The sequence below is a fragment of the Oculina patagonica genome, chromosome 11 (assembly GCF_052425735.1).
Source record: "Oculina patagonica isolate OP01 chromosome 11, crgOcupat, whole genome shotgun sequence".
Classification (NCBI taxonomy): Eukaryota; Metazoa; Cnidaria; class Anthozoa; order Scleractinia; family Oculinidae; genus Oculina; species Oculina patagonica.
The window spans coordinates 2,479,002-2,621,877 of record NC_135768.1 but is presented as its reverse complement, the minus strand read 5'-3'; the positions used below and the strand labels follow the sequence as shown (position 1 = coordinate 2,621,877).

The 142,876-nt window shown below is 38.7% G+C and overlaps 8 protein-coding genes, 1 long non-coding RNA gene and 3 pseudogenes across 11 annotated transcripts; 2 read left to right on the top strand and 10 right to left on the bottom strand.

Annotated features, from left to right (window-relative positions):
* Positions 1-19,068: 19,068 nt before the first annotated feature.
* On the bottom strand, positions 19,069-21,122 carry LOC144631114 (transcription factor Sp5-like). The gene is made up of 2 exons (XM_078489496.1): positions 20,758-21,122; positions 19,069-20,622 (listed from the first exon to the last, which is right to left on the bottom strand). Exons 1-2 carry the CDS (start codon positions 20,806-20,808, stop codon positions 19,459-19,461), a joined length of 1,215 nt encoding a protein of 404 aa, XP_078345622.1. The 5' UTR covers positions 20,809-21,122; the 3' UTR covers positions 19,069-19,458.
* Positions 21,123-40,259: 19,137 nt separating this feature from the next.
* On the bottom strand, positions 40,260-43,394 carry LOC144631140 (uncharacterized). The gene is made up of 3 exons (XR_013566680.1): positions 42,896-43,394; positions 40,945-41,066; positions 40,260-40,328 (listed from the first exon to the last, which is right to left on the bottom strand). It is a non-coding gene; the product is annotated as an uncharacterized LOC144631140 (long non-coding RNA).
* An 887-nt stretch (positions 43,395-44,281) lies between these two features.
* LOC144631136 (obg-like ATPase 1) lies at positions 44,282-55,636 on the bottom strand. The gene is made up of 16 exons (XM_078489527.1): positions 55,433-55,636; positions 55,272-55,342; positions 53,863-53,874; positions 53,410-53,470; positions 53,121-53,187; positions 52,033-52,093; positions 51,843-51,934; positions 50,890-50,916; positions 49,852-49,908; positions 48,928-49,005; positions 47,502-47,599; positions 47,307-47,388; positions 46,603-46,661; positions 46,002-46,098; positions 45,585-45,707; positions 44,282-45,249 (listed from the first exon to the last, which is right to left on the bottom strand). Exons 1-16 carry the CDS (start codon positions 55,624-55,626, stop codon positions 45,136-45,138), a joined length of 1,293 nt encoding a protein of 430 aa, XP_078345653.1. The 5' UTR covers positions 55,627-55,636; the 3' UTR covers positions 44,282-45,135.
* A 3,325-nt stretch (positions 55,637-58,961) lies between these two features.
* Positions 58,962-61,758, bottom strand: LOC144631109 (uncharacterized). The gene is made up of 2 exons (XM_078489492.1): positions 61,580-61,758; positions 58,962-61,461 (listed from the first exon to the last, which is right to left on the bottom strand). The coding sequence occupies exons 1-2, from the start codon at positions 61,640-61,642 to the stop codon at positions 59,941-59,943; spliced, it is 1,584 nt and encodes a 527-aa protein (XP_078345618.1). The 5' UTR covers positions 61,643-61,758; the 3' UTR covers positions 58,962-59,940.
* Positions 61,759-64,678: 2,920 nt separating this feature from the next.
* LOC144631102 (protein phosphatase 1 regulatory subunit 21-like) lies at positions 64,679-95,297 on the bottom strand. The gene is made up of 30 exons (XM_078489485.1): positions 94,855-95,297; positions 94,310-94,378; positions 93,219-93,296; positions 92,571-92,639; positions 91,784-91,879; positions 90,793-90,863; positions 90,591-90,684; positions 89,804-89,862; positions 89,646-89,692; positions 89,172-89,219; positions 88,598-88,650; positions 87,547-87,636; positions 86,626-86,685; positions 86,171-86,272; positions 85,254-85,342; positions 83,078-83,214; positions 82,907-82,999; positions 82,357-82,418; positions 81,589-81,654; positions 80,474-80,563; positions 79,485-79,553; positions 78,932-79,024; positions 78,598-78,699; positions 78,083-78,160; positions 77,462-77,545; positions 77,296-77,328; positions 76,394-76,468; positions 76,140-76,181; positions 75,705-75,803; positions 64,679-65,820 (listed from the first exon to the last, which is right to left on the bottom strand). The coding sequence occupies exons 1-30, from the start codon at positions 94,915-94,917 to the stop codon at positions 65,671-65,673; spliced, it is 2,361 nt and encodes a 786-aa protein (XP_078345611.1). The 5' UTR covers positions 94,918-95,297; the 3' UTR covers positions 64,679-65,670.
* On the bottom strand, positions 66,092-68,875 carry LOC144630177 (BTB/POZ domain-containing protein 2-like; annotated as a pseudogene).
* LOC144629796 (BTB/POZ domain-containing protein 6-B-like) lies at positions 69,675-71,655 on the bottom strand (annotated as a pseudogene).
* On the bottom strand, positions 72,316-74,462 carry LOC144629797 (BTB/POZ domain-containing protein 6-B-like; annotated as a pseudogene).
* Positions 94,993-99,208, top strand: LOC144630959 (DIS3-like exonuclease 2). Its single transcript, XM_078489315.1, is given in 3 exon segments — positions 94,993-95,003; positions 95,286-95,961; positions 95,964-99,208. Coding segments are annotated over 3 exon segments (3,624 nt in total). The 3' UTR covers positions 98,901-99,208.
* Positions 99,209-100,213: 1,005 nt separating this feature from the next.
* LOC144631123 (intraflagellar transport protein 43 homolog) lies at positions 100,214-110,574 on the bottom strand. 3 transcript variants are annotated; one of them, XM_078489507.1, is made up of 10 exons: positions 110,434-110,574; positions 108,188-108,332; positions 105,024-105,161; positions 104,113-104,180; positions 103,486-103,521; positions 103,019-103,068; positions 102,649-102,721; positions 102,034-102,118; positions 101,410-101,472; positions 100,214-100,570 (listed from the first exon to the last, which is right to left on the bottom strand). In XM_078489507.1, the coding sequence occupies exons 1-10, from the start codon at positions 110,451-110,453 to the stop codon at positions 100,460-100,462; spliced, it is 789 nt and encodes a 262-aa protein (XP_078345633.1). In that variant the 5' UTR covers positions 110,454-110,574; the 3' UTR covers positions 100,214-100,459. The 3 variants fall into 3 exon arrangements, with proteins under 3 accessions (XP_078345633.1, XP_078345632.1, XP_078345634.1); XM_078489506.1 differs by lacking the exon at positions 110,434-110,574 and adding an exon at positions 109,608-109,732; XM_078489508.1 differs by lacking the exon at positions 108,188-108,332.
* Positions 110,575-110,669: 95 nt separating this feature from the next.
* Positions 110,670-131,312, top strand: LOC144629420 (tetratricopeptide repeat protein 13-like). Its single transcript, XM_078487618.1, has 26 exons — positions 110,670-110,941; positions 113,150-113,301; positions 114,646-114,724; positions 115,797-115,867; positions 116,772-116,837; positions 116,943-117,035; positions 117,550-117,666; positions 118,828-118,938; positions 119,274-119,356; positions 119,622-119,694; positions 120,246-120,314; positions 120,891-120,995; positions 122,440-122,503; positions 123,102-123,220; positions 123,393-123,430; positions 123,600-123,645; positions 124,700-124,914; positions 126,263-126,355; positions 127,001-127,084; positions 127,614-127,695; positions 127,817-127,929; positions 129,331-129,454; positions 129,748-129,827; positions 129,982-130,060; positions 130,404-130,483; positions 131,136-131,312. The coding sequence occupies exons 1-26, from the start codon at positions 110,683-110,685 to the stop codon at positions 131,257-131,259; spliced, it is 2,619 nt and encodes an 872-aa protein (XP_078343744.1). The 5' UTR covers positions 110,670-110,682; the 3' UTR covers positions 131,260-131,312.
* A 1,445-nt stretch (positions 131,313-132,757) lies between these two features.
* On the bottom strand, positions 132,758-142,656 carry LOC144629427 (uncharacterized). Its single transcript, XM_078487631.1, has 6 exons — positions 142,431-142,656; positions 142,219-142,293; positions 141,944-142,021; positions 138,832-138,972; positions 137,319-137,411; positions 132,758-136,901 (listed from the first exon to the last, which is right to left on the bottom strand). Exons 1-6 carry the CDS (start codon positions 142,557-142,559, stop codon positions 135,711-135,713), a joined length of 1,707 nt encoding a protein of 568 aa, XP_078343757.1. The 5' UTR covers positions 142,560-142,656; the 3' UTR covers positions 132,758-135,710.
* Between the last annotated feature and the right edge of the window lie 220 nt (positions 142,657-142,876).

The following is a 142,876-nucleotide window of genomic DNA, read 5'->3' as shown; positions in this document are numbered from 1 at the left end:
CAGTTAAAAAACCGAACCATGTTATCAAGATTTTTGGAATTTGATAATGTCACTGAAGTTTGTTGTTGCCGTCAGTTAACTGTTTTGTTATTACAGAAATCAGTTCAGCTACAAAGTGTTTTGTTCATGAATCGTACAGTTATTTTGCTTAGTTATCCCAAGCTCAGAATTAGACAAAAAACGAGGAAGAAACAGCAAAGAGAGATAGATGACCCACAGATGGGTGGTTAGCTAAGAGTAGGAATTTTGATCGCATTTTATGAGGAATTTTGTCAACCACTTCACTGTAGACTGAAATGAACTAACCAACAAGCGTTGAGTTTCTATTGTTTTCAAAGTAGAACAAATCCTTTACAATTACACACAAAATAGTTGAACACAAGAAAGTCGTAAATCAGTGCAACTCTGAAAGGGCATTTTATCGTGGTTTATGTTTTTGGTTCTAGTTTAGAATCCACAGGATATATTTAAACAATTGACGTCCAAAATTCAACATCAACATGCATCTAAAATCTCCTTACAGTTTTTCATATATTTTCTATGCCAACTCTTGTGAAGAATCTGGTTTTCGATCAGATCCTCAATCCTGATAACTCATCTGCTGAAGAAGTAAAGATGTTAGGAATTAATAACAGCTTATTTACCATAACAACTAAACTGAACTAAACACTTTAAGTACCGATTAAAATTGACATTTCCGTTTCTCGAGATCTACACTCTACCTTTATATCGCAGAATTCAAGTTGCTTATTTGCATTAGTCACATAGTCAGCGTTCCTTTTGAAGAACATACGATTTAAACAATATATGTTGTCAAAATGCAAATGGTTTAATATGGTTTAACTGAGGAATTAAACGAGCAATAGCAGCGGAGGAGGAGGAGGTTAAAACCGGTGCTAGGATCGAAATCTTTTTTTAGCCTTGGTCGCCCACATTTTCTAATATCATTTTCCTTTGTTTCGTGAGCTGTGGTTAACTACCTCCAACGCAAAACACTGTAGAGTGACGGTTAAGTGCAATATTTGTCCTCAGTAAGTTAAGTGGCTGTGTTTTGTGTGGGACGTACTTTCTGATATAGCGAAAGCGAATGAATAAACGAACATTATTCAAGTATTCTCTTGAAAAGCAGCTTACTCCGAACGCCGCCAACATCCTCCAGTTTCCCACCTTACACAAGTGTTAATATCCGTTGATTTCGCAACGAGCAAGTTAGCAAGCAAGAAGTAAGCTTACATCTTTTAGTGGGCTTATTAGATACTTCGTGGAAAACTAGCAAAACAAGACTGTTATTTGGTAGTTTACTAAAAGTTCAGGTTCTTAGAGAGATTCTTTGTCAAATGAACTTTGTACAATTCCGTGCTAATTTCAGTACTAAATAACCACAAACAGTATGTCAAATATCTCAGATTTATTAGAGTGCCTCTTAAATACAGTAATGGTAGCTCGTCTGCTGTATCCTTAAGACAATACTCAGGTTCAAAGTAAGTCGCTTTAAACAAAATCCTTTGTGTCTTAAACCTTTAGTGAAAGCATTAATTCAGCTCAGCAAAGTCTCATGCCAGCCAACAGCAGTATATCAAGTGGGATTAAAGATACCACGATTTAATAAAAAGTAGTTTATCTTTTACGTGGAGGCAGTAATAAATTCTTGTCAATTTTGATGTGACACCGTTTTTAGACTCATTGACAACTGCAGATCTCTATCGTCAGTATCGTATCAATGAAGGATCTGACAAGCAGATACCTTAATGCGTCGTTAGTTTTCAATATCGATTCTAGTTTGATCTCTTTTGTAATACAACAAGCATTTTATCACGTTTGTAGGCAGATATGATTTCGGCTGAAGAAGTTTGAAGTCTTACGTAACAACAACAGCAAAAATAACTTTCCATAAATATTAAAATATCTCTGTGGGAAAAATGGCTCCATAGAAGAAAGTTTTATTAAGCAGGTGTAAATATAACGAAAGTATTGAAATTAAATATTTAAAAGTATTTGGTAGGTTTTAGGTTTAGGATGACAAAATGAGACTGCATGCATCGTAAGATGGCACTTAACTAATAAGCAAGCACAACATGAACCGTGAGAAAATCTAGATGAAGTAAACGATTTTTGTTCTTTATTTTGTATAGGAAATCAATTATTTAAAGGCAAGTTTATGATATGTTATCATGATGGAAGTAATCTTAACTCAACTGAGTTCAGCGAGCGTTTATGTCGATGTTACCTGTTTTGAACTGAGTAACTAGATTAAGAAAAGTTAAACACGAATAAACTAGTCTGTTCATTCAGTGAATTGTTTCGTCTGTCCCCTAAATCATTACCCTGTATCGAAACGAACAAGTTATAACAAAAGTAAAAGAAATGTATCAACGAAACATAACTTGACCTACAATAAAAACGATCCTAACATGATATACTTGCATGCATTGTCTTACAAAAGGAATTAGAAATTTTAACTGGATGGAAATCCTTGTCGAGATGACTTTCAATATACATTTGCAAATGGACTGGTCCGTTGATCACTCATAAACTACTCTCCGGAAAAACTAAACTAAAAGTTTTAAAGGAACATGACTCGACCTACAAATAAAACGATCCTAACATTATATACTTGTAAGCATTGCGTTACAAAAACAATTAAAAATTTCAACTGAATGGAAATCCTTGAAGAGATGACTTTCAATATACATTTGCAAATAGACAGGTCCACTGGTCACCCATAAGCTGCTCTTCGGAAAAACTAAACTAAATGTTTTAAAGGAACATGACTTGCACCACAATAAAAACGTTCCTAAGACGATAAATTTGCGGCATTGTTTTATAAAAAAGGTATCGGAAACACTGTATCAACTGAATTTAAATCCTTAAAAGAGGAGAGCCTCCAATATAAGTTTTCAAATGCTTACGTCCACCGGTCGCCCATGCATTTCTCAGAAACAAAAATCACTTGCCCTACAATAAAAAAGATCTTACGATGATATGTTCGCATTTTATAAAAAGAAATCGGAAATTGAATTAAAATCCTTGAAAGGGCGGCCTCCAATATGCATTTTCGAATGAGTATGTCCGGAACTTATTGCCCATGCACTACTCGTTCTCCGGAAGGACTAAACTAAGTGTTTCAACTTGGCCTGCAATGAAGAAGACTCTAGATGATACATTTCCATACATTGTTTGATGAAATTGAATCGGAAATATCAATTGAATGAGAATCCTTCAAAGGGTGGCCTTCAATATATACATTTGCGAATGAACCACCGTGTCTCCCTACATTACTCTCCGAAAAGATCTAATGACTCTCCATTAAAGAAATACTAACCACAAAATTTATGCACAACGACGAGCAACTGCAATGCAAAAGTTTGTATTTTGTAAACGAAATTCTCGTCAGTTTATGGATTAGTTTGAAGTAGCAGAAAGCCTTATTTCCTTGCTGAAATTCAGTTAAATGAAACAGTGAGTTATCTGCTGGAATAAGGGATTTAGGTCTATGGGCCTTGTTGCCAACGTTGCCTACTGTCAATAAAGGAATTCAGCAAACTTTATTGCAAATTAATCACATTATCATGCCTCGACACTCTAAATTTAACCTTTTGTTTGATTTCACACCTATGTGTTTTTGTGCCAAGTCATATACCACCACAAAAGACATCTTGAATGAGTTTTTTTTGATGTGTTGTATTCAAAATTAGCCACACTAATAAAACCGAGGAAGAAAAAGCAGTCCAAATGATTCAAGGTTTCATTCGTTCTTTCACGAATGACTATGAACGAAGATTAAAAGTACTTCTTGGACAGCTTGTCCAAACATAATTTGACAAGGAACAAAGCATCAGCCTGAATGTTGCAAGTGGCTTTAACAACTTCAATTGTATATTGCCTTGTCATTATCTCGAAGAAACGAGAAATTAAAAAAGGTTATTCCACGCATTATTTCCTTTCTTGCTTGGCTTTGTTCCATTGGCACTTTATCGCAACGAAAGACTTCCTTTCTTCAAGTGTCTAAGGGAAATAATCACTTGACGGCGAACTTGGTGATAGAAAGAAAATGCAACAGAAATAAATTAGTTATGGAGGTCTTCGATCGTGAATACAGCTGCCTGTCATTCAAGACAACGAAAAGTGCCATTATATTTCAAGAAACAGCTCTCAAAGTATGTATAGTTTACTTTATGTCAGGGTTCGAATTGAAGAGTGACATTCTGTAAGCACAGTTGTCCCTAACATTTATTTTTTAGCAAAAAAATCTGATAAGGCTAGGGCAGAAGCGAATTTAAAATCTGAAGTTGAACCCTTCAGGAAAAAAAGCAGTCCTACTACTTTCTTAGTTTATTTTAGTTTATGTGGATATAAAACTGATCAGTTCTCGCCGAAATCCCAATAGACAAATTAGTATGCTTCTTAATCAGTGTATTTTATCCAAGTGAAACGTTTCTGTCTGGCAGTATTCAACATACAGTACTGGCTTTTTAAAAGACGTTGACTTGGAACCTTCAACTTCTGTAAGTTTCATTTCTAAACACACGGTGTTCTTCAAGTTCTCAGTTTTGCCGCTGAAGGATTAGTTTCTTTGCAGTGCTTTAAACACTGAATTTATCATAGCACGACAATAGACCCCTTTTTAGAAACGCTAGCTGGTTTCACGTACATACTGTATTTCCACATTCTGCCACGTCGAAAATCAAAATGGCGGCGGAGCCCACGCTGTGAACAGCACACGAGTATGTAGAAACACTTCGCCCGCCGGAAAAAATGTTAAGGTAGATAAAGTTGATAACATGTATTGTAAACTTAAACTTTAAACTTTGATCCACGCCAAAAGAAGACAACCGAAGTACTTGATAATTTGACATATTATTTCAGCGCATTCAAACCCGATGACAGTAAAATAATATTCGTGTTACTTGGTTTGTGTTTGTTCTTTTGCATTTGCAAATTTAACTTGTAGAAAAATGGTCGAGGTCTGCTTACAAACTTGTGCCTACTGTAAATTGAACATTTTATGACAAACAGAGTTCGAACTGGTGGTGGCTGTTTACCCCTATGCAGGTGTTTATATATTCTAACCCTGCTTTACATTATTGTTGTATTATTTGAATTGACGAAAATGGTCCTGTAAAATTCGTTCTTTTCTTCACTGAAAAGTTTTAAAATGGTACAACAAAATGGTGTCTATTTTCAGTAGCTTTTTCATTTTTTCCCTGCCATGATCGCAATAATTCATGCGTTTTCGTAATTTCGTCGACAATTTCTCCTGAACATTTTTGCAACGGGTGTAAAGCGAAATGTTAGTGTATTTACTTTTACAGTCAATGTGTTTATTACCCTCTGAAAAAAGAGGACATTGCGAATTCGGTGTCTCCTTTAGCTTGAATTTTCATTAACCATTTATCGAACAAAGTTTTTGTTTGGTTCAGAATAAATGTGCTTTATAATGGTCAGTGTTCAATGGTCTTCAACCATAAAATGTCAATTTTCCACTGGCGTGTGGAAATGGCTTGAATTCAGTTTTTTTACTGGGAAGTGACGGCAAAATATGCGGCTTTTTAACTTGTCAGGAAATAACGTATCTTTCTATGGGTTAATAACAATCAAACTTTTGTGATACACTATGCGCAATAGGCAAAACTTTTATCGAAACATGTTAAACCAGAAACGTACCCATTAAGTACGGATCATAATTTTGAAAAGAAACGTTTAGGTTGATGTATGAATAAAGCTTACCATTGATTAAACGATTTATTTTTCTTGCAACCTTAATATTTCTTTGTTTAGGCAGAAACTAACATAGTCGTTAGTTTGACACGAGTCTCATCAGCAACTCAATCAGTTTATACTCGTTTGTAAGGTAGAATTTTGCATGAGAAAGCGAACTATAAACCTGGGAGGGAACTAATGTCTTGTTCAATGTATAACAAACCTAAATATCCGTTTGAATCTCTAGAATTTGTCATTTATGTCTACCTAATGTTTGCGATAATTCTGCGGTTAAAAACGAAGATCACATGGGAAATGGAAAATATATTTCTTGTAGCATCACCTGTAGAAATGCCATGATGTTTTTCTCGGAGACTCTTAGACTCATAGCTACTCTATTGTCAAACCGAGATTATTTGAAAATTCAAAAAATATTCTGTTTAAAGCTACTGGGAAATTGACAAAGAAAAGCGAGGTTTCCACAATGTTAATCTTAACTACGGCATTCATTTTCTGACGCATCTTCACGCAAATTGGTGTATTCAAAATCCGCAAGGAGATAACATCGATTCTTTTAAGAGGCGTATGATTGCCACATGAAAATATTAACACGAATGATTTCGATTGTCTAGTGTTTTGGTAATATAAATTCTAATCCTTTGCAACGACACAACCGACTAGGCCTACCATTCTATGTTTACAAATTTTTGTCAGTACACTACCCACTACCTCAGAAAATTTTCCACGTGGATTTCAATGCAAGATAGATTAGTCATTTTCATGTTATAGATTTTGTCAAAAAAGTATTTTTCTTTTTCGTCTGGCCATGTATGTTTACTCCTTTAAAATAAATAGAAGGACATGTTTGCCACTACATCACAGTTGGTCATCCAAGTACTAACAATCGTTTAGACAAAAACAACTACATGAATTCTGTTGCAAAGAATACCAAAAAACGGGGATCACTGTTTTGAATTCAAGATTTCTCATCTGGCAATTGTGGAGCTTTTTTCTCCCTGCAAAGATGAACAAAACATAATTATCAAGGAATTGTTTGGCTCCAAGAAAAATTACATTTCGAACGATCTCGCTTAAAAATAGGAAAATAGGGATGTTTTTTGTTTTGTTTTGTTTCGTTTTGTTTTTTACTTGTTCGCCTTCCCCGCACACCTTTCCATCGGCATCAAGATATATCTAGCAACAAGCAAGTCCAAACCAGCAAGGACTAATTTTGGTTCCTGGGAGAAGTAGAAAGGTTTTTCCAACTGCTAAATTTAAACGAGACTGAGCCAAATTTTGTGGAAGAACCTTTTGCCCCCGAGTGACACTCAGACATGCTTGTGGTTAGGTAGTTCACCACAATCGTGTTATGTGCCTTTCCTGTGCGTAAGTTATCTACTTTATCTACGTACACAGTAATATCGGAAATGGCTACACCGCGACATAAAAAAGCTGCCCGAACCCACCATTTCAGAGACAGCTTTTTTCAAGACCACTGAAGAAGTATCATTTTAAAGATAATCATTTTTGAGCGAGCGCCACCCAAACTCAGAGTTTTGCCCATCGGCAGTTATGCAGGTAATTCTTTACCGGTTAGCTGTCGAAAGAATCGCCACGTTTATTCAGCAAAAAAAGGAGATTTATAGTTAAGATTCACTGGCAATTTTATGTATCATTTATTCGAGAATAACTATTACTGTAGCCCAAAGAACATTATCTAAATGTTTTATAGCCTGCAAAAACAACAGTCCGCCCTGTATTAGAATCTTTCCTCCCATCCCCTATAAATGTTTTGTCTGCTTAATTTTAGGCAAGCAAAGAATCACTCCTCGTTGCAAAAGGGGCCGTCACAAAAACACAAAGAACGTTATTGTGTACAAAAACAAAATCTGTCTTTTGACGGTGAGCATCTTTATTCTCCCGAAATTAGTTAAAGCTATAAACAATTCGTCGCCATTTTATTGCTTGATTTTACTGATTTTAAGCAAGCAAGGAATAATTAAGATGGCCGCTGGCTTTAGTCAAATAAGAATGTTCCGTTTGTTTTACGTTTAGAAGTTCAGCGCTCGGTGAGCTACTTAACTGAAGTCTTAGCAACTGAAGAGAACTGATTCGAATGGATATTGCAAAATATTCTTTAGTAGAATCAATGATACATCTGGAAATACCGAAAAGAAACATATATAACAAAGATTTCAACCTCGAAATAAGATTTTGAGCGGTAAAGCCTGAAGACAACAGCAATAAACGAGCTCGTACTCGTATGCTTAAACACTACAAAGTTGAAACATGAAAGTGTTTGTAAAAGACTCGCTACAAACGAAAGATGTTACATGTAAAGAAGCAGTGAAGATGTTTAAGATCTTGAGGATCACATTAGAATAAAAGTGCTGAAGAGAATAGCACGCAGCAAGGAAGAGTCTAGCACGAGAACACAAGAATTAAACGAGAAATGAAGCGATATTCTTGATTTTACAGAATAAATAATGAATGGCCCAATGGCCAACATTCATGAAGAAATCACCAGATGTAAGTCGATGCCACGAGTATTCTAAAATTTTTCTTTTAAAAATTATGTAGGCGACTCGTGGGTGAATTTGTCTGAAATGGCAGAAGTTAACTACGAAGAAGATACATATCAAAACTGTAACCCACATCGCCAATATATTGCGACACTTCACGTCAATGCACTGACATGAATCACGCGGGGACAATTGCAAAGGGCAGGTTCTTTGGGGAAAAAAAAGAAGAAATTGTCAGCGAAAGTGAGGTTTGATTTAAAGCAAAGATTCATGATGGAAAATCAACTCGTCGCTAGGTTGTTGTCTTTTTCAACTGAAAGGTAATTCCTTGTAGAAACTGGTGAAAGCGACAGACAATAGGTTGTTTAATATTGATCACCGACTCAAGTCCAAAGGAGTAAATTAAAAAAGTGTCACCAATTTGACAAAGAACCTTAAAATAGCTCCATAAATCCACACGTAATCGGAGCGGAACGAGATATGACATTTTAAAAAAGGGAGGGGAAATCAGTTTAAGGGAAACCGTGGTATTGTTGAGAATGAGTAGGTGTCTGCCGCGGCTACTTTTAAAAGCAAATCTCGGTAATTGTAATTAAAATATCAAAGCGAGATAAGGCAGTTTTGGGGTTAACTTGTTCACTTATAGCCTGAAGCCAAAAGCTGATATAGAATATAGAGAATTCTCGAGCACAAAAAACGTGTGAGTCAGCCACTAAGGCTGAAATATACGTCCACAATTAAGCCGCTTTTGATAAGAAAATTCCTTCCTATTTAATATCAATATAGAAACAACCGGTAAAGCAACAAATTGCCTTTTACGAATTGCTAGAATAAAATATGAAACGGTTGTGAACCGGCGTTCGTTTACCATGCTGGAAGAGGCCCATTCAACGATCTTCCCCTTCACTAGAATGAAAAGGAAAGCTATGAATTAAGTCGTTGGTAAAAATCGTTTTCGGTGTTTCGAATGTTTGAGCACAGCTCGAAGATTGTTATAGATTGTCCTCTGGATAGCGCTCCATCAAATCTTCGAGAAAAGTTTATTCAGTAATGCAATTTTGAGGAAACTTGTCGTGACTATTTTAAGATACAAACAACGTAACAATTATCGAAAATGATAAATACACTATAACCTAATTGCATTGTTTATTGTTTAAAACTACTTGCCTTTCACTTTTATGCAGTTTAAAGATTCCAGTTGTACCTGGGCTAGCCTTAAACAGCAACGCAAAAAAGGAAGTATCCCTGTGCGAATGAATCAAGTTAAGCCGCTTTTGATAAGAAAATTCCTTCCTATTTAATGTCAATATAGAAAAGACCGGTAAAGCAACAAATTGCTTTTTATGAATTACTAAAAGAGAATATGAAATAGTTGTGAACCAGCTTTCGTTTCTATGCTAGAAGAGGCCCATTTAACGTTCACTATATAGATGATATGGTACGAATTGAGTCGTTGGCAGAAACTGCCTTCTGCTTCTCGAATTGAAAAAGATTTTTCTCAGAATAGCGTTCCATAATATCTCGGAGAGAAGTTTATTCAGTCGGTAATGTAAGTTTGAAGAAACTTGTCAGGACTATTTTGAGATACAAACAAAGTAACAGATGCAATCATGCAGTTTATAGTGTATTTATTTTATCATTTTCAATAGTTGGCAATAGTTCCCAACAGTTGAAAATGATAAATTCACTATAACTTGATTACATGCTTACTGTTGAAACCTGCCCGCGTTTTAATTCCATGCATTGCATTTACATTTAATTCTATGAATTACATTTACTTGGTATGTCAAAGATTTCAGTTCAAAGGAAGTGATCTCCGTGTAAATGGATTACGTTTGGACATTCCAATGCATTACATGCTTTGCAGGAATGATGTAAAGGATAGCCAAATATATTTTAGATTGGTAAATGCTCAAAATGACATTACTGGCACTGAAGAAGTATCGGTAAAACTACTAAGTACAGTTGGAGTAGACTCTAGTTGGTTTGAGTTCTGGCTTAACGTTTGCTTTTTTCTAATTGTGTTTACAATTTAACTGCTACAAGAGGCAGGTTAATACATTAAAAATTTCCTTTTTGTACATGTAGCTAGCGAATCGAAACTTGGTAACATGGCTTGATGCATAGTTTTACAAACATCTTAGTTTACGCATCCAATTTGCTTACTTCACGTTTCGATCGGCCGAGCGATAAAGCATAAATGGTTAGTTAGGGCTCTTGAAGTGGGAAAACTATGATATTCGTAAAAGCCAGTAACTACAGATGTACTTTCAACTGACTATTGTGCATGCATCTAGTGCAAGAACCGTTTATTTCAGATTAGTTCTTTTGTGTGTTAGTTAAATCACTCTTGCTTATCTGAGATCATATACGTTAACTGAGAGTTTTGAGCATATAAAAATATGAAAAATGTTCCGAACAGCTTTATCAGTTTCTTTTCTAAATTTCGAATAAAGAGTGGGCTAGGATATCATGCAACACATGTAGATGGTCGGTTTGTTTAACTGCAACAGAGAATTACATTGACCAAGAGCAGACTCTTTTGTCGTCTTTGTTGTAGGCTGAAACAACTATTTACAACAATCGTATGTTTGCACACATGCCTCACTGTTAACTACCGTCCTAGTTATTGTTTGTAGGTTATATTGATAATTAGATTACACAACAACCGTTATTTTGCAATGATAAAGACCAAGCTACGTTCACATGAGTTCGATTATTGGATTGTTATCGGTAAGCTGAGGTTGATCTTTTGTTCATTGAACTGATCTATTAAAGAAAAAGTTGCAGAAATATTATTTCAGAGAATGACAAATTCAAATTTAAATCAGTGTTAAATCAGTGTAAATGTTTAAAAAGAGAAGTAAATACTCATTCGAGTAGTCTGACATTCTAGCAAAAACGTTTACTCAAGATCAGGCAACATAACCAACTGACCATTTTTGCACCTAGCTAAACAACGATTTGTCGCCAAATAAACTGCTTATGACTGACCTGAGAAATTTGATATTTGTGCAATATTTTTGGGAGGACCAGAAAAGAAGCAGTGTACGGTTTCCCTCGATGAAAGTCAGAGGGCGTTTAAGGATGCACCCCGAATAGTTACAACAAAAAGGGTGTCGCTAAAAACGGGTTTAAACTGTCCGTTACAACTAGATCTGTTCGTAATAAAAAGGTGCCTGTTTTATAGGGTGAGAGTCAATAGAAATTTACTTTCTCCAGGGCTAAGTCCACAGACCGCAGTAAGAAGTACAACGTTCCTTTCAATTTTAACTTCCCAGGATCAAATGGACTGTCCGTTGCAATTTTTTTTTATCTTAGAGGTAAAATATGTAAATATTAGTCTCTGCAATTCAGCCGTCTAAGGGCTGTCAGGTTTTGACAGAATGTTTGTATTGTCGTGGAGGTAGGAGCTTAAAGGGAGTGTATCGCGGCTAAGTTCAGTTTATTTTATTACGTTTTGCCAAATACTCTTCATGAAACTTAATGTTAACAAAGAAATTACTCAGTCTATGGATCTCAATGACAAAAACATAGCTTCATTACAAACCAGTATGTCTACCGGGCGTTATAATTTAAAGTTACAAGCAAACGAGATTAACTTTGAAAACTGTTAAGCCTGACCAAATGAATTGTCTGTTGAAAGGAAGACTTTGTGTAGTATAGCGAGTTAATGCATTTCGATTGGTTTAAACTGCGTTGTGAAGAGTTTATAACCTTCAGGTAGATTTCTCTAGGACCAAGGGGTCTGTCCACAATAACAAAGTGTCTTCATTAGAGAGTCGAATTATAGACGTCGGCAGGCGGGTATAAACGAATTTGGGTTACATATTGTATCAAACAGTTCCTTGAAATTTCTCTTAAATTACTCTGAGCAACGAAGGTCTTCTTAATCCAAACGTTTATGCTCCTACAGTAGAATCCAGATTTCAAGTCAAACCTACGGGGGAAATGAAAACGCTTCAAGAAATCGGAAAGTGGGAGAAATAGAAGGTAAAATTACAGAGAAGTACCATTCAAGGGAAACGAAAATTCGTTGGAGAAATCGAGTCTACTGTATATAAGGTGGCTTTTAAAAAACTGGAGTCTTTAGAAAAAACAAGATTGAAGTTGTGCCACTATAAATATTAACATTTACAGAAATATTGGAGAAAAGTAGACTTCCAAACACTTCAGTGCAATCTGCCACTAATTTAACTCCCATGGCTTCGAAAATAACAACGTCTGTATTCACTGGAAAAACAAGGAAATTAATAAAGCGCTAAAATTATTAAAAACAGTTATTTTAGATGAAACGATTAGCACTCTATATAAATCTAATGACTTTTAAGGGGAATCTTCGGTTTTGGGACCATAGGTGGCCAAGATTTGAAACGAAAGACACAACAAAGGAAATGAAACATCGACAGTGCTGAAAGCCGCTTACACGAAGAGAGATTTAGAGAAACTTTTCAGAATAACCGAGAAATTAAGATAAGATAGATGTGCCTTTTTTATGAACGTTTTCAGGAAACGCATTAGGATATTAATAACATTTGACGATAGAACACTGGCGGGCGGCGGAAAGTTACACAAAACAAGTTTTTAATAATAAGAAGCTCTTTAACAACATATCAGATTTGTGCGAGGTGGGGCCACATAACTATTGTAACTCACAACTTCTTTTATATATGTCACACCCACTGTGGCCATAAGGGATTCTATAGTAAAGAGCTATTTGAAAAGTAAAATTTGTTGATGCAGATTTTATTTTGTAATTAAGGTAAATGAGCTTTTCCACTGTCGACAGAAATCGAGTCTTAATTGCTGTTGTTTTTGTCGAGGACAATAAAGGCACCCTCCCTGATTAAAAAACAAGGTCAGTTCTAAGTTTCAGGGTAACTTAATGTTTACTACCATGTTTGTTAAATAAACTAACAAAACGAACTAAAGCCGCTCAAAAGTTGTTGATTTTAATTAAACGAACGAACTAGTTAGCTGTTTTCGACAAGAACATTGAATGTATATACAATAAACAGGGTCCTTTATTTAATTAAACCAAACACAAATGTTTATTGGTCTTTATTGCATCCATGTTCGGCTAGCCGAGGTATATTAAAAAGCTTAATAAATAAAACTATTCTTTTCTTAGCAATTCGACTACAATAGTTATCTGGAAGGTTGAGATACCTACTAATTCCCGTCATCTTTATATTTAGTTGCACATAAACGACCATAAAGAGGTCGTCATTGTTGTAAACGCGACTCATAGCCGACCACTCCCTCGACATTGTGTTGTCACGACAAAAGGAATATTAAAATTTTTAATTTACAACAACAAACTTTGTTATGCATAAAGAATCCCCGACATGAAAGATTTTCTTTCATTCTTTTTAACTTTTAAGAAATAAATACACCATTAAGCACATATCACTGACAAGAGTCATTTACAAGGGAGCCCTTGTCTTTGGTTCATTGAAGAAGAAAACAATATCAGCTTTTGTGTAATGTGTACAATACAAGGAGCATTTAGCAAAAAATAAACATGTATACTATATATAATGTTTCTGATATTATTAGTAGAAATTTGTCGTGGTTTGTTGTAAATCCGTGAATTCTATTGGCGTTTCCAACGTGGACTGATTCAAGCCAACGTTTGTGCGTATCAAAAAAATTCAAAAGTGAAATCGCATTTAATTTCAGATGTTAAACCGGTTAAGGAACACAGTTTCTCTTTTTAATTGTCTTTAAACCACAGCAAATCGCTAACTCGCTCCAAACAGGCAATTCCGTAACAAATTGAGGACTCCATTTATAAATAAAAGCTCTGCTAGTCGATGTACCCATGAATGAAATCTTGTCGGTTTTCACCGACACCTAACAGCTATGAACAATTATGTTAACTTTTCAACGAGTCAAGAAAGGCACGCGACTATATTTAAAAGAATAATTTTTTTATCTTCAACTGATATTTTGACAGAAATTTTGAAAAGAGAATTCAAAGCTTTCTTAATTATCTGTTAATATTACAATCTAAAGATCGTTCCGCGTTACGAACGTACATTAAATTCCTTTTCCACAATATCGAGAAATGATCTTAAACAAAAACCCTGCCTAAAAACGTTCCACTTCAACAAAACGTTGCTGAAAGATGGAGTCCACACATTGGGGTTGTAGATCCAGCGATTTATCAAAAAGGAAAGGCATTTTCTCTTTAAAAAATAGTGTATAGAGAAAAATGCTTTATTCCTAAGGCGTCTTCAAGGGCAAGGTCAGTCGTTTGTAAGTGCTATTGAAAAATAGCAATGTGATGCTATCTTTAACTGAACACTTGTACTTTAAAGCAGCGAAGTAATTTTTAAGCGAAGTAAATTAAAAGCACAAGGGCTGCGGTTATTGGGACAAAAAAACTGAGCATGAACTTCGATAGTGCAACTACAAAAAGCAACAATTCAGTGCTAGGATACCAGCAAACAAAATTAAAAATAGTGTTGTGGAATCTTTCAGATAAAAGCAGCTCGTATAAACTATATTGTCGTAAGGTTGGCTTTGTATTGAGTTGGCAAGCGCTTACATTTGAATATTACAACTACATTCAAGTATGACTCAAATACCAGAGGAGAAAAAAGTAATACTCTTAATTTAACAAGGGAATTCATATATTTCATTTTATTCAGTTGCTGACGGCTTCGTTCTCAGGAGAAAACCGACAAAAACCCGTTGGCAACAAGTCATAGTTAAAAAAAACCTTTAAAAATCTGAATTTAAATTGTTTAGGAGGACTGAAGCAGTTTTCTCTGACATCTCGACGACGAAACTTCGAGCAGGCGTTGTTTAAAGTAAGCACCAAATTGTTCTTCCATTGCAAACAGGTATCATTATGAAGAAAATAATTAAGCTGTAAAAACTCGCCATGTGGTGAAAAACTAAGAAAACTTTAGTTGTATAGAGGCGGTTAATTCTGGTAAGTAGTACGATCAATATTTTCAATTCAGTCAGTTGCTATTTTAAAGTGCTGTATACGCGTAGTTTGTGCTATAGTGCTAGGCATTTTCGTACTATATTTCTAACTGCATCAAAAAAGCACTAAACCGATTCTTTGAAGTATATCAATTGCTTTTATTGTTCGCCAAATGGAAATGAACTAGAGTGAATTGAAATCACTTGTCTTCGAACAATTAAAGATATCGTTTAGTCTTACCTCTCAAGTTTAGAACGGATTGCAATGACGGGATATTTTCAGAGGTTATCCTAAATTGTTTACACAATGCGTCGTTCAATTTGAACTTCAACTGGGGCTTGTAAAGGCGGTTGTTGTTTATCCTTCGTTGCATTTTTGAAAGAAAACAGAAAACAGGTATTTTATCTGGTAAGGTTAACCTTTGTTTGCTTCATTTCAAATCATATGTACTTTCTCACGCGCCGATTATCGCAGCCTCGAGTCTTCGAGAATGGACAGTGTACGCTTTTTTTTGTTTAATTATATAGCTAGCAAAACACACTTTTTACTAGCAAATTTTCTTCTTAACAAGTTTAACAATTGTAACCAGTAGCGAGGTAGGTAAAAATAAAACAATTCAGATATTTATATCGAAGCAGCCCTATATAGCATAAACGAAGAATGAAATAAACTAAATGCGCTGCAACAACACAAAGCGAGAAGTCAATGGGAACTTAATGAACGGGTTCATTGAAGCCTTAGTTACAAGAAACAGGGGCAGCTTTGGTGTTAATTAAAAAGATTCGAAGGCTTTAAAATAAGCGCTAGCTTCTCTTGAGCCATGAATAACTAATACTGCCACATTGATCACAAGCGAAGCAAACTCTAAATGACGGGCGGATCTGTAGTGGGCGCGAAGATAAGGCGTTGAACATGTTGAACAATGCTGCAGGCGCAGGCAGTAAGCTAGTAAAAGGGCTCAATTAAACAAATAAAAACTGTATCGTGCTGTTAACGCCTAGTACACTGATCCCGTGTTAAGTCTAAACTACACAACAAAGTGTCAACTTTGTTTGAAAAGCGCTAGCGATTTCAATGCGAGCCACGTGTAAAGACGGGCTTTGAATGTAAGAAATTTGCAATCTGGCGACATTTGTATGGCATTCCAATCGCGCGCGGTAGATAACTTTCCACGAGACAGTCTGACAACTCGCGGCGTAAAATAAGCGCTGGTTAACTAAGTGCCAAGTAGCTTGGTGTATATATGTTTATAACGGTGCTGTCACCAGCCGCGAAATTCTTGTAGAAGCTGTGAAAAGGTGGAGCTCACACAGAGACCACGCTGGGACATCGCTGGACGCCCCACAGAGCTGCTACACAAGAGAACGGCGTGCACCACTAAACTCTCGTTGTTAATTTATGAAACTCTATTCACTGAATGACATTTGAAGAATTTGAATTCAAACAGGTAGAAAATTGCCTAGTAAATGAACAAAGCCTTGGTTTATGAAAAGATTTTCTTGCTGAGTCGCCGTCATTATGTCAATCACATTGACACTATGGCGGAAAAATGTTCTAGATACATTTGCAGATCTTTCGCGAGTGATGCTGTTTTGAGTGGTTTTAAAGAGCTTGTTGCGAAAACCGCTTGTACCAGTTCTACTTTAGAAACTTGAGGGATTTCCGATTCAAATTGTCGCCTTTTTTAAAAGAGATTTAGCTTTATCTTTTGTGCTTTCAACAACACGCTATGTAGAGTGTGCGAACATAGTCCAAGGGCTTGTTACAACACAATACGGTCTTCTCTTTTAAGCTGCAGGTTGCATGTTTTGTTTCTCTTTCACTTTAATTTGCTAGGCTATGAGGTAAATAAAGAGAGAAATGGGCACAATCTGAATTCGGCTTTTTCAGTGAGCTCTTTTTTGTCGGCTGATACGCCAACATTTCGGCGCTTTGAAGAAAGTTAGTCAAGTGGTTACATGCGCATAGTAAGGCAAATACCGGATGGCAGTAAGCAAACATTAATTAAAGAGCTGGTGCGAAAAGGCAATACACAATGACAAATGCAAGAAAGGAAGTAATTTAGAAAGTAAACTTGAAATCAAAAAGCTAATTCGCTCCTGTGAGTTTAAGACAAGCCGAGAAAGCCGCTACAGAGTTATTTTGACGATGATGCAAAAAGATGCAAATAGCAACGGAAAGCCGCTAGCTGTTGTTGAGTTGAAAAAATTGTCTTAACGAGTAGTTAGCAAGAAGCAATAAAATTATCCCAGGCTTGATAAGTCTTAAGGAGGTGTTAGGTTTAGTTCATCGAGAAGCAAGCTTTTAATAGAATTTTTCAGTTTAGACAAGACTCGGCCTCGGTAAGCGTTTTGTTTATTCCTTTGTGAAAAGTTAAAAGGCGTATAATTTTACCGAAGACCTCGTGTGAAAAACATGTCTTCGCTCGTTGTTGCGTTAAGGGAGCACCAAAGCAAAGATATTGTAGAGTTGTAAATAAATTCCTATTTATAACTTGCTAAGTGTTTCTCTTTGTGCTGAAAACGAGAAAGGAGCCAGCCACAGAGACTGAGCTCGCCGGTAGGCACAATCTCGAAATTGGTCAAGCCTCGCTGATTGCTCGCAATAGTTACACCGCAGAACGTCTTAAAAAAACGTTTTAGCATAGAATAGATCACACCTTTAGGCAGCTGTTGAGTCAGTCAAAGAAAGGAGTTTAGTTTCAGTGAAGAATAGCTCTTCACAACAAGGCATAATCAAGTTAAACCGGTCACAACGCATGCTATCGTCGTGAAGTTTCTTTTTTCCTGTTAGATTTTTGAATGACACACTTCTGTGCTATAAAAGAACAAGGAAAAAGTTAATTTTAGCGACATTTCAAGTCGCTATTCTTGTCTTTTGAACGTTAGGTTGCCGGTAGCACACTTTTATTCAATTCAACCACGCCTCGTGAAATGAGCTAGATATGCGGCTTGCCATTTCATTTCTCAAATTAACCAATTCAAAACTTTCTGTTTCAGATCCGATGTTTTCAGCCTCGCTCAAGAAACTTAGCATTTGTCGAAGGCAATCTTCTCTCCACAAACAACAACAAAAAAGGAAAATGTGTAGTATTGGTTTTACTTAACTTTACTCTATCTGAATAAAATCAATTTTTAAAAACTAAAAGCTCTCTGCTCTTTTTGTGTGATACAACTACTATAATTACCCTTACGCCATTTTTATGTTCCAGAAAGAACCCTTTTTAAGTCGGCTCCTGTGTCCAAACGGCTTTCCACTCCAATTACCTCGTCCGGACTTTGTGAGGGGCACTTTAGCAAATCACAGCTTCTAACAATGATATTTTTTTACAAGGGATTGGTCTAGCTAAGGACTACAGCGTGAAACCTATTGAAAGCTAGGGTTGAGCGATTTTCAAAATTACAGCGGTAGATTTTCTTTGCAAATCCGGCGTTTGCAGTTTTGTTTGATAAAATCAAAGTAACTGCAGAATAACGCAAAGGGAAACTCAAGGAAATTATCGCTAAATGCGGTTCAGACTAATAGAAGAGTTGGAGCCAGATTTCTGCAAAATTTAAGCATTATTTCTCAAAAGCACGTCGCAAAGATAATTAGTAGCTCTTGTGTAATTGGCAATAATACCACATTTCTGTAAACAAGCTGTTCAAAGAGACCGCCTAGAAAAGTCCTTTAGCAGCATTTAAACCGCCTTACAATAGATGCAAAAACCCGTGCGACTAAACGCGCGTCATAAAGTGTATTTTACTTACGAACGTCATTTAGCAAATCAAACGCGCGTATCGAAAAAGCAACCGGAAAGAAAGCGCTTTTCCCTCCAAGCTATTTTCTCATGTATCTAAAACTTCAAAAGCGCCCCGCTCTTCTCTGCTATAAACATGCGTCTTAAAAAATTCTAAACCCACACGCTTGTATTGAGATAAACTATAAAATATGTTTATTATTCCTTTTTTCGTTTACGATTTATATACAAGATTCAAGCGAAGCAGGAAATCTTATTTACATAGAATTGTACAATGTCGTTTCCTTGTCTCAAGGATTTATCCACATTTGACCAATTTGAGATTTTTTTCGTGTGGTCTACACACGGGTATAAATATACAAGCCCTTCGAATAAAATATTTCTTCCTTTAGATACACTCGATTATTTAGATTTACTACCATGAATTCTTCTCGACTTTTAATATATATTACTGCGTGAGAATTAAACGGGCTGATTTCACATACGATAAATATATCATATCGTGTTCGCAGAGTTTTTTGTTCTCGTATGTTGGCCGGCTATTGTAAGCGGCCAAGTCAGTGCTCTACGTTGATAAAAGTATCAACATTAGGAACATCCATTTTGTCATTTTCATCTTGCTTCGGCGTAAGCGCGAGCACACTGCTCAACTTCGCTAGTCTCTGGCCTTCTTGTACATCAATATTAAGCTCCATGGAAATGTCTTTAATTTCTGGTTCCTCTTTAACGCTTTCCTCGTCCGTTTTATCAGTGCTTTTCTTTACATTGTTCTGATGTGTTTTTTGGTGCTTTCTCAGATGATCACTACGCATGAAGCGTTTGCCGCACTCAGCACACTGGAAGCGTTTCTCGCCTGTGTGCGTTCTCAAATGCCGTTGTAGCTCGTCAGATCGCGTGAAGCTCTTCCCGCAGAACAGCCAGTTGCACACAAACGGGCGTTCGCCGGTATGCCAGCGAAGATGCGCCTTGAGGTGCGACGTCTTTCCGTACACCTTACCACAGCCGGGGATGTGACAAATGTGTTGCTTTCGTTTTGTAGTGTTTCCAGTTGTCGCCGCGAGCTGACAGTTCGGGCATCGGCACCTTCTGCAGCGCCTTGTTCCCGTTACTTGGCTAGACAAAGGTCCAGCATTGTACACGCTGGTCAAGTGATATGCCGCTGCAGCACTACCGGGATTTCCGTGATAGCTCATTGAAGAGATGTGACTCGTAGGCGCTACGGAGCTCAGCGCCAAACTCTGCGGAATTGCGTTCGAGATGGGGCTGCGAACAACAGTTTTATTCGGCTCTACACTCCACCAGTGAAGACCTCCCATCTCGTTACACTCGGGTTTGAAAGCAGCCGCACAGCCCAGCGATAACGGAGCACTTCTCGCCGAGCCAGGGCACGCGTGCACTGAGGCCATGCAAGGAGAAACAGGCCCGCGCGAAGGATTTCCGTGAGATACAGCGAAATTCTGATGGACATGGCTCTTTGGAGGCGCAGACAGATAGAACTCTTGAAACGGGGAGAAGTGAGATTCGGCTGGCGGTGTTAATGGTAGCATACGCTCTCCAGGACAGCTCATAATCTGGCTCATGCTAACTGCGTGTTGGCTTAGCTCGGGAAGAACACCGCCGGCGAACTTTCCATGACACTCGTACTCACGGTGGGAACCAGGCTGTCCAATTCTACTACACGTCGCGGCTAATAGCGCCAGTGGAGAAGGCTTACGATATTCCTAAAAATAAGAATTATAAACGATAAGCTGCTAGGCCTCAGAGAACGCTATACCGAGTTTAATAAATAATACACACAAATCGCAACTTTTAGCGACTTTTATAAGGTGCTGGAAATCCTTTTAAAAGATACCTACATGTGAAAATGGAAAATACTCCGGCCTTGCTAACGCGGCTGTAGCTGCCATTTTTCGTTCGTCGAGGTTGAATTTTTTGCTTGAGCACGATTTGAGCTTTGCGCCGTTTCAATACGATGTTTCGCGTACGATAGCCAAGACTAAATGAAACCTGCCTCCTACACACAAAGCATTCAGCTGGTTTGAGAGCCGGTGGCGGAGAAAACAGACTAAATGTAATTAGACAAACGGTGCCGACCGCCAATAAGCAGCCAGAGGCGGAGTCTGTTTCTTATACTTCTCTCAGAGCCATGTTGTTATCGTAAATAAGGTGCTATTATCATAGATGACATGGGAGGAGCGAAAGGGCGGCGAACTAATGAACAAGATCAAAAGAAGGGACATTTTATGATTGGATTTCCACGATCAAAGCCGGCCGCCGCCGAGCGCGCGCGCTGATTGGCTGTCACTTTATAAACAAGCCGCGGGACGACCCTTGAAAGCAAATCATTTGTTATATTATTGTGTATTTCCGTTATCGTGCTATATTATTGTCAGCACCACTAAAAGTACTGTCATCACTCGCAAAAGAGACCGCCTTTATTTAAATAAGAAAAGCTTCTGCAATCTACTCGTGAAGGAGGCAAACACGCTATTGTTCGAGTAACAAGCTATAAACAATTAACATCTCTTACACGAGGTATACTGTGGCTTTTGGCGATAAAATCGGTTGAGGTGTTAACCTTTCATCATGCCGGCGTACTCCGACCAATTGTTTACACGCAAAAAGAAATCTCTGTCATTCTTAAGACAGCGCGAGCTCAACCCTGTCATTTTCCGTCCATTATTTCCACGGAAACGCCGGTGTACAAACATTTTGTTGAAGCAAGCATAAATTTGCTTTTAATGTTAGTTTTATGGTCGCAGAATGTTCTAACAAGCGTGCGCCTTGCTAATTAGAAACCCGCCTTCCAAGACCGCCTTAAGGTCCACCTTTAACTCTGCGCCACTCAATATCTGTGCACTCACAAGCATGTCGGACTCTTCGCTTTCTGGCGCAGTCAGCAACATGTCTTGGGCTATATTCTGACTGGGAACTAAAATTACACTCAGATATCCGAGCTTTGGCGCTGACAGACTGTTTATGGGCAATTATTGATGCATCTTACTTTTCGAGACGGCGGCATCCTTTGAGATGGCGGATCAATTTCGACCAATTTCCTCGACTAACAATTAACAAGTTATTCGCACTCTAAGCGTGATTGAAGGGTGTCAGCGATTTTTCATCGTCTTCAGGTGCATATTTCACTGCTATTTATTTTATTATGCAGGTTAAAGCTTCTAAAACCTGTAATTGAGAAAATCGCTACCAAAAGAAACCTTCTCTTGGTGAAATCGTTGACGTCCATTCGCCGGGTTTGAATATTGTACTTGCTAATGTTTGGGCAAAACAAAAGCTGCGCGCTTGCCGCTTACAATGAAATTCCTTTTTCTTGTTAACCGATTTACTTGGCATCTCAAAACACGAAAGCTTATAAAACTATCCCGGAACATTTCTGTAAACAAGGGAAAACGCAAAACCGAGATTTAGCATCAAAAGCTCATAACACTTTAAGCCCAACTTTCAAGGGCCGTTGATCTGTGCCGATAAGATATCTTAGTCCAATATATCCTCAGCGGACAATAAGATACTCATGGAACGATTACACCTTAGCTGCTGACTCTTGGGAAACGGTGAGCCGAAAAAGGAACAAAAGCACTCTATTATTGTTCTGCTGGAGTAAGGCCAAGGCACGAGACTTTCGAAAAGCCAGCCTATGTTCAAAACTTTTCCGCACCTTTGCTGCGTAAGCTTCGGAGTAGCTGAGGACGCTGAGCTTGTTGAGTCTTTGATAAAGTGCGTTGAAATGTTCTCAGTTCCGCTCCTAGGGCTTAGCAAGATTAAAAAGTTCTATCAACGCGGGGTTTAGCGGTGTGTCGCATTCAAATAGGCCACGGGGGTTCAGTGAAAATAAAACAAAACCAAATGATGCAATACAAGTTGCTTATCATAAACTATGGATTATAGTGGCGAAGGCGCCAAGCAGGAGCCGAAACCGGCGGGAACCCATTTATAATTCACATTGTTTCCACTTAGCAAAACTCATAAATTTCACCCTGAAGAGAGGGAAAAATATCCGTTGAGACAAACTTTATTGCAAATCTGTCGGTAGACAATTAGGTATTTCACCCGCAGCACACCACTAATTTAGATCTTCATAAAAAGAGGGACATTTATCACTGGTTTGGTACTCGACGTTCGTGAAAAATCAAGTGTAAATGTTCAATTTTTGTTCTCTTGAAATTTAGTTACAGCTTGATGGGATTTTGCCCTTGTCAACAAAGTTTAGAAGGCTAGCTGTCAGCTAAAAGAGCTTTTGAACAATACTTACGTCCAACAAAAGTCGGCTACTTCAAAGGCGCAACTTTGCATTTAAAGATCTTTCTTTATAATATATTTGCCACTAATTGAATATTTATTCTTCTTGCTCCAAAATTGTCATTTCGCAAAAAGCATCTTGGAAAAACAAAGAAACATTCTCGGTTTACGTATTATCCGATTTTTCTTTCTGCTGACAAAAAGAAGAATGGAAAGAAAACAACTCAAAACTTCAGAATCCACCTCGCTCACAAAAAAATTCCCTTAAAGTAAACAAGTACTGCAATGTTTGCTTCGCAACAGTGAAGGTAGAAATTCAATTTTCGCTTTCTTTCGTTATCATGTTTTTGTATGTGTTAATTCTGTTTACAGTGTTTGCTTAGTACATGGCAAAAATCAACGATATTACAAAAGAAATAAAGTGAAGTTAAAAGGTGTATTCCTCCGCCTCGCTTAAGAACCGAATTCTTCAAAGCTTCCAGATTTGGCAGATTTTAGGTTCTCGGTTCCGACCTCAAATCACGGATGGCTTGTTCGAAAGTACTGGATAATAATCACAGGGCCCAATAACCGAACAAGATATTGAACAATTTTGCCACTTTAGCCTCGGGCAAATTATCTATTAACGGAATATTCACAGGAAAGGAAACCTCGAGAAGTTCATATGAAAAATCCACCCCGCTCGCTTATGAGAAACGATTGAAAGCCGCCCAACTGAGCTTGTATTTGTTCGAGCGCAATCGCGCCGTTATCTTTATATGTCGTTTTCACTTTTCACGGTTTCCGTCGTTCGGCTTTTAATCAGTTTCATCACTTTTGATTTTCAAAATCTTTTAAGCTGTCTTGGTAGTAGAAAGCAAGGAACTCATGTCTCCGGCAAGCTAGTGACTTCACTTCAAATTGCAAACTGTGCTAGCTACTAGAGATAAAAAAAACTTTTAGCTTTCAAACAAAGCGTGCCCTGTATCTATTTTACTCAGTTTAATAAACGCCGAAAGATTCACAAACCTTAAGTCACTAAAGAGGCTAAATTTTACTCTTAAACTTTTACTACTTCAAGACTGTTTAAATTGAAACCGTGCGTTGTTCAATCCTTTACCTTTTTAAAAAATAAACAGCCCGAAGGCAGGTACATAAAAACTGCGAAAGTCTCGGCAAATGTTAAATTTCTTGTGTAAACTTCCTCGTGTTAAATTCGCATATACGCTCATGCTAAAGGAAACTGTCAGAACCCCCAATTCGGCGAACGGCAGGAGTTAAAAGAGTTTCACTGAAATCTGCCAATCTTTGTCAAGTAATTACACCGGGAACGATATTAAAAGCAAGCCATCCTACACACAGTGCATTTGCAATAAAGGCGGTAGCTTTTGAACTCTATTTTTATGAGCGATAAGGGTAATTTCAACCACACTTGGCACGCGTTGTGATTCGTGAAGATAAAAGCGGCCCTTGACTTGGCGCTTCAATGTCTGATTCAAGGCCCAATACTCTGTTTGGCTTGAAAACGAGCCCTATTTCCGAGCAATTATAGCCTTAACGAGTTTTCCGTTTTAAAGAATCCACTCTTAAAAGTCCAGTTCCGTCTTATAAATAACGCGAGTCGCTTTGTCTATAGCTTGAGGCTTCGGACCCACACCGCCGCACTAGAATCAATTGTGTTAAATTGTATGCTTTCCCTCCCATTTTTTCCCTGTCATTAAAAGGACACCAACAAGGCACTTGAAAAGGTAGCAAAAAACCCCTTTGTTGACATTTAGTCAAGGTTGGCAGCAAAATTAAGTGAATGATTGGACGCGGGAGCGCTGAGCCATAACTGCGTTTCAACTGATTGGAATCACTAGACTAGAAAAACTAAAAAGTCGACCGGCATTGAAACACTTGTGTTTTCGCTTTGTGGTTAAAGAAAGACTTGTGTTGTAGTGCGCTTCTTGCATTTCCGTTGGTATTTGAGATAAAGCCACAATATAGCTGCCAATAATATGTAATTACTATTTCCACATTTGTCATAAAAATGCTAGAGAAATGAGGGCATCTTTAAAATGTTAAATCTCTTCGGTGAAAATGTTTCGCTACAACTTAACTTGTTCCACAATATTATTAACCTCTGTTCCACGATATAGTCCAATCTTTAATTGTATTTGAAAATAAAATGCATGTTTAAAAACAAAAAAAGCGAGAGGTATAGTGAACTCTAAACCTGTCAAAGTTACTAAACTCCTCCAGGAAACCTTTTCCCTTCATCCCTAAGCAACTTGTTCAGTCAAATAATTTTATTACCGTGTGTGGTTGTGGATGTGTTATCACGCTTAAAAACACGCTTGGGCGATACGGGGCGTGATGACTGACCGAGTTCTGTACAGAATCCTTTGGGGTAAGACAAGTCCGGTATATCTTCCATAAAACATTTAGCAGTATTAAATTTCAAATCGTGCAATTACTACGCGATTAAGCTTGTTGATCGCTTCCTGTCACCAATACTGGAAATTATCATCTGGGAGATAAAACCGCACATTGCACACTGAAGAACAAAATATCCTTTAGGCACTAAGCCAAATAACAAAGTTGTGGCTTTGGGAACAAGTATTACACGAGGACGAGACACTGAAAATTAATTACCAGTGCCGTTGAAAAACAAGGCCAGCTCACTAGTAAGGCGTGCAATAAATCCCGTATTTGAATAAGTTATTATTTTTTATCTGCTTCATTACAATTGGCCATTGTTTTCAGATCTTGTGTTCACTGTTCTGTGCTTCAAAGGGAGCAAGATTTTTTGTTTTATTCTTCTTAATTTTGGTTTGTTACTCTATTTAGAAAAAAGACAATTGTAAAGGCCCTATACGCGAACGTGCAATAAACAAATCAAAACCGTTGTAAAACTTATCATTTTTTCTTAATGCAACTTTGGTTACTGGCGACATAATAAGGTAAGAAAATTTAGTTTTATGAACATCTTGCAAACACAGTGACAAAGTATATAGTTTTTACAATCTGCTTCACATGTGGGATTTTAGAATTAACCATCGAATACTCGCTTTACTCACAAGTGAGATTCGCGAAACAAGTTTGGCTAAGAAAATACCTTACACGTTATTTTTTTTAAAGCACTGAAAAAACTTACAAATTTTAGGACGTAACGTTTCCCTCAAGGCTACAAACATGCGGTGAATTTACTAACAATAGAAGGGCTTGCTACAAAGCTTTGCTAATTAATTCTAGGGGTAATTTACAGGAAAGCTTGTTGTCGTGTACCAAGCAATACACGCTCCTTCGCCAAATAAACGGGTACACGTAATGTTATATTCTATTGAAAAAATAATATTAATAAAACTAAGACACGCGCCTTGCATCTTAATCATCTTCATGTTTAGACTGAATCGGTAAACAACAAAAAAGATATCAAATAAACAAAACCTCTCAACGTGTCAATACATTTGTTCTTATAATTGAAACGAAAGACCCATTTGGACTGGGCTAGGCAAGTGTAATGAAAATGAAGAGATGACAACATTAAACTATTGAACTCACTTTTGAAGTTTTTACAACAGTCCATAGGTAATTAAAATGGAGAAAAAATGGAAAAAATTAACATGGAGTTTATACACTTTTTTATAGGAACATCTATTTTATTTGAGCTGACGCTGCCTTTAAATTTTTAGACGAATCGAACCTGAAAATACTGTAAAAATGTCATCTAAAGCCAATTTTGAAAACAAGATGGCTTGCAGTTAATCATTTCACGTTCTGTCCCGAACACCCTTATACCAAGCCCTCAATATACACCCCTCGGCGGAACGACAAGCTTCCCCGCCCGTTTTATATGGCAGTCCCTCCCCGACGTTCTAATCAACCGAGTTATAAACTATCACTGAATGGAAACAACAGGTTGAGCTTTGGTCGACCTGCTCAAAGAGACATGAAGCTATGGAATGATGGTTACCTATTAAAAAGTTTACCACAGCTTTCAAAGACCTTTATGCACCCACTGCAACGCATAACCTTCGTTAGGAGAGATTTCTATTAACTGTTGTTCTTCCACTCCCCTCCCTTATTCATTGTTGAGCTACTAGCAACTAAAACAGTTCGTGGATATTGTTTACTGAGTTAAAAATCAAACCTCACTGTAATTGAGTAAATTTTAACAATCTTGCCAACTATTTTTGTCTGGGGATAAGTTCCCTGTTTCACATTCTGGAAGCATTTGTGACAAAAAAGTTAAATCTTGAATGGCAGATGCATAGATTTCCCTGGCGAAAGGGGGGAGGGGGGGGGGGCGGGGGCGCTGTCCCCTCGGCCCTCCCCCTAAAACCGCTTATGTATGTACATACGTCTGGGTTTGTGTGATGGTCATGGTGAGATGTGTTTGCGAAAGAAATGTTGTTGTTGATCATGAAACTTGAACGCTTTCGGAATAGCCTTTTGAATATATGTTTTTACAATTACAATGTTTTACTACCCCCCCCCCTTATTCTTGCTATGTGTGGATAGAAGTGTTGTGGACTGAAAACAGCTTCAGCTTTTTAATAACAATGAACAGAACATCACTATCTTTTTTACTAAAAGCAAAACTCTTTTCTACTCGTTTCTACTCGTGCTGCTAGAAAGCTTCCTCAAATAGTGCAACTCAGACATTTAAAAACCAACGAAGTAAACTGATAACAAAAGTCTAGAATATTTAAAGTTTACTAAGTTGCTGTCTTATCTATGCCACTGGCAATAAAGTTATTTCTGTTAATAATCAAAGAAACATCAAAATAACAATTCTCTGAGGTAGAAAAACATCAAAAACGTAACAATAAACCAAAAAGGAACAAAGATTGTTTAAATCAAGGAAGATTAGCCCTTGAAACTCCAGTATCCAGTATCCTGGCTGATCTCCATACCTTTTTTTAAGTATAAGCTGCGAGAATTTGTTAAAGCATCAAAACAATTTCCCTTTTGACCATTTTATTAATTCTCATAAGTTTTTCTCTTGATTAAGTATAGATATTGTGAGGAGAAATTTGAACTTGGTCACTCTTGACGAACTCGACAGTGTGCTTACATCTGTGTTTTTAACATGTGAACCCCGAGCAATTAAGATTCTGTAAACGTACAAACGTCAGTTTTAAGTAACAAGAAACAACATCTAATGATTTAATTGACACAAGTAATCGGGCTTTATCTCGTGAAATATATTGATTAAATGCTGTTATTATCTTAATGAATCAAATTAAGGTTTTAAAAAAATCTAAACTCACGAATGTGAATTCCACGAGTTGATAATGAGCTCATTAATTAGCCGCATTAAAAATTGCCATTGAGTTTCGTGCATTAGAAACTCACGGAAAATTCGGGAGACAAAAAAACGGAATTCTATTTAAACAATAAAAGTATTAACTTCTTTTTTTTTCACCTGAAAACGTCAATAGAATGATCTGTCTAATAAATCAGACTAGTTCAATTTTTAGTCAAAATAGGGGGTTGTTTAACCATCGATAACATGAAAAACTTCACAACCTGTAACCCTATATTTGGTATAATTTCTAATTTTAAAATGTTGTATATTGTACTTAATACTGAAGTGTAACCTTGACCTCAGTGTAAACTCGCAATAGCGATCAACATCTTAATGTGAATAAAAAAAAATCATCAACTATAGGATATTGTTTTTTTTTTCTATGTCTTAATGTACGTTTCTTAGATTACAATCGGTTATAATATTTCGAAGTTGGTGGGACAGCTGTAGCATAAACAGTAACTTAGAAACGGCAATACAAGATTAACAAGATAAGAAAAACAGTGTTAAAGGAGCAAGTACGTCAAGGGGATTTCGCAGATTTTTGGTCTAAACGATTCTGAAATAAGTGGTAGGCAACTTTACCAATGAAAAATAATATATTTGAGCATTTAACTGAGGATATAACCTTTATTTGGGGATAGAAATCAAACTTCGGCTATAGATATCGATATTTTTGAACGAGCGCGGAAACAACTTGAAAACTTTAGCTGACGTTTTCAAATTGCAATCCATTTCCAACCGAGCCATCCGCAGCCAATTGCAAACGCGCTGTTAAACAGTTTTAGTGCTCTAAAATAGCAATTGTTTATAAAAATGGACCATTATTTTTAAGTTTTCTACGACACAAATATAGATTTTGGCTGTTCAAAAATCTGTTAAAATCCGTGACAAAGTCCCTTTTTAAATGGCTTTAAATACTGATCTTTAATTTTCTTTTATGACATTTTTTCAGCTGGAAAACTGAAGGTCAAGGGCATTGAAGTCCATTCTTAGACAGTTCTACTCCACATTCCAGAACCGAAATATTTTTTATATTTTATCCTTTCAACCTCACAGAGACAAACTCTGAACTTTTGGGGAACTAATGTCGTTCTTACTTTCAAATCTAAGGATGGAAACTTGTGTGACCATTCAAATGAAAGCTATCGAGCAGCACTTTCATGTGGTACTGTTTACTATGTTGTACGAGGTGGTTCTAAATTTTAAGTCTGCGGATGAAACCTTAGTGTGACTATTCAAATGAAAGTTATTGAACAGACATTGTTTATATGCTCTGCAAGGTGGTTCTAGCTTTAGGTCTCTGTTTTAAACCCTAGTGTGTGATCATTAAAATGAAAGCTATCGAGCAGTACTAATTTTCATTTTTTTTTTTTTAAACAGGGCGCTCTCGGGGGTCAAACACGCTAAGAGTTTGCTTTCAATAAAAAAAAATGCAGATCGGCTTCGCTCAGACTTTACTATTAATTGTTACTATACACAAAAGATTGACAGAAAGCTCAATATAATCAAAGAAATCATTATTTTGTAGACAATTAAATGACAGAACAAACAGGAAGTTTTATCCGACTATACAACACAAAAAGTCAGTGAAAAAGCTAACCAAAGTTAATCAATTATCACTACTAAACCATCACTTCTTCTTTCAAGGTTCAAAGCTAACTTCTATATGTAAGTCTATTAAAATGTAATTCTTCTGTGACCAGAAAAATGAACGCTACTGAGCAGTACTTCCACGTGGTACTGTTTATTATGCTGTACAAGGTGGTCCTAACTTTTAAGTCTGTGGACGAAACCCTAGTGTGTGACCATTCAAATTAACGCTTTTGAGCAATACTTTCATGCAGTGCTGTTAATTATGCTATACAAGCTGTTATTTTGTCTGTGGATGAAACCTTAGTGTGTGACCATTCAGTTGAAAGCTTTTTAGCAGTACTTTCATGTGGCGCTGCTTTTGTGCTTTACAAAAGTGTGGATGAAACCCTAGTGTGTGACCATTCAAATGAAAGCTGTTGAGGAGTAATTTCCTGTGGTTATGTTTGTTTCAATATTTTGTAAACGAAATGTGAAGTTAGCCTACAAGAACGTCTTTCTTTGTTAGAAGTGTCACTGTCGGGTTGGGAATTATTAATAGAAAGAGTGGACAGTGATTTCTCGATTTCAATAAAATCTGTCAAAAATCAGGACGATTCAGTTACGATTTCACACGTGTACTCAAGTACTTTGCATTGAGCGAAAGAGTCCGGCGAAAACACGCCTGCCTGTAGAGCTTTGAAAAATGATAAACACGAGGTACTCAAGCAACTTTGCAAAGGCTGAACTAAACTCCTTCCTTTCTACACTGCAGGTTTCTGCGCAGAGGTTTACCCTGTGAACCTTACTAGAGAAATAAATGTAACTATTGTACATGTATGAAGTTAGTGTTACACGTTCTTCATCTTTACTGCAAGTAAAAACGCTAAATACTACACATTTAACGGCCCGCATTTTCAATATGCTAGAGAGCAGTTAAAGGTTTGAATCATGCTCCTTTATGTTAACAGTCAAGTGAGTAACTGTCTACAGTGCAAGTCAAGATAATTAAACTGAGGAGCGACGTCACGGGGATTTCGCAGATTTTTTGGTCTCAACTGTTCTGAAATTAGAGGTTAGCATCTTAACCCTTTGAAAACATTATCTCTGAACTACTAAAGGAAGATATGACCTTAATTTGCGGATAGAAATCAAGCTACGGCTATAAATATCGATTTTTTGAAGACGCACGGAAACAACTTGAAAAGTTAAGCCTTAGCAATCCATTTCCATCCGAGCCATCCGCAGCCAAAGACGCTCGTTAACAATTTCAGTGCTCTAATATAGCAGTTTTTAATAAAAATGGACTATTATCTTTAGGTTTCATGCGACACAAAAATAAATTTTGGCTGTTCAAAAACCTGGTATAATCCATGGCAAAACCCTTTAAGGTTAGTTCGAGTGCATGTGCAGTGTATACCAGTGCGGAACCAAATTAACGGTGCTCTGTAGACCGACCAGCAACTTACTTCGTTGTGGTTTGAATCCTCCACCGGTGTTTTTTCACACGCTGAGTAACTCAGCCAAACTCCCCGCTAACGCCACTAACAGATGTCAAGCAAGCTGCTTGAATACAACACGCCAGCAGTTTGAGAATCTCTCAGTCGCTGCTTTAGTTGTGGGACAGCTACCCTGTTGGTGTCCCGTACCGCAGCAGCTGCGGTTCGCTGCGGTTCCACAGCGGGAAAACCAAGCAGCGAGGCGCGGGAAAACTGCACCACGCCAAACAATAAACCCAAATATTTTGCCTTGGACCCAGCAGTGAGCTCTGATAAGTGCCATGCAGGAAAAGGCAAGAAGCATATGGCGTGTAGAGCAGACAGTTGATCTCAAGCAAAACTATGGTTCATAAAGGCGCGGGAAAACTGTACCACGCCAAACAATAAACCCAAATATTTTGCCTTCGACCCAGCAGTGGGTTCAGATAGGTGCCATGCAGGGTGAAGCAAGAAGCATATGGCGTGACGAGCAGACAGTTGATCTCATCTCAGCCATTTCTATGGTTTATGGAAGGTACACACTCGTTTATTTTTAATAAGAACCTTTTCTATAGGAGCGTCGAGGCTGAGAAATGCCAAAAGACTGTCATGCTAAGAATATGCTTGAAACACGCTCATAGGTGCCAAGTTTGAGTAAAAACATAAGTCATTTTTTTCTCAGTTGAGTTGTAGAAATCAGTAACAAATACGTATATGGCACGAAATAAACTTTTGTTCAAATTCAACGTGGAATCAGCATTGTGTTTATCTGACTGACAACGGAAGTGATTCACCGCAATACCACCTTGTTTTCAAACTTGAAAAAAACCTTTCAAGAGCATTTCAGTCCAAAATTTTCCCTCAGGCTGACGCACTTATATACTAGTGTATATGACTCGCAAAAGCCTAAAGGGGCTGTGGTGTCATGGCTGAGTTTAGTGTATTTTATTTAGTTTTGCCAATAACTCCCTATGAAACTTAATGTTAGCGAAGAAATTACTTCTACGGATCTAAATGACGAAACCCTAGCTTCGTTTCAACCAAATATGTCTCCCGGGCGCCGACGACATTGAAAACTGTTCAGCCTAGAAGTTTTTCAAAAGCCGATATCGCAGTCTGTTTTAATCTTCTTCAATTTTTGTCCATCCGTACCTTCTTTTGTATTTGCTGCGTTATTGAAATGTTCCTTGACTGTTGTAAGTGGTTATTTTGTATATTTCACCCAATTTGATGGCCACTTTCTAACGTCTAAATTTGGCTAAAATCTATGACACAGTGCCTTAACAGCACTTGGTTTGACCGTGAAGTCCCCGAAAGTGACCAACGCCTAAGTTCTCCCTACCATATGACACGTTGTCCGGTAGAAAATTGTAGAGAATAAAGAAAATCGTCAAGAAGGTGGATATTGTCTTGATGTGCCACCAACTTCTCATAACTAACATTAAGAAAATTTATAGAAATCAGCAAGGAGAGTTTACTCTTCGATCTCCAACCGAAACGCTTGAATGTAGAGACAAGTAGAAGGAGTGGTTTGTGAGGGTTTTTTTTTTTTTTTTTTTTTTTTTTTGGGGGGGGGGGGAGGTTGTGACGTTGTTAAAACGTGTTGTAAACCTTCAGTAAACACTAGAAAGTGTCTCAAACTCTTTTTTTTTATAAAAACTTATTTTAGTAGAATATAGAGGCTGAAATTTGCGAAACTTTAAAAATATTTTAAGAATAAACCTGAGGCTGAGATTTTGAAAAGAATATAATCTAGTGTGTTGAAAATTTATTAATACAATAAAATTATACGTTTTTAACTAAACCGTATCAAATTTTTCCTTTCTCTAAACGGAAAACTAACCAATAAAACGATGAAAACTTGCACTAGCCAAATATTTGATGCTATCAATACTTTCATGAACGGCATCTGTAATACATATGTATATGGTATACAGCACAAAATACATGAACTAAACCTTTAATCTAAGAATATTCACTATAATATTTTCAGCCAAACGTCGGCAGAAAAATAAGAATTTTCAGCCTGGACCGGAAAAACAAAAAGAATGTTTGGCAGTACAAGACTATGGCAGATGCTAGCAAGGAGGCCGGTTAACTCAGGCAGGCAAAGGTACCAAAGGAAGGTAACGGAATTATGATAAAACGATGGCCAGTAAGTAATTTATTATCCCTGTTCTGTTGATTTGTAGTGTTTTCGTAAGCCTTTGACTACCAGCCTCCACTTCTACCGAGTCGGTTTGCGTAACGAATAATTTGTCTCGCCATGGGTGGTATTTAAATCTCCATGGGTGGTGAGACCCAAGGTGGCCAAATTGGAATACTGAAATAAAAGTTCTAAAAACAGAAAAAAGCATATTGAAGAAAGAGTGATCATCGTGTTTTGGGTTAAACACTGACTCGCGCTTCACTTCCGTTAAAATTCAAAGCTCACCTGGGCTAGAGTTTTAACAACAAGTTTCTTCACCTTACAAACTGATTGATACCGTGAATAGCACGAGTTCCAAAACTTGAATGTCTCAAAAACGTTTTTTTTTGATAAAGCAGTTTCAAATGTGCCAAAACTTTCACAAAGAACAGAGAAGGAGTAGGGGGGTAAATGAAATCTTTTTAACATGACTGTAGCTACCTGTCATCATTATAATTAAAAACTTTGAAGGTAACAATAATCAAACAAGAAAAAAAATAAATAAACAGGCTGCAGTCACGGCACTATCGTTAGAATTCCAATAGCATGGCTCCTCAATTCAATAGGAAAATAATTTTCGTGTATAAAGCCCTTCTTCTCCACTATTCTTATATCGAGTCCATACAAAAGCTACATGACCAAGCGTAACTAAATGTCAAGAAAACTGTAGCAAGGCCAATCGTGTTGAACACTGAATGATTATAGTGTTATATATACAAATAAGGGCGGTATCTGACATGTGTGGCCGTGTTTTGAGCGTCGCGGTTCAAAGAGGATGGCAGAGTTACATATCAATGTTTAATGCTAACGACATCTTTCTAAGATAAAGACCTTACCGTCCTTACTTTTAGACGGAGGAACTGAAATACCCTGGAAAAACTGGCCGCTAGAAAACACAGAAAAGAAATGACACTTGCAAGCAGTAGCGGTGTCTTCATTGCGTTCCAGTTTTCACTGGAAGATGGATGGATTTGTCAGGAATTCTTGTCTGGCGAGCTTAAGCAACCGCCTATCTTTGCACGTCTTAAGTTTTATTCAGTCAAATGCTTATGAAAAAATGGCTCAGAGCTATCAACTTAAGCTTGAGTTTGTCAACTAAATGCTAATGAAAAGTGGCTCAAATAGATAGCCATTGACTTCGGATATCTATTACAGCTTCTAAAAAAGTTCAAGCCTACTTTGTATTGGATAAAGTCCAAAAAACTGTTCAAATTGCCGCCGGCTAACTTTGGACATCTGTTACACCTGTGTGAACTTGAAGATTCTTTGTTTTCATTTTGGTCAAACACTTAAGATAATTTACTTACATAACCGCCTTTTCTTAAGTTAACTCCACGACGAAACAACCTCAAACAATTTAAACTTACTGAAATTCTGCATTGGAGACAAGATAAACAGCGTTTATTAAGTCTGAAAATCATAACACAAGGTTATCAAAGATTGAATGGGCTCTTAAAGCAAATATGCTTGTTTTCTTTTTTTCAGGAGGATATTAATTTTCCAAGGGCTATTATCCAAGTAAAGCAAAGTTTCCAATCGCAAGACAAAGCAGCAAAAACTAATAAATGGGTGGGTAAAATAAAAGGCTTATTCTGCCTCCGTTGTGTTTGTAACAATAGCTTACAAAAATTAAATTAAAAATTAGTCTATACAGCTGTTCGTTCGCCTTAAGGCTAGGCTTAAAAGTTAACACTTTCGAAACTGTTTAAGTTGCTTTTTAAAGTGCAGTGGAAATTTAAATTTTTTTTTTTCAGTTGAAACTGACCGTGGTAAAAGACCGTGATGATACAGAGAAACCAAGGTATAAAAGTGTGGCAATGCTTTTAGTTTCGTTTCCAAATTTTAAATAATTACAAATTATTGTTCGTAACATTTTCTAGGTGCTATCAGGCTTTTGTCGAGGGACACAAGGTATTACAGAACACAGGATTTTAACATTCAGTATGTGATCACCTTACCTCATTCAACCAACTTCCAATTCTCCAAGGGGAGCCACCTTGAAGCGCGGACATACTAGAAACCCCAAACATGTCTGCGACTATAAATGACGATCAATTTGAATTATACAAATCTGTATCTTGAAATCCGTTCAGTGATATTCCTGGGTGCTCCTAGATCAGAAACACCTTTCCCTTCTGCTCGCGCTAAAAGACAATCTCCTGGTGAGAAATTTCGCCCGCGGACACAAAAAAACGAGCGAACTACACTGGAGATGATTCGACGCTGCACAAAAGCCGGCGACTGTTGTAGCCACGAAATGACAGTCATTAACACACTGATCAATAGTTTACATTATAGCTTCTTTTCAAAGGGCGGAGTCTACTTAAATCACAGCATGTGATTCAATACCTTATGATTGGTTCAGACTGCGACAGTTAAACAGTACTAAACAAACTCGACACTACAACTTTACCCTATCAGTGTCCAAAGCTCAACATAGCAATACTCATTACTGGCTGCCATACATTTTATGTAATGTGCGATTTGAGAATTTGTTGCTATATCAAGACAATATTGCTTAGTTGATGATTTTGTTTATTCTCAACACCTCTTTGCTTGATAATGTATTGATTGTGAAAGGAGAAACTCGATTTTGGTCGCTCTTGGTTAAACAATATCGGCCGGTGAAAGACAAACACAGTTCACGATGGTCTGAAAGGTTCTTGGTATTCACACATAGATATCGATTCCACCGGCGTTATTTGATGCAAGTTCCCACACAAAAAATATATTTCATTGAAAAAATCAAACTTGAATCAAGTTTGAAATAGTCTAGACGGAAAGCAGAGTAAAAATTTGCAGTTCTCAGTTAAATCTTCAAGAATAAAAGGGAACTGTATAACACCAATCTTGTTTCATGATATCACTTAAGACGAAACGACAAATCTATTTAAAATATTTCTTACTACAAGTTAAGCTGCAAAAACCTTTATATTGATTTTAAGTTCTCGACATGAGAAATATGTTAAACTTGATTGAAGAATTTAGCCGGCCGGGGAAAGAGATGAAGCTAGTCTGTAAGATACATACTAGAAAACAAAGCACTATTATTTTTGGGGTGGAATTTTGTAGAAAACTTTAAGAAAACAGCCGTAACCAATTCTCCCTTTTATTTCAATAGATTATAAGTTTATGGAAAAGATTAATCGTTGTATAAAATTTGTTACAGCAGAAAAGAGCTAGGACGTTCATTTTCTTGGATCTTTATCAGCGACAACTTTCTCAAATTAAAACTCATTTACCGCAAGTTTAATTTCGTTATCTTAATAACCAAAACGGCAGTACAGCTTCACACACACACCGACCCAAAAACAACAGTGCAGGAACAAATTAGTTTCTACGTTATTCCTTTCTTCTTTATTATTTTTCATTTCCACGCGATAGCGTTTAAAGTCAACAAACAAGTCCACCTCAGGGCAAAAATGTGTGGCCACAATGCCACGACAAAAAACGCCCGAAAACCGCCAAACAAGGTGTAAAGGAGGCTGATGTTTTGTTCATAAGGAAATAGATTTTGGCGCCGAGGCGGGGCGCTCCCCGTGGAGCCAGGGAATAACCGCTTAACACACGATCACGACAAGCGTCCAATGACCGCGTTTTAAAAGCGGTACGTTCAAGACACGCCAAAGATATCAGCGAAACGGTTTTCAGTCTTCACGTCGCCTGGTCCACAGCATGAATGCAGTAAGAAGAGAGGAAATTGTGCGATAAAATCAGTGTAGATCATTTTCTTTTCGATAAGATCGACCATGTGTTGTAAACACAGCTGAGAAGTGAAACCCGCGACTTAGAAGCAATTGCAACATAACGATAGTTTGGCTGAAAATTTCTCGGCTGCTATCGGCAAACAACACCAAATTAAAACCCCTATGAGTTCCACATCAACAAGAAAATTCTCTTAACCATTCCACATACATTTTACTATAAACCTTCTATAGAGAAATTCGTTTTTTTCAAGGCTTTTTCCCCTAAGATGACCAGACCGTTCATTCCGGCTAAGACCCGCCTACTTAAATTTGTCATAAGGAGGTTGGAGATTTCATTAAAGCGGATAGTTTTGGCGGCAACTTTTTTGTTTTGCTACAATAGCGTCGGGAAATCTCAAAGAACAACGCATACATTTATACTTCTAATGGTGCGACCAAACTGTTATGAAAACTAACTTGTGTAAATACACTTAATTAACAGGTACGCATTATCTATTCATGAGCATTTTGAAAAAGAAAACTGCTTATTCTAGAAATTATCTTTTTTTGTTTCTTTGTTATTGTATTGCTAGACTTTTGTATTCGTTTTTTAAGTTTTTCGTCAAGTGGATAAATGTACACGTAACTTCTTTATCATTTTATAAAAAAAACTTGCAACGTTTAATGCTTTCGATACCTAATGATGAGAAAATTTCAAACTTTATTTTTCGGAAATATTGAAAAACTGAAACAATACCAAGTGAACGTACTGCTCAGTAACTTTTATACGAATGGTCACACGCAAGGGTTTTATCCAAACTTAAAAGTTAGAACCACCTTGACAGCATAATAAACAGTACCACATGAAAGTATTGCTCAGTGGCTTTTGTTTCGATAAGAATTTTCCGTACCTTTCAGTGAAGTTTCACAACGTTCTCAGCCAAATCCAGAAGTTGTAAATTTAGCCAGAAAAACACACAATACAGCGAACAATGCCCAAAGGAAAAACGTATCTGGAAGTTTAACTCAAGGTGTGAAAAGGGTCAATGGAAGAGAATCGGGAACAAAGAGAATTGCAAAAGGGCTTAATTTAAACTTCCCTAGCAGGAGCATCGCGGTCGAAGACATACTACATCTGAGCCGTTTCTGGGCAGTTGTCCCCAAATTCAATTCCTTTCTTCCATCTAGCAAGCAAACTCCCTTTCTGCCGCCACTCCCGTCTACATTCAACCCTGACTCGACTGCAAGTATTGAAATGGCCTTTTCCTCCCTTTGAGTAAGCAAGCGCTCAGTTCAGCTTCTTGTATTACGGCGTTAAAAGGTGGATTTCCAGTGACACGTAATTTTTTACGTGCGTGAAAAAATTAGAGACAATGTATGAACGACTGGCGTAAACGTGTACGCAAGCCGTTCATACATTGTCTCTTATTTTTTTTTTCAGACACGTTAAAGGTGGATTTCCACTGACGCGTAATTTTTTACGTGCGTAAAAAAATTTAGAGACAATGTATGAACGACTTGCGTTAACGTGTACGCAAGTCGTTCATACAATGTCTCTAAAATTTTTACGCACGTAAAAATTTACGCGTCAGTGGAAATCCACCTTAACGCACGTAAAAAAATTACGCGTCAGTGGAAATCCTGGAAGGTGTTGGAATTAATTGGAAAACTACTAAAAGTGGCCTGGCGTTGCTAAAACGTAGTGTACTAGTCATGAAAATTTTCAAACTGTAGTGTGGACACGGACTGTTAGGGACGTAGTGGCCTAAAACTTGAAAACATCGGGCCGAAATTTTCAAAAGTGTTAATTGAACAAAATCACATAAGAACCGTTGATTGCGGTTCATTTACATCTTGGAAAATCAATTTACGCCTTTCTTCTGTTGTTCAAAGGCTATTCTGTTAAATTGTGAGTGCACCTTATAATTCTAGCACAGTTCACATATAAAAACTTAGAAGATTTCTCGTAATACTGTCCCTTTAAGTGCGAAGAGGGAAGCGGACATTTTTTCGACCTGTTCATTAATCGTTGTCTGTATTTAAATCAAACAGTAGCTACATTTCAGTACTGTTCGTGGAAAATGAATTAACTCGCTGATTTGTAGTTCACGCCCGATTGCAAATAGGTATGCAATGCGTGTTAAATGCACAAATGCAACGACAATGGGAGAACACAGTAAACAGTTGATAGCTCAAGCTTAAAGTCAGCGGACGTAATTTTTTCCATTTTTGGTTTGTAGTGGGGGTAAAGTCTGCCTTCAAGCCTTATTGGCTTTATGAAGTGACTAGGAGTATTTCTACTTCCCCCTGGATGGTATGCTAGTCCACCATAGGTTTACCACCAGCACAAAATTTGTCCATACCCATTTAATAATAATAATAATAATAATAATAATAATAATAATAATAATAATAATAATAATAATAATAATAATAATAATACTTTATTTACACACCTGGGTTAAGAGATGCAATGTGAGAATAAAGAGTCTTGCCCAAGAACACTATGAAATGACCCCAGCCAGGGCTTGATCCCAGACTGCTTGATCTGAGCCCAGCACACTAACTGCACTTCATGGTACAGTGTATGCCCAGGACTGTGGCATGTCATATGTTAATAATCAACGATCAGCAAAGAGAAGCCGGAAAACAAACATAGCAACAGTGCAGAAGTGAAGTCCAGAAGTACTGATTAATCATAACTAAAAGTCAAAATGCTGAAATTATGTTCTTTTACAGTTGTATATCATATTTGGGTTGTCATCTAACAAGACTCAAAAAACATCTTTTCTTAATTATCTTATAAAGCAGTACTTGCATAAATATTATTGTACCTGTTATTTTAATTCATGATAACCCTGGAACAACAGCAGTGACCTGTGTTATTAACATTAAAGAAACTTTCATACCTTCTATCCATTTGGCATCCTTAGTTAATAGATGGCTAATGTTTTTATGGGTGCTTGACTTCATGCTATAACAATAAATTATACATAAACACAATAAGACATTGGTAAATGATCTGCACCATGTCAAATTATTAAGTAATGTATTAAACAAGATAGAGTGTTTCATCACATTTTAACACTGAGAAAAGATGAAATGAATGAAAATGGTCCTTGCAGTGTGTTAAAATAGCAATTACAATGTGAGGATCATTTCATTCATTTCATCATTTATCAGCAGTTCACATATATGTATTTCATATATTCGCTTTGTGGATTGTCACTGAGAAAAGAGTTGAAACTTGCAGGGCGGATCCAGGATTTTAAAAGGGGGGGTGGATGGCAGACCATTAGGGCCTAACCCTAACCCTAAGTGGCGGCAGATGGCGAAACGTAGCGTAACAACAACCAGACATGAGCGAGAGCTAATTTTTCTTTCTTTCTTTATTTTCTATTTCTAATAAAGTGACATTTTGAATTTTTTTTAATGAAAAATGGGGGGTGGATATCCACCCTATCCACCCCCCCTGTATCCGCCCCTGACATGATGTGCAGCAGAGTATTTTTTGTGAACTTCAAGGTGTTTGGAAATACAATGAAATACTCTCTCAAGTAAAAAAATTTAAAAAAATCATTTTTTCTTACACAAAAGCTATCAGCAAAGCAAGAAAGAGTCAGAGTACAGAGGCTATCTGATAGGGTGTAGTGTCTAGTAGACCAATCGTATATTGTGTATTGTCTCACTCTTCTGCTTCATCCACCATTTTCTGCAAAGACAGCAGGGTTATGAACAGCTTAGGAAACCAAGCATAAATGGAACCTTAAATTAACCATTTTAGTTCTGTTGGAGAACAGGGGAGGGGAGGGTCAGGAACCCAGAGCCAAAGAAGGCATAATATGCCCAGGATATGTCCAGGATTAAACAAAAGTGAAATGAATTATGTCCTGTCCTCCTTTAAACTGGGCATTAAAATAATTCTTTCAGTAACTGCAGTATAGAACTGAAATTGTTAATTTTAATTAATTAAAATCATTTTTAATATTTTATTTTCTGGTGGTTTACCTTGCATGGGGCCCTGAGCTCTATTGTAAACCATCCAGATGGCTGTTTTTTTTTTGGTATAGATTTTGTCATTGAATTGTAATAAAAACTCAAAATAAATAAATTAACAATTTTAGGCATCAGTGTCCTAATTGATGAAAGTCTGGCTACCCTTTGAGGGAACAATAGAACAAACAGGAACAATGCCCTTAGCCCCCAAAACAGAAGCAACTGGTACACTAGAGGACCAGTAGAGTTACGAGCTTACGAGAGCTGCTACACTACCAAACTATACTATCCACTGGATAGTGACTTATCCAATAGATAGTATTCAACGGTGGATCAGACTAGGAGAGAGGCCTGCAGCCTGGCAACCCTATTATTAGATCCCCTGAGATCCAAATGACAATGGGGTAGCCACAGCCCTCTACAACCCCTTGTTCAAAGGATGGATATAAGCATCGGACTAACGTGATATACAACATTGTCAACACACACACCCCTGTTCATTGTGGGTTAAACCCGCTGACTTGTCTCCAGTCGAAATTATGACATGTGGCGAGAGTGCTTGCCTCTCACCAGTGTGGCCCAGGTTCCACTCCTGCACTCGGCGACATATAAGGGTCGAGTTTGTTGTTTGTTTTCGTCTCTGTTCCAAGGGTTTTTCTCCCTCCACAAAAACCAACACTTCTAAATTCCAATTTGATTTGGAAACAGTGGATGAAAAGCCACTTGAGGAACATGCCACTGCAAATTCCTGTTTATTTATTTATTTATTTATTTATTTATACCTGGCTTATCCAATCGAACGTTCTGTAATCGAACCCAATCGTTCGACTGGGTTCGATAATCCAACATAATCGAACTCACAATAAAATTTGGTCAATCGAACAAAATCGAACGTTTGATTACCGAACAGTCAACAATCGAACGTTCGATTACCGAACAGTCGATAATAGTACTCAATCGAACGTTCGATTACAGAAATCCTGTTTGTTTATATTGTGGACATTTTGTAACCCTAGCTTATTAGTCCTGTGTGATTTACTTATCAAAAGATGGATTCCAAACAACATTGACGCCAATTTAGTTTGATTGTGTTCGATTGGTTTGAAAATCGAACTCACAGCAAAATAGATGTTCGATTTTGTTCGATTACCGAACCTAATCGAACGACTGGTGTTCGATTGGGTTCGATTGATTTTTGGTTCGATTTTGTTCGATTGGATACGCCGGGTTTATATAATTATAATATTTTAATTTATTTATCTATTTATAATTTTAAGAGATGACTGGAAATAATTCAGTGTTTTACGTTGCTGATCAATAATGTAGATTTTGGTTATAAACTTATTTTCATCAATCTTTAAGCCTCAACACATGCACTTCAGCTAACTGTGAGAGCTGAAGAAAATGGAGGCAGGATTTTAGCGCAACCTCCGCTTTAAGCTTAGCAAATCCTAAACATATATAGTACTTCATGATCACGCATAAAATTGTGTTTGTGAACTTTGCCCCGTAGATAAAGCTCGATAAAGTAAGTGTAATACATACCCAGTTAGATGGTGCAATGTAGAAATCTCAGGAAATCTGCGGAAATCTTACCCAAACGAATTTAACCTGATCAGCTTGCAAAATCCACAGCTTTTGAACCTTCTTCGCGTCGGTAAACAGAATTCTTCTCGTTCTGTTGCCGTTTATATTGGAACGGAATTGAGCCGCTAAAAAGGCTTGTGGATTGTGTACACATTCTGTATAACAACAATAAACGCGAGAAATCCAAACGAGATAGAAGTTTCCTCGCGCAAAATTCCCAAAGCGAAGCGAGCGAAGTGCGAAATTCCAAAGAACTTCAAGCCACGCGCTCGGGTGCACCCTCTTCAAGACAGCCAATCAAAAAGCGGGGCGGGGAAAAACTGTCATCTCAAGCAAACGAGGATTTTCCGAGACCGTCCGAGGATTTCCGTCCCTAACCACAAGCCGTTTCTCAAAATCTGGAAATTCAAGCTCGTGTTACGAATCACGACTTTAAAAAAATTGAAAATACCTTATTATAGGAAATTAACGATACATGTTATGAACGCGAATTTCAAAAATTCGCGTTAATTTTATTGACGTTAACTTTTTTACTATAAGGATTTAACCAGAACTTTTCTTAAATTCGCGTTAACCCCTTGCCTACCAAGGACGTATATATCGTCCTCTCTAGTCCGCAACGACCGAGGACGTATATACGTCCTCAACCAAGACATCACTGAAGCCTGGTTGTTCGCGTGCCTGATATCTCCCCGGTTGTTGGGATCTGGCACTACTTTTGAACCCGCGACCCAATAAAATGCTTTTGCTTGGACAATGTACAAATGGCGGCTTGTGTGCGTGAGGCGGAATGGAAACAGATGAAGCAGATGAAGCTAGCTGAATTTTTTGCCCATCGCGACTCTGTGTGCGATTTAAGCCACGCGAATTATGCCAAGTGACTGAAGAGTATGAAAAAAAGAAGAAGGGTGGCGAGAGAGGGGAGTTGAACCTCAATGCACATGGTCAGGGTTCACCGGGGAGCGTACGAGTCAACAGTATGAGAGCGGAGGCAGAGGAACTGTGTATATGCTTAATCTAGATGTACTTTAAATTTATCTGAAGATGCTATTGCTTAGCCAAGATCTCATTAAAAATTAATATGGCCGCCGGTTGCTGGTGTGTTTGGCTCTGGTAGGCAAGGGGTTAATTGTATTACGCGTAAATTTTGTTCGCGTTGTTAAAATGTTTCGTTATATTTCTATAATAAGGTAAACTGTTCACCGCCCTCTATTTCTATCTCGTGTTCAGTTCTGCGATCGTTGAACGCGCAAAAAGCGAATACAAGTTAGGATGGGGCGGGGAGCGGGAAAGGTGGAACTAAAAGGCTTTGGAAGTCGAAATATATAAATCACCAAGTTCTCCTTTCTGCATTCGTTTGTTTCTTTATTTTGTGTTTTTAAAACTGAGTTTGCTACTGCCAGGGGTGAGACGCAATGGATTCAAATTTCCATCTTGAAACTAAAAGAGAATTTCCTCGTTAAAAAAAAACGTTATGATCTCAGCTAGATTACCCTGGGTGCCAAAGGTTTTCTTCGGCCGTCGGCGCATCCTTCGGCCGCCGAAGTATCCACTGCGCGCGAGAAAAATACTCTGGTACTCAGGGTAAGACTAGATATTTCCTGAACAAAATTGCACCAAATGCTGTTTTGAGATATTTTGGGGAAAACGTGAAAAGTAAATCCTACGTCTTTGTGTCATATTGAATCTTAAGTGTTAAGCTTGGTTCACTGTAAATTCTCGTCCAAAAATCTTATAGCATAGAATCTCCCAGACCTTCCCAACCCCCACACCCACACGCACAAATACACACCTCCCCTTATACAATGATGTGTTCCGCAAAAAAAGCTTTGTATTGCTTGTTCACTTTATAACAGGAGAGGGGGGAGGGGGGGGGGGGCGTGGCAAGTTTCATTTGTATTTTGAAGATAATTGTCCCGAGGGCTCTCGTCGGGACGAGGCAGAATTGGAGACATATTTTAAGCATGCGTAAAATATATGATGATATTATTGCTTCTAAACTCTCGTGCCAAAAAAGCAGCTGTCACGAAAATCTTCTGCGCGGAAATAAAGTCAAGACCAGACAAGATCATCTAACTCTGGATGCTTCCACCAAGAGTTCAGGAATAATGACAAAAATATGTTTCTAGTTTAGCTGGAAGTCTTCAGTTCTACTATGCCTACACGTCACTGTCGTCAATGTTCGTTAAATATATTTATTATTTAGCTTTCTTCTTGTCTGTTAAACCAGCGCCGGCGTTAAACTTGAAGAAAATGATGTCGCCGTCGTTAACCACGTAGTTCTTGCCTTCTTGTTTGTATTTTCCTGCAGCCTGCGAGAGAAAGGGCACAAAAAGAAAAATCAGACTGACAACGCGAAGGGGCAGAAAGTGGGGCGGGGGGAGGGAGGGGAATTGGCCATTTCTTCCTTGAAAATGGGGAGAGGGTGAGGTGAATATGTTCCTTTTCTTGCTCCAATGGGAAAGGGGGTTCCTCTAGCTTCGTCACCCACTACTGGGGGAGGGAGGCCCTGTGAGAGATAAGTGTTTTGCCAAAAAACACGTCAAAAAAAACATTGCCCTGGCTCACTCGCTGGGACTTCTCCATCTGTAGTCCGACACACAGGCAAGACAACGTCTTTCAAAATCATGTTCCCAAGATATTTTACCTTGACTGCGTTCTCTGAACCAAGCTCCTTGAAATCGTCGAATTTCATCACTTCGGCCATTATGAAGCCTTTCTCAAAGTCTGTGTGAATTTTTCCAGCCGCTTGAGGGGCTTTAGTTCCTTTCTGTGGAAGACAAAAGTAAAGTGAAAAATACTTGATTTTGGGCTCATTTGTTAACAGCGATTCTCATCCAGTGAAGTGCAAAGTCAACATCAAACGAGATCTTTCATTGGCTGCCATGTCTCTTTGAGCTAATATCATATTTGAACTTGCTCAAATTTCCGGTCGTCAAGACTCTCGTCTCATCTCATCCCTAACTCCTTGTTTTCGTGTGTCCCGGCTTTGCAACATTTTTCCTCGTAAAAGTTTGTTATGAATAAACATTAAAAGCAAGAAAACTAAACGGCTCGTTCTCACCAGAATTGTCCAGGCCTTAACCTCGTCTTTTCCAGCCGTGAAGAAATACTGAAGCTGAAGAGCCTTGAACCCAGTGGTAATGATTTTACTGAGAGCACTGGAAACGAATAACAAGACCAGTTAGCGAAGCAGGGATTCCTGTTAGCGCGGTTTTCAACTGGTTTTGCTCCGACAAAGGTGATCAAATTAGCTTTCCAAATTCACTACGCCAGTCAATTTACGTTCAATTTGATAATGAAGTATTTCGTAACGTTTGTCCTTTGATGCACCAAAACAGTTTCTATAGAAACTACTCGCTTTTGTTCATTAAAAAATGTGTTGCTTTGGTTTCGCTAATTGTCACTCAACTCTACTGTTTTCCCGCGCTTGGCGCAGGTAACAAGTTTTCCCGCGCTAGGGGCAGGTTGCATGCTATTTACTTCGACTTCTGAATGGTTCTAGCAGTAACTTGCATTTGCTGTGATTGGTCGGTATGTCTACTCCCGAACCACGTGGCTTGTGCAAAAATAAAAATAATTCACCGCAGGGCCCAGGCAAGCCAGATATCCTTTATAACCCTTCCATTTAAAAAAAGCCAACAAGTCTAAGAATAACTTTGTACCTTTGGGTGCCAACTTCTTTGAGGTACTTCTCGCCTTCTTCAGGACCCAAATCTACAAGCTTAGAAAATGAGAATAAAATAAACTAAATTTGCTTTGCTGAATCGATTTTCTCCGTTATCCAACCCTTTCTCTATCCCTAAACTCACCACAAAAATTAAGTTTGTCGACTACAAGTGGCGTCAGATACTGATATCCCAGACAGAAGCAACGAAAGAATAAAACCAGCATATCCAGTCACAACAGTGACGGCAGGAACATAATGGCGGGAAAAACTAACGGACGTGGTACAACATGGCGGGAAAACGGTAGATGCGGCACATTATGGCGGGGAAGAAACTGTCACAGATGCAGCACATTATGGCGGGAAAAAACTGCGACAGTGGCGATACATTATGGCGGGAAAACCGTAGAAAGATGGGCCATGCGCCATATCTGGCGGCAAACATCATTACACACAACACGTATCATACCATCAACTTTCTCGCGCTCTGATTGGCCTATTTTCTTATAGAATGCGATAAAAGGAAATACTAACTTTATACACGCAAACGTCTATCCTCCTTCGCAGACGTTCTTTGGGCTCGTCGCACGTTTCTCCCCCATGAGACGAGCCCAAAGAACGTTTGCGAAGGAGGCTAGCAAACGCCCCGGATGTCCTGATTTGTAAGACTGGGAAAAATTACACCCTTCAGTTTATAGCTACCTTAGATTCCAAGGCGCCACTTAGAGGGATTATTACAGCTCCGCTATCATGAGTATCTACCCACTCTTTTATCTTTGCCAGCCTTAAAAAAAAATAGAGAAAAAGAACATAAGGTGTTTTACACAGAATTCAGACTATTTTTTCAAAGACTGCTCCTCAAAATATTGAAAACAGAAGGGTAAAAAAGAAACTGACCATTTGTTCTTTTTCCTGATGTAGTCCTTTTCAGATAAGTTTATTAGATATATCACAGGTTTTGATGTGAGTAGTAAGTGCTTGTTGAGGACTTCAATCTGAAATCAAGACAGTAATGTTGAAATGCAAACTTCCGCAAACCAATGAACGATACTGCCTATTTAAAAGTGTAATGGCAGTCGGCATTCACTTTTGGATTTTTTATTGTACCTTACTCTTACTAAGGGGGGGGGGGGGGGGGGGGGGGGGGGGGTCTCAAAAAAAAAAAAAAAAAAAAAAAACACACCAACCTTTTCGCGCGTACTTAATTTCGCGAAAGGTATTCGGGAGGCGCTAATTTCGCGAGTATTAATTTTCTCGATTGCAAGAAAAATTAGAGCAAAAATTTGTAGGCCCGGGCCACGGGCCCACCGGCTAGCTACGCCCCTGAAGAGTGTACTAAATTTCGCGATTTTGTCAGTGTTTTATCGATCGATCGCAGGGTAAGAGTGAGAAACTACTCAAAAAATACAAAGGTCTTGTTCAATGTAAATACAAGGATCAAGGAGCCTGGCTAACGGAAACTTTGGTGACTGCACTAAAGAGGTTTTGGGCGATTTCTTAGGTAAAGAAAGCAGTAATCAGAGGAAGGGTGCTAGTCGAAAACAAGACGGAAAGATATCTCAAGGGTAAATAGTTGCAGTTCCAAACATTTAAAAAAATTTTTATTGTTTTGATATATAATATGGTATTAATTTTCGCGTGTTTAAATTTCACGCAATGTTTTTTTCGCGCATATTAAATTTCGCGATTATTTTGAAATCGCAAAAATCGCGCAAATTAGTACTCGCGAAAATTAGTAAGAATAAGGTACTTTCAGTAAAGTTTTTCTTAATTTTTTTAACATTATTGTTAAGTGCCTAGAGCAGGGTTGGATAGCCTGGCACTATATTAATATTTATTTATTACTATTTATTATTATTGGATGCAATTGTTAAAAAATAACTGAGAAAAATTCATATACAGTCAAACCGCTTTAGTATGGACACCAATGGGACAGGAAAAAGAATAATAATAATAATAATAAAATATAAATGGCTATATTCAGTGAGGATGTGACATCAGCAATAGCTGGTTTAATGCGGGTCCTCTATCCAGGTTGAATTGGAATTTGAAAATATTGGTTTTTCAGGAGGGAGGAAAACCGGAAAACCCAGAGTAAAACCCTCGGAGCAAGGGCGAGAACCAACAACAAACTCGACCCACATATGGTGCCGGGTCCGGGAATCGATCCCGGGCCACATTGGTGGAAGGAGAGCACTCTCACCACTCCGCCAACCCTTCTCCCCTAATTAAAATGAAATGAATAATTTTAAACAATGTTTTGTAATTCTAAACTGTTGTTCTAGCAATACACAGAACTTTATCAAGTTTAAAGAACACTTACTTCTTTAGCCTCCCAAGTTCCAAATCTAACATGCTTTTTTTCTTCAGCGACCCAGTGGCAAATTTTTTTCAAACTTTCCTGCAAGGAATAATTAAGCATAAACCCTTTAATCAGTGATCTGAGTAACAAAAAATAATGTTAATAAGTAAAGTGTGAGGCCTTCCAAGGGGTAAAAGCAACAACAGACATGACCCTAAATTCTGGCGACACAGGAACATTTTAACAGCGACAAGCAACATCATTATGGCACGGAAATGCGACAGCAACATAGTGCGACAGCAACACAATAGCGGTAAATTAATGACAGCGACATTTACAGATGTTGGCTAGGGACATCGGTTCCCCCCTTGGAAGGCCTTAAGTGTCTCTTCACTGGAGGTGTCCCCTGACAGGCAGTTGTCAAACTTTGTGCAAAATTGATATACCTGCCAACTTTTTCTGGGTCAAGGGTGTGAGATTTTTATCCTGAGAGTGCCGGGATTTCCGAAGTATCCCGAAGACGTTCCGAACATATCCCGATTCCAGTGCGCTGACGTGTTTTGCTACACACGACCTTGTTAACATTCCCAATCTTTTCTTTCAAAACTCTGAGATTGTGGGGAAAGTTCATCATTTATCTAATGGATTTTTTTTTCTCACTTTTTGAGTTCACTATTTTTGGAGTGTGCGATGGTTCAGGCGTGGCAATTGGTGCGTAAGCGTGGTTGGCATGAGATCGAAGTTTTCAACTCGCAGGCGTAAGATTCCTAAGGCGTGAGAGTTGGCAGGTATAAATTAAGGTCTGACAGAACAGGAAAGTTGAAGATGCTCTGATGCTCCGTGGGTCTACTTTACCCTGCAATAAAATATTGTATTTCATGTTGAAAAAAACTATTTTCCTTAGCTTGTTTTCATGATAAAAATTTGAGAATACAGTCCACTCACCAATTCTCCTAATCTTTTTTTGTCACCTCCTCTCACAACTGTTTTATCCATTGTTGACTGAAAAAAAATAATATGACGACAAATTAAAAAAAATACAGGGGGAATCTGAGCAAAATTATTTTCCTCTTAACTTGTACATATGTAAAAACAAATAGAACAACAACAAAAAAACAGTAGAAAATTCCAACCCCATGGTTTATTTCAGATGGTCCTTCACATGTGAAGAAACCAAAAGGGGAGGCGCAGTGGTGAGCGTGCTTGCCTCCCACCAATGTGGCCCAGGTACAATTCCGGCCTGGTGCCTTATGTGGGTTGAGTTTGTTGTTGGTTCTCGTCCTTGCTCCAAAGGTTTTTCTCCGGGCTCTCCAATTTTTCCTCCCTCCACAAAAACCAACACTCCAAATTCCAATTCGATCTTAGATGCATGTACACGTCTTAACAAGCGCTCCTGAGCTCTTCTGTGTAACATGGGTAAATAAATTACATTTCCTTTTTTAACAAAAAAAATTCCCAACTTCTCATTGATCACAAAACAATATTCAGTGACCATTAAAGAGACTATGTCACGGGGTTATCACAGTTTTGTGGTCAAAACTGCTTTGAAATAAGTGGTAGGCAACTAAACCCATAAAAAACACTATCTTTGAACACCTAAAGGAATATATAACCTTACTTTGCGGATACAAATCAAGCTACGGCTATAAATGTTGATTTTTGAAGACGTGCTGAAACAATTTGAAAACATTTGCCTAACAATTTCAAATTGTAATCTGTTTCCATCCGAGGCAATCGCACCCAAAGATGCTAGGTAACAGTTTCAGTGCTCTAATATAGCCATTATCAATAAAAATGGACCATTATTTTTAGGTTTCAAGCGACACAAATATAAATTTTGGCGGTTCAAAAATCTGGTAAAATCCGTGACATAGTCCCTTTAAGAGTGACCAGAGAAAACCCTGCATTTTTGTTTAGTAAAAGAAAACCACCACCACCACCACCACACAACAACAACAACAACAACAACAACAAGAAACTCACCACTTTGTCTTTAAGGTATTCTTCATCCTGATTGAGAGAAGGAACTTTTTTTATTATTTTGGCATGAAAAGCAAAATACTATAAATCGTCATCTCCTAAATTAAACCTTTACTCCATTTCCCGCTCAGGCCAAATAATAGGTGACACTTAAATCTAATCTAAGAAAAATGGTTTTCAAAGGGTTACTGTTATGAAGTGTTGTATAATAATTTGAAGGTTTCAGAGATTAGCATCCATGTAATTTGACCCTAAATCAAGACATTTAGCGGTCATCAGAAAATTTAATGCTCTTTCCTAGATTTTAAGCCAACACTTCCTTATCTTCTAGATGTGCTGTTTTATTCTAATTCAGGACAGGAAAAAACCCCTGGCCCAACTGCCCCGGCAAGTTCATTTTTCTGTTGATAATCAACTAATTGTTTCACTTTCCCACCAACACAGCAAACAGTTTCTTTAGAAACTAATGACTTTGTTTCCCCATTATTATAACAAACACATTTTCCTAATCCCTCAGTTGACTCTTTTTGCATTACAGTTTTAAGCCCTGGCCAATCGGTAATGCAAGTTGACATAAGTAGTCACAAGTTGAAGTTGCGGACAGACTTGCATTGGCTGGCCAAATGGACTTGCAAGGTTACTTGCAAGTGCATGCAGTTTGTCAAAAAAAACCATTTTAAAGCTACTGCACACGATGCAATTCAGTACTTGAAGTAGGCAGCAAGACTTGTGCTCACTTGCATTGGGTGGCCAAACGGTGAAAAACTTATGTTGACTTCCATGCAAATTTGATCTTGACCAAAAATGAATGCAAGTCATCACAAGTCAATGCAAGCACACGCAAGTCCTCGCCTAACAGAGTCCCCAGTGGATGCAAGTTGAAAACTTGGGTCTTCTTGGGTCTCCTTTTGGCCAGGCTTTTAGAGTGTAAAATTAAGGTTACTGGTCACTCCTACCTTTTGTCTTAATTCCTCTAAAATAATTTCCAAGTCTCGCACAGGATCCACATCTCCCTCAACATGGGTTACATCTTCACCTTCAAATGCACCTGAGCAAAAAAAAAAAAGGTTCACAGTTTACACTAAACTCAATATCACCCAAACAAAGAGAGAGAACATTATTTTAAAGCACAGAGTTCCTACTTACGTATCATATGAAATATTGCATCACATGCCCATATGTGGGATAAAAAGGCATTTCCTAGACCCTGTGAAAAAAAACATTCCCTTGATCAGCATGAGAACTCAACCCTCCAAGTTAAGGCCATTTTAGTCACCATGGCGACTAAAATTTTGAAGCTGGCGACTAAATTGGAACTGAAGTCACCAGCCTGGCGACTAAAATTGAGAAGAAGGATTGAAAGTGTGAGCTTAATTTAGCAACTAAAATTTTTCACTGGCGATTAAACTTGGGCAGTCGGTGGCCAAATGGCCACTAAGGAAAAAATAAACTTGGAGGGTTGGAACTAATCTTGTTACTACTTACTAAACATTTTCAAGAAAGTTTTTTTCTTTTATGAATCTAGTTAATTTTAACTCATTGACACCTGGAGATTTTCCAAAAACAATTTTTGGGTATTTTTGACATTTCTTTGGGCAGTTATGCATTAAATAAGCTCCAGTCTACTGAAAACGCCACTTGCAACATGAAGGCATGCCTTTCTTTCCACTAGCATTATTTGCTCGTGCATGTGCAAAAGTCAAAATTTGGAGATAGTCTTCGGGTCAGAAAGTACTCTTCCACTTAAGGCTTTTCATTTTTTTTTTTTTTGGGCTTTTCTTTTTTGTCTTTTTTTTTATCATTTTGCTGCACTTGTTGGCCATCAAGTGGGCTAGCTCTCAGTTCAAGAATTCTGGAGAAAGCAAGGGGTGGTTGGTGGAAATTTTCCTTTGAGTTTTTCACTGAAATTTCTACATGAATTGTATGTATTTCCATGCATAATTCGAGGTACATTAACACTTGTAATCACTGTGACCTAGGTATCATTGGAAAGATCTTTTCTTCCTGCAGATCTTGAGTATAAGTGATGATGCCTTTGTTGGTCGAATATAATGACATCAAGAAGCGGAAAAAAGGCCAATGCTCCTCACATCCAGTTACAGCTGGTACAGGCGTCAATGGGTTAAGTCACAGTTATTGATCAGAGGGTGGCTGGCTGATACAGCTGCTTAAATGTAAACTGGAACACTTGTAATCAAGTCAAAGCCTGTATACTAAGGACTGTAAAATCTTACCTTGCCTTCGCTAGCTCCTTGAACCAGACCAGCAATATCGGTCACATGAAGGAAAGCTGGAACTTTGCTGAAAAATAAACACAATTAATAAACAGCTTATCAAAAGAGAAAGAAACACAAGTAAACATGTCTCTTTTTGTACACTCAATTTGTCCCCTGCTTGAGTGAGGTAAGGTACACCTTTTTTTATATAAATACTCAGAAAAAGATTGCTCACGGGAGAGTGGGACCCTAAAACCAGTGACAACTTTTCTTCATATAAACAGCCTGGCCCTTAGTAACAACTAACCTTGCAGGCTTGTGAAAATCGCATAGAAAATTCCATCTTTCATCCGGAACAGCCACTCGACGTGCACAGAAAAAAGCAAAAGTTTGGAAATGATTATTTTACATATTAATTTTTTTTTCCTTAAATTAGGATAACAGAACCTTTATGAGCATTTTTTTTTTTAACTTACAAAATGTACAGACACATTTTTAATTAAAATAGTACTGTAGTACATTTTGGGCCCAAGGAAATTAGAGTAAAACATGGAGTAAAATATTAGGTAATTGAGCATTTTCTTGAACATTTGACATGCTTGGGGTCAAATAACATTAGCGTTTTGTTAGTGACAATTAGCTTAAACTGGTGTGTTCATAACCTCACATAACACGGCCTTTTGTAAAACAGGTTTATTGGAACAAAACGCTCAAGGTCACCTGAAAGTTGGTAAGTACTATATAATTGGATGATACTTATTTTCATTAGGATCTGAAAGAAATAAAATAAAAAATAAAAATTAACATGAAAGTAGACAAAGACAGCATATCTGCCAAGTGGCCAACAAAACACAATAAAATGTTTAATCTGGTTTTCTTCATTAACAAATGTTATACTAAGTACTACTCCCTTTCCATAGATATGGTGCAAGCCCGTCACAGGTTACCCTGGCATTTTGTCAGGTCCTAACAATTTGGTGGTATTGTGAGGGTCCAGGAACCTAGACTATATGGGAAAGTTTGGCCCAAAAAGGGTACTTTTTTCAGTCTGGAGATAAATACAGGGCCGTACCTAGGATTTTTTGTCTGCGGGGGCAAGTTTTCCTGGCGGGGGCAGCTGCAACCCTCCAAGTTAAGACCATTTTAGTCGCCATGGCGACTATGGCGACTAAAATTTTGGAGCTGGCGACTAAATTTGAACCAAGGTCGCCAGCCTGGCGACTCAAATTGAGAGGAAGGATTGAAAGCATCAGCTTAATTTGGTGACTAAAATTTTTCACTGGCGACCAAAACTTGAGTAGTTGGTGGCCAAATGGCCACTAAGGAAACAAATAAACTTGGAGGGTTGAACTGGGGTATTTTAAATTTAGTTTTTCATTTTTATTTCTTTATTTTGGTATGGCCCTGAAATAGGGAGGGATAAGAAGGGATAAATTTATAGAGTTGAATTTTAGGAATGGGTAGCGGGAAATGTTATTGCAGTATAAAATATAACAGAGGGCATTTTGAAATATCTTGCACAAATGCACGCGAGGCTGAGTATTTTAAGGGTTACCTTACTCAAAAGGTTAGAAAAGAAATGCAGTATATCTTGTGTAGGTTTGTGTAAGGTGTACCATTGGCAAGATTTCCGCACAGGACCCTACATTAATTATGCATACAATTTTCTGACTGATTCGTTCTTTTCATGATTGCTGTTTATGTATAGTGATAGTATGAAATAGTTGCATACATAATTAATGTAGGGTCCAGTGCGGAAATCTTTCCGTACCATTTTCCAATTTTACCAACGAAAGTGTCTGAAAGGGTTACTTTTCTGCCAAATTGGTAGGTAAAAAGGGTATCTGTCTGGACCTTGGGTAGATCTCCCCAATTTAAATCTTTGCTGAGTGCCCCCTCCCCCTCCCCGGGATTGATCTGGGGTCCTAAGCACTACCCCCTGGGCTACCTCAACTTATCAAGTACCTCTAAACTAAAATCTCTTGCATCAAGTATCTCTCAATTTATCAACGTAATGCAAATTGGTCATAACTTATATTTTGATGGCAGTATTTAACATCAGATTTTCACACTGATAGTGTAGTTCTAGAGTTTCTTATAATAGACCGTGATAAGGCGATTTATAGCTGTACAAACATAATACAAACAAAGAATTCATTGTACACTGACCTATTGTGCAGAAAGGAAAATTTTCTGCTGAAGCTGCACTCTTGGTTAACACATTGAAAAACGTCGATTTCCTGAAAATTACACGTGGATAAACAACAGTCTTCGATAAAACCAAAATAAAGTCTTCTCATTGATCAATCGATCCACGTGAGTTCCCTTACCCTACATTTGGTAGCCCGACGATCCCACATTTCAGCGAGGTTCCAAATCGGCCCATTAATGGAGTCGGCTTTTCCTCTTCCTTCTTTTTCGGAGGCATTTTGAGGCGGAATGAAACAGAGAAACAGCGTAAAAATAACCTGCTTTCAAAGCTTGCAACAGTTGATGCAATTTTAGCAATATGGCGGCGCAACATAACAGAGCATACTCTGTTTTGTAAGCCGCTGAAGGATATTCATTGATCGCGGACCTGTTGAAATAGTACATGCGCTCTGATTGGTCAATGTTCAGCTGATTGCATTTGGCGGGAAAATGCATTCCAGCCTTTTCCGCAAGACGAAACGAAATCGAAAGCTTTACTTCCTGCCAAATGTGTCAAATGTAATTTTTTTCTTTTTGCCTTTTTATCTGAATCAAAATTTAACTGCGAAACAGTAAAAACAATTTTTGGAGCAGCGAGCTCCTCGATTTTAGTTTGCATTGGGTGTAGCTTGTAGTAGAGGGAGCGAATCGAATGATAGGCAGCTGAATTCGCAGGCTAGTTTGGGTCTGTCTCTTAGCCAAGATTTTAGGCGAAAAACGATCACATCAGTTCGTCTACTAACTTTGGGGATATCATTTTCGTTGGGTATATTAACCCTGGGCATGTGCAAATCCATGGCGACACAATCTCTACTTCACACTGCGGCCATGGAGACGGACTGAAAACTTTTTGGAGAGGGGGCGCCGGGCGCAAAATCCGGGACCCAGGCTCCTATCATATTTTAGTCAGCCAACACGATCCTTCCCAAAGAAGGACAGAGACACAGGTATCTGAGTTGAAAGTTGACTGCAATTTTCATTTAAAACCTCTTCCATTGTATTTGTTGTTTCCATTTATCTAGTTTTATTCCTTTTCTTTTGCAACTAGGGTCTTTCTTCTTCCAGCACCCTATGAACAAGATTATCTTGATTGCGGAGCCACCATTCTCGTCTAGAGGTACATGTAAGTACGAGTATAAAGAACCTAACATAAAGAACCTGTTAGGGTTAAATTTGCAAATTAAACCCTCTTTTTATGAGAACCTATTAAGTCTTAAATTGGAAAAAATAGAAATTGGGTGGATTTTCATCCTCCCAATTAAAATAAGGAAAAAAAAATTGGGCTAGTCAATAGCATGCAAATTTGCTTGGAACAAATCGGGCGAACAAATCATACCATAGCACAAAATTCTGATTTCCTGGCAAGCCTGTGAGGAGCAAATGTTGAAAGTTGTCTCAAATATTTAAGAACAACTTGAGGTCAAATAGAGGAATTTTTCAATCCATATTGCTTTTAAGAATAGCTACAATAGCTTGAACTGTTTGGCAGTTTCCAGTCCCGGGGGGGGGGGGGCACTCAAAAAAGTTTTATACGGGGAGGCTCCGCCCCAAGCTTTTAGCCCTTACCCTTTTATATACCATTTTGACAGAAATTGTATCCAATTCGTATACCTTTTACTGAAAAAAGGTACCCCTTTCATATACCTAAGAGGCATGGCATAGACTTAGAACAGGACGTTTTCTTGTCATTTTCATGTAGCGCTTAATAAATTAAAATAATACAGCCATAAAGTGCGTCTGTTCAAAATATTTTAATTAAATACCCTTTTAAAAACCTAAATGACGGATTTTCATACCCTTTCATATACCTTAACTTGTGAAATTCCTACCCTTTCATATACCTGAAGCCTGAAAAAGGTACCCCTTTCGGGCGGAGCCTCCCCGTATAGGCCATTATATGGAGTCCTTCCCCCCCCCCCCGGTTTCCAGTTTTTTTTGCTCCACTGATTTGCAAGTCAAACTAACACAATACCCTTGGTTCAGCCTGTGTAGCTAGGACTCTTGTTGGATTTTAAAGCGTACACAAGCAAGTGGCAGAGCTGTGAGGGGCTTGGGGCTCTCGTGGCTTGCTTGTGTGTGCTTTAAAACCCAACAAAACCGCCAGCTACACAGGCTACCCTTGGTGAAATCATGACTAAATTTGATCTTATTTATCTCCTTTGTAGCTGTTATAAGAGTTTTGACATAAACACTTCCCATTTTGCATATCCAAGACAGTGCTCCCTTCATCACTCCAAAAGATTGCAGTCTTAAAGGCTGGTTTCACTAGCAATGGAGCGATCAATTGCAACACTACAGGCCTTTTGCAATGCTGTGCGCAGCTAGATAGTCCCTTATTAATTAATTTTTCTAAGGTATTTGTTATTTATTTTCTCGGCATATTAACATATGTTTGCTAGGGGCCTAGTCACCCCCTCCTCAGCTCCGAGAGTAAATAAATTTTATTGACTGATTGATTGGATTCAGAGTTGTAATCAGAAGACTGAATCGTCCCCAGTTGTCTTCATATAGCACACAGTACAGTGCAGGGAGAGGTGGGTACTGAGAAAGGGAGCGCAAGGTAAGATGGGCACCTCGTGCGTGTGCTTCTCCCTTTGCCGCGTGCTATGTGAAGACGACTGGGGATGAGTCAGATCAGAAGAGCGGAGAGTTACAATCAAGTGAAAATCAAACTGATGGAGTCATAAGCAGAGTTTCCAATTCCACTCATGACTCTGTATATAGTTTTAATGTGTAAGTAGTTAACGGATATAGTAATATTGTTATTTCTATTTTACTTATTTAATTTTTATTTTTTAATATTTCACTTGTTTCTCGAAGAAACTAGCTTGTCTTAGCTATATTAAATTCGAGGATAAATAAAGTTTTATGTATGTATGTATGTAGCTTATGATCTAGTTAAAACTAGATTGTCAGAGTCGCAAACAGAAAGAAAGCACTCAAAGGGCCTGAGCATTGGTTTTTTCTTTCGCTTCTGCCTGCAACTCCAGCGGCCGTCAATCTAGTTTTCACTGGATCATAAGCGATGGAGTCATAAGCAGAATCGTAAGAAAAAAGAAACATTTTGATTCTCCCAACTCAGATTCCATTGATCTTATGTCTCGAGTTTCGGTTTTCACTTGGCCGTAAGTGCTCTTGCGACTCTGATTGACTCTGACCTCAACTCCCTGGCTAGTGAAAACCAGCCTTAAAGGGGCTATGTCACGCATTTTCAGGAAATTTCTGCACTGACCAACTGGTCATAGAATTCACTGAAATATCACAATGACAGCTTAAAACTGTAGAATAACAAAAGGAACACAGAAAGGCCAAAAAAGGGGCACGGATGGGCACAATTTCATAGAATTAAAACGGATTGCGGTCAGGTTAACTTGAAAAACGTTGGGCAGTTTATCTCAATTTGTATGAAAGCGTCATTTACAATGCTCAAAAATCATCATTGTTTGCTATGTGGCTGTGTTTTTGCCAATAGATGACTTTTCCTCTGCCAGTTTGCAGTTTTCAGCCTTAATTATAAATGAAAATTAACAGAGTTACCTATAAATACCGTGACCTAGCCCCTTTAAGTGAGAGAAGTGCAGCATAAAAAACTCAATAAAGGGTGTGAAAGAGGCTATGATCTACCAGTTATTTGAGACAGCAGCAGGTTTGAAAAAAAGAAAACTAACAAAACATAGAAAGCATTTAATGAATTCCTTGACAAGTTTAATAAAAATAGCTTGTACAATGTATAGAAACCATGTTTTTTTTACAAATTCACAGTCTCAAGAAAGATATATGCAAGTATATAATAATTATTCAAGATCATGATAAGCAAACAGGTTAACCCCCCCCCCCCCCCCCACAAAAAAAAATATGGCCAAATTTAACAGTTTTCTCCAATTCTTATGTAAAACAGGATTTGATCCTAAATGACTATTCATTTTCCATGTTTTTTTGTATGTACAGTTTTGACAATAACCTTATTTATCACTCTTGGTAGCATTGCTGTCATCCAAGAATTTTTTTTCTAAATTTGTGAGGTGAACCTTTTTGAAAAGTGATATTTAAATTATTTTCAATTTCATGTGAAAACAGAATTTGATGATGAAATAAATAATTTAAAGATGACTTAAAAGTCCTCAACTAAAAGATATGCATGCAAATATAAAAAGAAAAAAATTGACTTTGCCTCCATTTCTTTGTCTTAGTGATTCAATATTGTAAATATAGTTACAAATTTTATAACCTTGGTGAAAATAAAATAATTTAAAAAGTAAAAATTTCAGCCTTTAATGGGTTAACAATTTGCGTATGAAGTCTAACACATCTGCATAATATCACAAAAGATTGTTTTGCTTGCGCCATATACATTTACAAATTATTTGAATAAATGTGTATACAACATCAGTTGGCCGTGATCCAAGGTGATTAACATATCGCTCGAACATTAGTAACCCTAAAATACTGCTTTATTTCAAACCCATTGAAAAGCAAGAACCTCCCATGTACTTTTCTTGAAACCAATTAAATGTCTACCAACACATACACTCAAATTTAGATACAAATGATCAACAGTGAAAGAACTGTTGTCTCTCGAATATTAACGTCGACGTATTTTTAGAGCAGAATATACATAAGAGGATTTGTTTACTTCCTCCGTTCACCACTAAACACCTTGTGGGGCCATGTTAATATTTTGAGCAACTAAAATAGCTGTTCCTTGTGTACCATCCATTCGGACCGCAACAAACTCGTGTGCAACGCTCATATCACTTAAGTAATGTTCCGTGGCATCGCCAGTAAAATATTCATTTTCAGACAATTGATTCTGTTCAACAGCAACCGCAACACCGGGGAGTTCTACTCCAACCATCGCAGATCCGTCGCTTTCGCTATTTTTTATTTCTTCCGGCCGCGGTTCTATAGCTGGCAGTTCTTGTAGCTCTTGCCGCGGAATCGGGCGAATTGCAATGGGTTCCGCGCCCTGAGATGGGTTGCTTTTGACAGTCTTTCCGTTCGAATGTGTCTTCACATGTTTCGATAAATGATCGCTTCTCATAAAACGCTTCCCGCATTCTGTGCACGAAAATCGCTTTTCGCCCGTATGAGTTCTGCGATGCCGCTGCAGTTCATCAGAACGAGTAAATCTTTTCCCGCAAAACAACCAGTTACACACAAACGGCCTTTCGCCTGTATGCCAGCGAAGATGCGCTCGCAAATGCGATGTCTTCCCGTAAACCTTACCGCAGCCGGGAATATGACAAATATGTTGCTTTCGGCCATCAGCGGTCCTTCCTTCGCCTTCTCTACAATTAGGACAAGTGCAAGCAACGCGGCGAAGTCGCCGATTACTCGTAGGGCTTACCACATTCACATCAGTCATATTGACATTTTGCGTTTCTTGTGAGCTTTCAGGCTGTACTTGGACCTGAATAGCTGCGCTTCCGTTTGCGGCGTTTGATGGCGCCGCGATTACGTTTAACGTTCCGGTAGATAGCCACTTATTCGGTTCTGAACTTTCTTGCGTTAAAATTATCTGCCCTTGTGGCGTCCTTGTTACTTGAACATAGGCAGGATTTTGAGCTGGACTTTCCATCGTCGTTTCTTGCTGTTGTTGTTGTAACATCGGCATACCTGTGTCGTTATTTCCAACCGTTGTGGGTGATGAGACTACAAACTGATGCGAAGGGCTACTCGTGTTTTTCGCCCACGATAAAGGCTTTCCCTGCCACCACTGCCCTCCGATTCCTGCGCTTGAATCTCCCGAGTCGGATTTTATAGCCGTCCAAGCACTTTCTACGTATTCGGGAGCATACGCGAGATTAACACTAGCTTCGCTGCTCGTCGCGAGCGATTGTTGTTGCGAAAGTGTGCCCACGTTTTGTCCGCCGGGAGTTGTTGTTACGGCTGCATAATACATCTGGCTAGGTTCCACCTGGCTTATGGAGGTATATAAACCCGCGTTGGGGTGACTTTGAGCCTGGAGAACGTTCGTCGTGTTTGAATGGAACACATCATCGTTCGCGTGCGACGAAGCACCTTGTTCGGAAGCCCACGAGGTCGCGAACTCTTGGTGTGTTGTGAGTTGGTTTATAGGCGCTTGCAAAATGCCTTGTGGTGCTTCAAACCCTTGTCCTATCTTGCTACAAGTCGCTGCTAGCAGAGCCAGAGGAGAGGGTTGGATTTCCTGTCGATTAAAAGCGTTTGGTGGGCGGGCACAAGAAAGGGGGTGTGAGTTTGAGAAGATGAGTACATGCACGGTGTTCCAAATTACAATGCGACACAAAAGGCATACTTCACTTTACCTGAGAGTTCTGCGGTGGTTGAATATACTCCATTTGTCCTCGATGTAACGTCATGGCGGTCATTACGCAGAAATTGTTCGCTGATTGCTTTTACAAAGCGCTTTTTGTGTCCGCGAAAACAGTGTTTCTACATCCGCGAGCCCTCTTTTTATGACAACGCTAGTTCGAGAAGACAGCTGCTTACAGAAGCACTCAAATGGTTTCTGGATATTGACCAATCAGTGAGCGCCTTGCTCAATTTGACTGACAGTTTTGAATGCAATTGTAAATGGAAACCATGTGCTTCAGCTGTCAAAAGTGGCCGCTTCGTAACGAGGCATTTTCAAGCGAGAATCCTAAAATTGACTTCTCGAGTAAACACCGTGTTTAATCTTTGTTTTACAATTTGTTTTAAGCGTGGGTGATTTAATTCTCGTTAAAACAATCTATATAAACGGTAAGTGATTTTATTTATATGGAATTCGCTTCCTTTGCCGCTAGAGTTCCGTTGGAAGACCCCACCCTTACCTTAAACGGAGTTTTCTGCTTTAGGCGGGGGGCCGGTGGGGTGGGTTGAAATTTAAAACAAACACCCCAACCGCCACCCGCTCATGTAATCAGCCCTTAATTTAAAAATCTCTCAATTATTTTAATTATTTTAGATGCTTTAATCGTGTTTAGAAAGCGGCTTACTTTATCTATGTTACTGATCTTACCGATACCTCCATTTTGACGCCGCTGAAGAAAAAATAAATTCAATAATTGTGTATAAAAATACCACAAATTGAGATTTTCACAGCAGATTTTTCAAGAAATTTCGGATACTTCGCAAATCGCAATGTTTCCGCAGATTTAAACTGGTCTGAAAACGCCTGAAAAATCGTTTAAAATGACTGATTTAACCTGGCTGAGTTCAAGGTCGAAGGTATTTAGTTATTCACTCCATCTAAAACCAGATCATGGGGGTCAGTTCTCGGCTTTTCGTTTATTTTGGCCTGATATGCGTAATTCTATGCTAATCTTAGCGATTAACTGTGCGATCACTAAACATTTGAAAATGTATGCTAAGTGTATTTTTAAAGGAAGATGTTTATTTTGGAAAAAAAGTAGTTTAAATGCAAGTCTTACAAATGCCTTCCAGTTAGGAGCAATAGCGCTTCCTTTTGACTGAGTGCTAGGGGCCTTAAGTTCTGCTCGTGGAAAAAATTATTTGGCCATTTAAAAATCTGTCGTAGTCCATTTCCGTAGCCGGCTGACGACCTCAATCTTGCATTTCAAATTGCTTTTAACATTGTTTATTTATTCGTTACGGAGTCAAACTTGGATTAAAGGGACTATGCTACGGATTTTAACAGATTTTTGAACAGCCCAAATTTATATTTGTGTCGAAGGAAATCTTAAAAATAGTAGTCCTTTTTTTTTTTAACAATTGCTATTTAAAGCGCGTTTGGCTACGGAAGGCTCGGATGGAAATGGATTGCAATTTGAAAAAAATCGATATTTATAGCCGAAGTTTGATTTCTATCCCCAAATAAAGGTTATATCTTCTGTTAAATGTTCAAAGACTGTTTTTCAAGGGTAAATTTGCCTTCCATTTATTTCAGAACAGTTTAGACCAAAAAACTGCGAAATTTCCGTACATAGCCCCTTTAAAGAAAACTGACAATAAACCTCTAAAGTAAAGCGAGGAAATTTCAGATTTTTAAGCGTGGGTACATTAGTTGTTCAAACGTCCTTCCTGTGTCGTAGAAGGAAGTAGGTTTAATAATGATTTCACGGCGGGTGACAACCGAGATAATTTTGTTCCCTGATTTAGCTCAGTTCTCCGCTCCCCCACCCCCTACTCTCACGTGATATTCGCTTGCGCGGGGAGCTGGGACGGTGCGACGGAGTTGGAGTTGAAACTTCGCAATTAAGTCAATCAAGCCGACGGAGTCGTAAGCAGAGTTTCCGATTTTACTTATGAGCTCGCTTATACCAGTTAAAACTAAATTGTCGGAGACACACAAGCAGAAAGGAGGTACTCGGAGGGCGTGAAAACTAGCATTCTGATTGGTTTGTCCTTCCGTTTGTGCTTGCGACTCCGACAATATAGTCTTCACTTATCATAAGCGACGAAGTCGAAAGCGGAACCGGAAGAAAATGAAAACCTTCTGATTGTTACGACTCCGCCGAACCACCGTTTATGACTCCGTGCTTTACGACTTCGATTTTCATTTGGTCGTAAGCGCTCTTTAAAACACACGTCTCCGACTATGACTCCCTTGCTAGTGAAACCAGCCTTTAGTGCGCGCATGTTCTGCACTTGAAGGAATGGTCTCACGGGAAACGCGTTTTTAACGTTCTAGTATAGCTTTTTCGATTTAGACTACTGATTACAGGATTTACATTGCTAAAACTACGGTAAAGGACCGTAACGAGAAATCGTAGTGGTATATTTGTTTGTTTGAAATCCTAGATGAGTGTCTTCCCAGGAGAGGGAAACCTGTGAAGCACAGGTGTCAAGGTCTTCACAAAAGGAGACACAGGAATTCCGCCCTGGGCAAACATTTTGCTTCTTGTGCTTAGGTCGCACTGGACTAGCCTCCCACGCAGTCGTTCTTGGGGCGATCTTGTTTCACGAGTGTACGCGATCGCCCCTAAGAACGACTGCGTGGGGGCTACACTGGACTAGGAGCAGTGGTACACACTTGTCCCGTACTATTGTTTGTTAAAAAGTTGTACTCTTCCATTTGCCGGTAGCCTGCGCGTAGCAGGCGCCTCTGTAGTTTTGCGCGCGTATTTGGAAAACGCGAAAGGCGAGAGCATAATGGCCACGCGTGGTCGTCTCGCGCCTTTCGCGTTTCCCAAATACGCGCTAAAAACTACTTAGGCTAATTTGCCAGTTTTCACACAATCACACAATAATGGAAAGCGCTCAAGTCAACATTGCCGGTTATGGTTTTTATTCACACTAAATTGTCAACACCAGAAGTGGCGAGGCGGCCTACTGGGTACCCATCTAAACTGAAGTGGTAAAACCTACGCAAGCTAAAAAATACAGACACATTTGTAGTTTCGTTGGCTGAAAATTGTTAAGTTTATTGCGCGTCAGTAAAATTACGCTACAAAAAATAAATTGTTATACGTCTACTATTTAATAAAACTGAATGGAATAAAACGCTTTGATAGCCCCAAGAAATGCTCCATTTTCGAAAATATCGACTTCAATAGTAACTAAAGAAGGTTTTAAGTTCTCAATTCGCGTGCTTTAAATGGTAAAATTTTAATTGTGAAAATTGTTTTTGCAACAAAAATTCTAACAGTTGATTAGCTCAGTCTCCCTTTCAGCCCTTATTTGGCTCGTCACGCAACGGTTGTCTCCAGAAGCGTTGCGTTAATTCTCTTCAAGAGCGTTGTGTGACGATCCAAACTTTTACTGCTGCAAAGGAGAGGAAATTAGCGGGATCGAGAGAAATCTTTCAACTGGAGACTAAATCGTACGTCTAGCGTCTACAGGATTCACAGATGAATGTAAGCCATTCGCCAGAGTAAAAGCTTAAGGTCCTAAAGCCCGCTAACTTATTAACTTCTAGTTATAAACAGAGCGGTTTCTCAATGACTATCGGAACTCGAAGCCAAATGTCACCGGTGGTAAGCGCGGGAAAAGTGTCGACGCGCGACTAATTTGACGATCTCTGATTGGCTCCAGGAAAGCAACTTCTCCGCTCTGATTGGCTAGCGCACACCGCATGCTTCACGTGTTTCTTGAACCAATCATTCGCTCGACAGAAAAAGAAAACAACAACAACAAAAAAGTAACTTGTGACAACTAACGAGAGTCATTTGAAAATCGCTCTTTTAGTCTTTTGGTCGGCAACCACCCTCGTGTGTTCTGACGTTATCTCGTATGAAAAGCATTTATCTTTTACGGAAAAGGTCTACAGCGACTTGAAGTAAACCAGGAGAGTAAACCCAATAAAAAGTATCAAAAAGAGAACGTTTAAATTTAATACTACGATTTACATGAAGTACTTTCATCGTTCTTTCTGTTATGTTATTATCAATAGGAACATTTTGTTTATCTTTTTCATAATATAATTGTCTTTATTTGTTATTAAATTTTGTTTTCGTCACCGCTGTTTTCCTTTCTTAAGCTTGCCACTCTTCAGCGCCTCAATCTCGTCTTGTTGTGAAGTTAGTTTCTCGTTCATTCCGCACAAATGGTCGCTCATCATTGACAACTGCGTTTCGTAGCTTCGCTTAATCGTCTCCACCTCGTCCTGCAAAAGAGCGGGGAAAATGTTAACAGCCGCGTTTGAGAGGCGGGAAAATACACACAAAACGCGGAAAAATTGTTAACACTCGCGCCCGCACCCGCATCCGCGAGGCGGGAAAATACACAAACCACACAAAACACGAGGAAACTGTTAACACCCGAGTCCGCAAGGCGGGAAAATACACAACCGAACAAAACGCGGGAGACATGTTAAAAAAAAAAAACACCCGAGTTCGAGAGGCGGGAAACTACACAAACCCACCCAACTGCCACACAAGTGTGACGTGTTTAAAAATAGGTCCGCGAGGCGTACATGTATGAGCTTAAATTTAAAAACAAGTTGATCGTGAATGAACCCGGAATGAATCAAAAACCCCAACGTTTCTTTCCCAGTGGCCATAATTCCTCTTCCTTGAGTAAACGTTCGGTTTCTTTCTCAATATTATTCAAGGAGCCGCATCGAGGCGTAGCCTCTTAGAGCAAACGCTATTCTAGGGTTTAAGTGTATCGAATAAGCAACCCATTGTTTTTCAGGAGTAGTGTGCAGAGCTAATTCAAAGGGTGAGGTTAGTTCCCAGCCCTTTCCGGTTCATTTCACGGAGTAATCCACATGACCCAAAATCCTCGGTCCACAGTCGAACCAAAAATTTCACGACGTCATCCCTTAAAATTTGCAGGAAGTGGCTGTGGAACTCTTTGTCCAATAAGGGTATTAATCCAACGTACAAGTGAACTTTTACATACAATTTATTTTATTTAAAGTTTTACAAAACCTACTAGCCGCTACTTGACAAGTTTAGTGATGAAGCCTATGTTACAATCGTTTTTACTGTCATTATTATTACAAAAGGTACATGTTACCTGGGTGGGGGGACTCAAAAAAATTTTATACAGGGGGGCTTCACCCTGAGGTCCATAGAAAATGGTACCCCTTTCACATACCTACAGAGGGGATACAGCATTTTTTTTCTTATCTTTTCACTTGAAATACCCCTTAAAATACCTAAATCTTATGGACATTTTGAAAAGCCCCTTTAAATACCTAAATGATAGTTTTCCTATCCATTTGCATACTCCAACTTGGAGATCTCTTCATATAAACAGCCTGAACGGTACCCATTTTTGGGCAAAGACTCCCCATCTAGTAGCCTAAAGGGAGTATCCCCTGGGTATATTGCCAACAACTTTTTCATAATGGAAAAGTTAAGTCTCATTTTGACTATTCATCACTGGGAAGAACATTTGACCAGTTTTGACCGTGTTATTAAAGGAACAACTTTTTAACAACAAGGAAAAAACAACTAACTTTTCAGGAACTGAAATGGCTGAAATCAAAAGTAGGACACTGGGTGTCTGTTATAGAGGTTCCATTTGAGCTAAAATTCAAACTCTTCGCACTCAACAAAAGCTCGCCCTTATTTTCCGTACTAATACAATAACAGAGGACCTTTGATAAGCAACACTAACTTAACTAACAACACCTTCATTTCCTGCCAACAAATTACAGGCGACTAAATAATACATCAAAGTCATAAAATGCAATAGTCTTGTCCATTTTCTAAAATGTGTAGCTCAAGGCTCCTGATTGTTCCACCCCAGTGATGCTTCATGGTGCTAATGAAAATCTGTCTGCACATTCAAGCAGCACAGAAACAGGACTTTAACTGAAAAAGAAAGTGGGAAACTGGCCTTGATTTTCAGTGGTGTTGTTAGAGGATCCCATGCGACGAAAGACAAACCGTACTTCTGCAGACTCAACAGATTTTTCTCCTTTTAATCCATACCACGAATTAGGGCCCTTGATAAGTGACGATAACTTGTACACTTCATTTTCCACCAAATAAACTGGACTATCAAATAGTACATCAAAGCCATAATAGTCGTAAGTCTCGTCCTTTTTAGAAGTGTAGGATCCTGATTGCTGTACGAGACAAGAGCCATCTGTGGCATCTTTAACTTCAGTGGAAACCGTGTACTCGCCACCTTCAGAACCAAAATGCTGAACTCCACGCAGCTTGATAGGCTTGTTGACGGTGAAATAAATACAGTCAGCTGTACCAGAGTAACTCCAATGTATATCTGGTCGCATAAAAATTTGCAAATCTATGGCACTGATAGAACGACGAAATCCTTGGGGCTTGTGTAAATGATAAAGGGGATGTTAATACATCATTGTAGTGTTTCATCATGTCACCAACCTCTTTTGGGGTAAGAATATTAGAATCAATTACAACCAAGGCAAACTCTTTCTCCGACATCAATGGAAACCTTATCGCTTTCACGATCTCTTCTCCCAGAATTCGTCTCTTAGCATCTCCATCAGGAGTCATCCCTTGCTTTTCACTTTCTCTTGTGGTCCAGCGATCAACAGCTTTAAACAGTTCCACTTCCTTCACGTTCAATCTTGTCTCTCTTCACAACAGACTCGACAAGGGATCGCTCAAGTGTAACAAACTCATCTGACGTCACAGCTTCTTTTGTCTGCTCCTCAATCACTTTCCAGCATATATCTTCCAAATCTTTATCATAAAATTTCTGAGCGTGCAGCAAAATACAAAACACGTTTGATGCTTTCAAATTGTCTCGCAGATATTCGGTACATTTGTCAGCCAGAGAAGCCACCATATACTTGTTCGCCAAGTACAGCACTTGCATCACATTGCTTCCGCTCAATTCCACTTTGTCGCTGTACAAATAGCGAAAAAACTCCAACAGACTCTCATACTCACAGTCAGGCAGTTCAATAGAGTCTTTAGTCTCCGCCAACTGACCATAGAACATGGCAAGGAACACAGGACTGCTGATAGCAAGCACAAACTTGTGAGCAGGGATCACCTTCTTACTTTCACTTTCGCCAGTCGACACCGGAACAACAAATTTCACATCGCTCAATAACTCGTTGTTGAAAATAAACGTGGTTCTCTCTGCGATTGTCGACCGTTTCATCTGCCAGTTCTCTTCAATAACAGCCATCGTTATTCGATCTTCTTGTCGTCTTCACAGATTTTATTCGATACAAAAATGTTTCGATCGATGAAGTTGTTCTCTAGTTTCGAAAACGAAAGAGGAAATGATACCCGCTGAATATATGTGACTGCAGTCTCCCAATGTGTCACACAACTACCTCATAATAATAATAAAAAAAAAAAAGGGAATAAAACAAATTCTCTCAAATTCGGGCAGGTAATTTAGAGGGATAAAAACTGTGAAAAAAAAGAAAGATAAACACTACAAAAAAGGACAAACACTGCTCAGGATAGCACCCTGTTCCTCAATGAAATTGCTAAGCAAACAAGACGCCAACAAGAACTGTAAGAGGAGTTGGCCGGCAAATCAGCCAAAGCTTTCGAGTGTTGCAATAGTTTTACTTCTAAGGCAAAGGTAGAGAGAAACACAACATTTTCTGATATCATATAAGTAATTCCGCGCAGAGTATACGTGTTAAATCCCTTTCCCTTTACCAAAAGAATCAGAGTTAGAGTGCTCAGGTTGAAGGGGGAAACTAAGATTGATAAGAGCAGATTTCATGACTCAATGTCGAAGAGTTTTTTATTCGTGTTTCTAATAAGCGCCGCGTTGTTGTTCAGGAATGCGATGCTGCGCTGCTCATTTAAAGGGCTGCGAGGGTAGAGGTTCTGGAACCCTTTGTCCAATGAGAATTCGCTGTTTTCACCGTTCCCATAATACATCTTGTTTACCCCCCAAAATTTTTGCATAGCATTGTTTTCAATTTCTCTTGGGATTTACAGTGACGTGCAATCGTCCCCAGAGAATTGAAAACAATGCTTTGCTTTTGGGGGTTATTTAAAAAAACAAGATGTATTATGGGATCGTGAAAAAAGCGAATAAAGAAAATTTTTTAATACATTTATTTTATTTAGAGTTTTACTAAACCTATTAGCTGCTACTTGACAAGCTTGGCGACAAAGCCTTTGTTACAAAAGGTATGTTTAACCCATTTACGTTTCAATTATTGAAAAGCAAAATCTCTTTTTGAATATTCACTACTGGGAAGAACACTTGACCAGTTTTGGCCGTGCAAAAGAATAAACAACTTTTTAAGAACAAGAAAAAATTCACTTATTTACAAGAACTGAAATGGCTGAAAACAACGGCTGGAAACTAGGGGTCTGAGAGGAGTTCCATTACAGCTAGAATTCAACCACTTATCGCACTCAACAAAAGCTCCCTTTCTGTTTCTTACAATAACAGAGGACCTCTGATAAGGAATACTAACTTAAGAAACTAACACCTTAATTCTTAACAACAAACTACAGGCGACTAAATAATGCATGAAAGCCATAATGTGCATTAGTCTTGTTCTTTTGTGAAGTGTGTAGCTAAAGGCTCTTGTTTCACCTCAGTGATGTTTCAAATGGCAAGAAAATCTGTCTGCACACGCAAGCAACACAGAAGCAGGATTTTACCTGAAAAAGAAAGTGGGAACCTGGTCTTGTTTTTCAGTGGTGTTATTAGAGAGACCGGCCACGCGACGAAAGACGAACCGTACTCCTTCAGACTCAACAGATTTTTTTCCTTCTTCTCCATACCACGATTTAGGGTCCTTGATAAGTGACGATAACTTGTACTCTTTATTTTCCTCCAAATAAACTGGACTATCAAATAGTACATCAAAGCCAAAAAAGCCATAAGTCTCGTCCTTTTTAGAATTGTAGGATCTTGATTGCTGTACAAGACAAGAGCCATCTGTGGTATCTTTAACTTCAGTGGAAACCGTGTACTCCACACCTTCTGAACCAAAATGCTGAACTCCATGCAGCTTGACAGGCTTGTTGACGGTGAAATTAATACAATCAGCCGTACCAGAGTAATTCCAAAAATAATAATCTGGCGGATGAAATGTTGCAAATCTATGGCATCGATCGACAGTCTCGATCCTTGGGGCTTGTGTGAATGATAAAGGAGATGTTAATACATCATTGTAGTGTTTCATCATATCACCGACCTCTTTTGGGGTAAGAATAAATTAGAATCGATCACAACTGAGGCAAACTCTTTCTCCGATATCAATGGAAACCTTATCGCTTTCACGATCTTTTCTCCCAGAATTCTTCTCTTCACATCTCCGTCAGGAGTCATCCCTTGCTTTTCACTTTCTCTTGTGGCCCAGCGATCAACAGCTTTGAACAGTTCCACTTCCTTCACGTTCAACCGGTCACTCTTCACAACAGACTCGACTAGTGATCGCTCAACTGTAACAAATTCATCTGACGTCACAGCTTCTTCCGTCTGCTTCTCAATCACTTCCCAGCATCGATCTTCCAAATCTTTGTCTTCAAATTTCTGAGCGTGCGGCAAAATGCAATACACGTTCGATGCTTTCAAATTGTCTCGCAGATATTTAGTACATTTGTCAGCCAGAGAAGGCACCATATACTTGTTCGCCAAGTACAGTATTTGCATCACATTACTTCCGCTTAAATTCAATTCGTCGCTGTACAAATAGCGAAAAAACTCCAACAGACTCTCGTACTCACAGTCAGGCAGTTCAATAGAGTCTTTAGTTTCCGCCGTTTGACCATAGAACATGGCAAGGAACACAGGACTGCTGATGGCAAGCACAAACTTGTGAGCTGGAATCACCTTCTTGCTTTCACTTTCGCCAGTCGACACTGGAACAACAAATTTCACATCGCTCAATAACTCGTTGTTGAAAATAAACGTGGTTCTCTCCGCGATTGTCGATCGTTTCGTCTGCCAGTTCTCTTCAATAACTGCCATCGTTATTCGATGTTCTTGTCGGGTTCACAGATTTTATTCGATACAAAAATGTTTCGACCGATGTGGTTGTTCTCGTCTCGACAACGAAAGAGGAAATGATACCGCTGAATACTGCCAGTGTCCCAACATGTCACGCAATAACCTCAAAATTTGGAACCCCTTTAAATAAAGTTTTTTGCGTAAGCTTTTTTATCAATTGCTCTTGAGATTTACAATCGTCCCAAGAGAAATTAAAGAAAATGGTTATGAAAAAAAATTGAGTGGGAAAAAAGGTATACTATCAATTTACGGGAACGTGAAAAAAGGGAATGAATAAACGAAACTCGCTCAAATTCGCGCAGGTAAACTAGACGATAAAAACTATGAGAAAAAAAAAAGAAAAACCCTACAAATTGGAGCCAAACCCTGCTCTGCATAGCACCCTGTTCCTCAATAAATTGCTTAGCAAACAAGACGCCAACAAGAACTGTAAGAGGAGTTGGCAAATCGGCCAAAGCTTTCGAGTGCTGCGACAGTTTTACTTCTATGGCAAAGGTAGAAAGAAACACAAATTTTTGTGATATCATATAAGTAATTCCGCGCAGAGTATAGATGTTATATCCATTTTCCTTTGTCAAAAAGAATAAGAATTAGAGTGCTCAGGTTGAAAGGGGAAAGTAAGATTGATAAGAGTAGATTTCATGACTCAATGTCGAAGAGTTGAATTTATTCGTGTTTCGAATAAGCGCCGCGTTGTTGTTCGAGTGCCATGCGGCGCTCATTTAAAGGGCTGCGAAGAAAGTGGTTGTGGAACCCTTTGTCCAATAAGGGTACAAGTAAACTTTTAAATACCATTTATTGTATTCCAAGTTTTACAGAACCTACTAGCAGCTATACTTGACAAGCTTGGTGACAAAGCCTATGTTTCAAAATGTATGTTTAAACCATTTACGTTTCAATTATTGAAAAGCTAAATCCCATTTTAAATATTAACCACTGGGAAGAACACTTGACCAGTTTTGACTGTGCAAAAGACTAAACAACTTTTTAAGAACAAGGAAAATGTAATTTATTTACAAGAACTGAAATGGCTGAAAACAAAGGCAGGAAACTTGGTGTCTGAGAAGTTCCATTAGAGCTAGAATTCAAACTCTTTGCACTCAGCAAAAGCTTGCCTTGCTGTTCCGCACAATAACAGAGGACCTTTGATAAGCGACACTAACTTAACAAACTAACACCTAAATTTCCTGCCAACAAACTAGGCGACTTAATAATACATCAAAGCCATAATAAGCATGAGTCTTGTCTTTTCAAGTTTCGGAAGCGTATAGCTATAAACTTCTGATTATTTCACCTCCGACAGAGTCAGTGATGTTCCATGATGCCGATGAAAATTCAGCACACTGAGGCTGCACAGAAGCAGGATTTTAAATGAAAAAGAAAGTAGGAAACTGGCCTTGTTCCTCATCGGTTCCGTTTGAGATACCCAGGAAACGAAAGACGAATCTAACTCCTTCAGACTCAACAGATTTTTGTCCTTTTAATCCATACCACGAATTAGGACCCTTGATAAGTGACGATAACTTGTACTCTTTATTTTTCTCTAAATAAACTGGACTATCAAATAGTACATCGAAGCCAAAATAGCCATAAGTCTCGTCCTTCTTAGAATTGTAGGATCTTTATTGCTGTAAAAGACAAGAGCCATCTGTGGTATCTTTAACTTCAGTGGAAACCCTGTACTCGCCACCTTCTGAACCAAAATGCTGAACTCCACGCAGCTTGATAGGCTTGTTGACGGTGAAATTAATACAATCAGCCGTACCAAAGTAACGCCAATAAAAATCATCTGGCGGAAGAAATGTTGCAAATCTATGGCATTGATAAAAAGATGCAATCCTTGGGGCTTGTATGAATGATAAAGGAGATGTTAATACCTCATTGTAGTGTTTCATCATATCACCGACCTCTTTTGGGGTAAGAATATTAGAATCGATTACAACTAAGGCAAACTCTTTCTCCGACATCAATGGAAACCTTATCGTTTTCACGATCTCTTCTCCCAGAACTCGTCTTTTCGCACCGCCGTCTGGAGTTATCCCTTGCTTTTTACTTTCTCTTGTGGCCCAGCGATCAACAGCTTTGAATAGGTCCACTTCCTTTACGTTCAACTTGTCTCTCTTCACAACAGACTCGACTAGTGATCGCTCAACTGTAACAAATTCATCTGACGTCACAGCTTCTTTCGTCTGCTCCTCAACCACTTCCCAGCATCGATCTTCCAAATCTTTATCTTGAAATTTCTGAGCGTGCGGCAAAATACAAAACACGTTTGATGCTTTCAAATTGTCTCCCAGGTATCCGGTACATTTGTCAGCCAAAAAGGGAACCATATACTTGTTCGCCAAGTACAACACTTGTATCACATTACTTCCGCTCAAATTCAATTTGTCGCTGTACAAATAGCGAAAAAACTCCAACAGACTCTCGTAATCACAGTCAGGCAGTTCAATAGAGTCTGCAGTCTCCGCCATTTGACCATAGAACATGGCAAAGAACACAGGACTGCGTATTGCAAGCACAAACTTGTGAGCTGGGATCACCTTCTTACTTTTACTTTCGCCAGTCGACACTGGAACAACAAATTTCACATCGCTCAGTAACTCGTTGTTGAACATAAGCGTGGTTCTCTCTGCGATAGTTGATCGTTTCGTCTGCCAGTTCTCTTCAATAACAGCCATCGTTTTTAGATCTTCCTGTCCGCGTTTATTCAAAACGAAAATATTTCGATCGATGTGTTTGTTTTCAAGCCTCGAAAACGAAAGAGGAAATCTTCAAAAATAAAACGCCTTTTTCAAATTCCACATACAGAACATGTTTGGACGCTACATCCGTCATCGTCAGTGTAACGCTTGTGATTGCAAGTGCTGATCATGAAATACGTAGCGTACAAGTTAAAATGCAAACGTTACCTTACGTCACATTACATACGATACATTTGATTTAAAGTTTTAACGGAACTACAGAGTGCGCGCGCACCTGACCAGAACGTAATTTAAAAAAGGATTTTTTTTTTTTACCAGAACGTAAGTTTTAGGCGCGCGGGCTTTTCCCATTCAATGTACATGGATTCATTCAAATTGACTTGGTACCTTGTGGCTGCAAAATCCAAAATTTTGAAATAATCTGCCGAGCAGGAGGCACGGCAAGACTCTGACTCCTGCAGATGTTTGAATACGTGAGAAGATCTGTCCGACGATGGGTGCTCGTGTACGCGCGTGAATTGAAACTTTCATATAAGTAATTCCACGCAGAGTTTGTGCCCAGAGTTTGTATCTCTAAAAAAAAAAAAAAACAAAACCAAACAAACCAAATTTCCTTAAGTGAAAACCGCTTTATTAAATTGTAACCTTCTTCTCAGATTCGGATTCATAGCTCAGTTAGAAGTCTAGAGAATTTACGTTCAGTATTACGTGCAGCATAAGCATTATGCGTAAAATTATAAAACGATATTGCAAGCAAGGAGAATCACAAGCTGGCTAACCTGCTGCCGCCCATGGCCAGTTCTCACGCTCAGCGTTTGAGAAATAGAGACGTTTTGACACTCCAGTTTGTCGCACCGATCGTTTTATGAAATAGTTTATTGTTAGCCATGCGATGTAAATAGTTTTTTGATCGTTTTTTAACACGATTGTAATTAATTTAAAAAAAATTTAAACCATTTTTTATCGTAACTTTCACAAATTGTACGCAATTCAGTCTTACGACTGCAATGCATGATATATATATTTTTTAAATAAACAAGTCATCTAAAACTGAAACGTATTTGCAGGCATTCCTTTACGTCGTTTACTGTTTCCTTCACTAAACTTCGATTGATATGCAATTGCGGCTTGGTACACTTCAGTGTAACATACATACACCTTTAATAAGTCAGGGAGGTGTACCTAAAATATAGGTGGGTATCAAATTGGGGATTCAGGGGCGACACAATCTCATCCCAGGGTTTTGGGGAAGAAAGTCCAATTAATTGCTAAATCTTCGCCCTTGACTTCTTTCGTTTTATTTTCTTACGTGTGGATAAAAACTCGCGCAAGCCCACACAATAAATCAAATTGCACACAGACAGACAAAAAATCAGATGTACTCTGCCATCTCCCAACTCACCTCCAGTTGACTGACTTTGGAGGTAGCTGTCTTGAGATTTTTCGCCAATTCTTGTTTTGTCTTCTCGGACTGTTTCATTCGTCGATTAAGAGCGCGACACTAAATCAGATTGAGAAATCAAGATATCAAGTTAGAAGCTTTGTTATGTCAAATTTTGATGACCATTCGTACTTCGCCAAATCGATTTTGGCTAGTCATTGCGTAACAGAATAGCCAAATATAGAGTGGCAATGGTCGTCTCCATTGCTTGCGTGACGCAGCAAATATCACACCAGGTTTGCGATCGTCTGCAGTGACTACTTAAAAAATATTTTCTCCGGAAATTTAAAAAAAAAAAAAAAATTTTTCCAATCCAAATTCAAAACCATCTTAAACGTTTTATGAAAGAACCATAAACAATGGGTGTAAAAAGAACTACAAAGAGGAGCTGCTTACCTCCGTATTAATAGACACTGTCTTGCTCTCGGTAAATTGAACCTGCGAAAAGTTACAAGAAACCGTTACCTTTTTGCCAACTGAAGGGCATTAAATGTAGCCTGTGTACGTCGCCTCTTCCCCTCAAAAAAATCGGGAAAATGAGGGGAAGGGGATTAAATGCCGGTCTTCAAAGATGGTATAGCTGCGAGAGAACTGAGTAGCTGATACATCGACAAGAAAAAAACCTTCTAAGATTATTATCTGCTATTCACCTGTGATGTAAGTTCAGCTATTCTTTGTGTAAAATGATTTTTGATCAGTGTTTCTCTTGTCACTTCTTCCTCTCCCTGAAAAAAAATATTTCTTCAGTCAATCAGTCAGTCAGTCAATCAGTCAATCAATCAGTCAGTCAGTCAGTCAGTCAGTCAGTCAGTCAGTCAGTCAGTCAGTCAGTCAGTCAGTCAGTCAGTCAGTCAGGCATAGTCAGTCAATCAGTCATCAGGAACACAACCAGTCAGTCAGTCAGATTTAGATTTTAGATTTAGATTTTATATATTTCACACTTTTTACAAATATTTTTCACTATCACACACTATTTACAGAAAATTCATTAATCAGTCAGTCAGTCAGTGGCGGCGGCGGCGGTCGGTCGGTCGTCAGTCAGTCAATAGTCAATAATAATCAATCACATGACAACTTTTGCGCTTCTTTTTTCGAAAGTCGCCGAGAACTGGGGAGTATAAAGTATCCTAAAGATGGCGACAAGTTTGTATGGCACTTGAGGTTTGTTCTAATCCTGTTCTGACGCTTAAATCTAGTTTTTGTAGCATTTGACGACTAGGAGTAATAATTCTCCCCCCGAATGGGATGCTAGACCTTCGCAGGGTTACCCCAAAGCTTACTTCGCCGGCACCTATTTGTTCTCCTGGTTGGAGAGAGACACTTCGAGAGAAAAGTGTCCTGCCCAAGAACACAACACAATGGCAACGGTCAGTGTTTTACGCTAAACATTGCGTGATAAAGCAACACACTTTCTGACACTTCAAACAAGCTCACGCTATTTTTGATGGGGCGATAAGAATCGTAAATTCTTCGTTTACGGCTACCTTTACGGGGATTTACAAAAGCGACAATTCACGCCTAAAATGCGAAAATTAAACATCGAAAACCCTACCTCATCTTGGTTTAGTGACGAAACTGCTCCAAGCTAAATTCACATAAAGAATAAAAAGTAAGCACAATAATTAGGAACTTGAGACAAAAACGCGAAAGGAAAAAGGCCTGAGAACAAATGCAAGAACCAAGATACAAGATACAAGAAAAACAAGTTTAGTTCTTACATCGGATGGCGGAACAGGAGCCTCGTAGCTGTGTGACGTCACAGAAGATCGCGAAGACGTTGAACTTGTCTCGTCTGAAATGGACTGGAAATTCAGAATAAAAAGTTAGCGCAACACAGTGCCAAAGTAAAACGTAAAACGTCACTGAAAATATTGAGCGGTTTCCGCGTTTGACTGGGTTATTTTTTTAAAAAATAAAAAAAATAAAAAATTTTAAAAAAAAAAAAAAATTAAATTTTCCACCCCTTCCCCGTACACCCCCATTTCTCGCACATTTTCCGGCGCCTGCCTCGATTTTACGTTTCCAGCGCTTTCCTCCGCACACGTTTTCCTGCTATTGTCGCAGGCTTTACTTTTTCCTCCGGTAACGTGTGTTTCTGTGATTGCCTAAGTTTCACATTTTCCAAACTTGCTACCTAAAAATTCCCCGCTTACCTCCAGTTACCCGTTTTCCCGCCCTTGAAACTGGTCACGTGTTGCTGCTTCGAGTCACGATTGGTTTATTACCCGATTAGCAGGCGTACTGCGTGGCTCTGTGATAAGTTTGGTATCAATATTACTGCATTCACCAGAAAACAACTAGAGTTCTAAAATAAACTGTGTAACATAATTTTTCCTTACCGAGAGTCCATCTCCTATAAGAAGCGCACCTTTAGATGCCTTGAGCCTGTTTAGCTCTTCCTCCAAAGCTCGCACTTTCTAAAGAAATACATTTTATCAAAAAATAACCACAAAAATGTTTATCAATCAGTAATAAATTACCTATTCACAATTCAGCCACTCGAAAAGAAAAATGCTTGGACACAAAATGGAAAATAAATGTTTTCTTTATGCTAATAGAGGTGTTTTTCTTTGTGCGCAAGGTTAAATATAAGAGGGAGAAAATTGTTAGATAAGTGAAAGCCCCGCAAAAACATTTACAGCCAACCAATGTATGGAAAAGAGAAACACAACGACACCTTCAACAATCATCCCTCAAATGTATAATGGCCACAACCGTGAGAGCTTTATAACGCCATAGACAGCTTTCGCTACAGTTGTTTCTGAAATCCCTTCATGACGCTCGTCTCGTCCAACGCATCTTTGGCCTTCGAGAAAAACATGAACTGAAAACCATCCAATAATGCTAAACAAACCTTGACTTCCTTTTCATATTTGACTTGTAAAAGTTGAGACTCCAACATCCAATGTTCCTTGGCCTGCTCGAGTTTGGAAACTCTCTCATGAGTTACAGCAATCTATTTTAAAAGAAAAAGCAATATGTCGTATGCTACTTTTCAGGGTCACTTGCTAGATGGGAAGGGCCTTAGCAAGTCTTTTGCTGAATTAATCATAATGGGGCAAGGAAAATTTGAGAACTGCTTGTCCAAAAGCTGGAATTCAAGTTTTTTTCCAAGCCCTGATTCTCCCAAATGTATGAAATCAGTAAGGGGAATTTCGCTGCTTATATTGGCAGCTTCTCTGTCTTACCTGCTGCTCCAAGGAATCTTTGCTTTCTGTGGAGCTGACCAGTACTTTGTGATTATAAAGTGCTACTTTGTAAGGGACTGACTCCGGGCACGGCTAAAAAAATACAAAAAAAACCTACTCAACAAACCAGAAAGAGGCAGTTGAAGAATTTCGTTTAAATTAAAACGGCACTACAAAGCAACTCTAAGACAAGCTTGAACATTTCTTTGCATCAAAAGCGATGTTTTGCAGTTATGAGTGATTGTTTTTTCGCTCTCTCTTTAGTTTTTCTATTCAATACGTAGTTCTGTAAATGTTGCGAAGGCCGCCAACCTTTGCCAGGACAGCTAGCGCCACTTCTGTCTCAGCAAGAGACAAATACTGACAATCAAAAGACGCTCTTTTCAATAACTGTAAAAGATAAGATTCTTTTTGGCCCTCCAATGAGCGCCGCACTTGAGACGCGAAAAATTTAATAAGCGCCGCGACGCTTATTCGAGTAAATACGCTACTCAGTACTTCTTTATAGCCAGTTAATCATTACACTGAGTGATTTCTTCTTTTTGTGACTGACCTTAATCAGCTTTTGAATGTAATCAGCAGCATGATGCCTGAACTCGACCACAGCTGGGGAAGATGTCAGCTAAAAGAAGGAAAAAAGAATGACCAGTGTTGAATCTATCACAAGGTCGCTTTATCTGGTCATTTAGTCCCATAGGGAATTTCCTTTGTGAGTTTGGTGTTATTTTTCATTAGCATTCTTTGTACGTTTAATATTTAAATTTTCAACGTTCACAGTTAGTTTGTGTTTTACTGTTCACCGTTTACGAGTTTACAAGCACAGATTTCTGCAGATTAGTCCTGTTTTTACAGATTTGCTCTTCGCGGCCACAGCGCCAGAACAATGTAACTTTGTTTTCGCCTTTTTGTTTCTGCTTCTTGTCGATCTATATTGCACAGGTTTTGTTAATTTTTTTTTTCATTTTAAACCTCAACTTCAACTTTGATTGTCAACTCAACTTCGATTTTCAACTCCTTTTTAACTTGTCTAATCTACTCGTCAAGTCAATTTCAAGCCCTTATGAATTAAATGGTTTACTGTGTTGAGAGTTTATTATTAACTGCTGTGTCTGCATGGCTGCAAAGGATACATCTTATGACAGTTATAACCAGGTTGTTATTTCTTGTTAAATTATGAACACTTAGAGAAAGAAAAGAGATGAAAAGTATTCTATTTAAAATCCACACAGGCAATTTCTCCCTCCCAAGTCACACACACCCAAATACGAACCAGACTAAGTGGAGACATTTCCCGCATGTTCAAATGCACATTTCCTACGAGATTTGGAAGTATGTGAAATACCGTAACTCATAATGCGTAAATTTGCCCCAATCCCTCAAAAGTATGTCATTCTCTTTTTTTTCATACTTCTGGGATGATAAACTTCTCAGTGATAAATAAAAATAAATTCACATGCAAGTTAGCAATCATTCAGTCTTGTGGGCTCCGAAGTGGAGCTACAGGGCGACAAGGACCAATAATTAATAAAACACAAAATTCACCTCCCCATCAGCTGCAGTTGTCATTCCTCTTGTTCTAACACCAGACTTAGTTGAAAAGAAATCCACATTGCTGTTTATGAATCTTCCTATCTGATGGTTGAATAAAAAACAATAGTGCTCACTGATTTAATCCTCTGAAACAATAAGACCTGACTGTACAACATATAAAAGTTGGAGGGTATTGCCAATGTGCGAGCCATTTCGGTTAGCCTAAATAACACACCGGTTAGCCTAAAATATAGCACTCAGGTTAGCCTACAGTAGCTAAGGTAGCTTGCGGTTAGCCTTTATATTAGGTTAGGGATTTCTGGCTTGCATGGCTCGCGAGTCATGCGAGTCATGCGAGCCATTCTGGTTAGCCGAAATAACACATTGGTTAGCCTAAATAGCACTCTGGTTAGCCTCTACTTAGTTTGGGTAGCTTGCGGTTAGCCTTTTATTGGGATTTGGGATTTCTGGCTCGCATGGCTCGCATGCCTCGCTGGCTCGCATATTGTCAATACTCAAAGCTGGAGCATGGGGGTGAGCAAGGCATAAAGGACAAAATGGGTAAGACAACAAACAGTTCCTCTTTTCCCTTAGTTTGTTGAGTGATAAGCAAAAAGAAGTAAGGGCATTCTCGTCCCCATAGCCTTTTCGTTTCTCTTAGCCGGCTTGGCACGAGAAAACAGAGGGCTCTGGGGACATAGGATTTTTGAATTAATTCGAATTTTTTTTATTGGCTGTTTGGAACAAAGAATTCCTAAACGGAAGTCGAAAACGTAACAACTCTCTCATACATTCTTTTGAAACGTCGTGACTGCATACATGAAGACCGGAAGTCCTAGAATCTAGGACTGGAAATCCTGTGTCTCAAGAGCCCTTTGTTTCCTCGTGCCAAGGCCCAGCCGGCTAAAAGAAATGAAAGGGCTATGGGGACGAGAATGAAGTAAGGGAGGAATGCCAAATGTGAGAAGGACCTGGGACCCTTAAAATTTGTTTCACCATGTAGCCCGTTTCACAAAGTGCAAGACAACTAGAAGGGTCCTATTGAGGTCCAATAGTTGCCCTTAAATAGAAAAAATTCTATAATGCCAAGGAATTATAATTTATATATAAAATCAAAATAATAGTACCTTGGCTGTTGCAGTCAGCAGAGAAACTAAAGAAGAGACAATGCATTCATCTGTACTTTTCAAGGTCTGCAATAAAGGAATTGAAGACAAAAAAGGAATTTAATTGCCATCCATATGATACTGACAAGTCTCCTTACAAGGGCCACTCATTCTAGATATCCCAGCTATGCTTTGAATAATCATTGCAGAACATACAAATAGTTTCTGATATGTAATGTCTAATTAAAATGCCTGTTGCTAGAAACACATCCAGGGGTAGTAGCAATACCCCAAGTCACTGAAAAAGGTACTATAGGTTCTATAGCTCTTATCTTCTATTTACATGCTCAAATCTATCCAGAGCTGGGTGATGGACTTTTGAGAGATGATTCCTGTAGTGCCACTGTTTGGTTGTTGCTTGGTTATGATAATGTTGGCACACAAGTAACAATCTGCATGAATCTCTGTAGAGCTGTGTCATTGGTATAGAATTTTTAGCTTGAATCTCACACATCTCCAAAGTGGGAAGAATTGAGCACACACTCATTTTCAATAACCCTCCATATTTATTTTTTTCCTTAGTGGCCATTTGGCCACCAACTGCTCAAGTTTGGCTGCCAATGAAAAATTTTAGTATCAAAATTAAGCTTACGCTTTCAATCCTTCTTCTCAATTTTAGTCGTCAGGCTGGCGACTTTGGTTCCAATTTAGTGACCAGCTCCAAAATTTTAGTCGCCATGGCGACTAAAATGGGCTAAACTTCGAGGGTTGTGTTTGGATTGTTTTTACCTGTGTGGCTGTGGGCAGCTGGTGTTCAAGGGAAACCTTGGACTGGAAATGAGTTGATAACACTGCATAGAAGAACAAACAAGTATTTAAATCTAACTAACTAGTAATGATCAGTGATTATCAAATACGTTCAAGTGAATTCATGTGATAAATAAATGTCAGTGTGCATGTAAACTTCAGTTACAGTGGGTTATATACCCCTCCCCCCCCCCCCCCCCCCCCCCCCCCCCCCCCACTGGATGGTGTGATTTTTAAACCCCCAAGGAAAAAGAAAAAGAAAGCTAGGCAGTGGCAAAAGACCAAGATTGTCGACAGGCTTCTGACTATGCTTATGCCTTATGCTTACTAGGGATAAAGAGGATGAGTGAGCGAAGTAGCTCATCATACAATTTTTTGAGGAAAGATTGAGGAAAGGAGAGGAGAGGAAAGGGCGTGGGTATTAACTATACAACAAGCTCCTTGGTTTCTGCTGTATGTATAAGGATAAGTTCGGAGAACAACAAGGAAACACAAAATGAAGGAAATAAAATTTGTGAAGCTTGTTCAGTACCTTTGACACATTCATGGAGTTCCTGCAAGGATGCATTAAGAAGCATAAAGGACACATTGTAATTAGTTGGTAGAATTCCTCCAGCTCCTGAACCTAGAAATCAAAAGAGAAAATTTGTCATTGTGGGCTGTGCCTTAAAGTTTGAAAATTGTACTGTATTATGGTACTTACTTGCAGAAGCCAGAACTCCAATGTGAGCATCAACCTTACTGAATATCGTGATTAGCCTTCTAAGCGAGTGCAGTAGAGCTTTGTTGTAGGCTTCTAAGGTGTTGGAACAGGTTGAAGCTTTACATTCCTCACTTGTACTGGAAACAAGAAAAAATAAGTTAGCTTCAACTTCAATTGCAGGACTGAGGCTAGACTTGCTCCAAGTTGCTTGTTAGATTCGCAGGAGACCATTGAATACGGAAACGGTGGGCGCGTGCGGGCATGAAAAACAAAATGGCGGAGAATCATGGCAGAACAAGTAACTTGTCTAACCTGCAGCGCGCCAATACTGAAATGTGGCGTCACCTGTGGATTTTTCCACCGGTGACGCCATCGAGATTATGTCAATCATATTATTGTGCGCAAACGTTTTTACATATAACGAAACTGAACAATTGCAGAAAAACTTTTATGAAAAACTAAAAGATATTAAGTTGCACACGCGGTTATGGCGTTGCAGAGGTCTCTCACTGCTTGGAAAAGTTACAATAATTAAATCCTTTTTGCTTTCGAAGATGATATATGTATTCTCAGTTCTCCCAACTCCACAAGATTTCATCAAGCAGATTAACACTATTATATATAACTTCCTATGGAATGGGCCTGACAAAATAGCACGAGCAGCAACAATTAATGACATTAAATTTGGAGGGCTAAGGCTGATAGATGTAGAAACTTCAATTAAATCTTTAAGATTAGCCTGGCTTGGTAGAATATTTTCTGAGGGCTCTGCACCATGGAAAGCTTATATTAATCAAATGCTTGACAGTTACGGTGGCACTTTTCTATTGAGATGTAATTATGATGTTAACGATTACAACTTTCAATGCCCTTTCTATAGCGAATTTCTCCAATGGTGGGCTGACTTTAGAAATGATTCCTCTACCAGGCCTCTTATATCTGAACGTATAATCTGGAACAATAAGCTAATTAAAATAGATGGTAAGAGTATATATTTTGACAATTACGTTAAAGCTGGAATCATTCTAACCAACCAGATGCAATTTAATAAGGATAACGTGGAATCATATAATAGGGCAAAAAATGAAGGGTTGGGACACACAAATTTTTTAACGTGGTCAGGGATTCGATGTGCAATTCCCACCCACTTAAAAGCCTTAGATGGAAATGAAAGTGAAATAGATTCACTAACATTTCATTTTAATGAAAAGCTACTTGACCCAGTAACTTGTAAAAGTAAGCAATTCTATGAACTGCTACTCTCAAAAAGGGCAACGGTATCGAGGGGTTTTAATAAACTTAAAGAAGATTTTGGATTAGATGATACAACTGTGTCAAAGGCTTTTCTTAATTTAAAGTCTATTTTATCGGAAACCTTTGTTAGAAGTTTTCAATTTAAACTGTTAAATGATATTACATTCACTAATACGCGGTTAGCAAAAATCGGTTATGTTCCAAATGATACTTGTACATTTTGTAAAAATGAGTCAGAAACAGTATATCATTTATTCTACCACTGCTCTTTGACACATCTCTTTTGGGAACACTTTAAAAATTTCTGGTTTGTATTAACAGGCCAACAGGAGGAACTCACGCTAAAAGACGTGTTCATTGGGAAATTAGAAAAAAGTGATTTGTTGAATTATTTTTTAATTCTAGCAAAATTGCATATCTGGTTGAGTCGGAAACATTCAAAAATCCCAAATATTGATGTATTTAAAGAACTAGTTGATCTAAAATATAGAACTGAGAAGTATATAGCAGTAAAAAATAATATGCAGAGCAAATTTCAGACTAGATGGCATTTATATATAAGTAATAATAGCTAAATCATAAGTTTTTACGAGTAAGATAATGGTAAATAGATAAGATAGTACATAGGTATATTGTAACGGTGTCATTGGTATATATGCACCGCAAATTTGTATATAAGTCTGTAAAATTGTAAAATTTCTGTTTGCAAAACAATGGCAATAAATATGTGGAAAAAAAATTATTGTGCGCAAACTTACTGACTGCAAGTGACACTAGTCGCTCGTTCCAAGCCATTCCTCGACAAGTGTCATTTGTTTTTCTTCTAGCCCGCAATTTCAAAGGCAATTTTACTCAAGTGGTCTCTTAACTTGGGGCAAGTCTACACTGACGGCCATGTGTGGAAGATGGGGTGGCTTCTTACCTCAACACAAAATAAGGTAAAAGCTTCTTCAGGTAGTTGTTAAATCTGTGGAATGCTTCAGAAAAATCTTGAAAACCTGGTATAGTCTCCTAGAAAGTATTAGCAATATTAATTGTCAATATCAAGGCATTGATTTTAAATTTATTAAGCATTATGATTTTAAGTTAACACATTAGGATAACAACAAGTACAAAGCAATCTCAGGGAAGGTATCAGGGATTTTAAGTGATGGGGATGATCGAAGGATTTTTTGGGGCTTGCAATTTTGGATTCCAGGATTATTTGGGTATGAAAATTTGGCAATAATTTTTTGAGTATTAACAAACACGAGGGTCCAATTTCTAATGTTTTCTTTCCGTTATATCATTTTCCCTTTCTGGAAATTTAAGGGTCAGGAATTCAGCAGGGCATTTTAAGGGGGTTAACTTTTGGTCCAGGGAATTTTTTGGGGTTTTGTTGGAAGCCCTAGGGATTTTTTTAGGGGCTTAATTTTTGTCCCCATTCGATCATACCTGTCACTTCAAATCCCATGTACCTCCTGGTAAAACAATAAGGTTTAACACCTAAACAGTTGTAATAGTGTTGCTATTCTCACCACATTCTCGTCCCCATAGCCCTTTCGTTTCTCTTAGCCGGCTGGGCCTTGGCACGAGGAAACAAAAGGGCTCTGGGGACACAGGATTTCCAGTCCTAGATTCTAGGACTTCCGGTCTTCATGTATGCAGTCATGACATTTCAAAAGAATGTTTGAAAGAGTCGTTACGTTTTCGACTTCCGTTAAGGAATTCTTTGTTCCAAACAGCCAATCAAAAAAATTCGAATTAATTCAAAAATCCTATGTCCCCAGAGCCCTCCGTTTTCTCGTGCCAAGCCAGCTAAGAGAAACGAAAGGGCTATGGGGACGAGAATGTTCTCACCATTGAAATTAAAGAATCTGTTTTGATGCTGTTATAGAATGATACAAAGGCCTGATCCACAGCTCTCAGTACTGTTGCATTTTCGTGAAGGTGATCACAAAACTAACAAAACAAAATAGAGAATCAGAATTTTTGTTGTCATTATTAATATTGTCTCTGTTTTTCAATAATATTTGATGGTTCATTGCATGTTTTAAACATCTAATTATCTACTTCCACCGTGAACAAATAAATTCTGCAATAACTATGACTAGTAGTGTGTTTGGCAACAGAGCGATACAGAAGTATGTGTACCTTAATGCAGCTCTTTTCCATTATTGAGTAAGGAAGAAAACACGGTATTCACTATCAACAAAGTAATAATTTTCCAAGTGATAAAAATTCAGTCACTCTTTTTTGGATGTATATGATAACAAATTTCTTGCAGTACTTTTGTGTTAATTAAGCTTAATTACCTTCTGTGTGGCTGGACTAATCTGCTGTTGAGTGGATTCTACAAAAAATGTCTTGAGGCGCTAACAAAAGGAAAATAAAAAACAGCACCAGCATATTGCATTTAAATAAGTTTAAAAAAATTCTGCCTTTCTTCACTTCATTTCAATTAGTAAATATAATATTATTATAAAATATTATTCCTTTTTTAACTTCTTCATTTGTTCAAAAAATCCTTCACTCATAATGTACATACCGTATTTACTCGAAAAAGCGCCGCGGCGCTCATTAAATTTTTTGCGTCTCAAGTGCGGCGCTTATTCGAGGGCAGCGCTTATTTAAAATTTGGACGCCACAAAGTATCTTTAGTTATCTTTTACAGTTATTGAAAAGAGCGTCTTTTGATTGTCAGTATTTGTCACTTACTGAGACAGAAGTCGCGCTAACTGTCCTGGCAAAGGTTGGCGGCCTTCGCAACATTTACAGAACTACGTATTGTTAGAGTGTTGAATAGAAAAACTAATGGGAGAGCGAAAAACAATCACTCATAACTGCAAAACATCGCTTTTGCTTGTCTTAGAGTTGCTTTGTAGTGCCGTTTTAAGTTAAACGAAATTCTTCAAATAAGTGCCGCATCGAGACTGCGGCGCTTATTCGGGGGCGGCGCTTATTCGAGTAAATACGGTATGTACATATTATCCAAGTATCCCTAACATTATTATTTAATGATTAATTACATTCATTTGTGTAGTTCCAGAAAATATCATTCTATAACCTTCCCATGGAAGCTTTCTGGGTTTGGCCCCCCTCCCCAGCCCCTCTGAAAAATTCCTGTTTTGATTTTAACTTTTCTTTTCCCTCTCTCCTTGGAAATTTCCAATGACCTTCCTTTGGGAGTGGAGTATGGATACTTTCTGGAATGTTCTACTCTCAATCTTTAATACCTGCTCAGTGTAGGTAAGAAAATTTGACATCCCAGATACAAGCTCACGAACCAGTTCAACTGCTTGACAAATGACTTCTTTTGCTTTCACCTGAGAGAACAAGACACAGTTAATCCTCTATTGCACTTATCCTTGGCATTTAACAAAGGTACTTAAAAAAGGATGTTTAACTAACATCACCATCCAATAGCCTGTTTTGGTTTCATAGAATTCAGGGCTTGAGACTAACGGTAGCCAACTAGTCAAAGGCTACTAACAATTTAGGTTTGGCTACCAGGATTAGCATTCCTACTAGCCATTTGGCTAGTGAAAAACTTGGAAAAGTCAACTGTTCTTGAAAGAAATCAATATTCCTGACTAGTGAAAAATTACTTTTGGCTAGTAAAATCTGACATGTCACTAGCTAATAAACCAGTGAGTGTAAAAGTTAGTCTCAAGCCCTGTAGATCATCAGGGAATGGACAAAAAGAAAGGCCAGAGTGTTGCTCCAGCAGAACCTGAGTGTCACAGGTGACTTTCTTTTGTCTTTTGGGCGACTTGTATAACTTTGCTATCATGAAAGCTTTCAAGAGCTGGGCACCAAAGATTCCTTACATGAGAGCCTTTGGGCACCCTGCAATCATTCTAAGAGCACAGCATTGAAGGCAATACAGTGGAACCTCGATATAACAATGGACCAAGGGACTGGCAAAATATGTTCACTATAACAAGGTTTTGTTATATCAAGGTTCTTTTCCATATTTTTACTATTATTGGGGAGAAGAATATCGTCCGTTATATTGAGGACTTCGCTATATAGAGGTTCGTTTATCGAGGTTCCACTTTATGCAGTTATGACCACTCTTTCCAGCGCTGTCATATTTCTTTGGTTATTCATTGTTCCATTTCTCACATTTATTTTGCTTATTTTCCACAAACCTGCAGCCATGCGATGGAACCCTTAGTGACTACAATACACCTGTTCTTACCCATAAGCAACATGTGTACGACATATAGAGCAAACCATTAACAAAAAATTGCTACAATGTAGATGTGATGTGTCATTCTGTACCTGGTGCCTGCGATCATGTGTTGGTACATTAAGCTTGTTCAAATCTCTGATGCCTGTCAATCATTGAAGAATAATAATTATTAATAGCAGCTTATAATTAATAAGTGACCAATTCAATTATAATACGGTCTACTCTCTCCAAGCAGGCACCATAATAAGCATAAACATCACTATAAGGTACTGGGCACAGCTGGTGAGATCATTATTCTTGCAGAATTTTACTTCTCTGCCTGAAACTAAAATGTCTTCAAGGCAGACACTTCTCAAAGGCAGGTAGCTATACAATGTAGCTGACCCCAAGAATGTCTACTTTAGAGACCCAGAGAACTCACAGTAATGAAATTGGCATGCATAAGCTAATATCAATAAATTTGATACATTTTGTAAACTTTTATTTTTTAGAATATCAAGCAACCCTAGCCTCCCTTTTGCCCATCTTGGTGCATCTGGGGCAAGGATAAAGTTAATAAAATTATGACATGGAGTAGCTCAGAAACTGAGTATGTAGGTTGAGATTCTCTGCAGAAGAGAAGAGGATTTAACAAAATAATAGTGAAGGTGATGATGTACTTACTTGTGTCGTTAAATGGAAGTTTCTCTGTCACAACCTTAGAGACATCATCTGTAGGGAGAAATGCTTACAATTATATATTTTTCTTCCCATATTTCTCTATCTAGAACAGTCCAGATATGTCCAGGATTGAACGCTAACGAGATGCACGTTCCTCATGACAGGCATCACAAAGTGTCCTCAATAATAAAAGTTCACCAAAACACACCAAATTCTGTCAAATATGAAGTAATATGGAAACGTCAAATAACACAGTCAAACATGAAGTATTTATTAAACAATCCTTGCATTCAATTCTGGACATAAGTGGAACAGTCAATCATTACCTTAATAAATAAATAATTAACCTCTCAGTAGAGACTGGTTTTACTGCATGTAAGTGTACACAAGGTCTCTTCCCTTCTCTCATACTCATACCCTAATATCAATTAATTGAAAAACAGAAAATAACAAAGTGCTAAAAACATTTTATCTTACCATATCTAGATGTCATTTCTTTGTGTAAGAGCTTGAGCTGCTGGTGGCTTGAAAATTAAGAATAATTTTTCTTAATATGCTTTTATTAATTTATTTCTAATTTTTCAAATGGTGAGTTTGAAGATGTCACAATATTAAAGTGATTTTAATTGTATTACCTCTTCTCTGCTTTAAAACTGGCTACTTTTAACTCTTCTTCTGTCTTATGAAGTTTAGCCTTGACAAAAAGAAACAACAATGTTATAAATGGTTTGATCAGAATGAACAACAACTGGATTGTTATTTTCATTATTTTTCCAGAAACAGAACATTTCTATATGCTGTTTTGGGTAAACCTTACTTCTATTAAATAGATTTAGCCACGCCTAAAAGCGGAGCTCCTCGATAATTTACTTTGCCCTTTATTTAAATATTTGAATTAACTGACCATGGACATGAAAAAATTGGTCTTGAGCCCGCGATCTAATAGAAAAACATTTTCCGGTCAGGGGTCAACTTTATAAAAACTCGTCACCTCGATGAGTTATACACCTGAGCCCGCAATATAGTCATGTGATGCCGGTCAGCGGACACCTTGTGTTGAAAGCTGTCAATTGACCATAACGTGGATGCCGAGTATCAAAGATGTTAGCGTCTATCTATTTCTGAAGTAGGCTACGTACATACGGACGCGCCCGCGAGCAATGCCGCTAGCCATAAGGACAATGTAAATTCAAGTTCATGGTTTTCCTATTTCTGTGAATTTTCTATGGGTATGGGGCTCCGCTCTGTGGCCCTTCGGGCCGCTGTGGAGCTCCGCTACTAAAGAAACATGGAAAATAAGTTTCCTCTGTCGTCAATCAATCCAGTTCTCATCTGTAAGGCACACTGTGTTGGGGTAGCTAGATTACAATAACCAAAAGGGTAGGATCAGGTAGCATTACAGTCTATCAATTTGACACAAACCTCTAACATGGCTCTCTCCTCATTAAGCTTATCAATAACCATTTTATGCTTGCCATTAGCTTCATCTAAAATCTTCTGGTGATCAGTAGAATTTCTAAACAAAAATAAAAAACATGATATTACCCCTAAGTATCAGTAAGTTAAACATGTTTTTACTATCAAATAGATTGTTTCACATATTGACTCTGGGTGTGTTCTTTACCTTTCTAATGCCTCTAACTTCTCCTGAAGGGTCAGTATTGTTCCTTTGTGTTCCTGGGTTGTTTCATATAACTGTCCAAATAATTAGAGATTAAAACCACAAAATAATACAACTAGAGTACAAGCTGAACCGAATATAATGTTATTCATGCATAAATTATATTGATAGGCTGTCACTAAATGGGATGCCTTAAAAGTACTGGGCACTATTAACAATACATAAAGAAATCACGATAAAAGCTTTCTTAAAAGTATGAATCAAATAGTTCTGACCAACTCCTCAAGCATTATTTTACTTTCAAGACATCCAATTTAATGATGACCAATCAATAATATTTATGATGATGTGTTGTGGTTAAATTTTTCTTTGGTTCAAAATTTTTCAAACCAGTTTGATTTTCATATTTCATTGTCTCATATTCATTATCATAATCTGAAACAATGGGAAATAAAAATCAAACTGGTTTGAAAAATTTTGAACCAAAGATAAATTTGAACCACGACATATGCACTAAGTTACTATTGAAAGGAATCTGGCCTTTTACTATATTACATTGCAGTCCTATCATAACAGCAGTATAGCCATGCAATGTTTACAGAGAGCTATGTAGCTGTAGCCCTCTGCATACATTCCAGGCCTGTCATACTAGCATTATAGGCATGCAATGAGTGCAGAGTGCTATGTAGCTGTAGCCCTTTGCATACATTCCAGACCTGTCATACTAGCATTATAGGCACAATATGTGTGCAGAGATCTATGTCGCTGTAGGTCTTTGCACACATTGCAAGCTATTATACTAGTATTAAAGGCAGGCAATATGTGTAGACAGTTTAATATGTAACCGTAGTTCTTTGCACACATTTGCAGACCTATCGTTCTAGAATTATAGGCATGCAATGCATGCACAGAGCTATTTGCACATGTTGCAAGGTCAATCATACGCGTGCAGAGAGCTATGTAGCTGTTGTTTTTTGTACACATCGACACTGACCTCTCTCTGAAGTCTCTCATTTTCCTGAATTTTGATCTGAAGTTCCTGATCTTTCACATCATTATCGTCTCCCCTCGGCATCCCATCAACTCTTGACTGCAATGAAAAAAGATATTAACAACAACAACATCTTAATTAAAAAGGTCAGTTAAAAAGGCAGCCCAGGGTTGATGTGGATTTTTACAATTTAACCATTACTGGCAAAATATTCATGGTCCAACTGCTGTTTAACTCACTCACTCAAACAATTTTACATGTTTTTATAGAATTATTCAGAAATATGAGTATTCAGTTATTGTGTTTGAGCTTCCACAGACTAAACCTAATGACCACTTATTGGTCAGTAGTTCCTATGGAAACCAATAACATATACTGGTAGCCCATGCTGTTTTTGTCCCATGCATTTATCCATGAAATTGATGATGCTGAAATCTGTGCTTAGTCTCTCCAGAATTTGTCGAGTAAAGAATTAAATGGAATAGTCTGCCAGCAGTTTTAAGCACACATAGACTATTTCTGATGCCCTGCCAGGGTAAATTCCGACAAGCAACATGGCCCAAAACATAGCGATGGCACCTAAAATGAAATTGTGACAAAAGAAAACCCCTGTAGCTAAAATTCTGACAGCAACGTCAAGCAACATTAAGTATTGTAAACACCAAGTCTAACATAGGAGATTTTTAAGTTTTGGCAAGCGACACGGCACCCTCTCCCCCCTCTAGAAGGGCCTTATTTATGGTGAGGAGCTGGGTCACTCAGTTAATCAAAAATCAAACTTGATGTCAACCTTTCCTCGCCTGTTCTTTCCATCATAATCATCAAGTTCTTCCTGTAGCACGGCCACTCTCTTTGACAACTACAACAAAATATAAAACAAATGGTTTAAATACCACTTGAGCACTGCTGGTTCTGCATTCAACATTTTTTCCTATGCCGTTTGAGGCTCTAAGGTTCGACCTGAAGAACTATCTACTTACGAGAAAGCTCTGCAGAGATCTGTGTAATGCCTATGATTGGTTAAACCGGTAATTTGTGTAGGGGGACAGGGAGTGGGAGCCCGGGAGAAGAGGGGTGGGAAGTGGGATTTCTAAGGCGGTGGGAACCGGGAGAAAATGAGTAAAATTTTGCAACATTCTGTTATGTTTTGCAAAAGATATGCGACAAAGAGGAAGGAACCACTATGGAAAGGGGTGGGAAGTGGGAGTAAAAGGTACTGGAGCCGGGAGGTCCAAACTCCCTGTCCAAGGGCTCCACTAATTTACATGCACACAAAAATTCACCAATAAGCAACTAATCCCAGACACTACACATATCATTGTAAAACTACATCATCAGTATATGATTTTAAAGGTCTAATCTCAAATTTTCCTTGAGCTGGAAAAGACAAAATTGGGTAAAATGAGAGGTCTGTCTGCTCAGGATAAACCTGCCTTACCTGAACATTTCTGAACTGCAGGCTGTCAATCTCTTGTTCATATTTCCTGATAGACTGATCCTTCTGCCGTACAGTTTCCTGGATACATAATCAGAATAATCAAAACAAAATTTAGGCAACAACTCTGACTCCCCCCCCCCTCTTACTCTCCCTCCCCACACTTCGCCCTTCCCAACCCTCTCAGAATTTCCGAAGACCTTCCTGGAGCAAAGGTAAAAGGTAATAAAAGTCTGTGTTCCAGCCTAGTTGCACATCAGGCCAGTACTTATCCCGGTTTCAGTGGCATGAAGTGACAAGGAGTATTTCTACCTCCCCCCCCCCAGTATTAAATTCTCTGGTACCCATTTATACACCTGGGCCCGGTTGTTCAAAGCATGATTAAGCTAATCCAGGATTAGCGTGAAATTTGATTTTAATTTTATATAATTTCGTTGAGGTTTTCTGTTAATATTTTCTGTCCCACAGTTTTGACATGGACCAATCTCAAACTTAACAAAATATTAGCTTTGGGAAACCTTTTAAAACAAGAGAAATTAAAATCTTGATCATCTTTTAATCCTGGGTTAGCGTTAATCGTCTTTCGAACAACCCGGCCCTGGGTGGAGAAAGTGTACCGGTATTTGTCTTGCCCAAGAACACAACCCAATGACCCTGGTCAAGGCTTGAACCCGGACCGCTCGATCCAGATTCCAGTGATCCCCAGAATCTGGATCACTTGATCCAGATTCCTGTGATTGTGGACTGCTCGATCCAGATTCGAGCACACTAACCGTAAGGCCACTGCACCTCCCTTCCTGGAGCAAACATGGATAGGAATTTTCCAGTAACCACACATCAAATATGCAAGCAAAAGCAGCCTTATTTATGGCCTGTTTAGTTATGGTGCCAAAACAAATGTGACAAAAATATTAAATATTACAGTGGAATCCTGATCTTTTCTCCAAGAGAAGGCAAAATTGGCAAAATTTCAGTGTTCGAATGAGGGAAGGGAAACAACTTCTGGGTCAAGTTATTGGACGGTTTGAAAAATCAAGGGTTAGAAAAATCGAGATTCCACGGCATTCTAAGAAAGATGTTATATTTATTCTTACCTGAAGTGTCTTTGTTTTTTCTTGTTCTTCAATCACAGCCTTCTTTAAAACAGTGTTCTGTGCTCTTTGCTATGAATTAATGAAAATATTGCTCAGAGAAATCTGTGAGCTCGTCCCTCTTATTTCCTTAAATTACTTCAGGGGAGGGGTTTCGGAGAGGGCAGGTGGGAGGTGAAAAAAAAGGCATTTTGTCCCACCCCCATATTGTTGGTAATGTTGTCTTCTTTTTATGATGGCAAATGCATGAGATCAAACAAAGAAGTATAAATTAGCCATTCAACAATAATAACACTGATCTGCATGAAATTTAATATTTTACTAAACAAGTTAATTTTTGAAGGACATTGAAGGTTATTCTTAGCGTTATAAGTAAATTATATGGCCAGGTACGCCACAAAATAAAACAATCTCCCTTGACATTAACTTCAGACCTCGACTATGCTGTACACGTAAGCTTAGCGAAGATAAATATTTAAGCGTGCTCGAACGGAAATGATTTTAGAAGACTGCAAAAATTGTTTGAGAAAATACAGGCGATATAATACCTTCGCAAATTCTGCAGCCAGTTTCTGATACTTTGCCTGCAGTGTCTGAGAGTCTGCACTCATCTTGGCTCCTTAAATGTTGGCCGATCAACATCAGATTAAAGAGAGGACATTGTGGAAGCCTTGATCAATGTTCAGATGTCATTTGAGTTCGTGCAGAGTCGGCCATCTTGTTTTCCTTGTCGAATGATCACGTGACTCCCTCGGGGCGACAGTGACCCATGGGAAGGGCGAAACAAAAACAAAGATGGCGGAAGGCACGGAAGGCTGATAATTCGTCAAATTTCTTCCTTTTTCCATCACCTGAGGTGATAAAGGCTCGCCAGATACTTTATTAAGGTAAGCAATGATATTTGCTATTAATTAATTATCAATGTTAGGCTTATTTTTGAGCAAATCTTATTTCATTGTGCACTTTCACTTCTAACTAGATATCTTCATGCAAATGTGTCGTGTGGAAGACCAAAGGTATTGTCAATGGATTTGAATGCAAAAGAACCAAAGGAAAGCAGTCAAGATGAAGAAGAAGAGGTAGTAGAAGCTACAGATTCTATCAGGCTGGCTGTGAGTGAAGCGCGTGCAGGAAAAAAGGATGCACGTGCAAGCACTTTAAGTTTCGAGCATGAGTCACGCGCAACAAAAGCGAAAGAGGAAGCGAATTCAACGCAAACTATGCAAGCAGATGTTCACGAAAGTGCAGAAGAAGGGGTAGAAGTTGCTGGCGAAGAAGTGCAGGGTCAAAAGAAGAAACGTAAGCGAAGAAAAAAGAAAAAACAAGATTCTGAAAGTGCAAGTGTTACGTCAGCGGGGACCGGTTGTGATGCAATAAAGGATGAAGGTGATGTTACACAGTCAACTTCTCCTGACTCAGCCAAACTGCTAAATGATTGTGCTGATAAAGTAGAAGAGGATCGTGTTCATTTAGAAGCAAGTGCGAGCCAGGATCAAACGGATAGCAAGAAAAAGCGGAGATCAAGAAGAAGGCGAGGAAAAAGTGCGCAGTTGAGCGAAGAATCACCAACAGTGCAAGAAAACATGGCAAAGGGAGACAGTGTGAACGCGAATCTCGCGGCAGATGGCGGTAATGAAGAACGGCAAGATGTGAATGTGTGACTCCTGAGAATGCAAGTAGCGGGAAAAAGAAGCGAAACAGGCGAAGAAAATCGAACAAAACTCACGAAAGCGTCGAAGCTAATGGAGAAATGAGCCAGACAAGACGAACGAATCAGACGACTCCAAGGTCGCATGAAAGATCTGCGGGAAGAAATTCAACTCCTGGTACGTTTTTTATAAAGACTAAAGGCAACAAGCGCAGGCCTCTCTACGAACAATACTGGCCGGTAGATAAAGTGTCTGCTGGGTTGAAGAGAGGAGAGCTTGTGAAGGGAGTGGTGAGGATAAATCCACGAAATTATGAACTAGCCTGGGTGACTGTACCAGGAATGAAGAGAGATCTGCTGATAGAAGGAATGCTGAGACGTAACAGAGCCCTTCATGGAGATGTGGTGGCGCTGGAAATTTTACCCAGAGACGATTGGAAGATTATGAAGGGAGAATTGGACTACAATGGGCTGGCTTTAGGCGAACCAGATCAAGAACGCGCAAACATCGAAAAGGTGATACCGAATCTGGATGCCATGACCGTGAGCGACGGGGAAAATTCACAATCCTCTGAAACACCTGTAAGAATACATCATATGACTATCGATGAACTTCCAGACCAATACATGCAAAAAACTGGCAAGGTTGTGCATATAATTGAGAAGAAGCACTCTCGTGTTGCTACTGGACATCTCAAGCCCTTCCCCCACCCCAAAGAATGCCCTGATGGACTCTTCTCTCCAATTGACAGTCGGTTGCCACGGATACGCATCCCGCGCGAAAACTGCCCGCCTGGATTCTTTGACAGACAACGTGACTTCGAAAACACGCTGCTCGTGGCGCGTATTGTCAGTTGGCCCGAGACCTCTTCGAAAGATTCTTTCCTCGCGATCGGTTCCATCGCGCGAAGCCTGGGCGAGGCGGGTGACATCGAACCAGAGACAGAAGGGATACTCCTGGAGTACGGGATCGATTCAGGGCCGTTTTCTGACGAAGCTCTGGCGTGTTTACCTCAGGAAACACCTTGGAAGATACCCGAAAAGGAGCTAGAGTACAGAAGGGATTTCCGTGAAGACTGCGTTTTTACGATTGATCCTCTTACAGCCAGAGATTTGGACGATGCAGTTCACTGCAAGAAACTTAAAGATGGCCTCTTTGAAGTTGGAGTCCATATTGCCGATGTCAGCTATTTTGTTCGCCAAGGAACAGCGCTGGACGAAGTGGCTGTAGAAAGAGCAACTTCAACGTACATGGTGCAGAAAGTCGTACCCATGCTTCCGCGCCGCTTGTGCGAAGAGCTGTGCAGTTTGAACCCGGGCGAAGATCGTTTGACATTCTCCGTTGTTTGGCAAATGTCAGATAAAGGAGAAATCTTAGATGAGTGGAAAGGAAGAGGAATCATTCGCTCGCGTATCAAGATGGCCTACGAACACGCCCAAGATATGATCGAGAAGCCAAACCGGAAGTGGAATCCAAACGAGCTGCCACCGATCTCAGATGGCGCGAGCGTTGAGGAGATCTCGGCACAAGTGAACCAGCTTCATAAGTTCGCCGTGCGTCTTAGGCGCAATCGTTTTGAAAATGGCGCCCTGCGCCTCGATCAAGTCAAAATCCGGTTTGACCTCGATCAAGAAACAGGTTTGCCCAATGGCTATCACGTGCACAAGCAGCGAGATGCGAACAAGCTGATCGAAGAATTTATGCTGCTAGCCAACATGGCCGTGGCGCATCACATCTATGCTGCTTACCCCGAGATGGCGCTGTTAAGGCGTCACCCAAAACCACATCAGAAACAACTCGACGATCTTATCGAGTTGTGTAAATCATTTGGGATCAGCTTCAACGGGACCTCTTCCAAAACCATTCACGAGTCGCTAGCACAATTTCCGCTGGGCACCCCCGAGCGTGAAGTTTTGGTCAACCTGACCATGCGTCCCATGAAAAACGCGGAGTATTTTTGCACGGGGTCCGTAGAGGAAGGCGAATATGGACACTACGCCCTGAGCGTACCTCTGTACACGCATTTTACGTCCCCAATAAGAAGATACCCGGATGTAGTAGTGCATAGGCTCCTGGCCGCGAGTCTTGGTATAGATCAACCGCTGAATCAAGATCCCGCGATCACTGACATGATAGCGGAACATTGCAATGATCGTAAACTTGCAGCTAAGAGGGCGAGTGAGCTAAGCAACGAGATGTTCTTTGGTATTTTTGTGCGTGAAAGCGGTCCTCTGGAGGAAGACGGCATGGTGTTGAATTTAATGGACCAGTCCTTAGATGTTCTTGTACCCGAGCTGGGTGTGGTCAAGAGGGTGTACTTCAAGTTCTGTCCCGGAGTGAAAAGCTACACGTTCACAAAAGGCCAGAAGGGAAAACCAGCCGAGTTGTGTTTGGTTTGGAGCGTCAAGTTAAAATCAAATAACGCTACTTACGAAGAGGAGCAAGAGGTGAAGATTTTCAATAAGGTCCGGGTGATTTTAACAACAGAAAGCGAGACTGAGGCGAAGACCGCACACCCTTTCAAGGTCATGGCGAAACTAGTCCCCTCTCTCAAGTGCGGAGACGAATATTACATCCCGTCAACTCCAGCAGCTGATAAATCACTCAGGAAGAAAAGGGCTGCCACAAGCTCCGCAGAAGCTGCTCCTCCGAACGCTGCCAACGATGTCCGAAAGAAACTCTTTGATTCAGAAAAAGAGCAGCAAAAGTCACGTGGTTCCGATGTCACTGCCGAGTCTAAAGAAGCAGATGACGTCAATCCCGCGAGTGGCAAAGGCGAAGATGACGAGACCGCATCACTTGGTTCCGATGACGTCATTGTTGAGTCTGATGACGTCATTGTGGAGTCCGAAGAAGACGAAACAAGCACATTGCCGAACGAGGCTACGAACGTAGCCGAAGATGGTTCCGATGATGTTATCATAGAATCGGAGTGCGTCGATTAGAGTTACGAGAAACAGTGCTGAAGTGTGAAGAAACATTTTATATCCCTGAAATGATATTTAAACTGTTTTCAGTTCGATTCTGAAACTTTTAGTAAAAGGAAGTGACTTGGAGGATTTTACTTATAGTCAAATTTTAAAGTTTTCCCTTAGAGTCCAACTCGAATCTCAATTTGATTTTACTTGCCATTCTTTTAATAGTATGCAATTATTTATATGTTTTCCATTGTATAAAATAATATTCAACAAAAAGACAATGTTACATTAGGTAGCTTCCAAATTGATCAAATTAAAAGTGGGGACTTAAAGGAGCATGTTGATATTTGAGTCCAGAGGACCTTGCCAAGTAGCCGTGTTATAAATAGCCCAGAAGAAGAAGGAATCTAGGGCGTTTTAGCTTGCAGTGGCTTGTGAGACTGTTACTGGTACCAAAACCGGAGATAGGAAGACATTTTGTCCAAAGTAATGGTTTCACCATTCACTTGTTGCAGAGGCAAGATTTGCACCTGAGAAGCCAAAAAGTTTGATTTTTTTTTACAAAAAAAAACTTTCCCCATTTACTCGCTGAGAACTCTAGAACTCAGATTAGCTAAGCGCGAAAAAAAAAAAAAAAAAAAAAAAAAAAATTTCCAAAATCCCCCCCCCACCCCCGCCAAAGTCCACTTACCTCCGTTTGCATGAGTTATCTTTTAATCACGTGAAGAGTAACGCGGGCTCTGGGAATAAGATTTGAGCGAGAGAATTGCGTGGACGAAGGAGGATTTTTGGGGGGCTAAAATATGTTGTCCGTTCAACCTTAACATCTTTCAGAAAAGTAGCCATCCGGCATTCATGTTTGCTTTGATTTACGGCAAGGTAACCTAAAATGATCCGGAAAAAGATAAAACTAGGTCGAACAGCGTTTCCTATTAGACGAAAGGGGCCAATCGTCACGTGACGTTTGGAAGCCGCCAAAAGCGCAAAAATTATCTAAAATGATGTTCAACTACATGTTAGCATATTACAGCACACAAAACGAAACAAAGTTTTAAACCTTTCATTTATAGTTTTTTTTTTGTTGGACTCTTTGTTGTAAGAACTATCGACTTGCTCTTGCAGAGAATTGTGCGAGAACTGAAAAACACGACTAATCGACTGCGTGTTGAGTCGGTAGAAAGCGGGAGGTTCCTTATATTATTTACTTTCTTTTTGACTCGTTCGCTTTGAGTCCATGTTGAGCGAAAATGGAAAACCCACAAAGCTTTCCCCCCCCCCCGCCCCGCCCACCGCCCCCGGCCCCGCCTCCCGGGCCCTACGAGAGCTTCGACTGTAGCGAAGAAGTTACGAGCACTGATTACTATTTACAAAAGAAGAACACAATTCGATAAAACACAACTTGGAATGGCGAAGAGGTTGCGAACGGTATGAACGCATCCAGCAAAAAATCTCTCTCTTTACTTCCGGGGTAGGCTTCCTCGATGTGATCAAAAAAACCTCAGCTTTCCGAGTTTGCCTGCTCTAGATTCATAATAAATATTTTTCGCGCCTTTCTTCTTCATTAATTTAAAAAGTTTTTGGTTTATTCATGTTAAAGTCTCATCCAGTTCATCCGTTTCTTTACCCGTGTCCCACTCGGTCTGTAACTCTGATGCGACTTCAGTGAATAGTCGGTCCCAGTCCCAACGTTTGTCCTCCTGCAAAAAAGAGCGATGGAAGAAAATGACTACGAAACTGAGTGTACAAATGAGTTAAGGTCATTGCCCAGTATTGCATTGCGCATCCTTACTGCGCAGAATTTTACACGTAATTTAGCGCGCGCACTTAAACAAAATGGCGGCTTTTTAGTTCTATGCGGCATGGCCCGCGAGAGAAGTAAATTGTCGCTTTCTCGTAAACGAGTCTGGTGACCTATCAATTTTTTCTCATATTTTGGGTGTAGCGATCAAATTCTTTCTGTAAAATGAAAACAGATCACTTTCTATGTTTGTAAAATAAATTATCTCTAAAAACGTGTTTGCCAGTACTCGCAAAGGAATAATAAAGGAATTATATGGAAAATACAAGGTCTTCCTGCTCCCAACGAATATGGCGACCCCCCTCTAAGTTCCCTTAAAGTAATAAACTAGTAGGCGAAGATTGGTTAAAAATCTACCTTATTATAGGAATATAACGAAGCACTTAAACAACGCGAACAAAATTTACGTGTAATAAAATTGACGCGAATTTAAGAAAAGTTCTGCTTAAATGCTTATAATAAACGTGTCTACATCAATAAAATTAACGCGAATTTAAAAAATTCGCGTTAATAACATGTATCGCTAATTTCTTATAACAAGGTATGTTCAGCTCTATTTCAGGGTAATGACCTTAAAACGGACTGAGAGTTATTTGCGAAGTTGTATGGCTTTGAGTTCGTTTATTAATTACGCACAAGGCTTGCAAGCGGTTAAGAGTAAGCTTGTGTACATGTCTTAAGGAATCAGCGAGGATGTGATCTTTTAGCCAATCATGCAGTGATTATCAAAATGTATACCTCAAATACTTCAGTTTCTGGTGACAGAACGTTGGTAAGAAGTTTTAGGTCGATTTCGCCATCCTGCAAAATGAAAAAAAGAAAGGGAAAAAGGCTACTAAGACACCATACAAAGATACGTTCGGCTGAGTACAAGAGAACGACAAAGATCACGACATTTATTCGTCTTAAGTTTTCGCACACAAACCAAACTGACTCATGTTAATTTCACCTTCTAGATCGGCACTTTCTGAAGGGACTCAACGAATGGTTGTCATTATAAATCGCTTTATTCAAGCGTTTCCGTTGCCATGCAGCAATTGAACACACACTCAACCCATGCACGATACCCTGAGAATTGATTTAACAATACTAGGGCTCGAAACATCAACGCTTCTCGACCAAAATAGCTAGGCCAGATTCTCTTTATTTTCCCTTTCCCCCCATTCTTTTATTGTCCCACAGCATCTCTTCTAGATTTCTTGCGTGATTCCTGTCCTCGTAGATGTAGCAAAGAGCCAGGCTGAAATTTCACTAGCAAACAGTCTTGGGTAATTTCAAAGGTGCACAGGCCGAAAAAGACAGCTGTGATTTGTTGATAAGCCTGCTTATTTTTTTTTCTTGGCTACATCCCTGTGTACTCACCAGTAAGTTAACATTAAAGAGAGCCGACTGTTTCTGAAAATAGCTGTCCAGTTCTTTGTATGTCGCCACCCTGTTCACTTGCACACTGTGATTGTGAAAAAAAAGAGAAATTAACTATCCGGCTACTGACTCAAGCAACGTAACATGTTTACTCTAAGCGTGTGTGTTAGAACAAATCATCATGTACATTAAATAATATATGTGTGATTCAGCCCGAATTAGAAGTCAAAATAGAAAACCCGGAGAAAGTCCATAGAAGCCCGGGAGAAGAAAGCAACAAGCTTACGCGTCCTGTCCACTGAAGCAGCCTCTTTCTGCTATGTCCTGGGAGTGGGGGGGAGCGGGTGCCTAACGACTGTGCCAGCCCAGCCCTTAAAGTTGACAGAAATTTGGAATTCTCTCACCACCTTTAATCACTTATTCATAGTTAACCCAAAGCAGTCACCCTTTTGTGCCTTATAGCGAACTGACCCTCTATCACTTCTTTTCTGCTAATTCACTCTAAAAAGAAATTTTATCCAAGCGTTGACTGTTTCACAAAGACCGAAAACTGAGATACTTAACAGACAAATTTTTCAATCAAATTCACAGAATGAGGACGCAAAAGTGACTCACCTGGGCGGGGCTGCAATCTGTGTCATCATATCCTCTTCTTGTACATCCTCAAGGTCAGGGATTACAGGAATATCTGAGTTTGAAACATTCTTTTTAATACTATAAGTTTACGTTTTAACAACGAGTCATTTTCTTCTTACCATTTAAAGGCCATACTTGTGACAAATTTTGTAGCATAAAATGTCACTCATACTGTAACTTTAAATGGTGTTTACAGTGTACACGAGCCTAAATATGTGTAAACTGCCTTAATGTAAGTTCAAAAGAATGGAATTTTACATTCCTTTCCCTTGCGGTTTTAGCTTGCGTTTGCGTTCTACGTTTAAACCAAGCTTTACTGTAAAATAATTAGAAGGAACTCAAATCTTACCACTATCATCCTCCTCTTGTGTTACTGTATTATCCATTTTAAGTCTTTCACTACACAAGAAAAACAAGCAACGTTAGTCAAATTATAAATCTATAGATGTGTGCATTATTGTACGGAAAGCAGATATTGGCCGTTTTCACACTAGAAGACGGACAAGTCGTCTGACGATTTGTTCCTATAGAGTGAATTAAAGACGGCTTTTTGACGACTTGTCCGTCTAGACGACCAATTCGTCCTTAAAAAATCGTCTTCCCAGACGGTCAATTCGACGGACAAATTCAGACGACTTGTACATCCAAAATCGTGTCCGTCCCGTTTTCACACTAAGACGACTTGTCCGTCTCAGACGATTTGTCCGTCTCTAGTGCGAAAACGGCCATTGATTATTATTAAATGAAAATATCCTTTGATAAAAAAATCGATCATTGTTAAGGTTTTCAAACCAAAAAGTAAAGGTAAAACCTTACTCTTCTTCTTGAAAGGTTTCCACATCAGCTCTCCTCCTGTCCAAATATAAAAATAATTATTATATATTTAGTTTTATGTGATTTTAAATTGGAATATCAGACTAGTATGGGGTGGTAAGGGAATTATAAAATAATTCCTTTCCTCCTTTTCTTTTTCTATAACTGCAGCAATTGATGACAGTAAACTCCAGTGGTGCTATCTATCATTTTTCTCCATTGAAGAGCTAACGTTCAAATGCTAGCTTTCCAAATTCACTAGAGGGATAATAAGCTAGGTGGTCTTTTATCTGATTCTATTTCCAAGATACTAAACAAGGTAAACAACAGGAAGTCTGGAGGGTGTTCAAGCCAAGTGGCTCATCAGACCGGAGCTTATCCTGGTTTCAGTAGCATGAAGCAACTGGGTGTATTTCTACTCCCCCCTGGATGGGATGCTAGTCCATCGCAGGGTTACCCCCCAGCATTAAATTCAATTCGCTTGTACCCCTTTATACACCTGGGTGGAGAGAGGCACTATGAGACCACCGTGCCTTCCTCAAACACCAGGAAGAATAAGCTGAATTTCATTGTTATGCTGTATGTTATATTTTTATTAGTAATTTCCGTAAAAAAAGAACTGGTCCGTACCCTTTCTTTTTCTCTTTAGGTGTGTCATCTGCCCACCCTCCTTGCCGTCTTGATGGTCTTGGTGGAGGCTACAAATAAAATGAAGCATAACCATTTTCTAAAATTTTATTACTGGCAAAGGAAGAAAAAACTATGCACAATATGTGATACTTTAAACTGCCATTCTCCTAATCACTACATGTTTTTAGTTTTTAAATTTTTAACTTTTAAAACTTCACTCTCTGCATGTATAGATATTTTAGCTCAATAGATTATTTTAGTTAGGTATTTTTATATTTTATTTTATATTTTAGCATAGTTATTGTAAAGCGCTATGAAAGACTAGCTAAATAGGGCTATAGAAATGATTATTATTATTATTATTATTATTATTATTATTATTATTATTATTATTATTATTATTACATGTGGACTGGAGAAAACTGTGGTTTTTGGCTAATCTTTGTAAAAGTACTTCTTTGACAATAGTTAACCTCCGCAACACTATAACTTTTCAGTCAAAGTCTGCCAAGAAATTAAAGAAAAATGTACGGAAAACTGGAAAATATTTTGCACTCTTTCTTGCTCTCCCGCCAAAATGGCAGCTCTTTGCCCTGGGGGTGAGGGGACTCCTACTAAAAGGGACATAGTTGCTCATCATCTCACTTAGGGGTGTAAATTTAGGATTTTGGACTCACTTAGGGTGTTCAGGACACAATATCAAATTATTTTAGCCATCAAGGTCTCGTCAAGGGTTTCATGTGAAGAAATAATAATTAAAATGCCCTCGTACTGTGCTGCCAGTCTAGACTGATAAGGCATGAACAAGTTTCTGGGGCTCAAAAAAAAAGCTTGAACCTGATGCCCAGATTGGTCTAATTAAAGTTTCTGCCCCGCACCCCCCTCTGTCTCCCTGGCACTCTGCCTTGTACCTGATCAAGATCTGTTGAAGCAGCAGTGTTGTTGTTGTCTGTCGCTGCCATGTCTCCAAGTGCTGCATCCAGGATGTCGTCCTCGGCATCAAGCTGGGCTTGAGCATTCTGTGCTGCTCGTCTTCCCTGCCTGACTTCCTGTTAAAAAAATAGAATTTTAAGGTAAACAACCATGTGTACCATGCTTTATACAATATAAATTATACATGCTCTCACTGGATAGCTAGTATTTTAAATCATTGTGCCATTCTGTAAAATATCCACACCCACATCATGTAAGGTCATTGGAAGTTCTGAGGGGGTGGGGTCTTAAAAGCTAATACTTTTACAGGAAAGTGTGACACTAGACTAGAATTTGTGGAGGGGTTCGAACCAAAAACTCCTGTGGGGGTAGGGGGTACAGATGTTTTCTGGAGTAACATATTACCAACTAGTAATTACACATGCAACTGAGTTTCAAAGAACTCAAAACTAGTTTTATTAAAAGTTCAATCAAGATTTCCTGCACAAAATCTTCTAAATTCCCTTTGGTCACTTCCTCTTGTGTTTGTATCAGGCTAAGTAAACATGCTGTATTTTCATTCATGTTTTAGCACAATGCATTTTCTACTATCAATACATTCTGAATGCTTGTGCAGCATCATTTTATTTCATACCGTAACTTCAGAATCAAAGATGGTAACCGATCAAAATGCCCCCAAGACAAAACACACCCAGCATAACGCCCCCTTAAAAGCTTAATATTTAAATTATTAGTTCATGTAAGAAAATAACTTCCCTCAAGGAAAAAAATCTGGCTGTATATTTCTCGTTCTAAAAACGTGCTTTACCAAAGGTTTTTGAATACAAGCAGACACATTCCACGTAAAAATCCCAGGGGCGTTATGTCGGGGGCGTTTTGTCTTGGGGGTATTATGAAAGGCATTCTCGAAGACATAGCAGAAAACTGCACCATCCCCATGACCCAATACACTGAAAAAACTTGGGAGAATGTTGACAGAAGTAGATAGCTCCCACTTGCAACATGTGCGGGAGTTCTTTGGTTTTATTTTAAAGTATTGACAGTGCAGTGTTCATGTTTTGTGTTAATACAGGGAAAGGATCCAGTTCTGACTTTCTACCATGTTTTTACATGTTGATGTACGGCAACTTCCGACAGCACAAGGCATGCCAATATTAGAGGGTTCTGCAATAATTCACTGCTCTGTAGTCCACAGAAGAAAAGACCAAGGTAGATACACGTACGCTGTAGCATCTGATAAACACTCTATACATCCAGAAGCACCCACACAGATGTCAGAAGATGAAGGTTCAACTGAGCTTACAGACAGACAATTTGAATCCCATGGAAAAGAAGTAACATTACAGAATTTTTAAATGTTAAAATTATAAAATTAAAATTATTTACTGTTTTCCGGGATCTTTTCCGAGGTTAAGATCAGTGAAACTGATCGAAACGTCGAATTTTAAATATTCTTAACCTCGGAAAAGATCCCGGAAAACAGTAAATAATTTTAATTTCTTAAGATGAGAGGTGAAAGTTTCAGAAATAGGATTAAAATTATAACTACAAGTTAGTTGATAAGTACGACAGAATGATCAGTTTGGACATCCACTAAAAACAAACAAGGAGAATGTAAGAAAAAAGATGAATATTTAAAATAGTTTTTAAAAAAGAGTTCTTTAGGCAAATTTTATTGGTTAGAAGCCCACAGTGCACTATGAGATCTGTAAGTGACCAAGAGGTTACTGTAGGATTCCTCGTGTAAGGAATCCCCAACTTCCAAGTGAATGTATCAGTGGTGAGCTTAGACAGCACTTCTAATTTATTTAAATTTTATTATTTCTATTAAATTTACCGTAATTCAATTTCAATTTTTAATTCAATAGTAAGAGTGATTTTACTTAACCCATGAAATTATAGTTATTAAACTTTAACATACTATTATATAGACAAGCATTTCATTGTTAAATCTTTTGTTTACGTAGCTTTGACTATTATGCATTAACTGTTAGATTTTATTTCACTGTTGGTTAAATAAAATCACTCTGACTAAAGGCTGAAATTAATTTAACAAAGGTACTGTTTTTTTTTTTACTAACAACACACTCAGTTTACTGCATTAGTAGTTAAATAATAATTTATAGGAGAAGAAATGTGGCATTTCTATAATGTGGGAAAAGTCATGAAGGAAAAACAACAGTGAAAGGAATTCATCAATGGCATAAATAAATGTAAGCATTTGGCGGAATGACAATAACCAATTGTTAAGAAAGACAAAGAAGCAAGATCAACCATTACCAAAATTCATAAGACCAGGAATCAAGAAGAAAGTAATAAAGATAAAAGCAGGTTCGAAATACTGTAAGACAGGTTACCCAATCCAGATTTGTACTGTCAACATCAGAAGGATCAGGACCAAGAGGCAGGTCAACTAACAGCAAGTGATGACCAGCAGTGTTTGTGTTATTCACCTCAGATGACTACTCAGGATAAAACAAGTACAATAAGAGTTAAAACAGTACATTGAGACCTAAAGTAGGATAGAGTCTGTGTACGAGCCTAGTGGCCCATCAGCAGGCGGGGCGCCCTTATCCTAGTTTCTGACAGCATGAAGCAACTGGGGGTATTTTTACTCCCACCTGGATTGGATGCTACATGTATATGTAGTCCATCGCAGGGTTACCCCCAGTATTAATTTGCCGGTACCCATTGAACAAATAACTCAGGAGACAGACAACGTTGATTGTTTTAAGTATACAATCATATGGCCGAGAGCAGATAAAGAGAGACACAAACATAGAATATACTGTAAAAGAGGAAATCTCATTAATTTTAGTTGATATTCAAATATTTATATATCATTTTAAAATTTACAGTTTATTAGACTTAAATAAATAAATGATCATGGTTATAAATTTCCAGATATGATTAAAATGTTCACTTTTAACCCTTTTTTTATTTCATTGGAATATATGTTTAGTGAATATTATATATTTATTTTTAATTATTGTACACAGTGGAATCCCACCTTCCAGCTACCGCGTCACAATCGCTCTTTTGGACAAAACAAATGATAAACCTCGATATTCCTCCTCCAAAAATTTTGCTACTTCAATGAGTGGCTGGATTTTCAGGTTTCCACTATACACATTTCATATACCTTTGCCATGTCGGTGTTTGTCTTTAATATGTCCCTTTTGTGTGATTTAGGTTCAAAGGAGTTTTTATCAGAGAGTGAAGAAGTGCGGAGTTGGTGCGAAAGAATATCTGTCCACTCGTTTAGTTGCTGTACCCCACTAACTCTCCTATGTAGAATGAGAGTGATAAAAGAAAGGTGAAAAGGGGTGCCATATTGAAAATGATTGGGTGCTGTGATGCCCAGGGAAGGTACTCCGGCTTGTAAATGATGGGGATGATCGAATGGAGGCAAAACTCAGGACCCAAAAAAATCCCTAAGTCTTTTGACATTACCCAAAAAAATAAAATCCCTTGTCAAATTACCCCTAAATTGCCAGGAGGGTCAATAATATAACACAAAGAAGGCTCGTTTTGTTTAAATACGCCATAAATACGCCAAGGCCGCGCCAAGGCACTTAAGTTCGTCTTTAATACCCAAAAAATCCCCTATCTAAATCAAGTCACCCAAAAAAATACTTGCCAAATTTTCCACCCCAAAAAAATCCCGGAATCAAAAATTTCAAACCCAAAAAAAATCCTTCGATAATCCCCGTCACTTAAAATCCCGAGTACCCCCCTGGGCTGTGATGTGGGTGCTGAGATATAATGTTTGAAGGGTCGAATAGATACCAGAAACAAAAACACTCTACAAATATACATGTATAATATTTTTACAGAACTTTCTCAGGCATTTCTACAATGAGAATAAAAGTAATACTAGTTGCATAATAATTGCATTATTTTGACAAAAATCATAACAAAAAGGGTGGCTGCTTGAATAAAATTATAGAATGGCAGACATATCATTTGCCAAATACGAAAAAGAAAGTGGCAGTCTGAGGAATATATTTACATGTATTTGTGCAACCTACAAAAGTGAATTCCTTACCAAAATTAGCGAAGGTTATAATAAAGGTGCTGTATCCTCAACATAATAAAGTGTTAACCCTGATTCGTCTAGTTTAAATAAATACTACATACATGTACTAGACAGTACATTCAAAAACTCATTACTAATTCATTAAGAAAAATACAAGGAAATTGATCTTAATTTTCTTGGCCAAAATAACCCAAAATCTAAATATCAGTGCAAAAATGGAAAGGCCTACATCAGAGATTTTTGAAGTTGTGCGATAAACTCACAGTTCGTGCTTTATCAAGACTTAAATACAGTACTTGGCTGTGCCTTGTGTTTTAAACTTGATAAAGCACTTCTGCTCATTTATTAAACATTACCAAAGTCATTGACAAGAACACTAGAGATGTACACAAAAGGATGCGTTTTTCTCGAGACTTGTTTCATACTTTCGTCACTTCCCCATATGGTTTAGATAACTGAATAAAGCATAGTTACTATCATTAAGCTGTTTCTCAAAAAAAAACTAGGAAACTAAGAACCAAACCTCTCTAGCTCGGCAACATCTACAGGCCAAATCTTAAAGTCCATGGGAGATTAAATTAAAATACATGTATTGTGTACTTTGATTGACTGAAAATTCAAACTGTGGTTCACTTTATGCAAATGTTTCATGTCTCCAGTCAAAGAAATCAAACACGCATTAATATACAACATGTCAGTAAAATAATTGTCCATTTACTTTAGAATTAGTCTGATTGGTCTAAACTGTCTCCCGGACTTTTCCAATTATAAACAGATTTGCTCAAGGGGTAGTGCAATTGGCCATTTCTGTCACGTCAGTTTTCCATTTAATAACAGATAACATCAGTGTGTGGGTTTTTGTTATTCAAGACAGTGTACTCCAATCTCATATGATATCAGATCTGAATTGAATTCTAATTCAATTTTAAAAAATCTCAGTATTAAAAAATCAAGATTGTTCACTGTTCTTTAAGGAACAAAGACAAAACCACAGTGATGTGGAGAAATCTTCGACCTGCATTACAGCTTTGAATAAATTTAGTCACTGTGGTACTGTAACTACAGGTGTATTTGATGCCAGGTATAAATTTTGGAGCTGTAATTTCTTGTCTTTTTTCCCACTATTAGGCATTATTCTGAAAGCACAGTACTTTAAAAGAACTGTTTAATGACTAGTAAGGCTCTATAACTTAACGTTTCTGTCAGAGATGACCTAAATATATTAAAAGGAATCTAAATTAAAATATAACATTTTAAAAATATATATTCAGCTTGTTTGCTTGCGTTGTCAAGTGAAAAGACATCATTATTTCATCCGTAAAGCAAACTTTTACCCAGTCTGTACTTACTCTCTTAGGCGAAAAGTCATCCATGAATGTTACTATTTCCGCAAATGTCCAAAAAGAGTCTCGTTAAGTTGTCAAAAATACAATTTTCAGAGCGTACATTTGCTCTAGACTCCCTCAAGAAAACAAACACTCCAACATGCCTCTGGGGACTTTGTGTAACATGTCATAAAATGTCTCCAGCCATCTCTCTGGTCACAACGCGTGAAAAGCGAGGGGATCTGGGTCTCAGTAGACAAATGAAACGTAAACATGGCGGCGTGGCGGGCTTCAACAATGACGCGCCTTATTGTGATATTTCTGTATCTTTCCAGCGTCGTAGCGATAAAAGTTAGCATCACTGGAACAAGCCATGTTTGTGTCACTGGTTCACAAGTTGTCCATGTGAATTTCGGGGCTAGTCCGATTCAACAATGTGGATTACTTAACACCACGCCGCAAGCTTCGAAAGACGGGGGCGACGCAGATCAGAAGAAAGCAAATGGACAAGCGAAGGCTGACCCTTCCCCAGGTTCGTATCGGATTGAGAATATCTTTATTTCTTCTCACATATCGGTTTCTGATGCGTACAACGGGGCAAATTTATAAGATCTCTCCCTGAACACAGAATAATACGCTTAAGCTTAATAAGTTAGCGAGCACCCGCATATCGCGATATCTTGCCCCTAAGTTGTCACGAAAGGGTGTTATTGAAATATTTTTACGATCGGTAGAGTATCTAAGCGACAGTAACATGCGGGCCACGCTAGGTAAATATTGAAAACCTTCCTTGTATTCGTACTTTTTTTTTGAGTCTTGATGTTTGCTATGTTGTCTAGACTTTACTTCCTTAATACTCCGAGATGGTGTTTTGCGCGCCCCAATAATTTTTGTCAACATGTCGATATGATTATTTAATGCGCGCGGGGGCCGGATATAATAATAATATTGCCCGATTAAATCGACAATCGTCTAGAGGACCAACAAACAGTTCTTTCCCATGCAAAGTATCATATCTACGTTTTTTTTTTGGAAAAATAGTTTTGGAAGGAACTTGTTTACCGCTTGATTTCACTTTGATTTCCACGGAGGTTATTTGCCTCAGGGGTCCGTGAAAGATAATCGAATGTCGTGGAGCGATTTGAATAATTGAAACTGCGATGTTTGTAAGAATCTTAAATCATCACTGTTGGAATTGCATATAAGCTTTAGTTGTAGTCAAAGCTGGGAAGACCTGATGTGTGATAATGATTAAGTCCACATCTTTGAATAGCAGATGTCTGTGGCACAAGTGTTTTTTTAAGTTAGTTTACAAAGTTGGTTTACAATGGTCTCTTTGTTTTTCCGATGTTTTGCTCTTTAACTTAAAATGTTCAGTCAAAACTAAAAGTTTTTTACAAGCAAAACTCTGATTTATTCCTTGTTGCTACAGAATTTTACTGTGAAGTTAGACCACAAGTAACACAAGCCTGCCTGCGTGGCATAAAGCTAACAGACTGACCAAGGCTAGCTAGAAAATAATTATATTAGGTCAGCTATTCGACCGTTGCAACTGGTTCTTATCTGTGATCTTATATACAGTGAAATCCTGTTTTCTCAATCCTCTTAACGAAAACAAATATTTCTTTGAGAAATCGAGGGTAAAATTTCAGTTTTTGTCTGAGCAATGCAAAGCCTAGCTAGGAAAACAACTCTTGGTTGGAGTATTCAGGAAGTTTGAGAAATCGAAGGTTCGAGAAAATTGGATCTCTACTGTTTATCAATTAAAGTAATTGAATGCAAAATGTATTGTGTGTATAACACCATATTGTTGTAAAAAGTAGAGTGGAAGGAACTGGGGAAATGGTTACAGGACAAGCAAGAATTTTAGCACTGTACTAGTGACTAAACAAGTGTACAAAACAAAGTCACTAGTTGTTACCACCAGTGATTTTTAATCACAAACTCTGTTTTCTCTTTCCGTAAAAAATGTCCTCAGGCCAAGTACTATCATGAGAATGTGCACGCAATATTGTTTTCGCTTTGGTAATAAACAAAAGGACACGCTATGATAGTTCCGCCTAAATCAAAATTGATTAATATGTTAATTAATGGAAGCCGCTATTTACGGTAATTTCTTTTAAGTTATGAAGCTGCATATAATGTCATTGTTGGCTTGTCTTGATAAATTTAGCCTAATTCTTTCAAATTAATCATTTGTCATCCATTTCACTATTTCCCGTTCCTATTTTTTGTTTTGTTTATTTTTCCCTTTGTTGTGTTTTTCTAACCTGATAAAACTGCAGTTATTTTTTAATTATTTGATTTTCAAGTTATTTTGTGCAGTCACTGTAACTAGTTAAAGATGAATTCCAGTCCGTACTGCGCAATCTCGGCTGCAATATTTATGTGAGCCCACACGAAGGGAATGTTTACAAGCAAAACTAAAAATTCCGCGACAAACTTACCTTTTTCTTCATTATTAACGCCAGATATCCTTGCAGAACAAATAATAACGAGTAGAAGAACCTTGACGCTATTTCAAACCGACGTTTTAGCTCATCGGAACTTCTTGAACGAAACGAACTGTAATGGCGGACTAAAAAACGTCATGTATGCTGTCACCGAAGTGTAACGTTTCAACGAATTCAAAACAAAAACGTAAACAAACCCCGAGTCTGCGCAGTACGGACTGGAAATCATCTTTAAAGACACAATGAAATAACTCATTTTTAGATTCTTTGATGCTTCTCCTTCATAGATTGTGGAACATTCAAGCAGACATCCAATCCTGTTAAGACCAAGCTCAAGATACAGAAATGTAATGATGGAGGGATAACCCATGCTGGGCCGTGCTTGAAACAACTCAATAATAAAAAGCACTTTATTATTCATACACCGGAGCGCGACAAGGTAATCCATCATGTCCACTAGTATAACAGCTGTCATACACTTGTTATTCTACTGTTCTAGATCTTCTAGTGTAGCAGTTGCTATTGTTTTTGGGGATAGGGGCATTGTTCCTGCTGTTTGTTCTATTGTTCTCTGGAAGGATAGCAAGCTATTTGTATGAAACTTTGTGAGAGCTGCTACCGGACCCAAATTAAATTAAAAGTAGCTGGAAATGTGTTTATTCATTATTAAAAATATTGTTAACTTCTTGTGACCTTACCCCTGAAAACAGCAGTGAAATTCAAAACTCATGGTAGAGCTGTTTTCATGGTCTATACACATGGTATGAAAAAAATGAAGTTACTAAATGGGTGTTTCATGCTGTGTAGGGTGCTAAGATATTTGAATACTTGTTGGATAACCGTGAAATCAATTTCACAGTTCACTGTGAAATCCATCCGCCCCGTTTCACCTGAATGGTCCCATTTAATAGCTGTATCCCGCCCATGGCTAATTAACAAATATGTTGTTTTGAAACCATATCATACAGTGTATGCTATGGCTTTTGTCTCTGATTCCTTAAAAAACTTTATTTTGAAAAATGTTGCTATTTTTAGTGTGAAGTAATTGATCTTAGATTAGGCTGAGATTATACTTTTATTATGTGTTGTCTACCCTTTGACTGGTTTTGTCTGGATGTAAGCTTCCTTGATGATAATATCATCAGGGAAGCTTACTGGATTTATTGTATGCAGTCTCACAGTGATGTAATTAAAAGTACTTAGCTCTCGTTAATAAATGTTTGTTGGATGATCAGCCATGGATCTGAAGGAAATATCACTTCTCCTATATTTTCAAAACAATCTAGAGCTTCCAAGAAGGGGCATATTTTTTTTTGCCACTCCCCCTTTCAAGAAGTAAATTAAAGTGAATTTGTAACAACCTTGCTTGAGGGTCCTGAAGGGGCTGGGGGGGGGGGGGGGGTATAAATCCCATTTCCCAGCCTATTGTTTTCCTGATTTTCCAAAATCCAGTCCAAGTTCTATTGTTTATTTATTTGTGATTCCCAGTCCCAGTGACCCAAATCCCATTTTCCCTGTGAAAATTTGCCCAAACAAGTCCCAGTTCCTATTTAACTCCTTTAGGCCCCTCTTGCTGCCCTTATTGTTCCTGGTAAACCCCATTGGGGTATAAATGTCACTCGGTATTTTGGCCACATCTAGATCTGCCACTGAACAAAATGGCAGTTTACCTAATACCTTTAAAGATAAAGTAACATGCATGTCCCAAAAAATTAACATTTGAAGTAATGTAATCATGTATACCATGGAATCCCAATTTCTTCCTAATTAATCTTCTTTTCAGAGTCTTCATCTTGTAATAGCACATGATGTAAAGCAGCAAGTTATTTTGACTGGAAATAATGAGATTGATAAAAAAGTTGGTAAGTGTTATGTCACTTTCATTAGATTACAAGATGCCTTATGGTTACATGCCAATAACTCATTCCACCCCCTTTTATAAATCCTTTGTAGTCTGAATGAATCTGAGATTAGGTATTTCATGATTTCAAAATCAGATTCAAAATGGAAACATTTTTTGGTGGGAGTTCTTATCTTAAATATGAGCTGCTGCGATAAATGTGGTCTGCTAAAAATTATTCTGAGTACAGTAAAAAGTCTGTTAAGCCATCAACTTAATATCCATTCTGTAGCAAGAAACATGATCTTGAAGTTTAATGTAACATAACCATGCAGTCTGATCAGGTCACAAAGAGATCATGATCGATGTTGACATGTGGCTATGACTATGTCTTTTCTGTAAATGGCCACCCACGCAGCGGTCAAACGCTGCACGCATGCTCATTTCCGCCAAACCTCTCCATACAAAGTCTTAAATTTTCCGAAAGCTTTCACTTTATTTAAAGCTAAAAGTTAACGCCGTCCCTGGAAAGTAGGGGTGGTGAATGGTCGTTCAAAAAATGTGTGTCTCACAAAATTTTAGCCAAATTTCAGGGGTCTCGTCGTCTCAAATTCTTCTTTGACGCCTTCTCAAAGTATCAATTTCTTTTGCAAGGCTAAAAAGATCTCGGGCTCGCAGAAAAGATATCAGTCTCGCAAAGTCTCGCATTTACCATTCGACACCCCTGAAAGTTAAGGTTTATACGCAGCTTATGGATGGGAAATTTGATAATTGATCTCCACTAAGTTTCCCAGCTTGACATTTTCTTTCACCGTACCATTTCTATAACAATTTCTTACAAAAGTTTGCACACTTTGGTGTCAAATTCTTAGAAAAGTTTGAGGCAGTGAAGACCGGACATGACATCATTTTTTTGCATTTGACAGCTGTGAAATGCCTACCAAGGTTCTATAATTGGAGTACCAGTGATCTGTAAGACCCAGTCTTGTTCAAGTTGTTTTTGTTCAAAATTCAGTTATAATAATTTTTATTTTATTTCTTGAAGTGAATTTTTTTTATGTACCGGTACATAACTTTCTGGTGACATGTTTCAGGGTATGCTATGATTCTTCTAAACGCTGGGAAGTTGGATCAAGCAATTGGACAGTTTACTGACATCATCAAGGTGACTTTAAAGTGTCTATGACAGATTTTTCTTATTATTTTACTGTTCAAATATATAGTGTTTTTTATAATATTCTAGTGTAATTTTTAGGGAGGGCCACAGGTTTGTTAGCTTTGCTATTTAGTGTTACCCTCATTTTAAATAAAGTCTTTATTATTATTATTATTATTATTGGGTCCTTATATGAAAAGCGAAAAAAGTTCCTGTAGCGATGTTTCTTCGCTGCTTTTTGCTGTTTAAAAAGGTGAAATGTTACTACCGGTTGGGTCAAATGCCACGCCAAGATGGAAACTGGGAAGAGCTGGGTTGCTTTGTGTCACGAGGAAAAGATCACATTGCTATTATTCTAAACGACTTTTGACAAAGAAATGGACTTACCGGTAATCAAGGTCCGGATAATCGAGGATCGACTGTAGTCCATCTAGGGGATCTCATCTCATACTTAAAGCCAAACTTGGAACCCATTCACACAACTAGAAGGCCATAAACTTGACCCCTTGCAGTGACACGTAACCATATAGCCGGTGTCTGACATTTGCAGAATGCAGACTAAGAGAATATATTGTTACCTTTACCATTATTGAAAGCTAACCGTAAACAGGCTAACCGGAGTGTATAGTAGGCTAATTGGAGTGCGTAGTAGGCTAACCGGAGTGAACGTTTCACTCAGGTTAGCCTACTACACACTCCCGTTAGCCTACTATTCACTCCGGTTAGCCTAAATAGCACTTCGGTTAGCCTGTTTATGGTTAGCTTTCAATAATGGTAAAGGTAACACAATATATTCTCTTAGTCTGCATTCTGCATTCTGCAAATGTCAGACACCGCCATATAGCAGATAAATTATTAAGTAACTGTTGGTGTTTGTTTTAATTCATTTCAATCTGTTACTGACATTGTATAGGAACATCCTTGGGTTACTGCAGCTTATTTTGGTCGTGGCACGGCTCATGTTCAGAAGGGCTTACAGGTATTTTTCTAACTAATTACCGGAAGTACTTAAACATTGTTTTTCCTCTTTTCCTAACCCATAAATTATGTAAAAAATATATTTTTATTATTTCTTTTATTTCAGCACAAGGAGAATGCTGAGGCAGCGATACAAGATTTCTCATCAATTATCAGACTTAGCCCTGATAATCCTGATGGATGGGTCAAGCGAGCAGAGGTACTAAAACTGCATCTAGTGGCTTCTTTACATCACTTGATCAAAGTATTTTGTACAATATAATTTGATAACATGCTATACTTTTGACTCTTGATTTAGTCGTTGAATCAGTTCTAATAACATTCCATTGGATTCTGTTCACTTTGATTCAGTGTAGATGAGGAGCTGTAAGACCAGACAGAGCTCTGGACTATACAAAAATTGTGTCCAGGTTATGGAACGGTGATACTCTTAAATCCTCTCACCAGTTGGCCGCCAAAATCCACCTGTCTATAACCCATTTAACAGGGGTTTAGGATTGACCCTTCCCCTACCTTTCTGAAAAATTTCAGTTAAGTTTTTTTGGAATTTCCAATGAGCCTCATTGGGGTTGACATGGATATGCTGGAACTGTGCAATATATGATAATAATAAAGTCACAGAAAATTTAATTTAATTTCTCCCAGTTACTAATTTATTTAAACCTGAAGCAAGTAAGTATACTACAATCATTTCTTCTCATCACTCTCTGTAGGTGTTCTCACCTTTAGGAAAGATCAAGGAGGCGTTAGCCGACATAAAAGTTGCTTTGGATCTGAAACCAAGTGCCCAGTTATACATCATGAGTGGTACATTGCTGTTTATGCAAGAGGTAGGGACAAAAATTAGCAATAATTATACTCCTGAGCCAGCTATTTGGCATAAAACTACTGTTAACTAAAAATAATTCTAGCAAAAATAGGTAAAAAGGTTTGTATGGCAGAAATTTCCAGGGCAAAATTACAGTACTAATTATACCATTTGTCAATATTATAGAGGTATTAATCTACTGATGACTGATATTTATAAGGTTTAATTTTCATTAGAACAGGTTATGATAATAGCAGTAAAGTTGTTAACTAAGTAAGGGTCAATAATGGGCTGACTGCTTTCAGATATGCTAGCTTCTCAAATTTTATTTCTCCATTAATTTTTTTCTTTATTGAGAGTTAGTTTCAACTGAGAAGGTATATCAAACACTCAAGGGATTGTTTCATCTTGTTTCCAAATGCCTCGAAGTTCATCAAAAATACTGCACTTGCGCTGTGCATTGTATTGTCAAGTTGAACTCTCTTCTTGGTGTTTGGAACTGTGATGAAACATTCTTGCTTACAAGTTTGATATATTACATGCAACTTTTCATTTGGATTTTGAGAGCAACAGAGCTGGTCCTAGCAATTACAGTTTATGCCTTTCTCTTTTTTTGCAAGCCAGAACGAAGGGAGCAGTAACTTAGATCTTGTACAATACCGTAATGATTCGATTTAGTGCCCTCCTTCAAATAAGCGCCCCCTTCCGAATAAACGCCCCTCTTCGAATGTGTTTTTGTAAATAAGCGCCCCTATTCCAATAAGCGCCCCCATTCTAATTAGCGCCCCCGTTCTCATAAGCACCCCTATTCTAATAAGTGCCCTTATTGTGGATAACTGCCCATACCGAAGTCATTGACGTCAACTAGATAAACTCCTGACCGTTCGCCGTACAGTTCATGTATATATTTACTGCTAAAATGAACAATTCTTTAAAAAGTAACTGAACTTCAAACAATTTCTAACTGTTAAAGTTTCTGTTATTGTTAGATACATTTGGTTGTTTCTCAAGAAATTAAATAAGCGCCCTGTCCCGAATAAGCGCCCTGTCTCGAATAAGCGCCCTCCCTCGAGGTGCCAAAAGTAAATAAGCGCCCCGGGCGCTAAATCGAATCATTACGGTAGTCTGTATCTTGTACAATGGTCTGCACATCCAAATGTTGTGTCTTATGTTTTTTATTCAGGATTACGAAGCTGCCTCAGAGATGTTCCTGAAATGTTTGGCAATAGAGAAGAACCAGCCAACAGCCATGCTGTATAATGGGTTATCACTGTACCACAGGGGCAGGGTTAAGGTAAATAAATTATTTATTAACTCTCTCCACGTAAATAGAAGGTGCAGTGGCCAAATGGTTAGTGTACTGGACACTCGATTGAGTGGCCCTGGCCAGGGTCAATGCGCTGTGTTCTTGGACAAGACACTTTACTCTCTAAGTGCCTCTCTCCACCCAACTTTATAAATGGGTAACCCTGCAATGGACTAGCATCCATCTAGGGAGGAGTAAAAGTAGTCCTTAACCTGGGATAATCTCCAGTCTGATGGGCGTCTAAGCCCAAATGCAGAGTTTACCTACCTTTGTTGCAAAATGACACTGGCACAGAGTCACAGGTTTTGTCTTTCCTTGTTTAGGAGTCCATTGAAATCTTCAAAGAAGTTCTGAAAACCAATACAAACCAAGCAGAATGTCATCGCAGCTTGGGTCATGCATATAGGTATGTCACATGATGGATCAGACAGACATACAGGTGGACAGACCTACAGAAAAACGTTTTTTATAGAACAACTAGAAAGGAGAGAAACTTGAGGGAAAAACATGAAACTTAATCTCCAAATGAACCCTGTTTGAAGAATTCAAAACAAACATGAAATTGAGTTTGGAACTGAAAAGGTTACTGTCGAGTACAGTAATTGATTGCAGAAGTCTCTCTAAAAGCGTTATTATTATTTTTTTTTAAAATATTAAATGATTTGCAACAGGGAGCTAGGAAGTCCAGACCTTGCCCATGAACACTTTACAGCTGCCATTACAATGGAGCCAACAGTTGCTCAGGTTTGACTGTTTCGCTTTTTTATCATTTTGTTTCACATCTTGGGTGGGACATTTAACTCTCATTGTGCCCATCTTTGCCTAGCCTCCCACACAGTCGTTTTTAGGGGCGATCATGAAACACGAGGAGGAGTAAAACATGATCACCCCTAAAAATGACTGCCTGGGAGGCTACTCTCTACCTAGTGTACTGGTGGGTACTGCTGAATTAATGGGAAAAACCCTGACAGAATGCGAAGGGGTAGTTAACCCTGTGATGGAATAGCAATACATCCAGGGGGGAGTAGCCATAATTAATTCTAGTCACTTCTTGCTGTAGAAGATAAGCACTGGCACTAACGAGCCTTCATGCTCTTTTCATTCCATTCTATCTTAACCTATCCTTTCCTATCTTTCATTTTGATAGCACAAAATTATTTTTGTTCCATAGTAAATTTATTTGACTTGTACTGTTTTCTATTTATTGTTCGCCTCAATTGTCTAATCTATTCTCCCTTAAAATTTGCTCTGTAAAATCACTTGCTTGATGAAATGAAAATTTCTTTCTTTGGCAGAACTATCATTCCAGAGGGATCCTTAATTACATGCGTGGAAGGCCTGATGAAGCAATTACTGATTTGAAGGTATTGATAATTAATATGTAATTTTAAAAAAGTAGCAGATCAGATGCAAAGTACCCTTTGTCCTTCCAAACCTGCCAAGCAATTAAATCTAGATTGATCACTAGAAAGGTGACTTCAACACACAGGGGCTGTCTTAAATGACATGAATAGTAAACTTCGCCTGACTCGGAGTATAACTAAAACACTGGAACTCAACGTACATTGTATTGTAGCCTGCGTAGCTGGCGGGATTCGCGACTGAGAGCTTTGTTTTAAACGGCGAACGGCGGAGGTGAACGGGGGCGTCGTGCCGTGCTTATCCTGCCAGCTATTCCACCAGCTATGCTGGCTAATTGTATCATTGTTGGCAGGGCAAAGAACTGAACGAAACATGACTTGCAGTCAATGGCCTTTCCCTTCAGCTAGGGCAATACAAAAAGCTACAAACATGAACAAATCAGTTATCTTGAAGCTTTTCAATAAAACGCTTTTTAACAAAATCCGTTTTACACAATCCCCGAGTTCATCCCTTGTGGTACAGAACGTGTGCGTACTAAAAAAGAGGCACCATTCTTAACGTCAACGTCTTCTTTGCAGGCCTGCCTGGAGTACAACCCTAAAAGCATCTCCTGCAAGTACTGGATGGGAGTTAGTTATGCTTCCAGGGGAAACTATTATGAGGCTGTCAAATCCAGCACTAAGGTTTGTGCAAGTGACAATCACATTCCTGCTTTGGTATCTCAAAATAACAGTTTTCTGAGGTAGAAAAACAGCAAAGAGATAGAGCAATTTTCAATTGAGTGTCGTAAAACCAAAACCAAAGTAATTACTCTAGCCAATCACAAAGGACACACAATCCAGTGAACCAATCAAAACTCGAAGCAAGTACATGTAACTGGCACGAAGCGCGGGAAAACGTGCGCGAGCGAGTCACGATTGGTTTTGGTTTTACTCCTGATTGGCTGAGAAAGTGACGCGAGATTTTTAAGCCAATCACTAAGCGTAGTACTGCAAAACCAAAGCAAACGCAATTTACTTTCGACACTCAAGTGAAAACCGCTCTAATAATAAACCAAAAAGAAACAAGGATGGTTGAGATTGGGCAAGATTGGGATGGATTACGAATGACAAAATTAAGCCCTGGCCAAACGGTAACGCAAGTGGACACAAGTACAATAACTCGATAACTCGAACCTTCAAGGGAAATCGAAAAAGGTTCGAGTTATCGAGGGTAAAATTAGTAAGAAAAATGAACTGGAGGGCAATCGAAAAAGGTTCGAGCGGGAGTTCGAGTTACTGAGAGTTTGAGTTATTGGGATTCAACTAGTGACTGTCGCAAGTTGAACTTGCATACAGACTTGCGTTAGCTGGCCAAACGGACTCACAAGTTTACTCGCAAGTGAGTGCACGCAAGTTGTCAAGAAACCAATTTCAATGCTACTGCGCGCCCTGCCATTCAGTACTTGAAGTAAACAGCAAGACTTGCGTTGGGTGGCCAAACGGTGAAAAACGTGCGTTGGATAGCGTTCAAATTTGATTTTGACCAAAGCGAACGCAAGTGATCACAAGTCAACACAAGTGCACGCAAGTCCTGGCCTTACGGGGATGCAAGTGGGCACAACTTGAAAACTTGCGTCTACTGGCTTCTCCGTTTGGCCAGGACCCTTGCTCTGAAAAATTAAGGTAAATGTTTTGAGTTGTGCCAGCGCTGCTCGAAAACCAGATTCTTCCAAGGAGGATTATGGAAAATGTATGAAAAACAGAAGGACAATTTATATCTAGACATTGAAGTGATAGCACGTTTAGTAGTAGAGCAGTTTTCAATTGAGTGTCGTAAAACCAAAACCAAGGTAATTACTCTGGCCAATCACAAAGAACACAGACAATCCAGTGAACCAATCAAAACTCGAAGCAAATACATGTAATTGGCACGAAGCGCGGGAAAACGTGCGCGAGCGAGTCACGATTGGTTTTGGTTTTAGTTCTGATTGGCTGAGAAAGTGGCGCGAGATTTTTAAGCCAATCACTAAGCGTAGTAATGCAAAACCAAAGCAAACACAATTTACTTTCGACACTCAAGTGAAAACCGCTCTAATACCCTTTCTTGACGAAGCTCACTGTTCACGAATGTTGTTACAATTAACAGATCCTGCTGAGTAGTTCATCTCCTATGCAAAACGTAGATGTAATAAAAAGCCATTATCTCAAAGGTAAGAAGCTTTCACTATGAATCAGAGTTTTCTGCAAACTAATCAGGAGTGAACGTTCACTGAAACAGTCACACCATTTCTAAACGATTAACTCGCATCTTGTCGGCATAAAATATTGCTTTGTGGCTCAAAATTTGATCGAGAAAAGAAGAGAAAGAAAACCTCTAGGACTGGGGTATGCAATCCAGAGCTTTTTGTAGTTTTCAGTAACGATGTAAATGGCTCAATGACAAAGTTAAATTATGAAAATTTTTGTCATTACTGTAAAATACTGACGAAACAATAGTTGGCAAGGATAATGTAATGAAAAGCTTCTATTAGAGGGCCTTTGATTAGCTATCAAATGCAAGTAAATGAATTCGTGCAACCTGCTGTAATCAATCAGAGTAAGCACGCTGCCTATTCAACCAATCAGAAGCGAATCTGAAACCAACCGTGGTTTACGCGTGTTGTTTTCCCGCGCTTGGCGCTGGTACCATGTTTTCCGGCGCTTGAGACCATCTTCATGTTTTTCCCGCGCTGGATCCTGGCTGCATGTTTTTCCGCACTTAGCTCTGGTTACGTGTTTGTATGATTAAATTTTTTTCTCTTTCATCAGAGTATTCTCGGTATCTTCACTCGCATCTGGACACACCCCTGTCAGAATACTCCCCGGATACAGATCTTGACGGTCGTCTGAGAGACTTGTGGGTCAAGGGCTTGCCTTTCAATGCCAAGGTAAAGAGTCCAGTGAAAATTCTTTTTTTTCTGTACTGAAAGAAAACGTTAGATAAAATGTATACAGAATTCGGATCGAAGAACTGATATTTCGACTGGGCTTGGGATTGAAAATGCTTCAATTTTGAAGAATTTTATAGTTTGTATTAAACTATCATTTGTGCTCTTTTAGAATTACAGCGAACAACCTGGAATACAGCCTCATATACGGTAAGTAAATAAGCTAGCTTTTATTAAATCTGTGCGAAAGGGGAATATATAGTTGCTTAGAGTTTTGTAAAATAACATAAACTTGGCTTTCCCCTTACATTCAGTATGTGTTCTTTTTTAAGTAATGAGTTAAATCAAATAGTTGTTAACTTCGCTCTTCTTTCATCAGAGAGGTTGAGGACGTTTCTTTTGGCGACTTGAGCCCAGAGGCGCAGGTAAAGTTAAACCTGAAATTCTGAAAGGTTATATACTGTAAATTCTCTTTTGAGCCCCCAGGAAAGCATGTATAATTATATGAAACGCTGGAGATAAAAGTATTTTAGATTGGAAATCCCATACAAACGCTTTAACGGCCGACAAGTTTGCCCTTCCGACAAAACAGTGGTTAAACCCCAACAATATCTGTTCAATAGATATTTTCACACTAGAGACGGTATACTAGTCCTGGTACGAAAACGACGATTCACAATTTTAATTGGACTGCTCATCCGCTGATTACTAGACCAGTTAATCTTCTAAAATTGTATTCGTCCTGTATTCACGCCAGGCGAGTAAGTCATTTGAGACACTCAGATAACTTTTCTGAGACGACATACCCTACTCTAGGGCAAAAAAGCCCACGTCTCCGATATAAATTTCCACTTTTCGACGACTTTTTCGTGCAAGTTGCACGAAAAAGTCGTCAAATTTGTTCTTCTTGGGAGCGGTTTTCAATTAATTGTCGAAAGTAATCCGAAATTACTGTGGTTTTGCTTTACTTCGCTTTAATGTTTTAAAAAACTTGCGCCACTTTCTCAACCAATCAGGTAAAAAACCAAAACCAAGCGCAAATTGGTCACGCGGTGTTTTCCCGCCTTTGGCGCCAGTTACGTGCATTTGCTACGAGTTGTCTTTGGTCCATTAGAGCGGTTTTCACTTGAGTGTCGAAAGTTAATTGCGTTTGCTTTGGTTTTGCATTGTTACGCTTAGTGATTGGCTTAAAAATCTCAATCGTGACTCGCTCGCGCACGTTTTCCCGCGCTTCGTGCCGGCTACATGTATTTGCTTCGAGTTTTGATTGGTTCACTGGATTGTCTGTGTCCTTTGTGATTGGCCAGAGTAATTACTTTGGTTTTGGTTTTACGACACTCAATTGAAAACTGCTCTATGCCGTTTACGTTTCTCATGATTGGCCATTGTAATTGCTTTGGTTTTGAGTTTTTTTAACACTCCTTTGAAAGAATGTTATAACGGCTTGTGATTCATTTATTCTCGATGGTGTGTTTGTAGTTGTTGCTGTACAAGTCCTCTACACTGGGTCCACTGGTTCAGTATCATGCGGATGGGTTTTTACCCAGCGTTAGACATCATCGTGCTATGGGTTTGGCGATCCTTGATGTGGCTCAAGTGGCGCACAAGAACTGGAAAGCGGGCAGATCATCTAAAACAAATCACAAGAAAGCCACCTGGAGGGACATATTTGATGTGGCGGTCAGATGGAGAAGGTAGGGAGGGACTGGACACAAACTACCTTGTTATAGGAAATAAACGCGAATTTCAAAAATTCGCGTGTCGCGTTAATTTTTGTTAACGTTAATTTTCGCGCCGTTAATTAAGTGGAGTGTTAATTTCCTTCACCTTAATTTCCATCATTTTGGCCCCAATTTTTCGATACAGTCCAGACGTTCTTGACTCTTAGGGAAAAGCATTATTTTATCATGGTGGAAATCTGCCGGTATCACTGAAACTGAACGATCAAAGCGGTCAGATACCTTCGCTTAACCCCCACGTTTGGGGAAAGTACCACGAATATCATTTCCGTTTCTGATTATACGCTTAGTGTTGAAATAAACTTGATCCTGTTGTCCCAACAAGTTTTTTCTTTGTGTAAGTCGCGTTAATTTCCTCCATTTTGAAATGTTAGCCTCTCTTCGCGTTAATTTCCTTTCTTGCGAAGTATTTTTCCTTCAGTTCACGTTAATTTTAGTCGCGTTAATTTCAAAGACCTTAATTAACACAAGCGTTAATCTTATAAGGTAGCTAAGTTACTTAAAACAGTATAGAAAATGAAATCGAAAATGCTCTGGTGAAAAAGCGTTTCCCGCGCTTTGCGCCAGTTGCATTTATCTGTTTCGTGTTTTGATTGGTTCGCTGGATTACCCGTGTCATTTGCGATTGGCCAGAGTGATAACTTTAAGTTTTGGCATAACGACACTTGCCGCTATACGCCGAAGTTAGCTTAGCGAATCTCTCGTCACAGCTAACCACCAGAGATATCAAACCTACTGATATAGCGAATAGTGGGAGGCGCGGTGGCCTGATGGTTAGTGTGTTGGACTCTGAATCGAGCGGTCTGGATTTGAGCCCTGGCCGGGGCACTGCGTTGTGTTCTTGGGCAAAACACTTTATTCAAATAGTGCCTCTCTACACCCAGGTGTATAAACATTTGGATATCAGTGAATTATGGGGGGGGGGGAATAACCCTGCGATGGACTAGCATCCCATCCAGGGGGGAGTAGAAATACTCCTAGTCGCTTCATGCTACGGAAACCGGGAGATAAGCTCCGGCCTGATAAGCCACTTAACTCGAATGCAGATTTTACCTATAGAAAAAGCCTGCATGGGTATTAAAAAGTAGCCTGAAAACACATTGTTCTGTCGACAAGAAAGTGTGCCTACAAAACTGGCAATAGAAGATGGAGAGTGTCTTGGTTTTCAGTTTTGCAGTATTTTTTAATGGAATAGGTGTTTCGAATGAAAACCAGTAGAACACAACCAGCTCCATTCTCCGCTTTCTTTCCATGGCTCTCAAACTAAATTGGAATTCAAAGTTGTGCATTTTTTTACTTGCAGACTTGCCGATCCTGAGCAGCCCGTGTTTTGGTTGAACCTGATGCCGGAGAAAAGTGTCAAGACAGGATTTAATTTCAGGATGAACTTGTTAAGGTTTGTTGGAATGTTTTGATTTTCTTTTTATGACCATGTGCACTGATATTTTGGCCTTGGGCATTGTCTGTTCGGTCTGTAGTTTGTTTGTTTTTTCTTGAATTCTTTGTATCGGTGAATAGTTTGATTTATTATATAAACATCAGTAAAATACCAGGAAATCTTTCGCACGAAAAAATCATATGTTCACCCGTGAAAATAACATGTTATTTTCACATGTGAAGAAATCGATTTCGGAACATTTTCTGACAAGTTTGCCCTGTTTCAATGCTGAATGAACCAAAGAAAATCGATATTAAGTCGAAACGTCCTCGGATCTTCCTCGGCAATCTTCGGCAGTCTTCGGATATCTTCGGAAAAGTTCGGAAAATGTTCGGAAACATTCGTACGACCTTCAGACAAAATTGTGAAAATCTTCGGAAATCTTCGGAAAATTGTCAAAAACATCGTAATTAGTAGGTTTATATAATAAACAGCTTGGAGATATGAAATTTATCTTCTCGTGTTCAAATCGATTTGAACACTCGAAGATAAATTTCATATCTCCGTGCAACCATGTAATATCCTCTATTTAGATAATAGAATATCACTTGTTTTGTGTTGACGTAAAAATGGGAAAAACTAAAACCTGACTTTTGTTCACAGGGGGCAGTTAAAAAGTGTGAGATATTCAGACTACTTCGAAAAGATTTTTCAGTTTACGAAAACGATGCTACAGCACTTATACAGGTAGGTACAGTGTTTTGAATAAATGAAATCCTAGCGAGACCCGACCAGTTGATAGGAAAGTTGTCGGGTATCTCAGTGCAGTGGTGTTTTCTTTCCGTATGTTGCTTTTGAAAGGTTACGTGAGTTAGAGCGGTTTTCACTTGAGTGTCGAAAGTTAATTGCGTTTGCTTTGGTTTTACATTACTACGCTTAGTGATTGGCTTAAAAATTTCGCCACTTTCTCAGCCAATCAGGAGTAAAACCAAAACCAATCGTGACTCGCTCGTCCACGTTTTCCCGCGCTTCGTGACAGCTACATGTATTTGCTTCGAGTTTTGATTGGTTCACTGGATTGTCTGTGTCCTTTTTGATTGGCCAGAGTAATTACTTTGGTTTTGGTTTTACGACACTAAATTGAAAACTGCTCTATGCATGAAGACATGGAATAAAACCGTTTTGCTCCGTGTTACGCTGGGAATATCCCTCTCGCAAAGATCCTTGATATACCCGAATGCGCTGGAAATATACAAACAATTCTGTGTGTTTTCAGAGTGGATGAATTCAGTACAAAAGAATTCAAAAGGAAAGTGGAGAAAGCAAAAACGTGTCGAGAGCTAATACAGGTTCTAAAGGTAAGAATGTTATTAATTGATGTGAATGTGACATAAATTGATCGTTGTAATGTAATCAATTTTATCTCATTTCAAACTGCCAAGGGGGGTTTAGTTATTTATTTTTGTGATTCTCTCTCAGCAACACGATTCAAGAAACCCACAGCCGGGTATGATTTTATCCACCCACGTATCAAGTTCAAAAGGCGGAGGAACAAAAAGCTTAGAAGGGCTGAATTTAAGTCTGTCGGAAAGGTAGGTAAATTGTTTCGTTAGATTTTTCTTTAGAAATTGGAAACAATTAAAGATGAATTCCAGTCCGTACTGCGCAATCTCGGCTGCAATGTTTATGTGAGCCCACACGAAGGGAATGTTTACAAGCAAAACTAAAAATTCCGCGACAAACTTACCTTTTTCTTCATTATTAACGCCAGATATCCTTGCAGAACAAATAATAACGAGTAGAAGAACCTTGACGCTATTTCAAACCGACGTTTTAGCTCATCGGAACTTCTTGAACGAAACGAACTGTAATGGCGGACTAAAAAACGTCATGTATGCTGTCACCGAAGTGTAACGTTTCAACGAATTCAAAACAAAAAGGTAAACAAAGCCCGAGTCTGCGCAGTACGGACTGGAAATCATCTTTAAGCCATAGAGTTGTTAAAGGATCTATGTCATGGTATTTTAGTTAATTCTATTTATTTTCGTTAATTAAGAGCTGTAAACTTCAAATTGGCAGAAAAAAAGTCATTTATTGGCAAAATCACGACCGCAGAACAAACAAGAATAATTGAAAAAAGTCGAGCCGAAGTTTTTCAAGTTTACCCGAACACAATCCATTTTAATCTTCTCACCCCGAAATTGCCTAAAATTGCGTGACTAAGCCCCTTTAACTGAGGGCTGTCGAAAGTTGTCACAGAGTCAATAATTTTGGCGCCAAAAATTGTAGTCAGCCAATCAGAACTTGAAGCAGTAAGAAGTAGCCAGTGTAAAGCGCGGGAAAACTTGGGTAAGCTGTTTCACGGCGAATTTGATTTTGCATCTGATTGGCTAAGAACATAGCATCCTTTCTAAAAAAAATTATATAAATGTTGTTTTACATTGGTCAAGTACTCAGCTTCGAGAAAGCTAGTTTGCAGCCATGTCACTGAAACAGAGGAAACAAATATTCTAAATGAACATAACATGATTAAAAATGCCAGCTAGCAGGAGGCAGACCAGTTGGCTATATACAAAGCGTGGTCGAGGATTTGAATTCGGTACAACCGAGAAACAAATCCAGCTAGTGGCAGGGGCAGATCTTGAACCCTGGATCTCCGGATTACAATACCAGCGCCCTAAACCACTTGGCCATGCTGCCTCCCTGCTCTGATTGGTTAGGGCGCGAGAACTTAGGTAACCACAAAGTAAACTTTTAAATTCGTGGTTTAGAACACTGTTCCAGTGTTGACATAGCTACTGATTTGTAACTGAAGTATGGAACATGGAACTTGTTCATTAGACGAAGTTTTGCAACAGACGGCTAAGAAATGTACCAACACGTACATACGTATACGTACGTCTTCTTTCAGATACAATTGCCAGTTCATTAGCACGAACGGTCGCTGCTCTTTGTTGTTACCTTACAATATTTATTTGATTTGCTTTTCCCAGTGGTTCAAATATATTGTTTACAATGGACACTCCTACAACACCGACCAGAACTGCTGGTTATCACTCCGAGCTGGATTACATCTGGGCAAATCTTAACGATGAAATGAGGAGACCGGGCAACAAGGTATGGCGACTTTGAACCAAAACGATAAATGTAGTCCCTATTCATTCTCTCTAGTTTCGATGACCGCGCAAAGCCTGGGACGGGACAACCTCGTTCCTAGGGCCTCTCTCCCTTTCCTCCTGGGAACGAGGTTGGGGAAGTGGGGACAGAAGTGCTCCTCGGTGAGTGACGTCACCCCTCGCGATAGACACCAGACTCCCTTGAGCCATGAGCGCTGAAGAACAAGGTTGAGAATATTGTCTGCTAAAGATGTTTTTTTAAAAAAATGCTAATATTATTTTCTTTCCATACAGGATGTAGACGTGGTTGGTAACTACATTCTATCGCTGGTATACTACTTCTTCAATCTGATGCCTCTGTCACGAGGGTCAAGGTATGGTTAAAGTCTGTGTTGATTGATAATTCACTGGCAAATGTAATCGGCGCACAGCCTTCGCCCTTCATGCTACAATTTTCTTGAGAGAGAAAAAGGAAACTGTTTTCCGGTATAATGTAACATGGATTATCTGTTTTCTTTTTCGTAACAGTGCTGTGGCTTATACCGTAGCTTTAGGCCTTTTCCTCGCTGTTGGAAGAGAAACCACGGGTAAAATACCTCCAGGAAAGGTACGTGCTTCTCAGCAAAGATAAATACACTCAGTGCCCAGGGGCAGATCCAGAAGTGCTCAATTGGGGCACGGCGAAGGACAGGTGGGGGCGAAGTAAAGATTGAACCCTTTCTTGGTCGAAAAGTGGCGGGAGAAGTAAAGGTGGCCTGGGTCCCTTCTTTTTCCAGTGGCAGACATTGGGAGAGAGGGAGGTGGCAAGGTCACTTCCCAAAATCCTTTACTGATGCCAAATGGGGGTCACCCTTTCCTGTTTATTCAAAATCAGTTATTTTTCTAGTGTTATGTCATACGAGCAAAAACCGTAAGTTATGCTTATGTTTGCTTTCTTTCGGTGTTCGCAGGAGGTGGATTTAGAAGCGATGATCGGAGGATCAGTAGAGAATTTTACCAAGAATGTCAAAGGATGGCTTGGACTAAAAAAGTAAAAAACACGAGTCACTTGTTGTTGCCCCTGAATCAGACGATGCCTGAGCAATCAGACGTCTTTCCTTCCGAGCTCAGTTCTTCCGCTTGATTCGAAACCTAAAAATTCCATACTAATGACGTAGCTCTACAGAGATCAGTTTGGTGTCTCTGATTGGCTGTTGCTTGGTTACGATTTTCTGCACGCAAGTAACAACCAATCAGAGACAGCACACGTATCTCTGTAGAGCTACATCGTCAGTATGGAACTTTTCACACGGCATTTGAGCAGGGAATAGAAAAGCGCGCGAAAAGACACCTTCGTTTGACACGCCAGGCAAAGGGGTTATGTCACGCAATTTTAGGCAATTTCGGCACTGACCAACTGGTCATAGAATTAACTGAGATATCACAATGACGGCTTTAAACTGTAGAAAAACTCAAAAGAAACACAGAAAGGCCAAAAAGGGGCATGGATGGGCAAAATTCCAGAAGATTAAAACGGATTGTGTTCGGGTAAACTTTAAGTTTGTCTCAATTTGTATAAAAAGTGTCTTAATTTACAATGCTCGAAAATCATCCTTGCTTGTTATGTGGCCGTGATCCTTTTGCTTTTTCAATTCCAATTAGCCTCTTTAAAATGTTGACTTTGGTTGTTTTTTTCTTTCTAGATTGTCCAAACCTGTGTCGTCCCTGCCACTTGTCAGTGAAGTATTCCCTACTCTGAGGACTGTGTTAGAAGCTCTCAATGTGCGCTTCACGGATGCAGATTGCAAAGACTTGAAATCTGTTTAATGAAGATTATTTTTACACTCAGGAAATCAATAAATTTTCTTATTTTCCAAAAACATTGACCTTATTGCTCTGTTTGTTTAAGAAGTGGATAGACCACTGCGTCTCCACTTTTTCCTCGGAAAAACTTACTTCGTGTCCCGTGTAAAAACCGTGTTCGGAATCCCTGAACAATACGACTTATCCATATGACATCTTGCTGACGTTTGCTCATTTTTTTGAGGGCGAAAATTTGCCGGAGCCCAGAGATGCAAGGTAAACAGAAAACAATTTTCTTTTGGGTTCTGACAACGAACGTATTTCGTGAGCAGGCCACCTTAGCGTAGCCTGCGTTGCAGACGAGCTAACCCCTAGTATAGTCCGGGGGGGGGGGGGCACTCAAAAAAATGTTTTATATGGGGAGGCTCCGCCCCATGCTCTTACCCCTTATCCTTTTATATACCATTTTGACAGAAATTGTACCCCTTTCGTATACCTTTTACTGAAAAAAGATACCCCTTTCATATACCTAAAAGACGTGACATAGCCTTAGAACAGGACGTTTTCTTGTCATTTCTATGTAGCGCTTAATAAATTAAAATAATACAGCCATAAAGTGCGTCTGTTCGAAATATTTTAATTACAGGTCTTTTAAAAAACCTAAATGACGGATTTCCCTACCCTTTCATATACCTAAACTTGTAAAATCGCTACCCTTTTATATACCTGAAGCCTGAAAAAGGTACCGCTTTCGGGCGGAGCCTCCCCGTATAGTCCGTTGTATGGAGTACCCCCCCCCCCGGGGGGTATAGTCCGAGGTTTTGTGACACGTCCGGCTGCGACGCAGGCTACCTTAGCGGTCTGTATCCGTCTTTAATTACCAACAAAACCTCAAAATTTACCACTTCTGATTAGGAATGAAAACAGAAACGAAATCACCTACGAGTGTGCTTACCAACCTACATCCCTAGGGTTTTTTGGAGGGGACAGCCGGAAAATGTGCTTAGCCCGCGATATTTGGCCCGCGTTGGGGGGGGGGGGGGTAAGGGGGGTCAGTAAGGTTGCTAACAAACATCCCAACTGTACTTGGCGCACTGTTGCGCAAAATGATGTGACCAGGTTTTTCAATAGACTGATTTAGCAAGAGAACGAGGAAGTCAGTTGATGACGGCGCGCGCATTAAAAAATGCCCATATTTGGGTGTTTTTATGCGCGCGCTACCCATAAATGGGTAGTTTTGATGCGCGCGCCGTCGTCAACTGATGTTCCCGTTCTCTTGCTAAATCAGTCAAATTTAGTCGGTCACTGTTAAATTGGCAAATTCGAGTCGTTTTCCAAAATTTGTATAAAACTGCTGAAATGTACAGAGCGCTCATTTTGGATTTTTCACCAATCAACAGACTTTCAAATTGGGACGAACCTGAGGAGGTCATTTTTGGTGCTAACCAAAAGGATTGCAGGCTCAGGAGGACGAGAATAGACTGGGAAAAAATCTAGCAAAAAAGCAAAAAGCTATTGTAGGCATTGTTCTGCAGTTTACTCACTGTACACACAAGTACGAGTCATTTATGTACGCATGGATTAAATTATTTTACTACTATTCTGCTGAAAGCATTTCCTTGTTATTGTGATGCAATAACATCATCTAAATTTCCTAACTAAATTTATATTACATAACAAAGGTCCATAATACAGAACAAAGTACACAAATACACAAATCAGCCAGCTTATCAAGACATGTGAGGCAATTAAATAAAATTCACACATTAAAATGCCCCTTCAGGTAAAAGCAATATTAAAATGCAATTACATAATTACATGATACTAAAAAAATGATGACTTCCACAAATTACATTGAAAACACTGATTACCTGCAAATACATACATATTCCCTTACATCAAGTTATGCCGCTGAATAAACTGTCTGTGAAAATGAGTGGGCGGCAAGAAGCAAATACGTAAGTGGAACTCTATGTGTTTACAGGCTACAACAATTTCGGTTTCGTTAGCAAGGAAACATGCCCAGAGCTTGAAACATTATCAATTTCTTCATCTCTGCAAACAGGGAACCCATACGAGCCAATAGCCTGTTCCATTCGGTTAGGTGGAGAGCAGCATGAAAATGAAAAGCGAAAAATTAGGGGAGGGGGTGTCGAGGAGAAGGCACCTTAGTCCACTCGCTAGTCTTCACCTTTTTCGCGCAGCTCTCAAACTAACTGAATGCCTGGAAAAGGCTAATTAGCCACAGGACAAAGATTAACAGCTGACTTTGATGCATGGGTACCCTGTGCCGTGAGAAATTTTTAAAATTACAAAGGGCAATGCTACTGCAGCAGAATATGACTGCACTGAGATTCGTCAATTATAACATATTAGCACACTGAACAAATACATCATGTTGTACTGACCATAAAATCTACAAGACTAGAGGCTTCACAAAAATAGCCAGTGAAAGAAAAGTGTGTAATGTTGGTAAAAAAAAATCCACTGCCTGTATAGACCTGTATACAGTTCCTTAGCTACATGCAATAAGAATGATTTTCTATTATTAAGTAGGTTTTTATGAATACTTTTAAGAAGAATAAAAATACAATACTTTGAAGTTCTAAAATCTACTTGAAATTGTGAAGAAAATTATGAACAGTTCTCAAGGTAGCGATCTTCCAAAACAATATATTAATTTAATTATCACTACTGTTATCAACACTAAAGGTCTCAAATGTCTCATTCTTGCCTTAGGGGAGCATGAATAGTAAAATCACGCAGTTACAAAAATGTTGCAACAATTTTCAGTTTTTCCTCCAAGAAATAGGTAAGCCCTCTTATAATTGCCTTTGGCCATCCACCCTATACCCAGTGCATCTATAGGGGGGGGGGGGGAAATGCCTGAAGGCTAAACTTATCACCCTTATTCCCCCTCAAAAAATCACTCCCATATAAAACATCCAAAATAATTACCCATAATTTATTTACTATTTATTGAGGAAGAATGCTGTGCATTTGAGTATTGTAATTTCGCAGATGATTTACTAACTCATAAAAAATTTGATGTTATATTTAAGCCCAAAACTGTTTTGTGGTAATAGAGAACTCATCTCGCATTTTCATTTTGCTATTGTTAACATTAGTCAGCAATATTACTATAGGAAAAATCTCTTGGCTGAAAGTTATGAAACAATCCTGCTTTGCAATGGTGAACAGACAAAATCAAGGTGCTATGTTACTCATTTGTAAGACATTACACTTTTCTGAGCAATTAGTTTAAAAACAAGCCAATAGTAAGTCACTGGGCTATACTCTGCACAAAATAGTAACAGAAAGTTAGGGTAATAGTAGTAATAATTATTATAATTATTATCATTATTATTTGGTTAGGAAAACATTAAAATATCTGTACAATAAATGCATTTATGTATGGTGCTTTGCAAAATACCACTTGCGGGGACATTTTGGAAGATTTCTTACTGCTTTAACTTATTTCTATACTGGTAATAATTTAATAAAAGATATGAAAAGAAAAATGAATAAATCTTAGCAAGAATGTTCAGAGTGTAACATCACAAGTTTCTAATCATGTGCAGACATACTTGTAATAATAATTACAATTTACAGTACTTTAAACAATAATTTGAAACAGATATTATTACCTAAAACCCTTGAAAACAAAACACCATGACACAGATAACAAGTAAAAAGTATTTAGTAAACCAACAATAATATTCTTATGGCTAATATTGTAAAAAGAAATCATTTCTTTTAGCATAGAGTAAATAAAATTCTCCCTCTGCAGACTCCATTCCTTCCCTGCTTAAGAAATTCAACCTGAGAATAAAGGAGCTCTAATTTTGTCTTGGATCAGTTTTATCTTACATCCAAAAATCCAACGCCAAACAACCTACAGAAGACACTAAACAATTCTCTGCTATGTCATCAATACAGAATTTCCCAAGTTAAATCCTTGATGTTTTTAGCAGGGGCTGGTTTAGCCACACAAAAAGAGATGTTTTTTATAATCATGAAAACTTGAGTTGGCATGGAACGAATCCATACCATACCCCAGGATCCCAAAACTATCTCCCCACCACCACCCACCAAATCTTTCCTTAAATATGAAAGCATTTTTGGTTTAGTCATACACATACATTATTTTTACAACACCTATGTTCACTGTAGTCACCTTCCACAAACTATCTTTGCAAGCAATTGTCATTTTTTTTTAAAGTAGAAACCCCTCTTAAGACTGGAGAAAACTTTAGTCTGATGAAGGGTCTTTGCCTTCCTTACACGTATGTATGAAGTTTAATTGCTAAATAATTGAAACAAAAACATTAACAAACAGAATGCCTTTTCCTGCTCACTAGGTCCCTTAGGCCTTGCACAGTAATAAAAACCAATTCACCTTCAGTTAAAATCTATGTAAGAAATCCTGTTAAAATGTGTCTAGAATTAAAATTGTGACCTTACAGTTTGGCCTGTCACACCCAAAACACTTGATCTTCTCTCTGCGGGCTGAAGGGATTTGAATCTTTCTTAGTGAGAGGTGCTCGTGCTGGAGGGCTTGTTTGTCTTGTTGCAAAGAATGAAGCAAACTCTTCATCTGCATTTGCTGGGCGTGAAGAACTTGATGCCCAGGGTGAAGATGACCACGTTGTATTCCCCTGGGGTTGTGAGTTCGGCAGAGTTGCCTGAAAATCACGTGTCCATGCATTTGAAAGGGCGTCAATCTGAGACGCAGTTTCCGCAAATGGATTCACAGTAGTTAACAAACCCTGGTTAGGTTGTACTGGCTTGACTGGCTGTGTGGTGTCTGCTGACGCAGATGCCAGCCACATTTCAGCATCTGAGAATGGCTTCTGCCGCTGTTGTTGGGTGGATGCACTCCAAGAGGGGACTCCATTGACTTGGGGAGTTGCCGATTGAACGGGAAGTGGTTGTAATGGTGGCACGGCATTAGGTACACTGCCTCCTCTACTAAGGTTCAGCAAAGTGTTGGGTGCTTGCATGGTTGATGAGGGATTTGCACTCATGCCATTGTACATGGTGTTTGGTTGATTTGGGGCACTGGTCTGTGTAGCAGTTGGTTGCGGCACAGGTGCAGGCTGAGCAGGAGTGTTGCTCGTCAGCATAAGGGTGTCAAGTGCTGGGGGCAGCTGAGGAACGGACGGCTCCTCTGACAGTGTTTCATATCCACTTGTGTCTCCACGCAGTGGCATAAAAGATAGTGGATTTGACCGATACCTCAGGGACATGTGGCGAGTGAAAGGCGAAGGATTGAAAGGCTGCGGGCGTGGACGTGCTACAGAGGGTGGGGGTTTAAGAATAGGAGTAGCCGCATTGCTTTGCTTTGGTTGACCTGGTGACGGCAACTGCTGGGTTCCAGTAACCACAGTACCATTCTTCATGGGAGGGGTAGTAACACTGGACGGTACAGCTGCGGCAGCTATTGGAGCTGTAGTTGATGTTTGCATAGTCGCAGTGGTTTTGATTTGCCCTGGAGAAGGCTGTTGTGGTGGTAGATTTGACGGAGTTGAGCCATTCACAATTGGCGTGGTACTTGCAGCACTTGGTGTTGCTGCCACTGCTGTTGGCACTGCTGCTGCCGCAGCAGGAGGGACTTCTTGTGGTGGAGGCTGTGCTCGTTGGTCTTGCTGCTGCGGCTGTTGTGCCTGAAATCAAATCAAGCATAATTACTACCCAACTCCACTTAGGGAAGCCTCAAGTCATGGGGCCCATACTGCCAGAGCTTATCCTGGTTTCTGTAGCATTTAGCAGCTAGGAATATTTCTACTCCCCCCTGAATGGGATGCTAGTCCATCACAGGGTTTCCCACAGCATTATGTTGCCGGTACTCATTTATACAGCTGGGTGGAGAGAGGCAGTATGAGAGTAAAGTGTCTTGCCCAAGCACACAACACAAGTGACCCCGGCCAGGGCTCGAACTCGAACCGCTTGATCCGGAGTCCAGCATGCTAACCATACTTAGTAGAGTTAAAATAACATGAAATGAGTACAAATATTATCTTTCAATATTTTGTACTCTACAAGACAATCAGTAATGGCATTCGGCAAGGAAAATAACTCACCTCCTTGTGTTGCTGTTGAAGAGCTTGAGCCTTCTGTTTTCTCTGAAGACAAGCAGTGAATGCACAGCCAACAGCATGACTCAGTCGCTCTCCCTGGCAAGGCAAGCGAAATCAACACACATTAGCCTGTCATGCAAACAAATGTCTCAGCAGCCGCTCAACAGGGTATGCTTTTTTGCCTTCCTGACTCTGGAACAGGGTATAGAATTCAGCCTGTCTCTCTGGAACAGGGTCAATTTTTCCCCTGATTAAGTATGATCAAGTATTAATAGCTACGAAACTCCGCTCCCCTAGTCGCTTTATCTTCATGCCACAAACAAAGGCAAGTGAACACTGCAGTGTTTTTTTTGGATCTATATATTTTTTCCATCACACCTATATTTCTAATGTTTGTCTGGAACAGGGGCACAAATTCACCTTATTTTCTTTGGAACAGGTCCAGGGACTCAGAGACTCAGCACACACCCCCGTACAAAATTTTCGGGAGTACCCCCCTCCCCCTTCCTGGGCTCAGCTAGCATGTTCAGTTCTTCACTGTTCAAGTGATGACAGGGATATGACCCAAACAATGTAACTTTCTCATTTCGGTCACACTATATTCACAACCTTGAAAAATTATGCACTCAGACTCCAACCAACTCTTCAATGACAATATGTGGAAGTCCTGTAATTTACATAATTTGTCAGTTTTTCCCCTTTTCAATGTGTCAGATTTCTTCTTCTTCCTCTTCATCTTCTTCTTTTTTTAATATATCAACTGAACATAGGACATAACATACATACATAACATAAAACTTTATTTATCCTCGAATTTAATATAGCTAAGACAAGCTAGTTTCTTCGAGAAACAAGTGAAATATATATTAAAAAATAAAAATAAAATAAGTAAAATAGGATAGTGTAGATTAGTCATGTACTTTCAAGTGTACCTTGTCCTTATACTTGTAAAGAAAAAGCTACAAAAAATTCATATCTCCATAATTTCACCATAATAAATTATGCCCTCTTGTAATCAACTATTGCCTATTTATAGACCCTAATTTGAATTAAAACATTACAAAAATAACTCCAGTCAAGTTTTAGTCAAACTACAGTCATTGTGGAACATTGGTTATGTAAACAGGGAGTTGGTATTAATAGGGTTAAATTCAAATAGGACTGAGCTTTTCGTTAGGTGAAAAGTAAGAAGTCATATCATCAATAATCAGTTTTGATCTACGTTTAAGACCCTAGTCAGCCATGCCTTTGTTTTTGTTGACATAAAGGATTTTCAGTATAAAATTTTATATTTCACAGGGAGCATATCTAAATGAAAGAGATCGCTTTGAAACTGCTAAATAGTAATTTAACAGACTTCCAGTAACACAACCTGAGGCAATGCAATATGATTTTCACCTCACCATACAATTTTCATAATCTCGATCTCATCAAAAATGGCAGATTTCACAGATTTCAAGGCATGACTGACTATGGCTGACTCCTTTGTATTTTCAATCTATCATTGTTGGCTTACCGTATCTCTCAGGGCTATAAAGCAATGACAAATCCATCGTCTTGTAGTGCCATCACGGCAAATGTACGAGAACACTCTTTCATTACTTGGATCAGGAGTACAGAATGACACCTTTTCAATAGTCTGATCAATGACAAGTGACTGAAATGAAATTCAAAGTGTTGGTTATACAATGTACTATTCAATAACATGGTAAGGTGCAATGCATAAGATAAATACCCTCTGTAAACATGGTTAGAAAGAAACAATCTTTATATTTTATCAATATTATAAATATGCGTTTATTTTTTTTTTTTTTTTTTTTTTATTATATGCATTTTTCCATAACTTTTTCATAATTTATGTAAATTTTATTAGGCGTAAATTTTGTTCGCGTTGTTAAAATGCCTCGGTATATTCCTATAATAAGGTATAATGTCACATTCAATTTCTTGCCATATTTTTATATAAAAAAAATGGAAGCAGCACCTTTATATTTACATAAACTAATGCATACACTCAAATTAGGTTAGGAAAAAGTCCTTTTGTAGACCCCTGCCAGTCGCTTGGGTTTAAACTCTCGAGTTCTCCCGAATGCTTTCTCGCGTTTGCATCAGGCAATAAAACACATTAATCCTTCTTCTACTTCTATTACATTAAAATACTGTAAATGGAATCACAGATCATATGTCACCCTTTCTGCACTCTGACTTATTTTTAGTACAATCCTTGTTTTTGTACAAACGTCATGGAATACGATTTATCACAAAAAAGAGAATTTTTAACATAAGTTAATTGCACCCCAAGAGAAAAATGTAATAAAAACAGTGCATTCAACGTGTTCCATAATTTGTTCAGTTGAATTGAATAAAATGACAGACTGAGGCAGTTTGCAATTTTAATACACAATGACATTTTACAATTACGCACAATAAAACCAAATCATGAATGCACACTTGTTACTATTACCTTCAAACTCCTGATTAGTTTTTCTAAATTGATAAATCAATTATATCACAAGGTACATTAATCACTGGGAAATATTGGATGACGCTCAAAATACATCTTAAGCATACAGATTATTCCCAGACAACTAAGACCAATATTTCACACTCTTCCAGCATATTTGTTTTTCATAACTATAGTCAAAAGCCATAGAATAAATTAAATAACACCGCGATGCCCCTTCTTGTGACCTAATGGTAAGTGAAGACTCCAAATATTTACGAAAACTTTTAACTGGACACCTATAGTTTTTTTTCTGTGTCGCCATATAACAATCGGCATTGACATTGCAATAATTATCCTACAGGAAGTGTTTCAATACGTGGCACCTCGACAAATCTCAATATTTGATAAAGGAATAGAGATTCTACTTTCCTTTACAACTTGATTGTTGCATATGGAAATGATGTCACTATGTTACAAATTAAATCTCATGATGAAAAATGCTTATTTATTAGCTGTCCCTGTGGTTACTTGATCCTAAGCTTAGCAACAATTTTGCATGTTAAAATACGTTTCTGAGGGCGATGGCTACCTAGTGGGAAATACCTTTCTAATTTAGTCACACTTTTCAAGAGTGTGGGAATATAGAAATCGGACAAATACAACTTACAATTAAGTATTTACAACTGAAATTTACGACAAGATCAGAGAAGTCGATCTTTAAGGGCATTTGTATCAAAATAGACAACTTTATAAAAGTACAAAAAGTTTTGTCTAAAATCGAGTTCCTGTTTTTAATTTCAAAAGGTCTATTTTTAATTCGTGATGAAAGAGGGCATGTACTAAAACCCGAAACAACGAAACGCCCCGCGCGACGACGCCCCACCGAACGACCGAACGCCGCCGCCCGACGGCCGACGGCGAAACGAAACGAAATCACCGAAACAACAAAACCCATACAATTATTGAGAGCTAACCGTAAACAGGCTACCGGAGGCATAGTAGGCTAACCTAAGTGAAATGTAGGCTAACCGGAGTGTGTAGTAGGCTAACAGGAGTGTATAGTAGGCTAACCGGAGCGAATAGTAGGCTAACCGGAGTGTATAGTAAGCTAAACTGAGTGTATAGTACGGTAAGTGGCGAAAATATTGAAGTTTTGTTTGTTTCGGTAATTTTGTTTCTTTCTCTTTCCTCGTTTCGGCCGTTTCGGTTGTTTCGGCGGTTTCGTTTCGGTCGTTTCGGCGGTTTCGGTCGTTTCGTTTCGGTGGTTTCGTTTCGTTGTTTCGGGTTTTAGTACATGCCTTGAAAGAGGCCGGTGATAATTTAATGTTATTTAAAAGCCGGGTGTATTTTGCGTTGAAATGGTCCGTAAAGAAACCTAAACTGTAAGACCTACAATCATATATCAACCCAAAAAACGATTATCAAAGAGCAAAGATGTTTTCCCCTCAATGTTATGTACATCACACAGTAGTTCTTTTCTTATAGGAGCTTTTAAATGCTCTTTTATTTGAATTCAGCTGTTTCAATTACCCTAAATCCAAGCCATGGCATATTGTTTATATCAGGTCAAAACTCGATCAACGTAAGGACTATTTTTAGTTTTCATGTACAGTATTCCTTAAAAAAAAGTTTTTCCTGTAACTTAGAATAAACAAAACGCGTTACAGTGAGTACAATCTTCAAGCTCGAGTATGTTCGATTTTTCAAATCAGATTAAACAATTAACAACGAAAACTAAAAACATCCATTTGTAAAATATCCAAGGAATTCGGGAATTTAATGCATAAACTCTACTTCGATGGAAATCATTTCAGACAATCGACTAATATCGAGTCGAAATTAACCCAGTCTCGATTTTTCCTGAACAGAATCGGATGAAATTCCCGATGATTCGAAATTCATTATTCCTCGTTTTATAAACGTCGCATCGATTGCTAATACTATTTATACTGCCATACTCATGAAAAAAAAATCAGAAGAAGAAATTCGGTTACACAAATTTAGCAGCAAAAAGCCAAGGCAAATAACTTAGATCAACAATATCACCGGCTGCATTCTCAAATCAGACATTTAATTATGCTACCGAACTCACGAATACTTATGTAGTTACATCAGATCGATCAAAAAATGCTTATTGCTACAAAAATAATTATTAAAAACAGCAAAGATAGTCTGTTCTTACCTTAGTTTGCTCGTCCACGACTCGTACACAATCTGCCGTAACAAGAAGCTGCATTCGTTTCTTCTTGCCTGTGCCAACCTGAACAAACGAAGAACGATGATTTGAGAAGAGACTAATGAATACGACTCGCTTATCATATGAAGGAAACCCAAATCGCTGATACTTTATTAAATTTGAAACAATGGAATAGCAAAGGGCTTCAACCAGGTGAAGACCTTGTTTCAGATCGACAAAATCGTGCAAAAAATAGCAAGAAACAACGATTGCTTACAAACCTCTTTCAACTTTCTGAACGCCTCTGCGCAAACTTGTGTTCCCCTCGATTCGGTAACTTCGATGGATCCAACGTACTAAAACAACAATACACTTTCAAATTAATCGCAGATTTGATTTTCATCGTTAAACCTTCAGTCCTATTTTCTACTGTCCATGATTCTCAAGAAATCACCAACAAACTCAAATAGAAATAGCCTCGAAATAAAAATACCTTGACGGGAAAACTAACGCCTCCATTTCGAACTTTGTAGCTGTCGTTTTCCCAAATTTGCGGCCTAACACTCTCGGGTATATGCCTCTTTGAACTTCTTAAACTTAAGCTTCGCTTTAACCTATTCATTCTAGTTGGACTATATTAAAATGCTAACGAAACAAACAAAATTACGACAAGAACTCACACACAGTTTTGAACTGCATTTAGAAATACGAAATCTGCTTACGACCGACCGGTCGATACACGCATGCTCAGTGGTTGCGTAATTGCATTCAAATTAATTTTTTGTGTGTACACAGTCATTTCGCACACGAATTTGGAACAAGATTTTAATACTTCGGATTAGCAAATTTTCTTGTTTTGACGTGTAGCATGATCGCTTTTTAATATCAAATCTACACAACGATAAGCTTGTTCAGGAACTTTTGGAGCTATGGTTTTTT

What these genes read in the sequence shown, in the direction of transcription:
- LOC144631123 (XM_078489506.1), bottom strand. Translation starts at nt 109,651, where the DNA reads ATGGACTTTAAGATTTGGCCTGTAGATGTTGCCGAGCTAGAGAG. An exon ending in CAAACACCGACATGGCAAAG is followed by an intron (nt 105,162 to 108,187) that starts GTATATGAAATG and finishes TTTTTTTAACAG; the next exon opens with GAAGTCAGGCAGGGAAGACG. An exon ending in CAGAAACTGAAGTATTTGAG is followed by an intron (nt 100,571 to 101,409) that starts GTATACATTTTG and finishes TCTTTTTTGCAG; the next exon opens with GAGGACAAACGTTGGGACTG.
- LOC144629427 (XM_078487631.1), bottom strand. Translation starts at nt 142,559, where the DNA reads ATGAATAGGTTAAAGCGAAGCTTAAGTTTAAGAAGTTCAAAGAGGCAT. An exon ending in GCGTTAGTTTTCCCGTCAAG is followed by an intron (nt 142,294 to 142,430) that starts GTATTTTTATTT and finishes TTGTTGTTTTAG; the next exon opens with TACGTTGGATCCATCGAAGT. An exon ending in CGTTCAGAAAGTTGAAAGAG is followed by an intron (nt 142,022 to 142,218) that starts GTTTGTAAGCAA and finishes TCGTTTGTTCAG; the next exon opens with GTTGGCACAGGCAAGAAGAA.
- LOC144629420 (XM_078487618.1), top strand. Translation starts at nt 110,683, where the DNA reads ATGGCGGCGTGGCGGGCTTCAACAATGACGCGCCTTATTGTGATATTT. An exon ending in AAGCAATTACTGATTTGAAG is followed by an intron (nt 120,315 to 120,890) that starts GTATTGATAATT and finishes TCTTCTTTGCAG; the next exon opens with GCCTGCCTGGAGTACAACCC. An exon ending in AAAAAGCCATTATCTCAAAG is followed by an intron (nt 122,504 to 123,101) that starts GTAAGAAGCTTT and finishes CTCTTTCATCAG; the next exon opens with AGTATTCTCGGTATCTTCAC.
- LOC144631136 (XM_078489527.1), bottom strand. Translation starts at nt 55,626, where the DNA reads ATGTTGCGCCGCCATATTGCTAAAATTGCATCAACTGTTGCAAGCTTT. An exon ending in GATTTTCACAAGCCTGCAAG is followed by an intron (nt 53,188 to 53,409) that starts GTTAGTTGTTAC and finishes TTTATTTTTCAG; the next exon opens with CAAAGTTCCAGCTTTCCTTC. An exon ending in GAACTTGGGAGGCTAAAGAA is followed by an intron (nt 47,600 to 48,927) that starts GTAAGTGTTCTT and finishes TCTTGATTTCAG; the next exon opens with ATTGAAGTCCTCAACAAGCA.
- LOC144631114 (XM_078489496.1), bottom strand. Translation starts at nt 20,808, where the DNA reads ATGGCAGCTACAGCCGCGTTAGCAAGGCCGGAGTATTTTCCATTTTCA. An exon ending in AGTATTTTCCATTTTCACAT is followed by an intron (nt 20,623 to 20,757) that starts GTAGGTATCTTT and finishes TCTTATTTTTAG; the next exon opens with GAATATCGTAAGCCTTCTCC.
- LOC144631102 (XM_078489485.1), bottom strand. Translation starts at nt 94,917, where the DNA reads ATGAGTGCAGACTCTCAGACACTGCAGGCAAAGTATCAGAAACTGGCT. An exon ending in GAAAGAACAGGCGAGGAAAG is followed by an intron (nt 91,880 to 92,570) that starts GTTGACATCAAG and finishes TTTTCATTGCAG; the next exon opens with TCAAGAGTTGATGGGATGCC. An exon ending in TAGCTGAACTTACATCACAG is followed by an intron (nt 76,182 to 76,393) that starts GTGAATAGCAGA and finishes AACTTTTCGCAG; the next exon opens with GTTCAATTTACCGAGAGCAA.
- LOC144631109 (XM_078489492.1), bottom strand. Translation starts at nt 61,642, where the DNA reads ATGACCGCCATGACGTTACATCGAGGACAAATGGAGTATATTCAACCA. An exon ending in AACCACCGCAGAACTCTCAG is followed by an intron (nt 61,462 to 61,579) that starts GTAAAGTGAAGT and finishes TTTAATCGACAG; the next exon opens with GAAATCCAACCCTCTCCTCT.